Here is a 142047-nt window from a genome sequence, read left to right as displayed (position 1 = left end):
GTGTGCTCCTTTCTGCAGGCGGCTGTTGGCAGGAGCACCTGGTGGCAACACTTGGTCTCTGTCAGAAGCTGTTACTCCTTCCTGGAATGATTTTTGCTTGGAAGTGATTATCTGCAGCACAAAAACCCCATCCACTGTTGACTTTCACAACACAATTAGATTCTTACGGAGATCCTCTCAAGTTTCCTTGTGTCCTTCTGACTGTTTTTCTTGCTTTCTGGTAAAAAACATCAGCCCAGCACGTGATGCCCAATGCTGGAGGTTGCTGCTTGTCTGGCTGTGGCCAGCAGCTCACGTCCAAACACAACTGGGTGCCTGCTGGGCAAGGGAATGGACAGGAACTCGCGGTGAATTTCCCTGGTGAACTTGCAAGGAACCTGGGCAAGATAGGGATAACTCTGGGGTGAAACAACCTGTTTTGTGTCTCCGTCGATGATGGTGCCAGCCCCATGAAGGAACAGCCAAGACAAGCACTGAGAGCAAACGTATCCTGCCACTTTCTTCTGTTCGATGGGCACGGAACACACTTGTTCCCACAGCTCCACAAGACTTGATCCAGGAATAAGGGAGGGCCTCCAACAAGACCAGAGCAGAATCCTCACTCAGCAGAGCCTGAGCCTATGACCTGGGCCATCTGTTCAGCAGACACCAAAGTGCTTACTTCCCTCTATCCCTGAACCTCAGCCACACGAGTCCTGCTTTTCTTCAGCATCTGCTGCTTCTTCCTTCTTTCTCAGCAAGGTCTCCATTTCCAGTGTAGACGCTCACGCTGTTTTTAGAAAGGTGCCTGAATGGAGGAGAGTGTCAGCAGCTGCAGCTAAGGGCTCGTGTCCCATCAGAGTCTCTAACGATGGCACCAACGCTGCTGCCTTGGGACAGCCGACTCTGGAAGGCGAGTGTGCCCTTGAGCAGAGCCGCTGAGGTCAGTCAGGGGGACAGGCTGCAGCTGAAGCTGCCAAGCGTTGCTGTGATTCTGGCAAGTCAAGAGAAAACCATGGTGACCACTTTCCCTTACACCCTTGGCCAAGCCACGAAAAATTGTGCGCACAGCATCCCCTCTGGTGTGGATGTCTTCCTGAGGAGGTACAAGCCTTCTGGGTGCTGCTGTTCCTGTGCACACTCTGGTCATTTTTCTCTGGTGTCCAGAGCCACGTTGACAGCAGGAGCTCCACAGGCCAGCTCCAGGAGACATCGTTCTTGCCATGGTGGCAGCAGCTCTGTGGGTCCCGAGCTCAGTGTCAGGGGAGTCTTGGCCACACAGCACAGTGGCCTGGACAGCTCTGGGGACCCGGGCTGATCGCCAGCGCTGCCACTTCCCACTGCTCCTCGGCTGCAGCAGCCAGTGGCCGTGCTCCAGCAGGACCTCCTTGTCCCTCCTTGTCCCTCCTTGTCCCTGGCCAAAGCAGCCTGGGCACCTCGGGGCTGTCCCCACCGTCCTGCTGAGGCCAGGCCTCGAGGGCTTCTGCCACAGGCACCAGAGACGCGTCGGGGAAGCGCCAGAGCAGCCGGCTGGCAGGAAGAAGGTGGCTGTCTGGGGGCTGCTTATGGCCTCTGCCACCCAGTTCCTCAGGGCTTCCCACCAACCCATCCACACAAGTCCTCCTGGCCCATCACAGCCTCCCGCCACCCAGCGCCACACGCATCCCCCTCACGCCTTCCCACTGCCTTCTCCGGGCAGGCCTTGGCAGCACCGCAGCCCTTCATGGCCTCCCACTGTCCCGTGCCCTCCACGCCTCCCCCAGGCCTGCCTGGCTGCTGAAGGAGCTCCAGAGGAGCCGCATCAAGAGGCACCTCAGAGCCCTCAGCAATCCAGCCAGCAACACACGGGCAGGACACAGATGGCGCTTCCAGGCTGGCAGAGGGGTGCTGGCCATCTCCAGGGACCGGTCTCTCAGGGATCCCCGCCGCAGCTCCGGCCTCTGCCCGCCCGCTCTGTCGGAAGCCTTAAGGCTTCCACAGAACCACCAAAGGCCAAGGGCCTTTTGGCCACTTTCCCTTCCACACCGCACGCTCGGACAACTTGGCGAGCACAAGCACCCTTTTTGCCCTCTTCCCCATTGGCACCAGAAGAAAGCTCCTGGACCTCTGTGTATGACAACAGCAATTTACTAATCCTACAATGGGGTGAAAGAACGTCCTTGAAGTGCAGAGGTGTTCCCTGCAGGCTCAGGTGGCCCCAGCAGACGCAGCCTCCCGGATCAGTTCTCCACAGTGCTCACACAGGACAACCAGCCCCTGCGACACAGGGAAGGCCGTGACTTCCAGAGGCGGCGGAATCCATCTCGCATCTGCTGGAGTCCGGAGGAGGGAATGCTCTGTACAGCTCTGTTGATGTACAGAGTCTGAAGAGCCAGGCATGAGATGGCAGGGCTGGTGTCATCTGTCATGTCCTGAAGGGCTGGAAGAGAGAGGAACAGAGCCACAGTCAGAGCCTGCATCTGCAGGGACCTGGGGAGACCCTCCTGCCCCATCCCTCCCACACGGCAGCTCTTGCCATAGCCTGAAGGAAGCAGGAGACAGCGAGGATCAGGTGGAAGGCGCTGGCCACGAATGTCCCTCCCGCAGGCCCCTGGAAGGTCTCTGTGCTCTGCCCACGCCGCCCCTCGTGCGCGCAGGGAGCAGAGCCCTCCCAGCCGGGGCAGGGAACGCAGCTGCCAGCGCCAGCCCCCGCTGACAGCCCGCTGGCCTCACTCACCCCTGCACATGAGCTGCAACTCTCGCTGCTGCTCTCTCAGGAACCGCCCGGCCATCCCTGCCAACACAGAGCCTGTCACGGCCCCAGCCGCACAGCTGCCCCGCAGCGGCGCTGCCAGCCCTGCGGCCACAGCAGCGCCTTCCCCTGCAGGGCTCAGGCCGGGCCCTCGCCGCATCCTGACGCCCAAGGACACGGCTGCGAGAGGGCGGCAGCGGCGCCGAGGGCAGGCGGGGCTCCAGAGCCCCGGCCCGGATGGCGCTGCCGGGGCAGCAGGCGGGGCTGGGGCCGAGCTGCGGCGGGGCGGGGAGGGAGCCGGGCTTGTGGCTCACCAAGAAACCTGACGGCCGCCTCTCGCAGGGGCTCCTGTGGGCTCCGCAGGTACGGCAGCGCCTGGCGCAGCAGCTCGGCCGCTCGGCTCCTGTCCTGTGCCAGCTGGAGAGAGCGGCAGGGCACGGAGGGAAGGGTTGGCGCGGGCTCTGTCCCTTGGCCCCGGCCTGCCCTGCCCGCACAGCCCTGAGCGGGGCAGAGGGCCCGGCAAGGCGCGGGCTTGATGGAGCTCGGGGCTCCATCAGCTCCGGCCCTGGCGCCAGAGGAGCCTGGAGAAGAGCCCGCGTGGGCAGCCCAGGGAAGGGAGCAGCGTTCTTACCAAGCACTCGCCAAACCTCCACATCTGATCCGCCATCAGCAGCTGCTCAAGATCTCTCCTCTTCAGGAAGCTTAGTGCAGAAAGCAGCGTTTCACAAGAGGCCTGCAGAGCAGCAGAGACCCAGAGATGGCACCGCAGCCCAGGGCACAGGACCTGCCTCTCTGTGCCAAGGCCAGGAGGAGGCTGGAGCCCATGAGGTGCCCGGGTGCAGGGAGACAGCTGAGCCCCCTGCCAGGAGGACAGCAGCGCCCAGGAGTCCTCACCTCTGCCACACGCATGTTCTCATCGTGGCAGTTGAAGAAGAGTGGCAGCAGGCTCTTGCTCACAAGCATCTTGAGGGGCTTTTTACCCTTGGCCGCTACCAACCTCATCACCTCTTGGAAGAGGCGAATGGAGAGCAGCTGCACATGGCGGTTGTCCTGTTGGAAAGGAAGCAAAAGCCCTCCTCATCAGCTGCTCCAGACCCCTCTGTGCACAGGCCCAAAAATCCACGGGGCCCCACACTTGGGGGCAGCACCCAGTGGCCGTGGCTGGGGGCACAGAGCCTTACGTTGTCCAGCAGTGGCCAGAGCGCGCCAGCCAGCCGCAGGGCGATGGGGCTGGGTATTGCGAGGTGTCTGTGCGAGAGCAGAAAGCTGAGCACCGCGACGGTCATCTCAACGATGTCTTCATCTGCATCCCGCAACAGCTCCACAAGGCTTTCTGTCAGGCTGTACATTCTAATGCTCTGCATGGAAGACAAGGCAGGGCAAGCCCACGCTGCTGCTGCTGCTGCCGTGGAGCCCAGGGGCCGAAGGACTGTCCTGAAGCACTCGGGCAGCTGAACAGCAACGCAGGAGAGCTGGGAGCAGCTGCCACAGCTCCCAAAGCCCAGCCAAGCCCAAGGGGCTGCTTTCCCCAGCCCCACGCTGCCAGCACAGCTTCAGCCGCTGCTGTCTTCTCACCATCGAGGGCTCCTTGCTGAGCTGCACGAGGCCTCTGAGCACCAGGCGAAGCATCTCCCTGGACGTGCTCTGCAGGCGCCTTGCCATGATCTCCAGGAGGCTGTCACCCCATTCATTGATGTCCAGGAAGTCCAGGACCTGAAAGGCACAAAGCAGTGACCGGGGTGCCCAGCTGGCAGGAGCTCAGAACTGCACAGGGCTGAGCCAAGGCAGCAGCACAGGGCACGGGCACCGTCCCAGGCAGCTGCGGCTGTGAGAGGGCAGAGAGGTGGGAGGCAGCTCAGCTGTGCTGCCCATGGGGCTCACCTCCACAAGGAACGCCATGGCAGGCAGCTGCCAGTCTGAAATGTCTTGGCTGAGGAGCTCCAAGAGGCAGGAGATGAAGCTGCAACACCAGATCATGGAGACACAGCGCATCTCCCTGGTGGGGGGAAAAGGCATCATTGCCCCTGAGCCGGGAGGGCAAAGCTCTCCCAGGAGTGACCCACGGAGCTCTGGTCTTTTCCCAAGCCCCCCGTGGGCGCTTTGGGAGGCGGCTGTTCCCGGGCACCCTCCTGTGCCAGCCTTTTCCAGTCTGCTCGTCCGTCTCTTTGTGACAAAGCCCTCTCACCCATGCCCATGGGAACTGTGTGGGGCACCCTGGGCACAAGTGCCGGGGGCAGCAGGGAGAAGGGGGTCTCACCTGGCCAGGAGTCCCACTGCATAGTGGTGGGTGTCAGTACAGAGCAGCGTGTCCCAGCCAGCCTTGCCTTCCATGGCTACCACAACACGCTCACACTGCACTCGGCAGAGCAGGACCTTCAGGGTCTGCACTGCAAACCTGTGTGCAGAGCAAAGCCCAGGTCATGCTGGCAGCCCTGGCTCCTGCCTTGGAAGGGATGGGGAGACTGGGAGGACTGGGATGGAGCACCTTTGGGGGTTGGTGGCAAGGCCCAGTTGCTCCTGGCACCCCTTCCAGAAGGTATCAACCTCCTCTGGTGTATCCAGTGCGCTGATGTAAACTTGGAAGAGCAGACACAGAAAGAGACGGGGAAAATACTCCAACACTATAGGTGGGCACCAGGTCAGGTTGAAGACACTCCACAGTGTCACGGTTGCCTGTAAAAAATGAACCACCCAGAGACAACACTCAGTGCCAGGACATCCGTGTGGCAGGGCCCGAGCATGCCAGGGAGAGGCCGGGGGAGACACCTCGGGGTCACCCAGCCTGGTGCCCCTGAACCTTGCCCCTAAGGCAGGTTTCAGCGCAGTGCCTGAGGCAGAGAGATGCAGCTGGGGGGAGGACAGAGAGCTAGCTGCTGGAGAGGTGGCCTAGGGGCAAGCCAAGGTCAGTTGCAGGAACTCACAGCCAGGGCAAAGACTCCTGTGCTGTCGCCATCGGAGGTGTACACACTGTCCACTGGCCAGGCGTTCAGCACATTGAGGAGTATCTGCAGCGCCGGCTCCGCAGTCCCAGTGGAGGACATGATCACTCCCCACATGGCCGTAGCAGCTCTGTGGGGTCAGAGCTCTGTGTCAGGGGGGTCTGGGCCACAGCACTGTGGCCTGGGCTGCTGCAGGGGCCCGCGCTGGCCGTCAGCCCTGCCTCTGCCCACCGGCCCTCACTGGCAGCACCCAGCCAGCCCACGGGGGTGCAGGCATCTTGAGGGGCAGGGAGGGAGCGTGGCAGCACGCTCAGGGCCTGACATGGCAGCACTGGCAAACGGAGGAGCCAGAGGCTCCTGGAACTGTCCCCCTGTCTGGCAGTCACCAGGGACAGGCTCTACAGGGTAACGGGCCGGGGAACCCTAAACCCTCATGGCAGGTGGGGCTGCCGTACCTGTCACCCGATGGGGCCCAGCGCAAGAGAGTCATCAGCACATCGCAGGGGTATTCCCTGGTCAGCTCCAGAAGGGCCTTGTCCAGCCTGTGCCCAGCAGACTCATTGGCCGTGAGCCACTTGTGGATGTACCTCACCATGGCTGGCACCTGCAGAAGGCCCGGGGAGACTTGGACACCTGCCCGAGCAGCAGGTTCCCCAGCTTCCCCTGAGAAGTGCTGCCCTTCCTACCCTATTGGGCTGGGCCTCAAAGACTGAAGGAACCCAGCAGAGCTGGCTTGAGGCACCACACAAATCCTGGCCACAGGCTGCTTACTTGCTTTGGATTGGAGACACCCTTCTCCACAAGCAAATCCAGCATGGCAGCCCCGGTCTCAGCAGTGAAGAGGGGAAAGTTTGCCAAGAGCCCAGTGCCCACACCGGTGGTCTCTTCCCGCCAAATGCACATGATGAATTCATAGATCATCTGCAGGAGAAGGGCAGGAAGAGAGGGAGAATCCATGGAGTGCTCCAAGCACGGTGCTGGGCTGAGCAGTGACAGCAGGCCCAGCCCAGGTGGGGATGGCTGCAGTACCTGCGCTGTTCTGCGGAAGCGGCCACGGGCAGGGTCCTGCTCTTGTGTCGGGTCCATGGCGGCACCTGGCAAAGAGCGAGCGCAGCCAGGGCTGAGGGGCTGTGGGAGAGGCTGGAGAACACAGGCCAGCCCTGCATTCCCAGGCAGGGACAGCCCTGGGATGCTCCAGGGATGGGGTGTGGCTGCCTTGGGCTTCAGCCCCAGCTCCTCTTCTGTCCTATCCATGGGCATGTGGGATGGGATGGGATGGGATGGGATGGGATGGGATGGGATGGGATGGGATGGGATGGGATGGGATGGGATGGGATGGGATGGGGCTAAGCTGGCTGCAGGCACCAGCCCTGTGGCCCAGCTCTGCTACTCACCCTCCTGCAGCAGCTGGATCTGCTCCAGCTCTTCAGGCTGCTGTGCTGAGGGAGCTGCAGCCTCCTCCTCCTCCTTCACCCAGGCCAGCTTGGGCACTCTGGGTGGTGTCTGCTCCATGTCACTGTTTGGAGTTGGGACTGCTTGCAGGAGAGATGTCTTGGAAAAGCTCCAGATGAGCAAGTGCTGCAGTTGTGCCTTGTAGGCAGCTGCAACAGAGAAGCCTTGGGAAGGCTACAGGACACCGTGTCCTGCAGTCTATCCTCGAGGTCACCTGCAGAGGAAACGCTTTGGAGAAGCTCCGGGTCAGTAGGGAACAAGCTGGCTGTGTGGGGGCTCCTCACAGCACCGCTCTCTCCGTCCTGTCCCGACGAGTGCACCGAGCACTGTGGTGTGGCCGTGTCACCGCCAGCACCTATGTCACGACGTGTCACAAAGGGTCACCCTTGTACGCTCTGTCCCTTTCCTATTGCACGGTGACCACGGTGCACTGTGTCACAAAGAGCCCTAGGACACACCTCCACGTGCCCTGGGGACACCCCCACCCCCCAAAGTGGCCCAGCTTGCAAGGAAGACGTTCCCCCAAGGTTCGAGGACAGCCCAACCGGAATTTTAGGAATGGCTCAAACAACAAGCAGATGCTCCTCTGCTCTGCCTGCTCAGGGCAGCAGAAGGAGCCCCCACGGTTGCCAAAGCAGCTGCAGCAGCAAGGGCATCGGGGCCTTCCACAGCAGCTGCCAGGGCCTCTTTGGGACAAGGCCCGGTGCTGGGTGGCCGTCACACACACAGGAGTGTGACACAGGCACGGGACGTATGGCCCAGGGCACAAATGCTGCTCTGAGTCCTGGGAGCAGTGAAATCAGCAGGTGTGGCAGAGTCCCTGCCAAAGGAGACCTGCCGCCCCCAAGGCCTGCCAATGCTGGTGCCTGCTCCTGCCACAGAGACCTGTGTCCCCTGGGGACTTCTCTGCCAGAGGACAGCCAAAGCCCACGTGCATTGGTGTGTGTGCTCCTTTCTGCAGGCGGCTGTTGGCAGGAGCACCTGGTGGCAACACTTGGTCTCTGTCAGAAGCTGTTACTCCTTCCTGGAATGATTTTTGCTTGGAAGTGATTATGTGCAGTGTCCACGCATCTCCCCAGTCCATCAGTGCCTCACACACGAGGTGACCACCAAGCCACTCTCCGGCCATCTGACCCGCAGCTGAGCCCTTCCCAGAGTGCCCGCACCCGCAGGGAGCGCAGGGCTGGATTTGGCCGCCAGAGAGTTGGTGACCCTCGTGAGATCCTCGGTGCATTTAGTTCCTACAGGAGTGTGGGCACCGCTGGGAAATGATCTGCATGCCTTGTTAATTGGATGTTCTTCCACCGCTAGCCTGGGGCAGGATCTCTCCCGGTCCTCCTCTCAACTCCCGGGCCTCTCCTCAGCCAATCAGAGAAGGCACAAAAATAATTGAGCCAATCAGAGCGCGCGGCGCTGATGACTCCTCAGGCAGTCCCAGAGCGCCCAGAGCTCCTCACCTGGACTCCACCCGCGCCCCGCCCCCAGCGCCCCCCGCCAGGAGAATTTGGGGAGGGGGGTATCGCGTTTTATCTTCTTTTGTGTTCTTCCAGAGTCGGGATTAAATGCTCGACAGACGGAATTTAGTGTTTGGACTCAGATATTTATTAATTCTTATCTATATTACAGTGAGTTCTACAGCACTTCTAGCTAACAGGCTAAAAATGGACACGTATCTCTCTCTCTCTCTCTCTCTCTCTACAAGGCCTTTTAAGGGCCAATCTGTCCAATTAAGAACCGACAGCTGAATTCTTTTTACTTTTAACCCAACAACCAATCACCTGTGACCTGCAATGTGGAATTTTCTATCCAATTACAAAAGTACCACCAAGACCTGTGAAGAAGGTGAAAAAGAAAGAAAACTCCACCCTAAAACCTCCATCTTGTTTATATATATTAATATAATCTAAACCCACAAATTCTAAATTTTCCACCATGGGTCATTACACACTTCTATTCAAACTACACACCAGTGATCCCAGTTCTATCACAATTCTGGAAAGCTTCTTCACATCCTCAGGTCAAAAGCAGTGTTTTCCTGGAGGTCAATGCCTGTCAGCACAGAAAGCCCAAACCCCTCAGTTTCCAGGGTTCCAACAGGGGGGAGGTGTCAGACCCTGCCCGGCGCTGGCCATGGGGCGTGTGGGGCAGCTGGGGCCCTACTGGTGCCACTGGGAGCCCCCCGGGCTGGGGGCGCGGAGCTCTCGGGTGAGCGGGAGGGGCGGGAAATGGTGAGATGTTGGCTCTTCCAGTCCATCCCAGTCTCTCCTAGTGCCTCCCCAGGCCCTGCCAATATCCTCATAGTCCCTCCCAGTGTCACTAGAGTCCCTCCAAATTCCTCTCAGTCCACAGCCATTCCATTCCAAGTCCATTCCCTGTCCTTTCCAAGTCCTTTTTCAGTCCAATTCCAGACCACCACCCTATCACCCATTGCCCCAATCCGTTCCACTCTCTCTCGATGTTTCCCCATTCTCTCCAGCTTCACTCCCAGTCCCTCTCAGTGCCACACCAGTCCTCTCCCATCTCCCCCCCGCTGATCCCAAAGTGTCCTCACTCTCTCCCAGTGACCCCCAGTGTATCCATCTCACTGTGGCCCTCGAGCTCCCAGCCCGGCCCCGGCTGCCTGCTCTGCTCCCTGATGGATTTCTACCCTGCCGACATCCAGCTGAGCTGGTTCCAGGGCCAGCAGGAGCCCTCGGGACACGTGGTGGCCACCGACCTGTTCCTCAACGGGGACTGGATTTGTACCAGCTCCTGGTGCTGCTGGAAACCCCCCTGGCACGGGGTCAGCTCCAGTTCCAGGTGGAGCACGTCAGCCTGGAGCACCCCCTGAGCCGGCACTGGGGCACGGCCCGGACCCCACAGCAGGGGGTAGTGGGGGAAGTACTGGGGGGCTGGTGGGTGAATTGAGGTGTGCTGGGAGTAACTGTGAGGGAGTTTGAGATAGTCTGGCTTAAACTGGGAGTAAGGCTCGGGGGTCTAGAATGGCTAAGAAGGAGTCTGAAGGATGTTGGGGAGGGTGGGATGGGGTTCCGGGTGTCCTTCTGGGCACTGGGAGGGAGTTTGGGGGTACTGGGTGTAACTGGGAGGGATTTGAGTGAGCCTGGAGGGGATGGAAGAAGATCAGGGAGGGAAAAGCAGGGGTTGGAATGAGATTGGTTGTGCTGGAGAGAAACTGAGACGCGTCTTGGTGTGTCCTGGTGGGGCTTGGAAGTGACTGTGAGAGGGTTGGGAGTCCTGTGGTAGTGGGGGGAAACTGAGAGGGGAGTTACGGGATCCGGAGAGGGACAAGAGGGGCTTTGGTGGGAGCTGGGGAGGCTGGGAAGAGACTGGGAGGAGATTTTAAGGGGTCCTGGGTAGGCTGGAGGAAATTGGGAGGGTACTTAGAGGGATTTGGAGTATCTGTGACAGGTTTTGGGAGGGTCCTGACCCTTGTGATCCCCCAGAGATGTTGCCAGACACCGTCCAGAGCAAGGTGCTGATGGGAATTGGGGGCTTCGAGCTGGGCTTCAATCTTCCTAGCACTGGGGCTCGGATTCTACTTGTGCAAGAGGGAGGGGTCCTAGGGAGTCGTGTGCTCCCTCCACCAGCGCGCATGTGCTCCCCCTGAGGCTCCCAGTCCAGTGACATCCCCCTTTTCTCCACCCACAGAACTCCTGACCCAGCAGTGGCGGCAGACCCTGCCCATTGCCTCGAGCCCAGCCAGGACACCCTGCTTTGTCCCCACACTGATATTGGGGGAGGGTCGTGTGTCCTCCCCAGCCCCGCTGTCACTCTGACCCCGCCTGGCTGCTCCCAATAAAGCTTCTCAGTTAGACCCAGTCCCGTTTATTGTGGGGCGGGACTGGGAAAGGACTTGGGGGGACCCCGCGGGGGGATCGTGACTGGGCGGGGAGGGTGGGGTCCAGGTGGGGAACACTGGGTGCTGCGGGTCTGCCCGGCAACCGGTGAGTCATCACAGCTGCCCTCTCTGATTGGCTGAATCTTCTCCATCGCATTCTCTGATTGGCTGAGGGGAGGCCCGGGAGTGAGAGAAGGAACAGGAGAGATCCCGCCCCGAGCACCGGCACGGGAACAACAGAGCCAGCCTGGGCACAGCGAGGGAATTTATTACCAACCAAATCACAGCGGGACAAGGAGAAGGGAAAGAAATCTCTCCAACCAATTCCCCCCACGCAACGGGGATAACCAGGATCACGGATCACCAGGGCTCTGCCCAATGGGGGTCACTGGGGATCATCCAACACCGATCCTCCCATGGGGGATGGACCTGGAGCAGAGCACGAAGCTCTTCCCACACTCGGGGCACTCACAGGGCTTCCCTTAGTGGTGACTCCGTTGGTGCTGAGTCAAGTGAGAGCTCCTGGAGAAGCTCTTCCCACACTCAGGACACTCGTAGGGCCTCTCCCCAGTGTGGATGCGCTGGTGCCTGATGAGGTTGTCGTTGCGGTTGAATCTCTTCCGGCAGTCGGGGCAGCGGAAGGGCCTCTCCTCTGTGTGAATCCGCTCATGTAGGAGGAGATTGGAGCTGGTGTGAAACCTCTTCCCACACTTGGGACATTCGTAGGGCCTCTCCCCAGTGTGGATGCGCTGGTGTTTTCTCAGGTCAGAGGTCCATGCGAAGTTCTTCCCACATTCCAAGCAGGTGTAGGGCCGTTCCCCTGTGTGGATCACCTGGTGCCGGATCAGGCTGGAGCTGTTGCTGAAGCCCTTCCCACATTCCCCACACTCGTAGGGCTTTTCCCCAGTGTGGATCCTCTGGTGTAGGATCAGTTTGGACCTGTAGCTGAAACCCTTCCCACATTCCAAGCACTTGTGGGGCTTCTCCCCTCCAGGAGGCTTCTCCACCAGCTCTGAGCTCTGCCTGGATCTCCGGCCGCCTTCCCGGCTCAGGGAGGGTCTTTCCTCCTCACAGCTCCCTGGGCTGGGTTTGCAGCCCCTCCTCGCGAGAGATCTCCAGGGCTTTTCTGCCTCCTCCATCCCTGCACACCTGGGGAATGAAAATTCCTGGTTTAGGGGGAAATAAGAAGAAGACAACTCCATAAACTGGGTGTTCCTCCTTGCCCAAGTCCATCTCTGGAAGTCATTGAGCATCTTGTGTCTCTAATAACCTCCCAAACAACAAGATTCCCAACCAAAATCCCCCAAACTTTAAGACACGGATCAAAAACACCCCAAATATCAAGCTTCAGCCAAAATCCCCTCCAAAATTATGCTGGTTTGAAAGCAAAACCAGTGAAAGACTCCAAGTCAGAAATAGAATTTCATAAGAAAAATATAATAGAAAAAAAATCCATGCAATAGTACAAAAGAAAACAACTGACAGAATCAGAATACAACCTGACACCCCGCTAGTTAGGGTGGTGGTAGCAGTCCAGATGAAGTGGTTTTGTTGTAGTAGTGATCCTGTAGAAAGGTCTGGTAGCTCTTGTCCTCTAGAAACCAGTGGGTAAGGGCTGCCTTGGTGTTCCAAATCTCAGATTTTATCTAGGTAAGAAAGGCTTGGCTCCTCCCCCTGGCTGGAGCATCTCCCAATGGGATGATGGAATTTTATCAGTCATGCAGTGGCACTCAATGGCCCATTAACAGAAGATATCTTCCTGGAGGAAGGATGGGTTGTGGAAAAGATAAAGAACACTGCCCCACCTGGTTTTAACAGATGGCCCATTAGCAGAGGATATCTCCCACACAGATAAGGATCCCTGCTCCACCTGATTTTTTCCACCACTCTTTGTTCTTTTGTTTCTTCCCAGGACTTCTGACTGGTTACTTCATGTTTGCTGCTGATTTCTTCTTCCTTTTGAAGATGAAAATGGTAAAAGTGTCTTTGACCTGCCTTGCTGGATATTGTGAAGAGGAACAGTCATCTACTGCAAGTGGAAGTGTCACAGGTGGAGCAGAGTTCTGTGAGTGCTGTATCAAACCAGACCTCGTCAGACCTGCCAGAACAACTGGTCCATGCTGCCCTTCACTGCTCTGCCTGTTCCCCACTGTTTCATGCCAGAGTAATTTAACTGCTGTTAATTGGGTGTGTGTTTCACTCGAGCCAGTCCAGCAGAACCAGCAGAAAGCAGCCCCAGAATGAATGGGGCTCTGCAGAGGAGCCCCAGACTATTCATCAGCCTGCCCGCAGAACTGGCTCCAACTCTGAACCCTTGTGACCACACTCTGAAGAAGACACACTTCTGATATTTCTGAGGCACTTATGACTGAGGCACTGCACGTGCTTGTGCAGGTAAGAATCCCAAAGTTCTTTCTTACTTCAGGAAAAACCCTGCAGCAGTGCATACCCAGCATCTGCTATCAGCACATCCTGGCTGCACGTGCAGGAGAAGCAGCAGCAGCATTGGACACGTGGGTTTGTTAAGCTGAACTCCCCTACACTTTGAACAGTGCTCATCACAAACATATTTAATGGCACAGCGATGCCATACATTTCTCCTAAAAGCCTCCCTTATAACTAAACTTTGCTAAATTTTGAGGATGAATGAGCAACTTCGGTCTCAGTCCGGAGGTGGAGGGGTTCTAAACACTGACTTTCCGAGAGCAGCATCTCTCATGAAGCGCTCGGGGCCACCCGAGCCGCCGCCGGGAGCGCGGTGCAGAAGCCGGCCCGGACTCAGCCGCAGCGCCGGGCACCGCGCATCGCTGCTCTGCAGGGCGGCCCGCACGTCCTCCAGCAGCTGCCGCAGGCTGCCCTTCTCCTGCTGCAGCTCGGCCATGCGCTCCTCGGCCCGCTCCAGCGCCACCATCTCCTCGCAGCGCTCTCGGGAGCAGGGCCCCGGCGGCCGCCGCTCGGGCTCGGCGGGGGCTGCGCGGGCGGATGTGGCTCTCGATGTGCTCGCCCTCCCGGCCCAGCGGCAGCCGCGGCCCCGCGCGGGTGCTGAAGTGGCCGCAGAGCCGCGCGTGGAGCTGGCGGAAGGTGAGCTCGGCCCAGAGCCCGTCCCACAGCCCCGCGCACTCCTCGGGCTCCGCCGCCTCCTCCGGCCCCAGCGCCCGGCACAGCGTGCGGGACTCCTCGCCGGGGATGCGGCCCGGCCCGGCGCAGTCCCGCTGCTGGAAGATCTCCTGCAGGGACTGCTCCGGGCCGCTGGCCAGCACGACCATCTCGTTCTCCACGCCGCGCTCCAGCCCGTAGCGGTGGGCGAGGGCGCTGAGCAGCCACTGCGTGCGCCGGGCCGGCCGCCCGGAGGGGTCCCAGCCCTCAGGCGGCTCCATCGCGCCCGCCCGGCCCGCGGCGCTGCCCGAGCATCCTGAGCGCCGCCCGCCCGAGCGCTCGGCCCCGGCCCCGGCACGGAGCGCCCGGCTCGCCCCGCACGGAGCCGCGTCCGCCTTTGTCCGGCAGGAGCAGGGACTCGGGCAAAGCGGGCAGGTGCCGCCCTGCTCCCTTTGTCTGACAAGCCCGAGCCCCAAGTGTGGTTCTTATTTCTTAGCTAATTTGTCCCTGGTTTCTCTCTGACACAAGCAAGACAATAGCATCGCACAATCCAGTTTGACAAGTAAGGCTTGTGAACGAGTGAGCGCTTCCACTAAATTAAAAACCCAATGTGTGTAGCCGTGGAATCGGGTTTTAACCCTTTAAGTGCGGCGGAAATAAGATGCACAGCTACATGGTCATCTTTCATGACAGGAAAAAAGAGACAAGTTTATTCAGAAATACACTTGGTTTATAGCATGACTCGTAATTCCCAGAGTAGAGAAAAGGTGATTGGTTCAGAGAGAAGACACCCCATTCCCAGGGCCTGGTCACACATCACAACAGCTGTTCTATCTTTGTTACTAATTCCTTTTTATTTTGACCAAATTATCAGCCTGGGAGAAATTCTCCCTAGCCTTGAGCTGGACCAGCTTATCGGCTGGGAACAGAGCTGAAAAGCTCCAGCCTGGAATATTATTCAGGCTGTAATTTTCTTACTTTCTCAATATGTGTCCCACAAATGTGCTTGAACGTCGACCTTCTGTTCTCTCAGGCTTCCTCACCTCTGTAGATGAGGTGACTTCCAGGTGTTGGTGTGTGGGTGTTAAGAGGTCTGTGTTAGAGATGAGAAAGTGTTCAACTCGTTCAAACGAGCTGCCCAAAGCAGTGATTTTGGTCTCTCTTTGCCTGGGGAGCAGGACCGGGGTTGTTGAACGCAGGCAGCAGCACGAGCAGGGCTCCTCCAGCAGCAGGGACACGCCAGGAGCCAGAGGGGACCGTGGCACCAGAGGGGACCGTGGCACCAGAGGGGACCGTGGCACCAGCCGTGTCCGAGGCCTGAACAGGCTGCCAAAGTCAGGTGGTGCTGACAGGCTGCGTTAACAGCCCAGGTAAGACGTGGTGAGGAGCCAGGCCTGGGGGCCACCCAAGGAGTCCTGTCAAGAGCAAATCGTTCTAATATTCTCTCTAGGACAAAAAAGGAACAAACCAGTCCAGTTGATATGTGAGGAAAAAGAATTCAAGTTCGTTTAAAACGCTGCTTAATACAGGGTTGGGTTTCTTTTGAGTGAACTGGTGTTAATAAATATTCGGTCCCATATGATGGGGTTTCCCTGCAAATAGGCCTTGATGGGAAATTACTGAATACCTTTTGTTTTGCTCTTTCTTAAGTTGAGCACCCGAGTAGCTTTGTTGAGGAATGGAGAACTATTTGTAGGTCAGTATTTTCTCAGGAGGAGCCTTAAATTTTAGCACAGGAGGAAGGACAGGCAAAGGTTTGAAAGCCTTCCCGTGCTGAAGTGACACACTTTGAGAGGAGTCTGTGAGAAGTCCCCTCAGGCACTGCCAGGGCTATTTGCCTCCTCTGCAGGCTCAGTATTCTGGGAATTCCACAAGCCTCAGATGCCACTGTATTTTCCCCTGAATATTTTTTGTCGTGCAGTACACAGGGAGAATATTTTGTGCTAGATCCTCCTCTGGGCTGAGAGGAATGTTGAATTTGTCTTTACAAATGAGCTCTGGATCTGCCTGTAGATAAGGCTAGCACTGAGAGATAAAAGAAACAATGGGATGGATTCCACTGATTGATGAATGGAAAAAGATATTTGCCTTTACAAACAAACTGTAGGGCTGCTGATAAATCAAGTTGGATATCAAAAGATGAAAGAAGCAAGGGGAGGGGGGAACTATGAATTATATAAAAAATACAAATGAAAAGGGAGGGTTATACATTAGAGGGGAATTTCAGGTATCAGGCATTCCGGGAAGTCTGTGCCTCTCAAGTACCTCAGCCAATGGGGAAAGAGAGAGGGAAATGCGGCCGGGAAAATAGGATAAAAAGGAGGCTGCGTCCTCCAAAAATTGGAGAGATCCCAGGGGAATGTCCCATGGCTTCTCCCTTTACTCGAATAAAGCAAAAAGGACTCCTCTGTCTCCTTTTTGGACATAAACCTCTGGTGTTCGTGGATTAATTTTCCTGACAATTTGGGGGCTTGTCCGGGATCTTTCCACTGTCCCGGGCAGCGAGTGGAGCTGAAGGCGCCTCACCCAGTTTGGGTGATCAGCTCCCCTCGGTGCCGGCCGGTACCGGGCGATCCATTGGGTTCCCGAGACTGTCCAGGAGACAGACGAGTGGCGGACCAGGGGGGTCCGTGAAGATTCCACAGGGAAGGACCACTGAAAATCTCACCGGTGAGTAAAATGGGATCTTCGGGGAGCAAACCTGGGAGGGCACCCATGGAGGGTAGCACAGGTAAAACGGGGCACCCAGAGAGGGTTGGAAAAGTGAAGCCGCGAAGGGGCCCTGGCAAAAGGGATGACGATCCCATAATACCCCCGGAGAGTCCCTTGGGGAGAATGCTGAGGTCTTGGGAGAGATTGTATATTCAGCCAGAAGTAACTATGGAAATGATGGTAAAATATTGTTATTTTGTGTGGCCAGAGTATAAGTTGGCAAGGGGACTTATATGGCCACCTCATGGAACAGATAAAATTCATTTGTGTTGAATTTTGTGAAGGTACATAGAGGAGAATTGGAAAGGATGGATTGAAAGGGAATGTGGATTAATATGGGTCAGACAAGAAACAAGAGAAATGTATATGTTAAGAAAAAAGAGGAGGAAGAGGAAAGTGGTGAGGATTGGGATGTTTTTCAGCTCCTTCCCCCGTCTTGTCCTCCAGTGTTGCTAGCTGACCCAGGGCCAGTTGCAGGTCGTCTGTATCCTCAACTTTCAGAGCAAGGGGATCAGGGAAATGTTGTTCCCACAGCCCCACCTGAGAAGGGTGATGGTGTAGGGGGAGGGGAGCAGCATGTTGTATCACCCCCCAGAACTAGAAGAGGAACTCAGTTTAGGGCATCAGAAGCCCCCCAAGAGACAGGGGTACACCAGATGCCACTCTGTCAAGTTCCTTTGGGGGGTCAAGGGGGAGGATTTGGGTTTGTAATTGTACCACTCACTACCCAGGATATAAGAGGGTTGTAAAAAGAATTACCCCCATATTTGGATGATCCCATAGGGGTGGGGGAAAAGATAGAGGAATATTTGGGAAATGCGGATTATACATGGAAGGATTGGGATTTTCTTTTGGGAATTTTGTTTGGGTCATCAGAGAAATGAATGATTTTGCAGAAAGCTCGGCAGCTGTGGGAGGATGAACACCCACAAGCAGCAGGGGGGGCTGGACCCAATGCACCTACGGTGGGTGATGCCATCCCCCAGGCAGACCCCCAGTGGGACCCAAATAACCAGGCCAGTCTGGCTCACCGTGATTGCCGTGCTTATTTGATCAGGGCAATCAAGTCAGCAGCTCCCAGAACTAACAACATAGCTAAGGCTCTGTCGTTAGAACAGGAGAAACAGGAAAGCCCTCATTGGTTGGAGAGGATTAGGGATGCCTTGAGGAAGCACGGGGGGATGGATCCTGAAGGGCCAGCCTTCAACACATTGCTTAAAGTACAATTTGTTACTAAGGCCTGGCCTGATATAAGGAAAGGAGTACAAAAAGATGAAGAGTGACAAAATAAGTCTGTAGAGGAATTCGTTAGAAAAACACAGCAGATATATGTAAGAAGGGATGAGGAAAAGGCAGAAACTAAAGCAAGGATGATGGCAGAGTTTTTGCAGCCCCAGAGGAATAAACCGCAGGGTCCAAGGGGTCCCCAGGGACAGAGGGGACGGGGTCGGCCACAAGGAAGGGGCAGAGGGATTCCCTCCTCGGCAGGGGACAGCCGACCCAAACAGCGGCTGGGGAAGAACCAGTGTGCTGTCTGCAGGGCAGAAGGGCATTGGAAAAACGAGTGTCCGCAAAAACAACTGGACCCTCAGGGGGAGGAAGTCCAGAGGATAATGGAAATGGATTGTTAGGGGTGTCAGGGGCTCCTATTATACCAAGGATCCACCACTCAGGAGCCCTTGATAACTTTTAAGGAAGCTCAGCTGGCACAGACCTTGACTTTGGACTTTGCTGTTCACAACATCCAACCGGGACACTGGGTCCTGGTTAAGGAGTGGGAAGAAGCACCACTGGTGGCCAAGTGGCGTGGACCTTTCCAGGTGTTGCTGACCACAGAAACAGCTGTCAAGACAGCTGAACACGGCTGGACCCATCACACTCGGGCCAAGGTCTCTGCAGCCCCAGAGATTTGGACATCTCAGCTGGAGGAGAAGGACGGGAAGCCGCGACTGACACTCGGCAGGAGGGGACTGGAGCAGCAGCCAGGGCGTCGACATTGGGGGAAGCCTCGTGTGCCCACACACAGAGTGCCTGCTGAAATAGTCTGTGTGGGCATCCCTCCTCTCAGATCTCCAGGCACTGGGGGCCAACCCTTGCTGTCATTGTTTTCTCTATGTTGAGCTCTTTCTGTGCCTTCATTCGCCACAGGTGGTGTGAAAGACAACGTGAAAGTAAAAATTAAGTTAGGAAATTAGATTACACAATCAGAATGTTTATCTTAATAATGTTCCCTTTATATTATCAGTTAGGTTGGGGCCAAGAATGGGAAAATAATTATTTGACCTTAGGAGAAGAAGTAGCACAAACCTTTAACCTTAGCAATTGTTGGGTATGTGGAGGTCCAGGAGAATCTGAAAACGGGCCATGGGTGGCCAGCCCAGTTGAACATCAATAGCAGATTAGCACCCTGGGTAAGGTCTGTAATGGAACAGGATTTTGGGATGAAGAAGGAAGTCCATGGCGGCTTCATTCTTCTGAAAAAGACACTTATTGCCTAAATAGGCAAATAGAGGACAATGGAAAAGTGGTGAAACAAACTGCAAAATGAATTAAAAAAATTAGCTCATGTGCCAGTCCAAAGATGAAAAGGATGGGAATGGGACGTGTTTTCTTGGCTACCTGGTGGACTATAAGTTAAACAACTGCTTTTTTTCCTCTTACGTGCTGTAGCAACTCTAATCTTTTTGCCAGGCATGTTCCCTTGCTTAGTACAACTTATTCAACATGTGATCAAAGGGATGCAGGTAATAGCCACGCCTACTGATCCAGAGATGATTCCAAAAGGACAGAAATTGATGTCACTCCAAATAATTACAAAACCAAAAAAGACTCAGGAACAAGAAATTAAGTCAATGAGAGCTAAAGTGTGTAAAGACAATTATTAAAAAATAAAAGAGGAGGGGTTGAGAGGAATGTTGAATTTGTCCTTTACAAATGAGCTGTGGATCAGCCTGTAGATAAGGCTAGCACTGAGAGATAAAAGAAACAATGGGATGGATTCCACTGATTGATGAATGGAAAAAGATATTTGCCTTTACAAACAAACTGTAGGGCTGCTGATAAATGAAATTGGATATTGAAAGATGAAAGAAGCAACGGGGGGAAACTATGAATTCTATAAGAATTAAAAATTAAAAGGGAGGGTTATACATTAGAGGGGAATTTCAGGTATCAGGCGTTCCGGGAAGTCTGTGCCTCTCAAGTACCTCAGCCAAAGGGGAAAGAGAGAGGGAAATGCGGCTGGGAAAATAGGATAAAAAGGAGGCTGCGTCCTCCAAAAATTTGAGAGATCCCAAGGGAGTCCCATGGCCTCTCCCTTTATTCGAATAAAGCAAAAAGGACTCCTCTGTCTCCTTTTTGGACATAAACCTCTGGTGTTTGTGGATTACTTTTCCTGACAGAAAGAACTTGGGGATTCTTACCTGCACAAGCATGTGCAGTGCCTCAGTCATAAGTGCCTCAGAAATATCAGAAGTGTGTCTTCTTCAGAGTGTGGTCACAAGGGTTCAGAGTTGGAGCCAGTTCTGCGGGCAGGCTGATGAATAGTCTGGGGCTCCTCTGCAGAGCCCCATTCATTCTGGGGCTGCTTTCTGCTGGTTCTGCTGGACTGGCTCGAGTGAAACACACACCCAATTAACAGCAGTTAAATTACTCTGGCATGAAACAGTGTGGAACAGGCAGAGCAGTGAAGGGCAGCATGGACCAGTTGTTCTGGCAGGTCTGACGAGGTCTGGTTTGATACAGCACTCACAGAACTCTGCTCCACCTGTGACACTTCCACTTGCAGTAGATGACTGTTCCTCTTCACTATATCCATCAAGGCAGGTGAAAGACACTTTTACCATTTTCATCTTCAAAAGGAAGAAGAAATCAGCAGCAAACATTAAGTAACCAGTCAGAGGTCCCAGGAAGAAACAAAAGAACAAAGAGTAGTGGATAAAAACAGGTGGAGCAGGGATCCTTATCTGTGTGGGAGATATCCTCTGCTAATGGGCCATCTGTTAAAACCAGGTGGGGCAGTGTTCTTTATCTATTCCACAACCCATCCTTCCTCCAGGAAGATATCTTCTGTTAATGGGCCATTGAGTGCCACTGCATGACTGATAAAATTCCATCATCCCATTGGGAGATGCTCCAGCCAGGGGGAGGAGCCAAGCCTTTCCTACCTAGATAAAATCTGAGATTTGGAACACCAAGGCAGCCCTTACCCACTGGTTTCCAGAGGACAAGAGCTACCAGACCTTTCTACAGCATCACTACTACAACAAAACCACCTAACTAGGGGGGAGTCAGGTTGTATTCTGATTCTGTCAGTTGTTTCCTTTTGTACTATTGCATGAATTTATCTCATTTCCTATAAAATTGTATTTCTGATTTGGAGTCTTTCACTGGTTTTGCTTTCGAATCAGCACAATTTTGGGGGGGATTTTGGCTGAATCTAGATATTTGGGGAGGTTTTGATCCGTGTCTTAAAGTCTGGAGGATTTTGGGTGGGAATCTTGGTGTTTGGGAGGTTATTACAGACATAAGATCCTCAATGACTTCCAGAGATGAACTTGGGCAAGGAGGAACACCCAGTTTATGGAGCTCTCTTCTTGTTATTTCCCCCTAAACCAGGAATTTTCATTCCTCAGGTGTGCAGGGATGGAGGAGGCAGAAAAGCCCTGGAGATCTCTCACGAGGAGGGGCTGCAAACCCAGCCCAGGGAGCTGCGAGGAGGAAAGACCCTCCCTGAGCCGGGAAGGCGGCTGGAGATCCAGGCAGAGCTCAGAGCTGGTGGAGAAGCCTCCTGGAGGGGAGAAGCCCCACGAGTGCTTGGAATGTGGGAAGGGTTTCAGCTACAGGTTCCAGCTGATTCAGCACCAGATGATCCACACAGGGGAACGGCCCTACACCTGCTTGGAATGTGGGAGGAGCTTCGGGTGGATCTCTGCCCTGAGATACCACCAGCACATCCACACCGGGGAGAGGCCCTACGAGTGTCCTGAGTGTGGGAAGAGGTTTCAGACCAGCTCAAATCTCCTCCTACACGAGCGGATTCACACAGAGGAGAGGCCCTTCCGCTGCCCCGACTGCGGGAAGGGATTCAAGCACAACTCCACCCTCACTGTCCACCGGCGCATCCACACTGGGGAGAGGCCCTACGAGTGTCCTGAGTGTGGGAAGAGCTTCTCCAGGAGCTCAACCATGACCGAACACCAACGGAGGCTCCACTAAGGGAAGCCCTGTGAGTGCCCCGAGTGTGGGAAGAGCTTCGTGCTCTGCTCCAGCTCCATCCCCCATTGGAGGACTGGTGTTGGATGATCGAAAAAAACCCAAAAACACAAAACCGAAACAAACAGAAAAACCCAAAAAACAAACAAAAATAAACCCAACAAATCAAAAGAAAACAAACAAACAAAAAAAACCCCGAAACAAACAAAAAAACCCCACCAAATTAGTGATACACACAGAAACAATATAAAAACACTGAAATCAAACAAAAAGAAACGTTAAATTCGAAGCAAAGAAAGGAGAAAAGTCATGAACTAACATTTCTCTTTTATTAAACTATGGAGAAAAAACTCTTGTTTCCTCTAAAACATGTAAAAATATTTTGAAGTGAATATGACTGTTCTAACTGTACATATAAAGAAAAGCATTAATATTAAAGTAAACAAATGTAAAAATTGCAGTAATCTCCTAGGTTTTAGTAATAGAAAACCCCTGCTCTCCCCCCCAAAAAAAGAAAAAGGAAAAAACTCTATTTTAAAAAATAAAGTAAGTTTATTTTCAACTGTTATAATCCTTAAACTGTGCATCAGAAGTTAATATAGTCCTCAATAAAAGTTATGAGAAAAACTGTTAGTCTGTATAAAGGATTTTTAGATAGTAATCAGATTTCCATTCTCCTGGGAAGCTAATCACTGTAACATCAAAACAAAAAGAATCCGTTTTCTTGTGGAGGAATCTCCATAGACTGAAAGAAAGTCTCCTCTTTCAAGTAAATGAGTAAAAAACTATTTTAGAGATGGTAGACTTGAGTTGTTTTTGTACGTTTTTAGTATTAAAAAAATGTATGGAAGAAAAAGCAGTAGACTAAAGTTTTCTTCTAAGGGTTTTTTTCATATAGTTTCTAGTAATAAAATTTATCTTTATACCTTTTAAAGTAAAAGCTGTTTTTTGTCTACTTCTTAATCCTCTCTCACAACAAAAAAATTCAAATTAATAAACCAAAACTACTACATTTAACCTCAGTGGTTCCAGGATTTTGATTTCCTATTACTCTAGGGTGTCTTCTGCAGCCAAATGGTGATGGACTGGGGCAAAGACCAAGATTTTGGAGACAGTGGGGTGGAAACTCCTCCAAAAATGTTCTTCCCTCCCTCCCAAGCACGTTGATCCTCAGCTTGCAGAGACATGGAAATCGTTTTCTTGGCCTGGATTTGCTTTTCATTTCTCTTCATCCCTTTAAAACATCCAACCCTGGGATAAAAATAAAGACACTGAACTGAGACATGGGTGGGGACATGGGGGGACAATGACATGGTGGGACACAGACATGGAGAGTGACATGGGGACACATGGACATGGAGGGGGACGTGGCCATTCGTGGGGACATGGGGGGACACGGGCGTGGATGGAGATGTGGGGGACAGTGACAGGGATGGAAACATGGTGGGGACACAGCCATGGGTGAGGACATGGTGGGACATGGCCAGTGACATGTGGGGACACGGCCACGGCCGGTGCCATGGGGGGAACTTGCAGGGGCTGTGGGAGATGCTGGCTTGGAGGGAGTTGAGGGTTCCTGGCAGGGACTTGGGGCTCGCTGAGGCCTTTGGGGACCCCAGGCCGAGCGGCTCCAGCTGCGCTGGGAGACCCTGGCAGAGGTTCTGGGGCAGCTGCTCAAGGACCCCCTGCCCTGGAGCCCCAGCCGGGCATTGGGCTCCTGGAAGGGAATGAACGTCCTTGTCCCCAGCAGGACAGATTTCTTATTTCTTCCAGGTGCAAATGGTTCTCTTACCAGAATAGCTCTTTGTGTTAATTGTTTTCATGCTTAAGATTGTTTTCACCTGGGAACAAGCAAGTTACTTAGCTGCACATAGAAGAAGTGACATGCTAACTATTAATTTAGCAGAGAGCAAGACCTGATTTTATGAGACCTTTCTTTTAGAATTTATATACCTGACTGCAACATCTCACTCTTTTTCATTAATTCAAAAAAGTCACATATGTTCTGATGATAAAATAGCTCTCTCTTGTGAGGGTGTTATCTCATTAAGGTTATCACTGGTTATCTGTTAGATATGGGATAAGATACACAAAAGACCAATTACAATCAACAAAACTTAGCAAATTCTATCATGTCATTGACACAGGGTTTCACAGCATGAGAAAACAAAAGAATAATGTCCAGTGTGTCCTAGGGAAATGGAAATAAATGACCATTGTTTTAAAGTCCAAATAGTCCATTAGCTGGAAATGTTGATCTTTGACATCACTGAATGTGCTCTTGGATCTTGGAACAGGGAATAACTGAAGAAGGTTAGTAGGAACGCTATACCATGATGATGACACAAGGCTTTTGTTGGCAATTTGCCTGTAAATTTCCAGACACAGCCATGTCTTGGCAGTCCTACTTCTGGTTTTGTTCTGGCCACGAAGGCTGCATGGTGATTAGGTTCTTTTGCTTCTCACTGGGCTTCATTTTCTTGGAGGCAACTGATGTTTGGCTGAATGAACAGGTGACTGCTTTGAAGTTGTTGATGATAAAAACACATGCATACCTTCTCCTTAAGTTAATGAATTGATTTGGCTCTGTCATTGTAAATTCAATTGAAGAGCCTTCCATAAAAATATTTTACTTTTTTTTGGGTAAAAATACTGCAAAAAAAAAATTTTATAAATATGTGAGTATTTAGGAGCTAATTCCCCCTTCTTTGATTTAAAAACAGCATTCATGACTCTTGCCATGAACATGAAGGGAAGTTCAAAACAAAACAATACATGTAGTAAAACCAAAAACTTACAGTAATCGGGAATAATTCTGATACAACAATCCAAAACATTTCCGATAACAGATATAATTAAAAACACTTGTGAAATTAGATTATTACCAAACATTAAAACATTGTACTATCATCCCAGTGCCTGCAACAGCAGATAAACCTAAAATCAGTGAAGAACTGGATGAGCGTCTGTTGGGGGTTGTTTTTTCCTTTCCTCTCTGCCTGTGGAATTTTTTTCCCATTGACATGCTAAGAAGCACTGATGGTTGGGTCCCAGCACCAGGGAGAGCCTCCCTGTTTTTTTGGGAGTTTCTCTCGGAGGGCGGGGGGAGGGAAAGGGGGAACACGGTGAGATTGGAAGCAGGTAAAGGAGGGTGGGGGGCAGTTGCTGGCTCTCGCTCGCTTTTGGCTCTCGGAGCAGAAAGGTCATTGCTACCCCCCCACCATCCCAACGCCGGGAGCTGCCTCTCTGTTTTGGACCCCGCAGCCCTGCTTGGACGCCCTCCTGCTTCAGCTTGCTGTTTTCCCAGCATCCTGCCTCTCCTCCATCCCTTCCCATCTGGGACACAGCTGCCATCACCCCCAGCCCCTGCAGGTGCCGGGATCGTCACATCTGCCCCGTCCACCGGGAATCTGCCAGCGCTCACTGCCAGCGGTGACGGTGACTGCAGCACAGGGGAAAAGTGCCTGAGGCCCAGAAGGACTGGAACTGGATTCCTGTTCTGCTTCTTGTTAATTCCTGAGTTGTTGTTCTGTTTGCCTTCTTAGATATACTAGTAAAGAACTGTCATTCCTGTCCCCATATCTTGGTCTGAGAGCCCCTTAATTTCAAAATTATACTCATTCAGAGGGAGGGATTTACTTCCTCCATTTCAAGGGAAGGCCCTGCTTTCCCTAGCACACACCTGTCTTTTATTCAAACCAGGAGTGATTTTGGCACCCATGGTGCCACCTGTGGGCGTTGAGTGGAAAGGATGGAAAAGCAATAGCAGTTGTTGAGTGACCTGATTTTGTGTTTTAGGTGGCACCATGTTGTCCAGCTTACCCTGGCTTGGGCTGCACGTGGTCACAGCTACATCTCTCCCATTTGCAGGCCCTTATTTGAACATGGGTCCTATCACTAAGGCTACTGTGACTATTATCCAGTTCATTTTGTGGGTTGATAAGGTGAGGAATTCATGGGTTTTTAACTTCCTCTGGAAGATGGCAACGTGGGTTCAGAGCTATCACACTCTAACTGTGTGTTTTTGGGGTTTAATTCAATAATGGTACTTACTGTGAGGAAATGACAGAAGGGGAAATTTTCTCCCAACCCTTCATCCAGTTCACCATTTAGGTCCACCCCACCAGTTTTCAAAGGCTTCAAATGGTTCAAATCTTCTCTAAATGCTAATGCATTTACAGTGGCTGGTGTTGCTGATATGCCTGTTAAACCTGTTCTATTTAACATTCAGAGATAAGGGGAGATTGATTTGGATAACAACCCTGATACCTACCCCAGGAAATTGGGATGCTGCTGCAGAGACTGACCCTGCCCCACAGCCCACTTCAGAAATGAAACACCCGGATTGGGTGGGCGTTTTAGTGAAGGAGATGTGTGAGATGAGCCAGATGCTGAAGGAGTACCTTTCCACAGCTGGTGAGAAACCCTCCCCCTGCCTTAAAAAGGGAGAGTCTGATGGTGCAGCAGTGGAACCCACAGACATTACATCTGTCCAGGTTCCAGCTGAACTGCAAGGGCACTCACAGAGAGCAATAGTCGCCCCTGTGGAAACAAAGAAGTCTAAGATGAAAACAAGGCACCTAGAAAATAAGGATAAGAAAGGAGGGCCCTCACAACCAGCAGGGGAGCCAGAGGTTGAGATCATCACCAAGTCCCTGTCGTACAAAAATCTCCATACTCTGCAAAAAGACATTGAGTGACGAGGCCGTGAGGCTTTTACCACCTGGTTACTGCAGGTGTGAGGCCTTATGGGTACAGGTGTGCAACTGGATGGTCCTGAGGCAAGGAATTTGGGAGCCTTGACCCAGGACTCAGGTGTGGATCAGGTATTTGTAAGGGAGCCAGGCCTCCTTTCCCTCTGGGAGTGGCTTTTAATGAGTGTAAGAGAGAGGTTTGTCCACAGAGAGAGAATGCAGGAGCACCATCATAGAATGCCTTGGAAGACCCTTGAGGAAGGGATCCAAGAGCTGAGAGAAGTGGCAGTGCTGGAGGTGCTCTTTGGGAGGGATGGACAGCATGACAATGACCCTGACAAGGTCAGGTGCACAGGGCAGATGTTGTGGGATCTGACAGACCTGGGGCCATCTCAATACACCACCTTCATTGCAACAATTAATGCTGATAATAACAGAGACAGTGGGTTCTGTTGCTAACAAGCAACAAGCTTAGAAATTTTGAGAGTATGATCAATGGCCCAATGCAGGCTCATGTCTCTACTGTAATTGTGAGCCTCCAAGAGGAGATGAGGGAGATGAGGGAGGAGGTGAGGAAGAACAGTTCCCAAGCAACACCAGTGCTGTCATATCACGAGTTCCTGGAACATATTTTCAAGCCCTTCCAGCTGTTTCTGTCTTGCATCACAAAATTTGGCATGTGTTTCGACCTTTTAAAGGACTTGTTGCATGTATTAACATCCAAGGGGTTGCTTTCATCGTGCCCCATCCATCCCACACGGCAGCTCTTGCCATGGCCTGGAGGAAGCAGGAGACAGCAAGGATCAGCTGGAAGGCGCTGGCCACGAATGTCCCTCCCGCAGGCCCCTGGAAGGTCTCTGTGCTCTGCCCACGCCGCCCCTCGTGCGCGCAGGGAGCAGAGCCCTCCCAGCCGGGACAGGATTCCTAATGGTTGTTGGTGTTTTTTTCTAGGGAGACTTCCTGCTCAATGCAGGCTTCCCCTCAGGATGCCTGATGGTCTCTGGTGGTTTCTTGTGGGGACAGCTCCTGCTCAGTGCAGGCTTCCCCTTGAGATCCCTCACGGCAGCTGTTGCTGAGGTTGCTGCATGGTTGCAGGCCTGAGCTGTCGCCTGTCCCCAGCCCCTGCCCGCTGAGGGCCTGCTCTTCCAGCCTGCTGGGCATGGGGCTGGCTGCTTTGGAGTTGGGATTCACCTTTTCCTTCTCCATGTGCAACTGTCTGGAGCACAGAGATCCCGGGAGCTGCTTCCTCCTGAGCCAGTGGCACTCCTGGCACTGGGCAGCGCAGGGCCCTGTGCCCCGTATATACCCCTGCAGGGCGGGGCTGTGCCATGTCACCAGGACAACAGAATGGCCAACAGCACCCAGGAACCCGATAGAACGGCCCTGTGTCACAAAGGGCCCAGCCCAGCACCCCTTCAGCAGCCCAAGCCCCTGGAAGTGGCATGGAGCAGCAGCCAGACTGGACGGCTTCTAGCCCCTTGTTCTGATCCACTGATGAAAATGATCAGAAATGGCTCTGCCTCAATTAGGGTGCAAATGAGACCATGTGCCAAAGTCAATAGTTTGGGTTTTATTGAAGAGTAAATGAGAGGCAGAGAGAATGACAAAGAGAGAAAAATAGAAATTGAATAGAGATGGGGGGAGGGAAAGAGAGTGACAGAGACAGATTATGTAGAAAACCTCACCACTCTGTGGATCCCAGTGGCTTCCTGTGGATGCTCTACATCTCTGTCTTCTTGGTGCTCAGGGTTCCCCACAAACACTGAGTTCAGGGGGTCCATACACACTGGGGGCAGGTGGGAAGGCCCAGGTTCCTCCCCTGGCAGGGACAAGTCTGACACAGGCTCTGGCAGCAGCCTCTGGCTCTGCTGCATCCCTTTGCATCAGGAGCAGTGCTCTGCTGCAAGGCCTCAGCAGTGAGTCTGGGCAGCGCTTTGGGGCTCTTGGATGGATTCTGGCCCCTCCTCAGCTGCCCCTCACGGCAATGTGCCGTGGATGTGGCCTTCCCGGGCTGGGGATTTTCCAGCAGAGCCAGTTTGTGTGAGGGAGGATGGGTGTTCAGTGCCTGTGGGCAGAGGTTCCCCCACAGCCCCAGAACTCTCCTCCTCCCTGGCTGGCTGTGGGCAGTGTGTGCAAACGTGGCCTCAGCAGATGAGCCTGTGGGCTACGGCCTCCCCCAGCCCCAGCCTGGCCCAAGCTGATTTTCAGGACAGCTGCTGGCTTTGCCTTGCTTTGGATACATTCTCCTGCCTCAGTCTCGTGTCCTTGTCCCTAGACCAGAGGCAATTGATCAATGGTGTCACCTTGATGGTACCTCAGGTGCTGTTAGGCCGCTCAAGTCCCAGGCCAAAGCTGCAGTCAGGTGAAGGAGGGCTGGGCTGGGGTGGTCTCAGCCTCTTTATTCAGTTTCGCCATAATGTGCAAATCTCCTTCCTGGCAGCGTTTAAGCCATTCCCCATAACATTTCAGTGTGTGACAGCGCTGCTGTGCCCAGAGCCCTGTGAGGCCCAGTGGCCCAGGACAGACCCCCCGAGCCCCACAGTGCCAGGCCTGGCTTTGCAGGCTGGGCTGTGCGGGGCCAGAGGAATTGGCCGGATGGACGCAGGCAGGGAGTTGTGGTCAGCGGCTCCATGGGCAGCTGCAGGCCGGGGATGAGGGGTGTCCCTCAGGGAGGGCTCTGCCTCGGCCCCGGGGGGACCCAATGCGAGGGCGAGGGGCTGGGGGGGCCATGGGGGCGTTCGATCAATGGGGAGGGCCCGGGGAGTGCTGAGAAGGGGGTGGGGAGTGGGGGGGAGTGAGGGGTCCCATGGATTTGGGGGGAGTCTTGATGAGTGTGGGGGCAGTCCCATGGATTTTGGGGTCCTGGTGATGGGGGGGCGCAGTGAGTGGGGGGTCCCATGGATGGGGGAGGGGCGGTCATTGGGGGTGGTCCTGGCCCACTGTGGTGGTCCCAAGTATCCGGAGGGGTCCCAGCGCTTTGGGGGGTGTTATGAATGGTTTTCTATTTTTCCAATTAAACAAACAACAAAGATTAAAAGTAACAACAAATTTTTAATAGTAACAATTATAAATGAATACAATCAAAAGTATTAAAGATGATTACAAAAATTATTGAAACTGAATACCATCCAAGTAAAGTATTACAGTTGTATAATTTGGGATGGATAAAATTTGAGAGTAAGTGTTTTAGTATAATTGAGGTTCGTATAAAGCATAAGCAAAACCGACCGGGGGTACGGGGAGGGGCCTGCCCTTCCTCTCGTACCAAAGCATTCGGGCTAACAATCCCACTTATATACTATAGGCTACGGAAGTTTCTAGAAAGCTCCTCCTAGTTTCTATTCCTAAAATCTACGTAACTATACTGCACGGCGCATGCTCTACTAATACTCTATCCTTTTGAGGGTCTTATTTCCGGTGAAGGCCCATCATCTTCATCAGTGACCGAGGTGTGACCTGCAGGTAGCGCAGGTGCTCTGTGTGACTGAGCAGATGTTTTCCATAACAAGACTTTAATTAAGTCCCATGCTTGGAATCATTCCATTTTTGCCCATTTCAAGGTTGAAGCTCTATTTCTAGATGCTGCTTATCAGACCTACGTCCTTCTACTATTCTTATCTGACTTTCTTCTAACCTTCTTCTTCGACTCCCAACATCTGGGAGATGTCTTTTATCCTGTCTCACCCATCTCCCCCCCTTTCACTCGGTAACAATGGTCTTCTATTGATCTAAATACAATTTTGCTAATATAGTTACAATTTAATTAGCACGAATCACATTGATCACACCCTCAAACCAGCTTTCCCTCACCCCTCTCTCCTTCCAACTGCACCTCCAACCCGGCAGTGCACGGTTGGAGAAACGACGCTCACTTTGTAAAATTTTAAAGGTTTATTAAATCTTAACAAAAAATATACATCAAAAGACTGAATAAGGAGAAAAATCAGCGCTGGGAGCACAGGACTAAAGCAGCAGACCCGGGTGTGATTTGGGGGCCCAGCGGGGTCCCCGGGCCGCCCCCGCCCCCCCCGATCTCGGCCAACGGGTGCGAGCGGCGCGGCCCCGCTGCTGAGCACTGACCCCGCCCCGGGGGCCGCCGGGACCCCCCCGGAAAAAACCCGCACCTGCACCCCCCCTTCAGTCCCTCCGACCTTCCCAGTCCTGGGGGAAAAGGGAGAAATTGGAAGACGTGGGGCGGAATCACCCGGAGACCCCCGGGGTGAGGAGGGGGGGGTTGGGCTCGCGGTGAGTGGGGGGTCCCGCGCGAGGATTTCGGGGGGGTTCGCTCGAGGAATTTTGGGGGTCCTCGTGTAAAGGATTCCTCTCGTGCCACCGTCTCCTCGTGCCACCCAGACCAGTTTAGGGAGCTCTTTGTGTCACCCAGAGGAATTTCGGGCTCTTCGTGTCACTGAGAGCCCCGCGAGAGTCACCAAGAGCTCCTCGAGTGCCACCAGGAGGAACGGGGGGATTCCTCGTGTCACCCAGAGCCCTGCGAGTCACACCGAGAGCCCTGTGTTACCAGGTGCCCCCAGCTCCTTGTGCCACCCGGATGCCCTGAGTGTCACCAGCCCCATGCCAGGGTCCCCAGTGTCACCGGGGTCTCTCTCTGTGTCACACACCAGGAACCGACCCCCCATCCGAGCACCAGGACCCCCGAATTTAACCGTCCTCGTGCACCGGGACCCCCTCAGGACCCTCGAGTTTCCTCTCTCCCCTCCTCGTGCACCGGCATCTCCGGACCGCCCCTCCTTTCCCGAGGAATCGCCGGAGACCCCCTCCATCAATCACCGGGCACCGGGACCACCAGAGGACCTCCCCCATCAATCAGCACCGTCACCGTGCACAGGGACTCCCCCCCGCATCGAGCAGTGACACCCCCTCATCGTGCACCGGGACCGCCGGACCCTCCTCAAACATCGCCAGCCTCGGGAACCGAGATCACCGGAGACCCCTCCATGAGTCACCGGGACCCCCCCGTCATGCACCAGGACCACCGGAGACCTCCCCAGGAATCACCGGACACCCCCTCACGAATCACCGGGCACCGGGACGCCCCCTCGGGCACCGGGACTGGATCCCCCCCTCGTGTACCGACCACCCTCCGGTGCACAGGGCCCGGACCCCCCTTTGCGCCCCCCCTGCCCATCCCGGGGATTCCGCCCCTCCCCTTTGACTTCCCCCGGGAACAGGAGCGGGAATGGGGGGGGGGGCCGTGCGCTGGGGGGGCACCGGGGTGTCCCCAGCATCGGGAGGAGTCCCTTGGGGCTCGCTCCTTTCCCCCCACTTCCTCCTCCGGTTATCACCAGGGACCCCCCCAATTTACCGGGGCTCCCCCTATTCACTGCCCCCCCGTTCACCGACCCCCCCAAAGCGCTGGGACCCCCCCGGATACTTGGGACCACCCCAGGGCGCCAGGACCCCCCCCTCACTCACCACCCCTGCCCCACCCATGGGACCCCCCACTCACCGCTCCCCCCCGTCACCAGGACCCCAAAATCCATGGGACTCCCCCCACACTCATCAAGACTCTCCCCAAATCCATGGGACCCCTCCCTCCCCCCCACTCACTACCCCCTTCTCAGCACTCCCCGGGCCCTCCCCATTGATCGAACGCCCCCATGGCCCCCCCAGCCCCTCGCCCTCGCATTGGGCCCCCCCGGGGCCGAGGCAGAGCCCTCCCTGAGGGACACCCCTCATCCCCGGCCTGCAGCCGCCCATGGAGCCGCTGACCACAACTCCCTGCCTGCGTCCATCCGGCCAATTCCTCTGGCCCCGCACAGCCCAGCCTGCAAAGCCAGCACCTGCTGGGCACCTGCTCCATGACACTTCCAGGGGCTTGGGCTGCTTAAGGGCTGCTGGGCTGGGCCCTTTGTGACACAGGGCCGTTCTATCGGGTTCCTGGGTGCTGTTGGCCATTCTGTTGTCCTGGTGACATGGCACAGCCCCGCCCTGCAGGGGTATATACGGGGCACAGGGCCCTGCGCTGCCCAGTGCCAGGAGTGCCACTGGCTCAGGAGGAAGCAGCTCCTGGGACCTCTGTGCTCTAGACGACGTTACACATGGAGGAGGAAAAGGTGAACCCTGTTATAAATGAGAGACAAAAGTCTCGATATTCAGCAAAATTTAGATTGCTTTATTTGATATAGAAAGAGCAAGCAGCGCTGGGGAACGTGAGGGGTCACCGCCCACTCCACGCTCCACCCAACCTTGGTTTGCAGCCTCTTCTTATACTGTGGGTTCTCGTTGTACACAAATTCACAAAGCCTCTGGGTGATAATCAGTCACAGATAGCCATCCGGTCCTTCTAGATAAGCACCAGAGAAGTTCTGGGAGTCTGGTCCTTGAGATAGGCAGTATTGATTAGACAAAGGCAGGAAGGGCTTTTTGGGTAGTCCGATTTTGCAAGCTGGTAGCTGATACAACTTATTTGAAAAACATAACATAACGTATTATAATGTAACATAATACAACATAATATAACATAACAATGTGATTTTAAACAGAATTATTTAATCATATAATTTCCTTTATCTAGTGTCCATGCTTCATTTCAGAGCTTAGTATTCTGGTTTATAGAAACCCCTAATGCTTTTGTGATTAACACAAATCTTTTATCAATTGTCACAATTTCCCCACTTCTCTTTTTTTATCCCATTGATTTGTGTTCTGGTTTCAAATTTTGTCAGTACCTCTTGTACTAGATTTAATTCATGTACTGTCATTAATTTTGTTGCCTTCTCAGGGTCTGTTGGTATTGTAGCAACTTGCATTTCTTGAACCACCGACTGGATTAGTCGAATGAAGCATGGAACAAGACAAGGGATGAACAGTAGTTCTAATAATGCACATGTTAACATAAACCCTAATTTCTTCCACCAAGCTCCCCCCCAACGGGTTATTCCACCAATTATCATTAAGCATAGAGTTTCAGTTTTGTACAGGTACATGGGCTAATCGTTTTATTTCTTCTGCAACTTTAGTAATTACTTCACTATTATCATAAATTTCTAATCAGTATTCAGAATTATTAAATTTCCCACACACTCCCCCTCGATATTTCTGTTTGATTTCACTCTAGCAACTGTTCTGGCCCTAATCCTTCACCCCACCTCCTTGGCCATTGTTCAGTCATCTGCATTCCTCTACAGATCCAACAGTGAGTTAAGATCAGTAGTAATTTCTTTCATTAATTCTACAAATAATTTTTTCCCGAAGTGGGTAATTCCCGTTCGCTGAGTTGTTGTTTTATTCTCTCATAGAAGTTAAAACTTCCCCCACGGTTTGTCCTTTTTCCCTTGAACATTTTAGTTTTTTTTTTTTTAATCAATTCCTCCTTGTAGTGATCTTGCACTCCTCCCTGATCTGAATATCCCCACATACCTTCTTTTGTGAAGCAGAGGTGTGTCTCTCCTACTGGGCAACTTTGGTATGCTGATGGAGCCCACCCTCCTTTTCCCAAATTGGTGGCCACTTCTTTCCATAATAGTCCATAATGTGTTTATTGTAGCAGGCCGAATTGATGTGTGTGTGGAAGGCAAGGGTGGATACCGTGCATCCCCATACCCAATTGTCTAGTGACACTTGGAACAAGCATCAGCATTATTTCCTTTTATCATCATTAGCAATAGGATGACTCCCATGACCATTTTCCTCCCTCTGCCTCCCTCAAGGCCTACAGGGTTGCTGCCAGTAGCCGAGGTTTGTTTGATCTTCTCAGCAGCAGGGAATATGTCCTGGGGTCTCCCACTTTGTCTTTCTCTTTTGGTAGTGTTTCTTAATTTTGTTCCAGCTTTTAGCTTTGACATTCCAGTATGAGGTACAGCAGTAACAGCACAGTATACACAGCCCTTCTGACACTTTCTTGTCAATACCTCTGCTCTGGCTCTCTTTTTTCCTTATTCCTCCCACCAGTTATGATCATCAATTTCTATTTTTCCTTGTGCTGATAGGGTATTAATACTTTAATAGTTTCCTTATATTCATTTCTTCTACACTGGACACATAAAGGGAATGGGGGATACCCACCCTAGGAATAACACCACAACAACTCAGTACAATATGGACACCTTTTCTTGATGAACAGGCTACAGCCGGGTTTGGGGCAGGTGACTTTCAGTCCTGATTAGGAGACCTTCGAGACGAATTGATCCGATATTGACATCAAGTCTTCTGAATTCGCCCTTTGAGGTCTCCAGGCTCAGATGTCACTGCCCAACCTGCAGTAGGAGGGGTTACAGGACCCTTGACTCTACTCACATGTGTCCATCCCTTTCCAGCTGTCCTCACAGCTGTTTCAGTCGTTAACAGAACTAATTATGGTCCTTCCCATTTTGGATCTAGATTTTCTTCTTTCCATACTTTAATTAACACATGTTGTCCTGGCTTAATTTTATGTATGGCAAATCCTAGAGGGACAGTTTGAGCTAAAATCCCCTTTTCTCTTAATTCTTCTAAGTTTTTGCTGATTGTTATTATGTAATTCTGAAGAGAAAGGTCCTGAACTAAGGTCGGATCAAGGCGTACTCCTTTAGGGTCAGGCATACCATACAGCATTTCATATGGTGAAATCCCTGTTTTTGAATTTGGCATTGTTCGTATATTAGACAGGGCTAGTGGGAGGCACTTTGTCCATGGCATTTTAGTCTCAATCATTAATTTTGACAGCTGTTGTTTTAATGTTTGATTCATCCTTTCAACCCTGCCAGAACTCTGAGGGTGCCAAGGTGTGTGATACTCCCAGCTGATGCCCAGTGCCGGGGTCAGTGACTGCAGCACCTTTGATGTAAAGTGCGTCCCCTGCTCTGAGTCTATTGCTCGAACCAGGCCATACCTTGGGATTATGTGTTCCAACAATATTTTGGCTACCACTTGTGATGTGGCTCTAGCTGCAGGGTATGCCTCTACCCAGTGGGTTAATTGGTCTACTATCACTAGTAAGTATTTCCACCTTCCTATTTTTGGGAATTCTGTAAAATCTACTTGTATTCTTTCAAAGGGTGTGTAAGCAGTTTTCCGTCCTCCTGACGGACCTTGTCACATACCTTTTCTATTAATTTTCTGACAAGTTAAACAACCCTGTACGCTTTGCTTTGCAATATCAAAAATGCCGATGCATCCAAAAAATTTTAAAAATTGGTCTGCTAGTGCTCTGGTTCCCCAATGTGTTTGTTGGTGTAATTGTTCAATAATTTGTCTGGCCTGGGTCTTAGGTAAAATTTCCCTGCCATCTGGTAAAACCCATTTGTTCTCATGCTGTTCTGCCTTTAATTTTTTTATTGCTTCTTTTTCCTGAGGAGTAAATAGCTTCTGTAATTCCTGGTTGGGGCTGAGATTTCTAACTCTAGTACTTAATACAGAAACTAGTTTTTGCTCCAATGCTGCTTTTTTTGCTTCTTTGTCAGCCAGATTATTCCCCCTTGTATGGTAGCTTGTTCCTTTTTAGTGCCCTCTTATGTGGACCACAGCAATTTCAGTGGGGCCCCTAAGAGCCTCTAGTATTCTAACAATTAATTCTTGATGTATCAACCCCCGTCCTTGAGTGTTAATTAACCCCCTTTCTTCCCAAATTTTACCAAATGTGTGGACTATGCCATAGGCATACTTAGAATCCGTATATATCGTCCCTTTTTTACCTTCTAAATAAGACAATGCCCTATAAAGAGCAAATAGTTCACAAGCCTGAGCGGGCCCTGCTGCGTTTAAGGGTCCGGATTCTACTAATTTCAATTCTTCTCCTCCTCCTATGGCATATCCCGATTTTCGTTTTCCTTCCACCACTCGAGAAGATCCATCTATAAACAATTTTACTCCATCCTTAAATTCAACTTCTCCCAGGTCAGGTCTCATTTTTGTTTGTAATTCTGTAACATCCACACAATCATGTTCTAAGTTTTCTCCTGGTTCCCCATATAGGAATTGTGCAGGACTTTGAGCAGTTGTTGCTTTTATCTCCAAATCTGGGGAAGTGATTAGAATAGCTTCATATTTTAATATTCGGGCATCAGTTAACCATTTCTCAGCTTTTTGATTCAGAATTCCCCTTACGTTATGAGGGGTGTGGACCACTAGGGCTGCCCCAAAGGTAATTTTTCGGGCTTCTTCAATTAAAAGTGCTGTGGCCACTGGGGCCTGGAGGCATGTGGGCCAACCCCGACTGACAGGGTCGAGCAGTTTAGAATAAAATCCCACTGGCTTTCGACTGCCTGCCCATTCCTGGCTGAGCACCCCATATGCTGTTTGATCAGAGGTGTTTACAAATAACTGAAATGGTCTCTCCAGGTCTGGGAGACTGAGTACAGGGGCTTGAATTAAAGCAGGTTTGACCTTTTCAAAACTTTTATCATCCTCTTCTGTCCATTTTAGGCGATTAGTGGTAAGTTTTTAATATAGAAATTTTACTTTCTCACTAAATCCCTCTATCCATTGGCGACAATATCCCAGCAATCCCAAAATTTTCCTCACTTCTTTTTTAGTTTTTGGAGGTCCCAGACTTGATATTCCAGAGATTTTGTTAGGATCCAATTTCTTTTTCCCTTTACTTAGCCAATGTCCCAAATATTTTACTTCTGGTTCTGTGAACTGTAATTTGGCTTCGGATACTTTCAATCCCTGTTGTCCCAAAAAGTTTAGAAGTTTTATAGTTCCATTTCTAGTAGATTTCTCGTCTTTTCCTGCTATTAATAGATCATCTACATATTGTAACAATTTCACCCCGTCGGGTGACTCAAAAGATTGCATTAATTCTTCTAGGGCTTGTCCAAAGAGATTGGGGGATTCTGTAAAGCCCTGAGGCAATACTGTCCAACGCAGTTGTTGTTTCCTGCCCTTATCAGGATCTTCCCATTCAAAGGCAAAGTAATCTCTGCTACTTTCCTCTAACGGGCATGCCCAGAAGGCATCTTTTAGATCTATTCCACTATACCAAGTGTAGTCAGGGGACAACTGGTTTAAGAGTGTGTAAGGGTTTGCTACTACGGGAAATTTGGTAACAGTTCGCTGATTTATAGCCCTCAAATCCTGTACCAATCTGTAATTCCCGTCTGTCTTTCTGACAGGCAGAATAGGAGTATTATGTGGGGACATACATGGTTCCAAAGCCCCCTGTTGCAAAAGGTTTTCTATGAGAGGCTTAAGGCCCCGTCTCCCTTCCAGAGATATTGGATATTGATGAACTCGGATAGGTAAATCGGGATCAGTGATTTTCACTTTGATAGGTTTCATTTTTATCTTCCCTATTTCTCCAGGGGTGTACCACACCTCAGGACATATTTGCTCCTCGTCCTTTTGGGTTAAAGCAAGAATTTTAAGCTGACCTTGGGATACTTCAATTTTCAAATCCAATGCTATTATTAAATCCCTCCCCAATAAATTATTTTCTGCCTCTGGCAGTAACAGCAGATCTTTTAATTTAATTTTGGTTTGGGTCTCAATTTGTACATTTTTAATAATAGGGACCCGAAATGGTTCACCTTTTGCTCCAACCACGAGTGCTGTTTCTCTACTAGGTTTACAGGCTTTTGGTAGGTGTTTAATTGTGGATTTTTCGGCTCCTGTATCTACTAAAAATTCTACCTCCTCTCCCTGGGGACCAATCTTTAAATTTATCAAGGGCTCTTTGGATGGTATGGTCCCTAATACATACAGCCCTTGCCACCCCTATTCGTCTTCTTGGAACAATTTTTCATCCCGTATCCGTTCTTTACAGTTTTTCTTTATATGACCTTTCTTGTTACATTAAAAGCAGGTTCGCCTTGGTGAATTATTTCCTGCTTCATTTCCTTGTTTCGGTGGGGGTTTTAGTGATTTCCCTCCCCCTTTCTGCTGGTTTTCTTTCTGTGTTTCACGAACTGCAGCTATAAAGATTTTGCTTTTGCTTTCTGCTTCTCTTAGCAATTCTTGTAACCCCCGATCTTGCCAATCGTCTAACTTTTCTAATTTCTTTCTAATATCTCCCCATGATCGAGCAACAAATTGGGTTTTGAGGAGTGCCTGACCCACTTGTGTATCAGGGTCTATCCCGGAGTACATTTGGAGATCTTTCCTCAGCCTCTCCAACCACTCAGTCGGGGATTCGTCCTTTTTTTGTTGTTCACTAAAGGCTTTATTAATATTTTGTCCTTTAGGAACTGATTCTCAGATACCTTTAACGAGTGTCCATCTTAAGTCCATCATATTCTGGCGATGGACATCATTCTGATTATCCCAGTTAGGATTATTTAATGGCCATTTCTGGTCTCCCCTAGGTCCAATCTGATGCTCCCGGTCCCATACCCTCATTCCAGCATGTCTGATCATTTCCCGTTCCTCCGTGGTGAATAGGATACTTAATATAGATTGTAATTCCATCCAAGTATACATACTTGGTCCGAGGAATTGATCTAGTCTCTCTCTGACACTCCTATAGGATCTTCTAATAGTTTCCCATTTCTTTTTTAAAGTTTCTCACTTCCCCTGTGTTCAAGGGAACATTTACAAATCCAATTAATCCAGCCTGTTGTCCTGCTAATGGCACTTCCCTCAGGGGGTAAAGGCAGGCCTTTGTATCGTTATCTCCCTCCTCTCTGGTGATACCATCTCTCCTGGTATTCCTTTGACTGGAGCGAGTTGTCAGAGCTATGGGAGTACCAGGAGGAGAAGTGGGTGCGTGGGGGGGTCTCCTGTATTTTCTGTATTATACGGAGGTGGGAGATTATCGAGGGGTTCCCAGGTAACCTTATTTTTATCTTCATCTTCTTTTTCTTTTAAAGTATATATCAAGGATGGCTTGGACTGTTTTGCCCACAGGGCAGCATACTCACATTCCTCTTTGTTAAATGGTTCTTTATGAGCCACATATGTGTTTAATGCCCGACAAATCCAACCTTCAAATGATCTGAACATGGGCCAGTATAGGTTATCTTTATGGATCATTTCTCTGGTCCATTCCACCATGCAATATTGAATCAATTTTTCTTTACTTTTTCTTCTGTATACCGCCCCTGTGTCCCAACATTTTAATATTACTCCCAATGGGCTGCCTGGTGGTATTTCTGGCAACCTACTTGTCTTGTCTTTATTTTCCCAGTCTCCTTGTGGACCAAATGAACTGGAACCTCTTCGTGGGTCCTTGGGACTCAGAATCTTACTCCCTCTTTGTCCCATTTTTGCCTCAAGGGACTGTCTTGAGGTGTTTGTACTCCCCGATGTTTTCTGCCCGAACCCCTGTCTCTCCTTGGGTCAGGATGGACTGGAACCCGCCTCTACCTGGGCTGGGATGGGAAAAGCAGCTTTTCCCTTCTCCCTCCGTGACTGGTGTGTTGCAATCTGCTTTTCTTTTCCTCCCCCTTCCCCCCGCCACCCCCTTCCCGGGTCCTGCCTCTGCCTGGGCTAGGATGGGAAGGACCCAGCCTCTACCTGGGCTAGGACAAGAAAAGCAGTCTCTCCCTTTGTGCTCACTCGCTTCGTCCGGTCACCGGCCAGGTCCCTCGCGGGATGCTGGAAACGCGGATAGAAGGACTCCACTCTCGCTTCGCAGCAAAGGCCACGTCTCATTCAGGCAAGCACACAGTCATCCCCACCAAACCACACAGATACTCACAGTCCGATGCTCCTGTCTGGCTCTTCGTGCACGAGAATTACAGGTGATTTTGCCGCGGTCTTCCGGGGAGATTTTCCTTGCTCAGTCTCTATGGTGCGGGACGTCGATGGGTCCCGAGAATCACTGACGAACCGGGGCCACAGCAGTGGGGCGCCTCCCCGAAATCGCAGTGCCTCTCAGGGCTCCAAGGACGTCACGGGTTTCGGCACCAAATTGTTATAAATGAGAGACAAAAGTCTCGATATTCAGCAAAATTTAGATTGCTTTATTTGATATAGAAATAGCAAGCAGCACGCTGGGGAACGTGAGGGGTCACCACCCACTCCACGCTCCACCCAACCTTGGTTTGCAGCTTCTTCTTATGCTGTGGGTTCTCGTTGTAATCAATAATTTTTGGTTTTTTGTTGTCATAAGCAGTGGTGGTTGAATAAACATCCTTACACAAATTCACAAAGCCTCTGGGTGATAATCAGTCACAGATAGCCATCTGGTCCTTGTAGATAACCACCAGAGAAGTTCTGGAATTCTGGTCCTTGAGATAAGCAGTATTGATTAGCCAAAGGCAGGAAGGGCTATTGGGAAGGCTGATTTTGCAAGCTGGTAGCCGATACAACTTATTTGGAAAACATAACATAATATAATGTAACATAATACAACATACCATAACAAGGTGATTTTAAACAGTGATTTTATCATATAATTTCCTTTATCTATTTGTCCATGCTTCACTTCAGAGTTTAGTATTCTGGTTTATACAAACCCCAATGCTTTTGTGATTAACACGAATCTTTTATCAATTATCATACTGAGAACTCCAAAACTCCTCCTGGACCCTCACCTGGGAAACCCCAAATCCTTGAGAATTTTCACTTGGAACCACCCAAACCCCACCCAAACCCTCCCCAGAACTCCCCAACCCCTCCCCCACCCCCTAACCCCCATTTACTGTCCCCAGCTGTCCCCCCCTGCCCTCCCCCCCGAGCTGGGCCAGGCAGATACCATGTGGCACCGAGTCCTGGTGGCCCTGGTGGCCCTGGTGGCCCTGGCCGAGGCCTTGAGGACACCAAGCACCGTCCCTGCAGCACTGGCTGAAGCCAAGGTCACGCTGTATCAGGCCCAAGTGGCCCTGGAAGAGCTAAAGGAGGCCAGAAAGGCCGAGGTGGCCCCGGCGGTGGCCCAGGGGACCCTGGGGGACGAGGACAAGCAGGAGCTGCGGGGCTCCAAGGGGTCCTGGCTGAGGCAGCAGTGATGATGATGCTGGAGCGGGAGGAGGAAGGGGCCCAGCAGTGCCAGAGCTGGCTATGGGCTGGGCACAGGCTGGCCATGGGGCTGATGGTGCTGTGCACTGCTGTGTGTGAGTAAAAACCAGTATGGACCAGTATAAACCAGTATAAACCAGTATGGACCAATATAAACCAGTATGGACCAGTATAGAGCAGTTTGGGTGAACTGGGCTCTGGGCCGGGCACAGGCCGGCCATAGGGCTGATGACACTGTGTGTCAGTAAAAACCAGTATAAACCAGTATGGACCAGTATAAACCAGTATAGAGCAGTACAGACCAGTACAGACCAGTTTGGGTGAGCTGAGCTCCAGGCTGGGCATGGGCTGGCCATGGGGCTGATGGTGCTGTGTGTGAGTAAAACCCTGTATAAACCAGTATAGACCAGTATAAACCAGTATAGAGCAGTATGGGCCAGTACAGACCTGTACAGACCAGTATGGACCAGTAGAGACCTTCCCCTGTCCCAGGATGGGGACGCTGGGCTGGTACTGGGAGCACTGGGAGGGAACTGGTTTGGTGACATTGAGATGGTGACATTGTTTTGGGGACAATGAGTTGGTGACACTGGGATGGGACTGGGATGGAACTGGTGACACTGGGACACAACTGGGACCACTGGGACAGGGACACTGGGACAGGATGGAGGATACTGGGATGGGACAGGGACACTGGAATGGAACTGGGAGCACTGGGCTGGTGACACTGGGACAGGACTGAGGACACTGAGACTGAACTGGGGACACTGGGGTGGTGCCATGGGTGGCACTGGTGACGCTGAGATGGCACTGGGGACACTGGGATGGAACTGGGAACACTGAAAGGGGACGTTGGGATGGGGACATTAGGAAGGGACTGGTGACACTGAGGTGGTGACACTGGGACAGAACTGGTGGCACTGGGATGGAACTGGGAACACTGGGATGGTGACACTGAGCTGGCACTGGGAGCACTGGGCTAGTGACACTGGGACAGGACTGGTGGCACTGGGCTGGTGACACTGGTACGGGTCAATGACGGGGTGGCATTGGGCTGCCACAGGGACACAACTGGGACAACTGGGACAAGAACACTGGGACAGGATGGGGGACACTGGGATGGCACTGGGGACACTGGGCTGGTGATGACATTGGTATGGGGACACTGGGGATGTGGTACTGGGACAGGACTGGTGGCACTGCGATAGGACTGGGGACACTGGGCTGGAACTGGGTTAGTGACACCAGGCTGGTGGCACTTGGGTGGTGACAGACAGAACTGGTGGCACTGGGTTGGTGACACTGGTATGGTGACAATGGGGGGGTAGCACTGGGATGGGACTGGGAGCACTGGGATGGTGACACTGAGAGGGAACTGGTGGCACTGGGACACAACTGGGAGCACTGGGACAAGAGCACTGGGACAGGATGGGGCACACTGGGATGGCACTGGGAGCACTGGGAGGGAACTGGTTTGGTGACATTGAGATGGTGACTTTGGTATGGGGACAATAGGGTGGTGGCACTGGGAGGGAACTGGAGATAGATTGAACTGGGAGCACTGGGATGGTGACACTGGAACACAACTGGTGGCATTGGGATGGAACTGGTGACACTGGGACACAACTAGGAGCACTGGGACAGGGACACTGGGACAGGATGGGGGACACTGGGATGGACTGGAGACACTGGACACTGGGATGGACTGGAGACACTGGGAGGGAACTGGGAGCACTGGGATGGTGAAATTGGTATGGTGGCAATGGGGCAGTGACACTGGGCTGGGAAGGAACTGGGAACAGTGAGCTGGTGACACTGGGACAGGACTGGGGACACTGGGGCAGCTCTGGTGGCGCTGGGGTTGAACTGGGGACACTGGGATTGAACTGGGGACACTGGGCTGGTGACACTGAGACTGAACGGGTGGCACTGGGATGCTGACACTGGGGCAGCCCTGGGCTGGTGGCTCTGGGGTGTCTCTGGTGCCACTGCTCAGGTGCCACTGTGCTGGTTGCCCTGCTGCCGTGTCCCCGGTGCCACCTGTGCGGTGTCCCCATGTCCCCGCAGTGTCCCTGGACTCGGCGCATGCTGTGCTGGGGGTGGCCGAGGACAGTCACCTGCTGCTGGCCCTGGGCACGGTGGCCGTGTCCTGCCAGGTGACCCTGCAGGCCTCGGTGACATTGTGGTGACACCTGGCCAGCAGTGCCCGTGAGCACCGAGCCATGGCCCAGCATCTGCGAGACCGCACCCAGCAGGTGGTGACCACCAGGGTCAGCGCCGAGGCCACCGCGGCCACCAGCAAGGTCACCACAATGTCCAGGGGCAGCTGGACACGGTGACATGGCACCTGGGGTACTTGGTAGACGCTGTTAACAGGGACATGATGGTGACACATGTGGGACATGGCGACAGGGGTTCCCCAGAGCTGCCCAGGCCCTCGGGGACATCGTGGTGGCCTTGGGGACCTCGGTGGAGGGACACAAGGAGGTGATGCGAAAGCTGGAGGCGGCCCGGGATGCAGGGACAGGGTGGGGACAATGGGGGCGGCACTGTCACCCCAAGGGACACTGGGAACCTTGGTGCCTTGCCTTGGGGACATCAGGGCCACCCTGAGGTCGCCTGTCCTGTTTTGGGTCACTACGATGTCCCTGCAGTGTCCCCACGTGACCGCAGTTTATCCCCCTGAATTGTTAAAAACCGGAATAATCACGGACAAAGGCGCTGTAACTAATTAAAGTTACAAAGTGGTGTGTTTATTCACCGGCACGGGAGTCACCTCCCAAAGGCGTGACCGCCCCGAACAAGGTTCTTTGCCCTCTATTTATTGCCCCAGATCTTACATACAATACATGTGCATAACCCCAGCACCTCCCATCCCCATCCCATATTAAAATGAGCCCATTCGTCCTTCACGTGTGCGCAGTTCTTCTCTTGAATTGGGTCGGTCTCGAAATGGGTCAGTGGTCTCAAAGGATGAAGTCAGGAGAGTCTTCATCAGGTCTCAGTGACCCTCTGGCACGATCCAAGGCCTCGTGCTTCATGATTAACGGTTTATTATTTTATGTTCTTCTATACTTAAGTTCATAATAGCAGATAATTATACCAATTAGCTCTTGCCTAAGCATCAAGTAATTACCTACCTAACTCACATCTTGGCCATGGAAACTCCTTCTACCCTTAGCAAAAATCTTTACTCTTTAAAGCCATGATTCAACTCTCCATGTCTGTGCCCCACCATGTTTTTGTCCCTCCGTATCCACACCCATGTCTCAGTTCAGTGTCTTTATTTTCAACTGTGTTACTTGTTTTAAAAGGATGAAGAGAAATGAAAAGCAAATCGAGGCCAAAAGAAAAGGATTGCCTTGTCTGTGTGACCTGAGGTCCTCTGTGCTTGAGTGGGAGGGAAAAATATTTTTTGGAGGAATTTCCACCCCACTGTCTCCAAAATCTTGATTTTTGCCTCAGTTCATCACCATTTGGCTGCGGAAGACAATCTTGGGCAATAGGAAATGAAAATCCTGGAATCAGTGAGGTTGGAAAAGATCTCCAAGATTGTTCAGCATTCCTGGATGCCACCAGGAGATAGGATTGAACGCAGAAGATTTTCTGGGGATCAAAGTCAACAAATCTGCTCTCCTCAAGGAATTCCCAATGTCAGTTTGAGCCCTGATAGACGTTCCTGCTCCTACATTCATCCAGGTGCCCACAGGGAGACAGGATGATGCAGAGTCCCCCCAGCCAGATGACTTCCCAACAGGGATCACCAGGACCACGGATCACCAGGGCTGTGCCCAACGGGGGTCACTGGGGATCATCCAACACCGATCCTCCCACGGGGGATGGAGCTGGAGCAGAGCACGAAGCTCTTCCCACACTCGGGGCACTCACAGGGCTTCCCTTAGTGGAGCCTCCGTTGGTGTCGGGTCAAGTGAGAGCTCTTGGAGAAGCTCTTCCCACACTCAGGACACTCGTAGGGCCTCTCCCCAGTGTGGATGCGCCGGTGGACAGTGAGGATGTCGTTGCGATTGAATCCCTTCCCGCAGTGGGGGCAGCGGAAGGGCCTCTCCTCTGTGTGAATCCGCTCATGTAAAAGGACATGGGAGCTGGTCTGAAACCTCTTCCCACACTTGGGACACTCGTAGGGCCTCTCCCCAGTGTGGATGCGCTGGTGCCTTCTCAGGTGAGAACTGTGCCCAAAGCTCTTCCCACATTCCAAGCAGGTGTAGGGCCGTTCCCCTGTGTGGATCACCTGGTGTTGCATCAGATGAAAAATGGTCCTGAAACTCTTCCCACATTTCCCACACTCGTAGGGCTTCTCCCCAGTGTGGATCCTCTGGTGCCGGATCAGCTGGGAGCTGTAGTTGAAACTCTTCCCACATTCCAAGCACTTGTGGGGCTTCTCCCCTCCATGAGGCTTCTCCACCAGCTCTGAGCTCTGCCTGGATCTCCGGCCGCCTTCCCGGCTCAGGGAGGGTCTTTCCTCCTCACAGCTCCCTGGGCTGGGTTTGCAGCCCCTCCTCGAGAGGGATCTCTGGGGCTTTTCTGCCTCCTCCATCTGCGCACACCTGGGGAATGAAAAATCCTGGTTTAGGGGGAAAGCAAGAAGAGAGCTCCATAAACTGGGTGTTCCTCCTTGCCCAAGTTCATCTCTGGTAGTCATTGAGCATCTTGTGTCTGTAATAACCTCACAAACACCAAGATTCCCACCCAAAATCCTCCCAACTTTAAGACACGGATCAAATCTCCCCAAATAACAAGCTTCAGCCAAAATCCCCTCCAAAATTTTGCAGGTTTAAAAGTAAAACCAGTGAGAGACTCCAAGTCAGAAATACAATTTGATAGGAAAAATGATAAGAGAAAAAAAATACATGCAATAGTACAAAAGAAAACAACTGACAGAATCAGAATACAACCTGACACCCCGCTAGTTAGGCTGGTGGTGGCAGTTCAGATGAAGTGGTCTTGTTGTAGTAGTGATGCTGTAGAAAGGTCTGGTAGCTCTTGTCCTCTGGAAACCAGTGGGTGAGGGCTGCCTTGGTGTTCCAAAGCTCAGATTTTATCTAGGTAGGAAAGGCTTGGCTCCTCCCCCTGGCTGGAGCATCTCCCAATGGGATGATGGAATTTTATCAGTCATGCAGGGGCACTCAATGGCCCATTAACAGAAGATATCTCCCTGGAGGAAGGATGGGTTGTGGAAAAGATAAAGAACACTGCCCTACCTGGTTTTAACAGATGGCCCATTAGCAGAGGATATCTCCCACAGAGACAAGGATCACTGCTCTACCTGTTTTTTTCCAACTCTTTTTGTTCTTTTGTTTCTTCCCTGGACCTCTCACTGGTTACTTCATGTTTGCTGCTGATTTCCTCTCCCTTTTGAAGATGAAAATGGTAAAAGTGTCTTTGACCTGCCTTGCTGGATATTGTGAAGAGGAACAGTCACCTGCTGCAAGTGGAAGTGTCACAGGTGGAGCAGAGTTCTGTGAGTGCTGTATCAAACCAGACCTCGTCAGACCTGCCAGAACAACTGGTCCATGCTGCCCTTCACTGCTCTGCCTGTTCCACACAGCGCCGGGCGCTGCCTGAGCCCAGCACCCCCCGGCAATTGCAGGCCCGGCAGTGGCCCCCGGCCCCCAGGAGGCTGCGGGACGCCCCGGCCGCTGCCCGGCCCCGTGGAGCTGCCGGCCCTGCCCGCCGGGGGGGCCGCGTTTGGACACTGCGGCAGGACAGGCACCGGCTCTGGGATACGGGCTGGCCACGGCAGCCACAGCACAAGGAGCAGCAGCACGAAGGAACAGCTGGGAAATGGGCATTGGACGTGCAAGGATCGAGATTAGCTTTTAAGCATTTTCCTTGGGTCACTGCAGAAAGGAATGATTTAGCAGAAAGCTCAGCAGCTGTCAGAGGATGAGCACCCCCAGGCACTGAGGGGGCTGCAGGAGGGGCAGAAGAAGCCCCTGGAGCACTTGGTCACAAAGGCACAGCAGGGGAATGCAAGAAGGGAGGAGGAAAAGGCCAAGGGGAAGGCAAAGGCCATGGCAGAGTTTCTACAGCCCCTGAGGGATGAACCCCAGGGCCCAAGGGGGCCCCAGCACCCAGGGGCTCTCACATCCTTACACCATCTTCAACCAGGTGCCCTCCTCACACTGACACCATTCAGGAATTGATGGCAAAGATGCTTTCTGGGGATGCCCACTGACACAGGATGGTAAACTGGATTTTGCCTTTGAGTGGGAACAAGAGATAGAAGGGAAAATGGGAAAGACATGGACGGTGCTTCTGCAGGGATGCACGGAAGCACCAGCCTTATTGGGGCAAGCCTTGCAGAAAATATCACAAGAATTTACCCCACCCACCCCAGGGATTGGGTTAATGCAGGATGTGGATGACTTGCTGCAATCAGGAGGACAAGAAGTTGTAGAAGAAGCCTCTGTGAAATGGCTGAATGTTCAGGCTAAAAAGCATCTTTGAGTATTTGAAATAAAAGAGGAAATGGTGGAGAAAAGGGTTAAATATTTGGGACATATTTTGACTGAAGGTTTGTGGTGTATTGACCCAGAGAGGGACCAGGGAATCTCAGAAGTGATCCAGGACTAAAAAGCAGGTGCAAGAATTCTGAGGATTAATAGGAAACTGCAGGACCTGGATTGAAGATTCTCTGCTCTAGCCACAACATTGTATGACTTTTTAAACCCAAATATCCTCTGTATTGTGGTATGGACAGGAGAAAAGGAAAAAACCTGAGAAAATGAAAAATAACAAAATGATTGGACCACCAGCTACGTCTCCTCCAGACCGAGAAAAAGAAATTTGAATTCTATGTGTGTTGTAAGTGTACATTATATTATTGAGTTTTTGCAAATATTAATGCTATATGTTGGAAAACACTGCTGTATGAATATAGTTTATTTTAGTTCTGCGATTAACAAAACTTATAAATAGTTGTGTGATAAATATATTTTTCTTGGAGCATAATGTAAAAATATTTTGTTCATGTAACAAACTTGGAGACTGGTAAAAAAGATAATCAGGAAATTCTTCACATTCCTGGATTATGGGACACCAGAAGCCCAGGGAAGGAAAAAATGATTTACAGGTTGGAGGAGAATGATTCTGAATAATGCATGAAGGTCTATGAATATGCAACATGTTGCTGCATTTAGGAAGTGTTTTCTGAGTCAGTGTGTGCCCTTGGCTGAAGGCCAAGCATCCGGCCATTATAACCTTTGGCCAGAGCCAGGGCAGATATTCAATTCTCTCCCTTGGAATTGATCTTTGCAATTCCTTACCCTGCTAATTCTCCACCTAGTGCGGGCTGGAGATAAGGGATGTATATTTCAAGCAGTCTGTGGCCAGAATCCTGTCTCTTGTGAAATCTCTGCCACAGGAAGCTGGGCTGGCACAGAGCCTGCCTTGGCACTTTGCTGTTCACAGCATCCACCCAGGACTCTGCCTCTCAATTACACTCACACACTGGGCTGCCTGCGATTCCACTGTTGGAAAATATACCAAATTTTAAAAGGTTTTTTTTACCTTCCATTTTACTAGTCAGGCTCGGTTTGCCTTTCTCTCAGGAAAGAAATTTTTAAAGGTTTTTTTAAGGGATGTTGCACCACTCAACAGAGATGAGTTTAACATCTCAACAGACTGGGAATAGCCCAAAAGATTCCCACAAAGAGAACGACATTCAACAAAACATCAAGGAAACATCAGCAAACATCAAGGAACACCCACCCCAGACAGTGCCCCGGCATAGATGGAGACACCTGGTCTGGAAAAGACTGAGAAGGAAATCCAGGATTGGGACCTCATTAACATCACAGGAGGAGAAATCCAGGTCCAATAGGAAACCAAACACTAAGAACTACACAACTTGGAAGCAATAAACACTAAACCAATGGATTTCAATGGATTCAGACTGTAAAATTTCAGGAAAAATCTAGTAAAATTCACATCTCATGGAATGATTTTCTCTGCACACCCGGGCTATGTGTGGATGAAATTATTTCTGTTGCACATCCTGACCAGAATCAAGTAATGCCTTAACTCTCTAACACTGAAGATATTGCTGGAGAGTTTTTTATTGTCCCTGCAGTTTCAGTGACAAGATTACACCATGAGAAAAATTGTTCACATTAATCCTATTTTAGATTGTCAGTTAGGTTTGGGCCAGGGGTGTGACAAGCAATTTTTACTCCTAGGAGAAGAGGCAGAAAAGACTTGATTGCATTGGAATATTTTTCTATATATTTGTGGTGGCTCTTAATGACGGCAGAATTTTGGAATGGATCTTTAGAAGCTCACCTTTAAGTTGCATTTTGCAAACCTAGAAGAGTATTAATGGTGAGGCTTTAACGCATAAACTGTTAATAAAAAATCGTTAAAAAAAATAATAAAGAAAAATAAAGCAGGTTGCGAGGGTGGACGTGTGAATCACCTAAAGGCTTCTCTGGAAGAAAATCCTAGTTCCAGGCAGCCAGGAGAGGAGTTTTAGAAATGCAAATTACCATTGCTCTGGAAAAGTGTGGACAATGCCCAAGGGCCTTCTTGCCAGGGGGAGGAATTTCCCTGAGTCCATCTGCCCCTCACCCCCAGCTCTGCCTGCTTGCACAGATGGAATTTGCACAACTAAAGGCAGAGCCCAGAGTGAGGATATCTGACTGCAACAGAAATTGGTTAAGCTGCAAAGGGAAACAGCAATCGGAGAATATTGAGCAAATTTCATGAAAAAAAGTGTTTGGGGGGGGATCATCCCTCTCCCCAAAGTACTGAGGTGTTTTTGCTAGTCCAGAGAAATCAGTTGGGAATCCAAACATTTTATCATTTCATAAGATAAAAGTGGTCAATTGATGCAGCCCTGGATGGAGGGAGCACCCAAAAAAGGGAAAAAGATGAACGGCCACCAGAACAAATGCTACAACACCATGGACCAGCCCCTGGGATCCCTAACGAATTCATATCAGGACACAGAAAACCCATCCATAATTTGAGTGGCATAATTAGGTTAAAAAGTATCCCTGAAATAATAACCAAGGAGACAGCTCCAGCTCCTGACCTTCCTGCTGACCAAGCCGCTGAAATGAGGAACGAGACATTTCACCATGGGATGGAATCAGATTATCTACTTACAGAAGAAGGAGGAGTTTGTGGAAAATTAAATGACGCAAACGGCTGTTTGCAAACAGATGATAACCGAAAAGTGGTTCAACAGATAGCAAAGGAAATATGAAAATATCTCGTATTCCGGAGAAAGGATGGGAATGGGAGACGTTTTCGTGGTTTTCTGGCAGACCACGGGTTTAACCAATGCTGCTCCTCTTCTGACGTGCTGCAGCAACTCTCAGCTTTTTACCATGCACGACACCTTTCTCCAAAGAGGACACAGGAAAAGAAATTGAGTCAATGGAAATTAAAAGTTTGTAAAGGCAATTCTTGAGAATATGAGAAAAGGCAGGATGGAAAGCAGTAAGATTAATATCATAGTAGGAGTGAATATTAAGAGGGACATGCAGTAGGCGGATCGGGAATTCTGAACCTTCCAAGTACCTCAGCCAGTCGGGAAAGGGACAGGGAGATGCAAACGGGAAAATGAGGATAAAAAGGAGGCGGCGCTTTAGAGACCGCATGGCAAATGCCGCATGGCCTCTCTCTTTGTTCACCAATAAAGTCACTTTTACAGGACTCCTCTGTTTCCTGCGGGCACACAAACCTCTGGCCACCGGAATTTTCCCGCACAGCCCCGGGCACAGGGCAGACACCTCTGTGCCACCCACAGCAACCGGGACGAGCCAGCGCTGCTCCGGCACCGGCTCCTGCCGAGGCCCCAGCGGGAAGGAGACCGCGGGCAGCCGCTCCCGCAGCGCCCTCAGCCCAGCGCCAACACGGGCCGGCACCGGCACAACCAACCCGCCAGAGCCCCCTGCCGCCCCCTCGGCCCGCAGCGAGCCCCGAGCCCCCGCACAACCGAGCGCGGCTCCCACCTGCGCTGGGGCCGCCTCCGAGCTCCGCCGCCGCCTGTGGCTGAGGAATTCGATGGGATGTGTTGCCTTAACCTTTCTGACCACTCCCAGCCCATCTATGCCAGCATTCAAGCCCTGAAAGAAGGTGTGAATAAACTTCGGGTAGATCATGGGTACGACTGGCTGAACTGGCTCTTAGGGCACTGGGGACTCACTGGCTGGGTCAGGAATTTAGTGAAAATAGGTTTGTATGTATTAGGCATCATATTATGCATTGTAGTAGTTATTCCTTGTATTTTACAGTGTGTTAAGAATTTAATTGACAAATCGGTTAAGAGTGTATTTTTAGTTAAAAGAAACGGGGGAGGTGTGGATATGGGTAATGCAAATGAGACTGATAGTACTGCAGATTGAATCAGCAAATGCAGCCTGACAACGAGGATGCCTGGCAAGAGGAAACAGAGACCTGACTGCAAGAGGACTGGATCAAGTCTGGGTTATGGGAAATAAGATTTTACTAAGTCCGCATGTAAAGTTTGTCTATGTGAGAGTTTGTCTATGTAAGGTTTGTCTATGTGATTGCAGTAAAATATTACCAGCCTTCCTGTAAATGGTATATAAGCACATGTAGTGCTCAGTAAAAATTGGATTTTGATCACCATTCAGTGTCCCCGTCTCTCTCTCATCATCAATAGTTCAAGTACTCCCCGTGGGGTCCTGGAAAGAGAATGGTGGCACATCTACTGCCTGCTACCCCCCTCTAGGCAATATTCAACTGTTTCGTTCACAGACTCATCTTCCAGCACTCTTAGTGGGGTCAGCAGAGCCACTTCCCACTGGCGGGGGCAAAGAGCACCCTCTGTGCCTTTGTGGTGGGAGCAGACAGTGTTGTCTCAAAGGAAAGGTCAGAGAGAGACCAAGCTGGACCTCTGCCTCCTGCCCCTCACCCCACAAGGGCAGGAGGGCACAAAACTGAACACTTTTTTTTTGGACCCATCTTTCCCTTGAGCTTGACTAGCTCGAAGGAGAGGATTAGAAGGATTTCTTGAGGATCACTGCCAGTGCACAGCACACATGGCATCCCTCACCCCTTACATCATCATGGCATGGAGGGGTAGGAACCAACAACAGCCCTACCCCACTGCTCCAGAAGCCAAAACCCCCATGCAAGCATTTAGGTATGGCCTTCTTAGAGAACCACATTCCCACCCAAATCTTCCCCTCTGCAGCAGCTCATTCCCACAGGAACTGGCAGAGCAGATGGGCTTTGGACATTGGCTGGCTTCCATTGCAGTCCTTGCCCTGGACCTGGCACGGCAGGAGAAGGGCTCTGGTGAACCTTCTCCTCCTCCCATGTAGGCTCTAACCCAGCTGCCACAACTTCAAGTTCTCAGAGCACTTCTGGGCTCTGAGCAGCGGCCACGGGAGGAGGAGATGCAACTCCAAAGGCAGCAGTTCCCAGGCCCAGCTCCTGCCATCCCAGTGGGGCTGTTTGGTGGTTCAGGAGAGGAAGGGAAGGGCAAGTGCAGGTGGCAGTAGCTCATTTCCGACTGAAAGAGAGAAAGGTAATTTATTAACTTTGAAATCCCTGCATTCAAGCTCTGATCTTAACCTGAAAGAGAAGTAGCACCTGCTCGTGTTAAATTTGGGTGAAGAACAACTGTTACATTTGATATGGTAAGCAGTTCAATTATCTGAGGGAAAATGTACAGCAAAAATTAGCATTCACAGAGAGACAGAAAGCAGCAGGAGTTGGCAAAAGGGAGGAGGAAAAGAAAGCACACCCCAAGTCAGTGTTTCATCCAAATCCAGGATTTTCTGTTTGTAAGGAGTGGGATCCCCCCAGGTCCCTCCCCAGTCCCGCCCCCCAATAAACGGGACCGGGGTGAACTGGGAAGCTTTATTGGGAACACTGGAGCAGCTGTGCTCGGGCAGAATGACAGCGGGGCTGGGTGTGGGACACACAACTCCTCTAAAATCAGTGCGGGGATGTATTGGAGTCAGTAAGTCAAGAGTTTCTCTGAATCCTTCAGAGAGAGATCAGAGTGCAGGTATTGAATTAAAGTCTTTAGATGGGTTGAAATATGTTAAGCCTCTCACACATAAAGCAGAGGTGAAGGTTTAGGTTGTAGCACGAGGGAGCAATAAGTAAGTAAATGGAATAAGTTTTAAGTGCTTTTAGTGAGTAAAAGGTCTTAGAGGCCAGAGAAGTAGAACATGTTCTAGTGAAGGTTGAAAGACATTCTAGTGTTTCCCTCGAGGCTCCAAGAACCTGGCTTCAGACATAATAGAGTTAGAGTTAAGAATATTCCTTACATTTTTCAGTTAGAACAAGACAGGCCATGTCCATAGTTTATATGTAGCCTGGCGTGCTAAGAAACTAGAATTCTAATAGGTTAAGAAGCAGTGGTCAGATTTTGTGTCTTAGCTAGCAGGAAAGTTTCTATAAAAGAACATGCTTTAGGGAGAGCTGGTGCTCTATGCCATGGCTTTATGCCATTGCATTTTGCCACTTGCATTTTGCCATTGCCACTTGCTTTATGCCGTTGCTTTTGCCATTGCATTTAATGCCATCTGCTTTTTGCCATTGCATTGCTTTGTTTTTGCCTTTGAGACTGATGTGCTTCTGCAATAAACAGCTTTACAGTAACTATTAGCTGCTTGGCACATGAAATAAAATAACCCGACAGTTGGGTGCCTGAGAGCACCTGGAGGTTCAAAACCTCACAGTCCTCGAGCTCTGTGAGGACAAAGAAGAGAGGGAGCGCAGATGGGCAGGTCTGTCAGCAGGCGGGTTCCCCTTGGCTGCCCCTCGCCAGGCCTGGGTTGAGCCGGGACCAGCTGAGCCGAGCTCCCCAGGCCCGTGCTGTGCCTGCCCTGCCCGTGTGGAAGCGCCTGCAGCCATCAATAACCATCGATCCCGGCTGCGGCGGGCACTGCGGGCACTGCGCCGCCTCTGCCGCTGCCCCTGCCTGGCTCCACTGCCCCAGCAGGAGGGCTGGAAAAGGAGTGACAACAAGAAAAAAAGAAACTGAAAGAAAAAGAATAATAAGAAGATTTAGAATAAGAATAGGAAAAATAAGAGGAATTAAGAATAAGGAAAACAACTCAACAGTAATAAGAATAAGATTATAAGAGTAAGAACAAGACTATAAGAACATAAGAATAGTAATAGATGTAGAAATAGGAGAACAAGTAGAAGAAGCCCATAAGAAGAAAGAGTTATATTAAGAATTATAATAGGAAGAAGAATAATAAAACTACTAAGTTGAAAAAGAAATAGTGGTAGGAGTAAATGAAATAATCATTTTAAGTATAGACAGAAGAAGAAGAAGAAGAAAAAGAGGAGGAATGGGAAGAAGAAGAAAGAGAAGAGGAAGAGGAGGAAGAAGAAGTAATAGATGTAGTATTAAATAATGGAATTTGTATTAAATAATTATAATGAAAATAAAATTATTATTATAATAATAATTTGTATTAATGTTACCAAGTTAAAATACACATCCACACATCTTCTAGAGTGAAAGCATAGTTTGTGTTGGGAAGGACCTCAGAAATCCTCTACTGAATAAAGAGGCTGAGACCACCCCAGCCCAGCCCTCCTTCACCTGACTGCAGCTTTGGCCTGGGACTTGAGCGGCCTAACAGCACCTGAGGTACCATCAAGGTGACACCATTGATCAATTGCCTCTGGTCTAGGGACAAGGACACGAGACTGAGGCAGGAGAATGTATCCAAAGCAAGGCAAAGCCAGCAGCTGTCCTGAAAATCAGCTTGGGCCAGGCTGGGGCTGGGGGAGGCCGTAGCCCACAGGCTCATCTGCTGAGGCCACGTTTGCACACACTGCCCACAGCCAGCCAGGGAGGAGGAGAGTTCTGGGGCTGTGGGGGAACCTCTGCCCACAGGCACTGAACACCCATCCTCCCTCACACAAACTGGCTCCGCTGGAAAATCCCCACCCCGGGAAGGCCACATCCACGGCACATTGCCGTGAGGGGCAGCTGAGGAGGTGCCAGAATCCATCCAAGAGCCCCAAAGCGCTGCCCAGACTCACTGCTGAGGCCTTGCAGCAGAGCACTGCTCCTGATGCAAAGGGATGCAGCAGAGCCAGAGGCTGCTGCCAGAGCCTGTGTCAGACTTGTCCCTGCCAGGGGAGGAACCTGGGCCTTCCCACCTGCCCCCAGTGTGTATGGACCCCCTGAACTCCGTGTTTGTGGGGGACCCTGAGCACCAAGAAGACAGAGATGTAGAGCATCCACAGGACACTACTGGGATCCATCTCCAAGAGGTCTGTAGATGCTCTCCATCAGAGAGCAGAATTCCATTGGGATCCACAGAGTGGTGAGGTTTTCTACTTAATCTGGATCTGTCACTCTCTCTCCCCCCACCTCTATTCCATTTCTATTTTTCTTTTTTTTTCATTCTCTGTGCCTCTTGTTTACCCTACAGTAAAATCCATACTGCTGACTTTGCCACATATTCTCATTTGCACCCTAATTGAGGCAGAGCCATTTCTGATCATTTTCATCAGTGGATCAGAACAAGGGGCTCGAAGCCCTCCAGGCTGGCTGCTGCTCCATGCCACTTCCAGGGGCTTGCAGCTGAAGGGCTGCTGGGCTGGGCCCTTTGTGACACAGGGCCGTTCTATCGGGTTCCTGGGTGCTGTTGGCCATTCTGTTGTCCTGGTGACATGGCACAGCCCCGCCCTGCAGGGGTATATACGGGGCACAGGGCCCTGCGCTGCCCAGGGCCAGGAGTGCCACTGGCTCAGGAGGAAGCAGCTCCCGGGATCTCTGTGCTCCAGACAGTTGCACATGGAGAAGGAAAAGGTGAATCCCAACTCCAAAGCAGCCAGCCCCATGCCCAGCAGGCTGGAAGAGCAGGCCCTCAGCGGGCAGTGGCTGGGGACAGGCGACAGCTCAGGCCTGCAACCATGCAGCAACCTCAGCAACAGCTGCCATGAGGGATCCCAAGGGGAAGCCTGCATTGAGCAGGAGCTGTCCCCACTGAAACCACCAGAGACCATCAGGCATCCTGAGGGGAAGCCTGCATTGAGCAGGAAGTCTCCCTAGAAAAAAACACCAGCAACCATTAGGAATCCTGTCCCGGCTGGGAGGGCTCTGCTCCCTGCGCGCACGAGGGGCGGCGTGGGCAGAGCACAGAGACCTTCCAGGGGCCTGCGGGAGGGACATTTGTGGCCAGCGCCTTCCAGCTGATCCTTGCTGTCTCCTGCTTCCTCCAGGCCATGGCAAGAGCTGCCGTGTGGGATGGATGGGGCACGATGAAAGCAACCCCTTGGATGTTAATGCATGCAACAAGTCCTTTAAAAGGTCAAAACACATGCCAAATTTTGTGATGCAAGACAGAAACAGCTGGAAGGGCTTGAAAATGTGTTCCAGAAACTCGTGATATGACAGCACTGGTGCTGCTTGGGAACTGTTCTTCCTCACCTCCTCCCTCATCTCCCTCATCTCCTCTTGGAGGCTCACAATTACAGCAGAGACATGAGCCTGCACTGGGCCATTGATCATACTCTCAAAATTTCTAAGCTTGTTGCTTGTTGGCAACAGAACCCACTGTCTCTGTTATTATCAGCATTAATTGTTGCAATGAAGGTGGTGTATTGAGATGGCCCCAGGTTTGCCAGATTCCACAACATCTGCCCTGTGCACCTGACCTTGTCAGGGTCATTGTCATGCTGTCCATCCCTCCCAAAGAGCACCTCCAGCACTGCCACTTCTCTCAGCTCTTGGATCCCTTCCTCAAGGGTCTTCCAGCACATTCTATGATGGTGCTCCTGCATTCTCTCTCTGTGGACAAACCTCTCTCTCACACTCATTAAAAGCCACTTCCAGAGGGAAAGGGACCCTGGCTCCCTTACAAATACCTGGTCCACACCTGAGTCCTGGGTCAAGGCTCCCAAATTCCTTGCCTCAGGACCATCCAGTTGCACACCTGTTCCCATAAGGTCCCACACCTGCAGTAACCAGGTGGTAAAAGCCTCACGGCCTCGTCACTCAATGTCTTTTTGCAGAGTATGGAGACTTTTGTACGACAGGGACTTGGGGATGATCTCAACCTCTGGCTCCCCTGCTGGTTGTGAGGGCCCTCCTTTCTTATCCTTATTTTCTAGGTGCCTTGTTTCCATCTTAGACTTCTTTGTTTCCACAGGGGTGACTGCTGCTGGCTGTGACTGCCCTTGTGGTACATTTGGAACCTGGACAGATGTAATGTCTGTGGGTTCCACTGCTGCACCATCAGACTCTCCCTCTTGAAGGCAGGGGGAGGGTTTCTCACCAGCTGGGGAAAGGTACTCCTTCAGCATCTGGCTCATCTCACACATCTCCTTCACTAAAACACCCACCCAATCCGGGTGTTTCATTTCTGAAGTGGGCTGTGGGGCAGGGTCAGTCTCTGCAGCAGCATCCCAATTTCCTGGGGTAGGTATCAGGGTTGTTATCCAAATCAATATCCCCTTATCTCTGAATGTTAAATAGAACAGGTTTAACAGGCATATCAGCAACACCAGCCACTGTAAATGCATTAATATTTAAAGAAGATTTGAACCCTTTGAAGCCTTTGAAAACGGGTGGGCTGGACCTAAACGGTGGACTGGATGAAGGGTTGGGAGAAAATTTCCCCTTCTGTCATTTCTTCACAGTAAGTACCATTATTGAATTAAACCCAAAACCACACAGTTAGAGTGCAATAGCTCTGAATCTACGTTGCCATCTCCCAGAGGAAGTTAAAAACCCATGAATTCCTCACCTTATCAACCCACAAAATGAACTGGATAATAGTCACAGTAGCCTTAGTGATAGGACCCATGTTCAAATAAGGGCCTGCAAATGGGAGAGATGTAGCTGTGACCACGTGCAGCCCAAACCAGGGTAAGCTGGACAACATGGTGCCACCTAAAACACAAAATCAGGTCACTCAAGACCTGTTATTGCTTTTCCAGCCTTTCCACTCAATGCTCACAGGTTCCACCGTTGGGTGCCAAAATCACTCCTGGTTTGAATAAAAGACAGGTGTGTGCTAGGGAAAGCAGGGCCTTCCCTTGAAATAGAGAAAGCAAATCCCTCCCTCTGAATTAGTCAATTTTGAAATTAAGGGGCTCTCAGGCCAAGATATGGAATGACAGTTCTTTACTAGTATATCTAAGAAGGCAAACAGAACAACAACTCTGGAATTAACAAGAAGCAGAACAGGAACCCAGTTCCAGTCCTTCTGGGCCTCAGGCACTTTTCCCCTGTGCTGCAGTCACCGTCACCGCTGGCAGTGAGCGCTGGCAGATTCCCGGTGGACGGGGCAGATGTGACGATCCCGGCACCTGCAGGGGGCTGGGGGTGATGGCAGCTGTGTCCCAGATGGGAAGGGATGGAGGAGAGGCAGGATGCTGGGAAAACAGCAAGCTGAAGCAGGAGGGCGTCCAAGCAGGGCTGTGGGGTCCAAAACAGAGAGGCAGCTCCCGGCGTTGGGATGGTGGGGGGGTAGCAATGACCTTTCTGCTCCGAGAGCCAAAAGCGAGCGAGAGCCAGCAACTGCCCCCACCCTCCTTTACCTGCTTCCAATCTCACCGTGTTCCCCCTTTCCCTCCCTCCACCCTCCGGGAGAAACCCCCAAAAAAACAGGGATGCTCTCCCTGGTGCTGGGACCCAACCATCAGTGCTTCTTAGCATGTCAATGGGAAAAAAATTCCACAGGCAGAGAGGAAAGGAAAAAACAACCCCCAACAGAGGCTTATCCAGTTCTTCACTGATTTGAGGTTTATCAGCTGTTGCAGACACTGAGATGATGGTACAATGTTGTAGTGACTGGTAATCATCTAATTTCACATGTGTTATTAATTATATCTGTTATCGGAAATGATTTGGATTGTTGTATCAGAATTATTCCCAATTACTGTAAGTTTTTGGTTTTACTACATGTATGGTTTTGAACTTCCCTTCATGTTCATGGCAAGAGTAATGCATGCTGTTTTTAAATCAAAGAAGGAGGAATTAGCTCCTAAATATTTACATATTTATAAAAAAATTTTTTGCAATATTTATACCAAAAAAAAGTAAAATATTTTAATGTAAGGCTCTTGAATTGGATGTACAGTGACAAGGTCTAATTAATTCATTAACTTAAGGAGAAGGTATGCATGTGTTTTTATCATCAACAACTTCAAAGTAGTCACCTGTTCATTCAGCCAAACATCAGTTGCCTCCAAGAAAATGAAGCCCAGTGAAAAGAAAAAGAACCTAATCACCATGCAGCCTTCGTGGCCAGAACAAAACCAGAAGTAGGACTGCCAAGACATGGCTGTGTCTGGAAATTTACAGGCAAATTGCCAAGAAAAGCATTGTGTCATCATCATGGTATAGTGTTCCTACTAACCTTCTTCAGTTATTCCCTGTTCCGGGATCCAAGAGCACATTCAGTGATGTCAAAGATCAACATTTCCAGCTAATGGACTATTTGGACTTTAAAACAATGGTCATTTATTCCCATTTCCCTAGGAGACATTGGACATTATTCTTTTGTTTTCTCATGCTGTGAAACCCTGTGTCAATGACATGATAGAATTTGCTAAGTTTTGTTGATTGTAATCGGTCTTTTATGTATCTTATCCCTTATCTAACAGATAACCTTATCTAACCATATCTAACAGTAGTAAACTTAATGAGATAACACCCTCACAAGAGAGAGCTATTTTAACATCAGAACATATGAACCTTCTTTGAATTAATGAAAAAGGATGAGATGTTGCAGTCATGTATTATAAATTATAAAAGAAAGGCCTCATAAAATCAGGTCTTACTCTCTGCTAAATTAATAGCTAGCCTGTCACTTCTTCTATGTGCAGCTAAGTTACTTGCTTGTTCCCATGTGAAAACAATCTTCAGCATGGCAACAATTAACACAACAAGCTATTCTGGTAAGAGAACCATTTGCACCTGCAAGAAATAAGAAATCTGTCCTGCTGGGGACAAGGACGTTCATTCCCTTCCAGGAGCCCAATGCCCGGCTGGGGCTCCAGGGCAGGGGGTCCTTGAGCAGCTGCCCCAGAACCTCCGCCAGGGTCTCCCAGCGCAGCCGGAGCCGCTCGGCCTGGGGTCCCCAAAGGCCTCAGCGAGCCCCAAGTCCCTGCCAGGAACCCTCAACTCCCTCCAAGCCAGCATCCCCCACAGCCCCTGCAAGTTCCCCCCATGGCACCGGCCGTGGCCGTGTCCCCACATGTCACTGGCCATGTCCCACCATGTCCTCACCCATGGCTGTGTCCCCACCATGTTTCCATCCCTGTCACTGTCCCCCACATCTCCATCCATGCCTGTGTCCCCCCATGTCCCCACGAATGGCCACGTCCCCCTCCATGTCCATGTGTCCCCATGTCACTCTCCAGGTCTGTGTCCCACCATGTCATTGTCCTCCCATGTCCCACCCATGTCTCAGTTCTGTGTCTTTATTTTTACCCCAGTGTTGGATGTTTTAAAGGGATGAAGAGAAATGAAAAGCAAATCAAGGCCAAAATAAAAGAATTTCTGTGTCTGTGCAAGCTGAAGATCCACATGCTTGGGAGTGAGGGAAGAACATTTTTGGAGGAGTTTCCACCCCACTGTCTCCAAAATCTTGGTCTTTGCCCCTGTCCATCACCATTTGGCTGCAGAAGACACCCCTGGGCAATAGGAAATCAAAATCCTGGAATCACTGAGGTTAAATGTAGTAGTTTTGGTTCATTAATTTGAATTTTTTTTTGTGAGAGAGGATTAAGAAGTAGACAAAAACTAGGTTTTACTTTAAATGGTATAGAGAGAAATTTTATTACTAGAAACTATAAGAAAAAACCCTTAGAAGGAAACTTGAGGCTACTGCTTTTTCTTCCATACATTTTTTTTAATACTAAACACATACAAAAACAACTCAGTTAGTCTACCATCTCTAAAATAGTTTTTTACTCATTTACTTGAAAGAGGAGACTTTTTTTCAGTCTATGGAGATTCCTCCACAAGAAAACGGATTCTTTTTGTTTTGGTGTTACAGTGATTAGCTTCCCAGGAGAATGAAAATCTGATTACTATCTAAAAATCCTTTATACAGACTAACAGTTTTTCTCATAACTTTTCTTGAGGACTATATTAACTTCTGATGCACAGTTTAAGGATTATAACAGTTTAAACAAAAGCTTAATTTATTTTTGAGAATAGAGTTTTTTCCTTTTTCTTTTTTTTGGGGGGAAAGCAGGGTTTTTTTAATACGTAAACCTAGGAGATTACTGCAATTTTAACATTTGTTTACTTTAATATTAATGCTTTTCTTTATATGTACAGTTAGAACAGTCATATTCACTTCAAAATATCTTTACATGTTTTAGAGGAAACAAGAGTTTTTTCTCCATAGTTTAAAAAAGGAGAAATGCCAGTTCATGACATTTCTCCATTCTTTATTTCGAAGTTGACTATTCTTTTTGATTAATTTCGGTGTTTTTATATTGTTTCTGTGTGTATCACTATTTTGGTGGCTTTTTGTTTTTGTTTTTTGGGGTTTTTTTTGGGGGGTTGCATGTGTGTTTGTTTGTTTGTTGGGGTTTTTTGTTTGGTTGGTTGGTTTTTGTGTTTTTGTGGTTTTTTCGACCACCCAACACTAATCCTCCCATGGGGGATGGAGCTGGAGCAGAGCACGAAGCTCTTCCCACACTCGGGGCACTCACAGGGCTTCCCTTAGTGGTGACTCCATTGGTGTCGGGTCAAGACTGAGTTGTCTGAGAAGCTCTTCCCACACTCAGGACACTCGTAGGGCCTCTCCCCAGTGTGGTTGCGACGGTGCCTGATGAGATGGGAGTTTTGCTTGAAGCCCTTCCCGCAGTCGGGGCAGCGGAAGGGCCTCTCCTCTGTGTGAATCCGCTCATGTCGGAGGAGATTGGAGCTGCTCTGAAACCTCTTCCCACACTTGAGACACTCGTAGGGCCTCTCCCCAGTGTGGATGCGCTGGTGTCTTCTCAGGGCAGAGCTCCATCCAAAGCTCTTCCCACATTCCAAGCAGGTGTAGGGCTGTTCCCCTGTGTGGATCACCTGGTGCTCCATCAGATGAGAAATAGTCCTGAAGCTCTTCCTGCATTTCCCACACTCATAGGGCTTTTCTCCAGTGTGGGTCACCTGGTGCCGGATCAGGTTGGAGCTCCGCCTGAAACCCTTCCCACATTCCAAGCACTTGCGGGGCTTCTCCCCTCCAGGAGGCTTCTCCACCAGCTCTGAGCTCTGCCTGGATCTCCGGCCACCTTCCCGGCTCAGGGAGGGTCTTTCCTCCTCACAGCTCCCTGGGCTGGGTTTGCAGCCCCTCCTCGTGAGAGATCTCCGGGGCTTTTCTGCCTTCTCCATCCCTGCACACCTGAGGAATGAAAACTCCTGGTTTAGGGGGAAATAACAAGAAGAGAGCTCCATAAACTGGGTGTTCCTCCTCGCCCAAGTTCATCTCTGGAAGTCATTGAGCATCATGTGTCTGTAATAACCTCCCAAACACCAAGATTCCTGCCCAAAATCCTCCAAACTTTAACACACGGATGAAAAACTCCCCAAATATCAAGCTTCAGCCAAAATCCCCTCCAGACATGTGCTGGTTTGAAAGCAAAACCAATGAGAGAATCAGTCAGAAATACAATTCTATAGGAAAAAAGATAAGAGAAAAAAAATACATGCAATAGTACAAAAGAAAACAACTGACAGAATCAGAATGCAACCTGACACCCCGCTAGTTAGGGTGGTGGTAGCAGTCCCGATGAAGTGGTCTTGTTGTAGTAGTGATGCTGTAGAAAGGTCTGGTAGCTCTTGTCCTCTGGAAACCAGTGGGTAAGGGCTGCCTTGGTGTTCCAAATCTCAGATTTTATCTAGGTAGGAAAGGCTTGGCTCCTCCCCCTGGCTGGAGCATCTCCCAATGGGATGATGGAATTTTATCAGTCATGCAGTGGCACTCAATGGCCCATTAACAGAAGATATCTTCCTGGAGGAAGGATGGGTTGTGGAAAAGATAAAGAACACTGCCCCACCTGGTTTTAACAGATGGCCCATTAGCAGAGGATATCTCCCACACAGATAAGGATCACTGCTCCACCTGGTTTTTTCCACTACTCTTTGTTCTTTTGTTTCTTCCTGGAATCTCTGACCGGTTACTTCATGTTTGCTGCTGATTTCTTCTCCCTTTTGAAGATGAAAATGGTAAAAGTGTCTTTGACCTGCCTTGCTGGATATTGTGAAGAGGAAGAGTCATCTACTGCAAGTGGAAGTGTCACAGGTGGAGCAGAGTTCTGTGAGTGCTGTATCAAACCAGACCTCGTCAGACCTGCCAGAACAACTGGTCCATGCTGCCCTTCACTGCTCTGCCTGTTCCCCACTGTTTCATGCCAGAGTAATTTAACTGCTGTTAATTGGGTGTGTGTTTCACTTGAGCCAGTCCAGCAGAACCAGCAGAAAGCAGCCCCAGAATGAATGGGGCTCTGCAGAGGAGCCCCAGACTATTCATCAGCCTGCCCGCAGAACTGGCTCCAACTCTGAACCCTTATGACCACACTCTGAAGAAGACACACTTCTGCTATTTCTGAGGCACTTATGACTGAGGCACGTGCTTGTGCAGGGAAGAATCCCAAAGTTCTTTCTTACTTCAGGAAAAACCCTGCAGCAGTGCATACCCAGCATCTGCTATCAGCACATCCTGGCTACACGTGCAGGAGAAGCAGCAGCAGCATTGGACACGTGGGTTTGTTAAGCTGAACTCCCCTACACTTTGAACAGTGCTCATCACAAACATATTTAATGGCACACCGATGCCATACATTTCTCCTAAAAGCCTCCCTTGTAACTAAACTTTACTGGAAAGTTAATGCCGAGGATGAACGAGCAACTTCGGTCTCAGTGCGGAGGTGGAGGGGTTCTAAACACTGACTTTCCGAGAGCAGCATCTCTCCTGAAGCGCTCGGGGCCACCCGAGCCGCCGCCGGGAGCGCGGTGCAGAAGCCGGCCCGGACTCAGCCGCAGCGCCGGGCACCGCGCATCGCTGCTCTGCAGGGCGGCCCGCACGTCCTCCAGCAGCTGCCGCAGGCTGCCCTTCTCCTGCTGCAGCTCGGCCATGCGCCCCTCGGCCCGCTCCAGCGCCACCATCTCCTCGCAGCGCTCTCGGGAGCAGGGCCCCGGCGGCCGCCGCTCGGGCTCGGCGGGGGCTGCGCGGGCGGATGTGGATCTCGATGTGCTCGCCCTCCCGGCCCAGCGGCAGCCGCGGCCCCGCGCGGGTGCTGAAGTGGCCGCAGAGCCGCGCGTGGAGCTGGCGGAAGGTGAGCTCGGCCCAGAGCCCGTCCCACAGCCCCGCGCACTCCTCGGGCTCCGCCGCCTCCTCCGGCCCCAGCGCCCGGCACAGCGTGCGGGACTCCTCGCCGGGGATGCGGCCCGGCCCGGCGCAGTCCCGCTGCTGGAAGATCTCCTGCAGGGACTGCTCCGGGCCGCTGGCCAGCACGACCATCTCGTTCTCCACGCCGCGCTCCAGCCCGTAGCGGTGGGCGAGGGCACTGAGCAGCCACTGCGTGCGCCGGGCCAGCCGCCCGGAGGGGTCCCAGCCCTCAGGCGGCTCCATCGCGCCCGCCCGGCCCGCGGCGCTGCCCGAGCATCCTGAGCGCCGCCCGCCCGAGCGCTCGGCCCCGGCCCCGGCACGGAGCGCCCGGCTCGCCCCGCACGGAGCCGCGTCCGCCTTTGTCCGGCAGGAGCAGGGACTCGGGCAAAGCGGGCAGGTGCCGCCCTGCTCCCTTTGTGTGCCAAGCCCGAGCCCCAAGTGTGGTTCTTATTTCTTAGCTAATTTCTCTCTGGTTTCTCTCTGACACAAGCAAGACAATTGCATCGCCCAATTCAGTTTGACAAGTAAGGCTTGTGAACGAGTGAGCGCTTCCACTAAATTAAAAACCCAATGTGCTTGAATGTCGACCTTCTGTTCTCTCAGGCTCCTCAGCTCTGTAGATGAGGTGACTTCCCGGTATTGGTATGTGGGTGTTAAGGGGTCTGTGTTAGAGATGAGTAAGTGTTCAACTCGTTCAAACGAGCTGCCCAAAGCAGTGATTTTGGTCTCTCTTTGGCTGGGCAGTAGGACCGGCGTTGTTGAACGCAGGCAGCAGCACGAGCAGGGCTCCTCCAGCAGCAGGGACACGCCAGGAGCCAGAGGGGACCGTGGCACCAGAGGGGACCGTGGCACCAGAGGGAATCGTGGCACCAGCCGTGCCCGAGGTCTGAACAGGCTGCCAAAGTCAGGTGGTGCTGACAGGCTGCGTTAACAGCCCAGGCAAGGCATGGTGAGGAGCCAGGGCTGGGGGCCACCCAAGGAGTCCTGTCAAGAGCAAATCGTTCTAATATTCTCTCTAGGACAAAAAAGGAACAAACCAGTCCAGCAGATATGTGAGGAAAACGAATTCAAGTTCGTTTAAAACTCTGCTTAATACAGGGTTGGGTTTCTTTTGGGTGAACTGATGCTAATAAATATTTGCTCCCATATGATGGGGTTTCTCTGCAAATAGGCCTTGATATTAAATTTCTGACCACCTTTAATTTTGCAATTTCTTCGGTTGAGCACCTGAGTAGCTTTGTTGAGGAATGGAGAACTATTTCTAGGTCGGTATTTTCTCAGGAGGAGCCTTAAATTTTATCACAGGAGGAAGGAAAGGCAAAGGTTTGAAAGCCTTCCCCTGCTGAAGTGACACACTTTGAGAGGAGTCTGTGAGGAGAAGTCCCCTCAGGCACTGCCAGGGCTGTTTGCCTCCTCTGCAGGCTCAGTATTCTGGGAGTTCCACAAGCCTCAGCTGCCACTGTATTTTCCCCTGAATATTTTTTGTCGTGCAGTACACAGGGAGAATATTTTGTGCTAGATTCTCCTCTGGGCTGAGAGGAATGTTGAATTTGTCTTTACAAATGAGCTCTGGATCTGCCTGTAGATAAGGTTAAGCACTGAGAGATAAAAGTAACAATGGGATGGATTCCACTGATTGATGAATGGAAAAAGATGTTTGCCTTTACAAACAAACTGTAAGGCTGCTGATAAATCAAATTGGATATCAAAAGATGAAAGAAGCAAGGGGGGAGGGGAAACTATGAATTCTATAAAAAATAAAAAGGAAAAGGGAGGGTTATACATTAGAGGGGAATTTCAGGTATCAGGCGTTCCGGGAAGTCTGTGCCTCTCAAGTACCTCAGCCAATGGGTAAAGAGAGAGGGAAATGTGGCCGGGAATATAGGATAAAAAGGAGGCTGCGTCCTCCAAAAATTTGAGAGATCCCAGGGGAATGTCCCATAGCCTCTCCCTTTATTCGAATAAAGCAAAAAGGACTCCTCTGTCTCCTTTTTGGACATAAACCTCTGGTGTTTGTGGATTAATTTTCCTGACAATTTTGGGGGCTCGTCCGGGATCTTTCCACCGTCCGGGGCAGCGAGTGGAGCTGAAGGCGCCTCACCCAGTTTGGGTGATCAGCTCCCCTTGGTGCCGGCCGGTACCGGGCGATCCATTGGGTTCCCGAGACTGTCCAGGAGACAGACGAGTGGCGGACCAGGGGGGTCCGTGAAGAGTCCGCAGGGAAGGACCACTGAAAATCTCACCGGTGAGTAAAATGGGATCTTCGGGGAGCAAACCTGGGAGGGCACCCAGGGAGGGTAGCACAGGTGAACCTGGGAGGGCACCCATGGAGGGCAGCACAGGTAAAACGGGGCACCCAGAGAGGGTTGGAAAGGTGAAGCCGGGAAGGGGCCCCGGAAAAAGGGATGACAATTCCATAATATCCCCGGAGAGTCCCTTGGGGTGAATGCTGAGGTCTTAGGACAGATTGTATATTCACCCAGAAGTAACTATGGAAATGATGGTAAAATATTGTTATTTTGTGTGGCCAGAGTATAAGTTGGCAAGGGGACTTATATGGCCACCTTATGGAACAGATAAAATTCATTTGTGTCGAATTTTGTGAAGGTATTTAGAGGAAAGTGGTGAAGATTGGGATGTTTTTCAGCACCTTCCCCCGTCTTGTCCTCCAGTGTTGCCAGCTGACCCAGAGCCAGCTGCAGGTCGTCTGTATCCTCAACTTTCAGAGCAAGGGGATCAGGGAAATGTTATTCCCACAGCCCCACCTGAGAAGGGTGATGGTGTAGGGGGAGGGGAGCAGCATGTTGTATCACCCCCCAGAACTAGAATTTGAACTCAGTTTAGGGCATCAAAAGCCCCCCAAGAGACAGGGGTACACCAGATGCCACTCTGTCAAGTTCCTTTGGGGGGTCAAGGGGGAGGATTTGGGTTTGTAATTGTACCACTCACTACCCAGGATATAAGAGGGTTAAAAAAAGAATTACCCCCATATTTGGATGATCCCATGGGGTGGGGGAAAAGATAGAGGAATATTTGGGAAATGCGGATTATACATGGAAAGATTGGGATTTTCTTTTGGGAATTTTGTTTGGGTCATCAGAGAAACGAATGATTTTGCAGAAAGCTCGGCAGCTGTGGGAGGATGAACATCCACAAGCAGCAGGGGGGGCTGGACCCAATGCACCTACGGTGGGTGATGCCATCCCCCAGGCAGACCCCCAGTGGGACCCAAATAACCAGGCCAGTCTGGCTCACCGTGATTGCCGTGCTTATTTGATCAGGGCAATCAAGTCAGCGGCTCCCAGAACTAACAACATAGCTAAGGCTCTGTCGTTAGAACAGGAGAAACAGGAAAGCCCTCATTGGTTGGAGAGGATTAGGGATGCCTTGAGGAAGCACGGGGGGATGGATCCTGAGGGGCCAGCCTTCAACACATTGCTTAAGGTACAATTTGTTACTAAGGCCTGGCCTGATATAAGGAAAGGGGTACAAAAAGATAAAAAGTGGCAAAATAAGCCTCTAAAGGAATTGGTTAGAAAAACACAGCAGATATGTGTAAGAAGGGATGAGGAAAAGGCAGAAGCTAAAGCAAAGATGATGGCAGAGTTTTTGCAGCCCCGGAGGAATAAACCGCAGGGTCCAAGGGGTCCCCAGGGACAGAGGGGACGGGGTCGGCCACAAGGAAGGGGCAGAGGGATTCCCTCCTCGGCAGGGGACAGCCGACCCAAACAGCGGCTGGGGAAGAACCAGTGTGCTGTCTGCAGGGCAGAAGGGCATTGGAAAAACGAGTGTCCCCAGAAACAACTGGACCCTCAGGAGGAGGAAGTCCAGAGGATAATGGAAATGGATTGTTAGGGGTGTCAGGGGCTCCTATTATACCAAGGACCCACCACTCAGGAGCCCTTGATAACTTTTAAGGTGGGTCCGGATCGAGAGGAGGTGTGTTTTTTGGTAGACACAGGGGCCTCTCGGTCCACCTTAAATTTTATACCTAAGGGGGGGAAATTGTCAAAAAGATCCTTGGTTATTCAAGGAGTAAGCGGGAAGGATGAGCGAGTGCATTTTATTCAACCACTGTTAATAGATGTGGGGGACAGATTTGAAATGCATGAATTCTTGTTTGTTCCTAATTTTGATTGTAATTTACTGGGAAGAGATTTGATGGCTAGAATGGGAATGCAAATTAGCATTGTAAGAAGTGACCCGGAGTCTGAAACTGTGATATCTTTTTGTAAAATGTCTGAAAAGGCTTATGCTAAAATAAATCCGGAAGTATGGGCAGCTCCAGGGAAATATGGGAAACTGGACATAGAGCCTCTCCAAATTACTTTGAAGCAACCAGGACAAGTGGTGTCTAAAAAGCAATACCCTCTTTCAAGGGAGGGAAAGAAGGGGTTACAGCCTGTTATTGAGTCCCTGCTAAAAGCAGGTCTTTTAGAGCCGTGTATGTCTCCCTATAACACTCCTATCCTGCCGGTTAAGAAACCAGATGGAACCTACAGAATGGTGCAGGATTTAAGAATAATAAATGAGATTGTCAAACCAAGGCATCCCACAGTTCCAGATCCATACACAATCCTAAATCAAATCCCTTCTTCACATCAGCATTATTCTGTACTGGATTTGAAGGATGCTTTCTGGGGGTGTCCAATCACAAAAGATAGTAAACAGTATTTTGCTTTTGAGTGGGAACAGGAGGAAGGAGGGAAAATGATAAAACAACAATTGACATGGACAGTACTCCCTCAAGGATATACAGAGTCACCAGTTCTGTTTGAGCAAGCTTTGCAGAAAATATTAAGAGAGTTTACTCCACCCTTAGGAGTCAAGTTGTGGCAGTATGTAGATGATTTGCTCTTATCAGGGGAACAGGAAAAGGTGGTTGAAGAAGCTACTGTAAAGCTGCTTCATTTTCTTGCAAATAAGGGACTTAGAGTATCCAAAAAGAAAGCACAGTTGGTAGAAAAGAAGGTCAAATATTTGGGACACATTCTGTCCGAAGGGTTACGGTGTATTGATCCAGAAAGGATACAAGGGATTTTACAGGTACCATTACCCCAGACTAAAGAGGAGTTACGGCAGTTTTTAGGGTTGGTGGGGTACTGTAGAGCATGGATCGAGGATTTTTCTGTGGTGGCCAGACCTTTATATAACTTTAAAAGACAAATTGGTTAAGGCCCCAGTCTTGGCTCTTCCAGACGCAGAAAAAAGAATTTCAGCTATATGTGGATGTCAAACAGGGTCATGCTAAAGGAATTTTGGTGCAAGAGCATGGGGGAACACGGAGGCCTGTTGCCTGTTTTTCTAAGTTGTTAGACCCGGTGGCCAGAGGCTGGCCCCATTGTCTGCAGAACTGTGCAGCCACAGCTCTGATGGTGGCTGAGGCCCGAAAGCTGACAAGGGGAGGGCATCTCATTGTTAAAGTCCCACATCAGATTAAAGCTTTGTTAACTGAGAGAGCCTCTAAGTGGATGACGAGTGCTCGATTATTACAGTATGAATCTTGTTTAATGGAACAGGAGGATTTAGAATTTAAAGGTGGGGAAATTTTTAATCCAGCCTCTTATTTAAATGGCCCTGGAGAAAAGGGGGGCCAGGAAGAAATCCATGATTGTATCCAGGTTATAGACCTCCAGACACGGGTTAGGGAAGATCTACAGGATATTCCCTGGCCTGAGGGAGAGAATGTGTTCATTGATGGGTCCTCCAAGGTGGTAGAAGGGAAACGATTTACAGGATACTCTATCGTGAATGGAAAGCAATTAAAGGAAGGGGGGAGGTTACCACACACCTGGTCAGCTCAGACAGCAGAGCTGTACGGGCTTGTGAGAGCCTGTGAATTATACCAGGACAAGACAGTAAATATATTTACTGATTCTAAATATGCATATGGGGTAATACATGCATTTGGAAAACGATGGGAAGAAAGAGGTTTATTAAGCTGCAGAGGAAAGACATTAGCTCACGAGAACTTAATCTCTCGCCTATTGGAGGCAATGAATTTACCAAAAAAGGTGGCGATAATCCACATTAAGGGGCATCAGGCAGGATGGTCGGAGGAGGCAATAGGAAACCGACTGGCTGATGAAGAAACTCGCAAAGCTGCATTGTTGCCAGAAGTCTCTAAGATCCTGCCTTTGCTCCCAGTAACTGCACCGCTGCCAGAGAAACTCTCTTTTCCACCAGAGGAACTTGAGATAATTAAAAAGAGTGGGGCAGAGAAAAGAGAAAATAATTGGTTTACAAGGGATGGTAAGCACTGGATACCAAAAGCTCTAGCCTTACAATTGTTAAAAGAACTTCATGAAGGGAGTCATTGCGGCTCCCGAGGACTGGCAGAAGCCTTCCTCAAAATGAACACTGCTGTTGGTCTCTTTAGCCTGGCAAAGCGAGCTATTGAAGGTTGTTTAACTTGTGCTAAAACCAACAACAAAGTTACAAAGAAACTGGCCAGGGGAGGGAGGCGTTGGGCAGTATGCCCCTTCCAGAGATGCCAGGTGGATTTTACTGAAATGCCTGGAGTGGCAAGATTTAAATATCTTCTGGTAATAGTATGTCAATTAACCGGGTGGCCAGAAGCATTTCCAACTGTGTCAGCAACTACAGGATCAGTTGTTAAAATATTTTTGGAACAAATAATTCCAAGGTATGGGATGGTGGAAGCAATAGATTCAGACAGGGGAACTCATTTTACAAGAAAAATTCTTCAAGGAATTATGACTGCTTTAGGGATACAGTGGAACATCCATACCCCCTGGCACCCACAGAGTTCGGGCCAGGTTGAGAGGATGAATGGAGAAAGAAAAAAAACATCTCCTGGAGCTGGTGATAGAAACTAAAATGCCGTGGGTACGGCTCCTACCCCTGGATTTAGCAAGGATAAGAGCCAGACCCAGGGGAGATATTCAGTTATCTCCCTTTGAATTGATGTTTGGAATTCCTTACCCTTGTAATTCTCAGCCTAGTGGGGGGATAGAGATAAGTGATGTGTATTTGGAACAATATGTGGCTCGGATAGTGTCTCTTGTGAAATCTCTTCGACAGGAAGCTCAGCTGGCACAGACCTTGCCTTTGGACTTTGCTGTTCACAACATCCAACCGGGACACTGGGTCCTGGTTAAGGAGTGGGAAGAAGCACCACTGGTGGCCAAGTGGCGTGGACCTTTCCAGGTGTTGCTGAGCACAGACACAGCCGTCAAGACAGCTGAACACGGCTGGACCCATCACACTCGGGCCAAGGTCTCTGCAGCCCCAGAGATTTGGACATCTCAGCTGGAGGAGAAGGACAGGAAGCCGCGACTGACACTCGGCAGGAGGGGACTGGAGCAGCAGCCAGGGCGTCGACATCGGGGGAAGCCTCGTGTGCCCACCCACAGAGTGCCTGCTGAAATAGTCTGTGTGGGCATCCCTCCTCTCAGATCTCCAGGCACTGGGGGCCAACCCTTGCTGTCATTGTTTTCTTTATGTTAAGCTCTTTCTGTGCCTTCACTCGCCACAGGTGGTGTGAAAGACAAAGTGAAAGTAAAAATGAAGTTAGGAAATTAGATTACACAATCAGAATGTTTCTCTTAATAATGTTCCCTTTATATTATCAGTTAGGTTGGGGCCAAGAATGGGAAAATAATTTTTTGACCTTAGGAGAAGAAGTAGCAAAAACCTTTAACCTTAGCAATTGTTGGGTCTGTGGAGGTCCAGGAGAATCTGAAAACGGGCCATGGGTGGCCAGCCCAGTTGAACATCAATAGAAGATTAACACCCTGAGTAAAGTCTGTAATGGAACAGGATTTTGGGATGAAGAAGGAAGTCCATGGCGGCTTCATTCTTCTGAAAAAGACACTTATTGCCTAAATAGGCAAATAGATGACAATGGAAAAGTGGTGAAACAAATTGCAAAATGAATAAAAAAAAATAGCTCATGTGCCTGTCCAAACATGAAAATGATGGGAATGGGACATGTTTTCTTGGCTACCTGGTGAACTATAAGTTAAACAATTGCTTTTTCCCTCTTATGTGCTGTAGCAACCCTAATCTTTTTTGGCAAGCATGATCCCTTGCTTAGTACAACTTATTCAACATGTGATCAAAAGGATGCAGGTAATAGCCACGCCTACTGATCCAGAGATGGTTACAAAAGGACAGAAATTGATGTCACTCCAAATAATTGCAAAACCAAAAAAGACTCAGGAACAAAAAATTAAGGCAATGAGAGCTAAAGTTTGTAAAGACAATTACTAAAAAATAAAAGAGGAGGGATTGAGAGGAATGTTGAATTTGTCTTTACAAAAGAGCTCTGGATCAGCCTGTAGATAAGGCTAGCACTGAGAGATAAAAGAAACAATGGGATGGATTCCACTGATTGATGAATGGAAAGACATATTTGCCTTTACAAACAAACTGTAGGGCTGCTGATAAATGAAATTGGATATCGAAAGATGAAAGAAGCAACGGGGGGGAAAACTATGAATTCTGTAAGAATTAAAAATGAAAAGGGAGGGTTATACATTAGAGGGGAATTTCAGGTATCAGGCGTTCCGGGAAGTCTGTGCCTCTCAAGTACCTCAGCCAATGGGGAAAGAGAGAGGGAAATGCGGCCGGGAAAATAGGATAAAAAGGAGGCTGCGTCCTCCGAAAATTTGAGAGATGCCAGGGGAATGTCCCATGGCCTCTCCCTTTATTCGAATAAAGCAAAAAGGACTCCTCTGTCTCCTTTTTGGACATAAACCTCTGGTGTTTGTGGATTAATTTTCCTGACATAGATGACCCGGGAGAGGGACCTCGCCCCCAATATCTTGGGACGTCCTGGCAGGGTTTTTTTGAAAGGGGGAGGAATATTTGGAGCTCACCCGAAGTATCTTTGGGTCTCCCTGTTTGTTTTTTTCGGGAGGCGGCGGGCGGAGCGATGTTTGCATCTTGCAGGGCTCCAAAGCTGTCCCGAAATCCCCTTTTGGGGGATCCTGTGGGGTCCCCGGGTGGTTTTTTGGGGATGTCTGGGTGGCGGCTGCAGACAGAGCCCCGGCGGTGGGTGGGGGATGGAGGTCCCCGGAGCCCCGTGGCGATCGCCCGGGACTGGCAGGGCGAGGGGAGCAGCCTTGAGGGGGGGAAAGCGAAAAGGGGAGAGCCCCGGGAGTGCCGGAGCCTGAAATGGGGGCCTGGAGAGGGGGGACCCCGAGAGCCGGGAGTGAGGGGAGCCTGGAGAAGGGATGAGCCTGGAGACGGGGAACCCCTGGGACACCAACGTGGGGACCCCAAAGCCTCCCAGGGCTCTGGCCACGCCAGGGGCTACAAGGCCACGAGGCCGGGGCTGCTCCGGGCCGCTTCCAGGCTGTCCCTCTGCTCTTGGGTGCCGGGGGTGGCCCTTTGTGACACGGGCGTGTGTCAGGGCCCTCGGTGATGCGGGACATTGTGGTGCTGTCATGAATGAGAGCGTTTGAGATCGCTTAAAAATCGGTGACAAGGGCATGAACAAAAGTCAGATTTAATATTAAGCAACAAAGTACAATAAGTTTGTTGGCAAGATTCACTCTACTGCCTACAGGACAGGTGAGGCACAACAAGGCAAGAACAACACCAAATAAAATCCATGCAATCAGAACAGAAATTAACGGGGATCTCCCTAGGGGAGTGTGGGTGGGTGTGTGCTGTGTTTAGGTGCATGCAGGGATTAAAAGGAACACGGCCTAAAAACTTAACAACTTATAAAAAAACTTAAAAAAAGAACTTAAACAACTCTTTAACTTCTACCTTAATTTGTAACTTAACTTATACCTTAGGCCTAGCAATTCAACAGACAAACAACACCGAACTTATACCTAACTTAACTGATAACATTAACAATTCCACAGAGCAATAACACTTAACAGCATTTAACCTAACTTACAGCTATAACTTCAAAGTTGTACTTAGCAACTTAACACAAAAACAACCCTGATTACTTACATTTAAGAACTTAGCAAAACACTTAGCATTTAACAGCATTTAAGTATGTTCATAACTATAACTGAACCATGCTTACAGGCCTAACTTAGATATCCAAGGTACTTCCACATCTAGGAAATCTGTATTTCTCCCAGATTTGCTATAGCATATGTGCAGGGGCACACACACAGACAGGAACAGTCAGTGCAAACAATTCCCCCCAGAGCTCAGTGAAATCCTCCCTTCAGATGTTTTTGCATCTCCCACTGGCCGAAGGATGGGCCTTGAGCAGTGAGGGTATGGGCCCAGGACACGTCGTGTTTCAGTGATCCTCCAGGCACAGCAAAGACGAGGGTTTGCTGGCTCTGAGAGCCCCCTCAGAGGGAGACTGCTGGTCACAGCCCACGGTGGCCCAGGAGAGCTCAAAGGTCTCCTTTTGGATTTCTGCTGACAGGGTCACAAGTGAGTGGGCTCCAGTCATAACCATGTTTCATCCTGGCCGCAGTTTGGGTGGGACTTTATCTAGAAGTGGGGGAATGCATCCCCACACTGGAATCTCAGGGGTGCCCATGGCCTGGGTGACGCTGGCCCGATGCCAGGCACCCACCAAAGCCACTCTGATCCTGCTCCTCCAGCTGCAAGGGAAGAGAAAGTTGAACCAGGAGCACCAGGATCAGATTAAGACAGGGAGAGCAAACACACAAAACAGCAAAACGGGTGTAACAGACCCAGCCTGGGCACAGCGAGGGAATTTATTACCAATCAAATCATAGCAACAGAAGGAAAAGAGAGAGAAATCTCTCCAACAACTTCCCCCCACCCAATGGGGTTCACCAGGACCACGGATCACCAGGGCTCTGCCCAACGGGGGTCACTGGGGATCATCCAACACCGATCCTCCCATGGGGGATGGAGCTGGAGCAGAGCACGAAGCTCTTCCCACACTCGGGGCACTCACAGGGCTTCCCTTAGTGGTGACTCCGTTGGTGTCGGGTCAAGTTAGAGCTCTGTGAGAAGCTCTTCCCACACTCAGGACACTCGTAGGGCCTCTCCCCAGTGTGGATGCGCTGGTGGACAGTGAGGGTGCCATGTTGCTTGAAGCCCTTCCCGCAGTCGGGGCAGCGGAAGGGCCTCTCCTCTGTGTGAATCCGCTCATGTAGGAGGAGATTGGAGCTTCTCTGAAACCTCTTCCCACACTTGGGACACTCGTAGGGCCTCTCCCCACTGTGGATGCGCTGGTGGTATCTCAGGGAGGACATCCACCCAAAACTCTTCCCACATTCCAAGCAGGTGTAGGGCCGTTCCCCTGTGTGGATCACCTGGTGCTGGATCAGGGTGGAGCTGTTGCTGAAGCTCTTGCTGCATTCCCCACACTCATAGGGCTTTTCCCCAGTGTGGATCATCTGATGCTGGATCAGCCTGCACTTGTAGCTGAAACTCTTCCCACATTCCGAGCACTCGTGGGACTTCTCCCCTCCAGGAGGCTTCTCCACCAGCTCTGAGCTCTGCCTGGATCTCCGGCCGCCCTCCCGGCTCAGGGAGGGTCTTTCCTCCTCGCAGCTCCCTGGGCTGGGTTTGCAGCCCCTCCTCATGAGGGATCTATGGGGCTTTTCACCGTCCTCCATCCCCCCACGCCTTGGGAATGAAAAATCCTGGTTTGGGGAAAAAACAGGAAGAGAGCTCCATAAACTCCTTGCCCAAGTTCATCTCCAGAATTCAGGAGGACTGGGCATGTCATGTCTGTAAGAACCTCCCAAACACCAGGATTCAGAACCAAAAACCTCCTGTCTTTGTTTGAAAGATAGGGGTCTGTTAAGAAAGGCAGGAACCTCTCTTTAAAATGGTGAATGTAAACCCCCTCCCTCCAAGTTATTTTAATTTTGAAATTAAGGGGCTCTCAGGGAAAGATATGGGAATAGAAATTACAGTTCTTTACGAGGAAAAATTAAAATGGAACTACAGTATTACAAAGAACAAACCCAAAACACTGACCGAGTCAGAATACAACCTGACACCCCGTCAGTCAGGGTGTTGGTAGCAGTCCCATTAAATGGTGGCTGCAGTCCTCCTGGATGACAGATGTTGTTCAGTTGAGCACTGGTCCTCTAGAAGGGTGCAGTTTTCCTCCAAAGGTTCAGTGATGGAATGGAAATGTCTGGTTTTTCCTCTGGAATTCAATGGAAAAAGGCTGCCTTGGTGTTCCAAATCTCAGATTTTATCTAGGTAGGAAAGGCTTGGCTCCTCCCCCTGGCTGGAGCATCTCCCAATGAGATGATGGAATTTTATCAGTCATGCAGGGGCACTCAATGGCCCATTAACAGAAGATATCTTCCTGGAGGAAGGATGGGTTGTGGAAAAGATAAAGAACACTGCCCCACCTGGTTTTAACAGATGGCCCATTAGCAGAGGATATCTCCCATGGAGACAAGGATCACTACCCCACCTGGTTTCCACAGCTCATGAAGAGGTCACAGAATACATCATTTTGGGCATATCTTTCCATTGTAACCTAGCACAGTCCGGGGCTAAGTTTCTGAACTTTAAAATCGATTTTAGGGGTTTAAACACTCTTAAGGCACTTAAAATATATTCTTATTTAATACTAAAACTTCTTCTTCATATCTATGTGATTAAATAATATTCCTACTGAATTAAAACTAAAACTTAACCTTCTACTTCATGTCTGTGTGGCTTAATATATTTTAATTTCTCTAAAGGCTTTAATACAATCCCTCCATTCTTTTCTCTGAGTGACTCAGAGAGGCTTCTAATTTTACACATTCCAACAGGCTCTGACATTGGAGTGGGGCCCCACAGGGAAGGACTTGGGGAGCCCATATTAGGGAAGATCCTGCTGCTTTCTGCCACTTTTAGGGGGTTATAAACAGCTTTGGGGGATTTCCCGGTTAGTTTATGGGCAGATGTGACCTCCTTTTTGGGAGAATCCTGATGATTTCCACCAATTTTGGGGGTTCTAAACGCCTTGTGGTGGACTCACTTCCGTGGGTTCTGGTGCCACCCGCCCACGCTTCCAACTGGTCCGGACTGGTGCTCCCAGTGCCGCGTGGGGCGGGGCCGCGGGGACCCCCCCAGGGCACAGCGCGGCTGCTTTGGGGCTGGCGGCACCGCCCGGCGCTGGCCATGGGGCGTGTCGGGGGAGCTGGGGCCCTACTGGTGCTACTGGTGCTGCTGGGAGCTCACCTGTCTGGGGGCCAGCGGGACTCGGGTGAACGTGTGTGCTCCCCCCGGGGACCCCCAGCCCGGTGTCACTCTGCCCCCGAACGGCTGCTCCCAGTATTCCCAATAAAGCTTCCCAGTTTGCCTGGTCCTGTTTATTGGGAGCCAGTGGGGAAGGACTTGGAGGGACCCCACAGGGGGAGCCATGATTGGGGGGGGGTCGCAAAACTGGCCCCAGCATGGATCAGGAATGGGGACCCCAAGGAATGGTCGTGTCTCCCCATTCTCACCCTACTCTGGGGGACCCTGGGGGGACCCTGAACCCCAACACGGCACCGCCCCAACCCCAAAGGTGCCAGGACCCCAATAAACAAACAGGGGAATTTGGGGAGGGGGTGCATGGGGGGGTGCCCAGGCTGGCCCAAGAGCCCGGTGCTGCCCCAGCCCGACCTGCCCTGGCTCCATCCCAGCTCCTACCACAGGATGTGATGGTGTTGGGAAAACCGGGGGATGAAGGGTGTGTGCTGGGCCCAGGGGGAGGAGGAAAAGGGATGGAGAAGGAGGAGGGCTGAGGAAGGACGGAGAAGGACTGGAGAGGAGGTAGGACTAGAAAGGAGGAGGAGTGGGACATCTCTAAATGCAATTTGGCGGTCCCAGGGCCCTGACCAATTCTTTAGGGGTACCAGCCCCCTCTTTTCCCATGCTCTTCCAGCCCTTTTACACTGCCCCCCACTCAACCACCCCGACCTCATGCTTCTTTCTGAGGCTTCCAGGCCCCTCCTGCTACCTCTGGGGGTCCCATCCCCCTTTCCCTCAATTCAGGCACCTCTTGAAATCTTCTTTCTGGTGGAATCCCAAAGTATTGTGATTCATAGTGCAGTTTTGGAGGGGGACAGCTCTGTCTGGCTTTCCTCTCCCTGTTGTGGCCTCTCACCTGCCCCCGACACCCTGGGTGTGCTGGGATTTCCCTGCTGGGGCCAAGGACGTTCATTCCCTTTCAGGAGCCCAATGCCCGGCTGGGGCTCCAGGGCAGGGGGTCCTTGAGCAGCTGCCCCAGAACCTCCGCCAGGGTCTCCCAGCGCAGCCGGAGCCGCTCGGCCTGGGGTCCCCAAAGGCCTCAGCGAGCCCCAAGTCCCTGCCAGGAACCCTCAACTCCCTCCAAGCCAGCATCCCCCACAGCCCCTGCAAGTTCCCCCCATGGCACCGGCCGTGGCCGTGTCCCCACATGTCACTGGCCACATCCCACCATGTCCTCACCCATGGCTGTGTCCCCACCATGTTTCCATCCCTGTCACTGTCCCCCACATCTCCATCCATACCTGTGTCCCCCCATGTCCCCAGGAATGGCCACGTCCCTCTCCATGTCCATGTGTCCCCATGTCACTCTTCATGTCTGTGTCCCCACCATGTCATTGTCTCCCTGTCCCCACCCATGTCTCAGTTCAGTGTCTTTATTTTCAAGCCAGTGTTGGATGTTTTAAAGGGATGAAGAGAAATGAAAAGCAAATCAAGGCCAAAAGAAAATTATTTCTGTGTCCATGCTGGCTGAGGATCCATGTGCTTGGGTGGGAGGGAAGAACCTTTTCTGGAGGGGTTTCCACTGCACTGTCTCCAAAATCTTGGTCTTTGCCCCAGTTCATCATGATTTGGCTGCAGAAGACACGCTTTAGTAATAAAAAATCAAAATTGCACGTTCATTGAGGTTGGAAAGGACCTTCAAGACCATTCAGTATTCCTGAATGCCACCAGAAGATAGGATTGAACAAAGAAGATTTCCTAGGGTTGAAAGTCAACAAGTTCACTCTCCCCAAGAAATTCCCAATCTCAGTTTGGATCCTGATGGACGTTCCTGCCCCTGTGTTCATCCAGGTACCCACAGGGAGACAGGATGAGGCAGAGTCCCCTCAGCCAGGTGTCTTCCCAACACGGATCACCAGGACCACGGATCACCAGGGCTCTGCCCAACGGGGGTCACTGGGGATCATCCAACACCGATCCTCCCATGGGGGATGGAGCTGGAGCAGAGCACGAAGCTCTTCCCACACTCGGGGCACTCACAGGGCTTCCCTTAGTGGAGCCTCCGTTGGTGTTTGGTCAAGTTAGAGCTGTCTGAGAAGCTCTTCCCACACTCAGGACACTCGTAGGGCCTCTCCCCAGTGTGGATGCGCCGGTGGTCAGTGAGATGGGAGTTGCGGTTGAATCCCTTCCCGCAGTCGGGGCAGCGGAAGGGCCTCTCCTCTGTGTGAATCCGCTCATGTAGGAGGAGATGGGAGCTGGTCTGAAACCTCTTCCCACACTTGGGACACTCGTAGGGCCTCTCCCCACTGTGAATGCGCTGGTGGTTTCTCAGGTAGGACATCCATCCAAAGCTCTTCCCACATTCCAAGCAGGTGTAGGGCCGTTCCCCTGTGTGGATCACCTGGTGCTTCATCAGAGTTGAAATAGTCCTGAAGCTCTTCCCGCATTTCCCACACTCATAGGGCTTCTCCCCAGTGTGGATCCTCTGGTGTCGGATCAGCTCAGAGCTCCACCTGAAACCCTTCCCACATTCCAAGCACTTGTGGGGCTTCTCCCCTCCAGGAGGCTTCTCCACCAGCTCTGAGCTCTGCCTGGATCTCCGGCCGCCTTCCCGGCTCAGGGAGGGTCTTTCCTCCTCGCAGCTCCCTGGGCTCAGTTTGCAGCCCCTCCTCGAGAGGGATCTACAGGGCTTTTCTACCTCCTCCATCCACCCACGCCTTGGGAATGACAAATCCTGGTTTGGGGGAAAACACAAGAGAGCACCTTGGGCTGACGGTTCCTCCTTCCAAAGTGCAATTCAGGAAGTCATTGAGCATCTTCTGTCTGTAAGACCCTGCAAAATACAACAATGCAATCCAAAAATTATCCAAGCATAAAGACACAAATCAAAAACTCTCCCAAAAGCAAGATTTAGCCAAAAATACCTCCAAAATAAAAAGATTCAGGCCCCGCAAAGAAACCAAGGCACCAACATTTAGCCCACTAAAGCTGATAAACGCCAAAATTCGCCCCTCTGAAAATCATGAATCCCCCTCTTCGGCCACCTGCTGAATGTGGGGGGGGAGCAATGCTCCTGGGACTGGGGGAGAGGCTCCAGACACAGGGAGGGGTGGAAACTTGTGGTGCTTCCTGTTTCTGTTCCTCCTCTTCCTGTATCCTTGCTCTTCCTCACACTCCTCTTCCTCCCATTATTCCTCTTTCCCCTCCACAATCCCAACTTCTCCTCCCACGTGCAGCGTTTGATCATCTTGTTCTTCAACCCTGCTTCGCCTTCCCTTCTCCTGCTCCATTGCCGGCTCCCTCTTCCCCCCAAACCCACAGCATCCCAGCGCAGGGGCAGCGATGGAGCTGGGGCATCTCGGGCTGGGGCAGCGCTGGGCTCTCGGCCGCTCCCGCCCGCACTCGCTCCCCACTGCAGCCGCTGCCGCCACCACAGCGCGGGGGGGCCCGGCCTTGGCGCTCCCCCCCTCCCACCTCCCCAAATTCCCATCCAGGGGGGCGCTGGGGCCCGGGCCGGGCGCAGGTGGCTCCAGGTGGGCAACGCTGGGAGCTGCGGCTCTGCCTGGACACTGCTGCGTCATCACCGCCGCGCGCTCTCATTGGCTCAGCGCTGCCCGAGGGGCGGGGCTGCACCAAGCCGGGACACCCTGCTCCAGGGGGGATGGCCCCAAAACGGGGGACCCCCATGCAAGGAACAACAGCAAAGGGTCTCTACAAACACATGCTGCGAATCCGCTTGGACACAGGGCCGGGGACGTGGACATAAGGAAGGGACAGCAGAAGCCATCAGGGTCAGAAAATGTTATTAATTGACCACACAGACTGCTGCTCAGCCAAGCTCCTGCTCAATTCATGAACTCCCAGAAGAACAAAGACTTAACAGAGCCATGAATATCACTAGCTGTACAAAAGTGGAGTGCATATTAAGACCCAAGCACCTAGGGGCTCTCACATCCTTATACCATCTTGAACCAGGTGCCCTCCTCACACTGCCACCATTCAGGACTTGATGGCAAAGATGCTTTCTGGGGATGCCCACTTACACAGGATGGTAAACTGGATTTTGCCTTTGAGTGGGAACAAGAGATAGAAGGGAAAATGAGAAAGACATGGACGGTCCTTCTGCAGGGATGCACGGAAGCACCAGCCTTATTGGGGCAAGCCTTGCAGAAAATATCACAAGAATTTACCCCACCCCCAGGGATTGGGTTAATGCAGGATGTGGATGACTTGCTGTAATCAGGAGGACAAGAAGTGGTAGAAGAAGCCTCTGTGAAATGGCTGAATGTTCAGGATAAAAGGCATCTTTAAATATTTGATAAAAGGGCAAATGGTGGAGAAAAAGGTAAAATATTTGGGACATATTTTGACTGCAGGCTTCTGGTGTATTGACCCAGAGAGAGACCAGGGAAGCTCAGAAATAACCCAGGATTAAAAAGGAGTTGCAAGAAGTATGACGACTAATAGGAAATTGCAGGATCTGGATTGAGGATTCTCTGTTCTAGCCAGAACACTTTGTGACTTTTAAACACCAGATAGCCTCAATGCTGTGGTATGGATACAAGAAATGGAACAAAACTTAAGATAATGAAATAAACAAATGATTGATGCTGCAGCCATGGCTCTACCAGACTCAGAAAAAAAATTTGAATTGGATGTGGATGCCAAAGGAATTCTCATGCTAAAATGTTTAGCCCAGTGGCCAGAGTGGTCTCATTGTCTGCAGAATTGTGCAGCCACAGCTTTAATGGGACCTGAGGCCCAAAAACTGATGGCAGAAAGATCTCCTGTTGTTCAAGTCTGGCACCAAGTGAAAGCTTTGATAACCAAAGGAGCCTCTACATGGATGAGCAGTGCTCGGTGATTACAGAATGAAACTTGTTCAGTGGCACAGGAGGATTTAGAATTGAGGACAGGGCAAGGGTTTAACCCAAGCTCCTGTTTGAACTGCCTGCACAGGGGGCTGGGAACAAACCCATGACTGCATTCAAGTGACAGAGCTCCAGAGCCAGGCTGGGAGAGATTTAAGAGACATTCCCTGGCCTGCGGGATAAAATGTGTTTATGGATGGGTCTGCAAGGGCAGGAGAAGGGAAAAGAGTTCCAAGACATGCTCTGATGAAGGAAAGGGAATTAGACCAAGCTCAGGTTACCGCCTGCATGGTCAGCTCAACCGGCAGAGCTGGGTGTGCTTGGAAGAGCCTGTGACTGAAATGCCCTGAGCAGGAAGGCTCAAATATCTGCTGGTGACAGCATGGCAGCTAACAGGGTGGCAAACGCAATTCTGACTTCTTCTGTTGAGTCGACTGCTGCTGTACTTGAGAGAGAAAACACAGCACTCTCTGATCCTTATGAAAAAGTCCTCTTTATTTTTCTGACTTTTTCTTAAATATCTTTCTTAATGTTCCCAGGTAAGCGCCTGTGATTGGTTCCAAGTTTAGGCTGCTCAGCCCTCTGACCAATAGCCCCTGCAGCTTAGGGCAGAATTGAAGACAGACAAGGATGTAACCCAATGAGTTCCAGCCTATCTCTGCTCTCTGGGGGCCTGTCTATTATGCCAGGCCACTTCTCTTAGCAGTGGCCAAATTCACTGCCCAGTGTAAGCCAGCTAACACTGTGACATTCTTCAGCAACCACTGGATCGTTTATTAAGGTACTTCTAAAACAACTCCAAGATAAAGGATTGTGGAAAAAACAGACTCTCAGATGGGGAACTCTTTTTACAGCAAAGATCCTTCAGGGGGTTATGGCTACTTTAGGAATACAATGGGACCTCCACAAGCCCTGGCACCCCCAGAGCTCAGGGCAGGTAGAAAGAATGAATGGGGAAATAAAGAAACTCCTTTGGAAGCTGGTGATAGAAACCAAGATGCAATGGATACAGCTTTTGCCATTGGCTTGGGCAAGAATAAGAGCCAGACCCAGGGCAGATATTCAATTATCTCCCTTGGAAGTGATCTTTGCAATTCCTTACCCTGGGAATTCTCCACCTAGTGCGGGGTGGAGATAAGGGATGTATATTTCAAGCAGTCTGTGGCCAGAATCCTGTCTCTTGTGAAATCTCTGCCACAGGAAGCTGGGCTGGCACAGAGCCTGCCTTGGCACTTTGCTGTTCACAACATCCACCCAGGACATTGGGTCCTGCCTAAGGAGTGCAAAGAAGCACCACTGGTGGCCAAGTGCCGTGGCCCATTCCAAGAGTCCCTGAGCACAGAAACAGCCGCCAGCACAGCTCAACACGGGGGGACCCCTCACCCTGGGCTCAGGGGCTCTCAAGCACCGGAGATTTGGAATTCCCGGCTGCAGGAGCAGCATGGGAGGGCACCACTGACCCTGCACTGAAGGCAACGCAGCAGCAGCCAGGGCTCCACATCGGGCCAAGCCCCTGGGTCTGCCCACAGATCCTCTGCTGAAATCCTCTGCCTGGGCACCCTCCTTTGGCATCTCCACACACTGGGGCCAATCCTTGCTGCCACTGCTGCAGCTTCGCTGCTTTCTGTGCCTGCACTGCCACAGCTGCTGGGGAAGACAACGGCACAATTCCACTCTGCCCCTCAGTTACACTCACACACTGGGCTGCCGGGGATTCCATGGTCAGAAAATACACCAAGTTGAAAAATGTTTTCAGAATTATTTCTCTAGGCAGGCTTGATTTGCATTTGTCTTGGAGAAAGGAATTATTAAGTGTGTTTTTAAAGGGATGTTACACTAAATGAACGTGAGTTTAACATCTCAACAGACTGGGAATAGCCCAAAAGATACCCACAAGGCTAACAAACATCAAGGAAACATTAGCAAACATCAAGGAACACCCACTCCAGACACTGCCCCCGGCATACATGGAGGCACCTGGTCTGGAAAAGGCTGAGAAGGAAATCCAGAAATGTGGACCTAATTAACATCAGAGGAAAAGTAATACGGGGCCAATAGGATACCAGATATTAAGAACTATCCAACGTAGAAGCAATGAACACTAAACCAACGGATTCCAAAGGGTTTAAGACTGTATAAAGTTCAGGAAAAATCCAGTAAAACTCACGTGTCATGGAATGATTTTCTCTGCACACCCGGGCACTTATGTGTGGATGAAATTATTTCTGTTGCACATCCTGCCCAGAATCAAGTAATGCCTTGACTCTCTAACACTAAAGATATCAAGTAAAAAGCAGATTGTGGGGGGCCACATGTGAGTCAGGAAATGCCTGCTCTGGAAGAGAACCTTTGGTTCCAGGCAGTCAGAAGAGCTTTAGAAACGCAGATTAACACTGCTGGGGAAAATACCCATTTATCATTCGAACTATAGGACTAGATTACAAGATGTCCTCGAAATAATAATGAAGCAGGCAGACCCAGCTCCTGACCTTCATGACAACCAAACCACGCCAAAGATGAAGGCGACATTTGTGGAAAATTAGATTATTCAAACTGCTATTTGCAAACAGATAATAACGGAAAACTGGTGAAATAGATAACAAAGGAAAGTAGAAATTAGCTCATATTCTGGTAGAAATGTAGAAAGGATGAGAATTAGACAAGTTTTTGGGGCGCCATGGGTTAAACGAATGCAGTTCCTCCTCTGATGTGTTGCAGCAACTCTTCTTTTTACCATGCACGACACCTTGCTGAGTGCAGCTCATTCAGCAGGTGAGCAAGGGGACGCAGGTGGCAGCCAGGCCTCCTGATCCAGAAACGGCTACAAAAGGACAGGCAGTGAGGTCACTGAGAATAATCCCAAACCAAAGAGGATCCAGGAAAAGAGACTAAGCCAATGGACATTAAAGTCAGTAAAGATAATTACTGAGAAAATAAGAAGAGGATTTGAGTAGAGTAAGATGAATATGCCTGGAGATAGGGCCAGGGATTTGTATAAAAGGAAGTAATGGGAGAAACCATCGTTTTCAGAAACTGTTACTAATTTCCAGAGACAGCTGCTCAGCCAAGATCCTGCTCAGTGCCTGACCTTCGAGAAGGAGAAACACTTAACAAAGCCATGAATATCGGATGTTATACAAAAGGAGAGGTACATATTAACGAGGACATGCAGTAGTCGGATCGGGAAGTCTGAGCCTTCAAAGTACCTCAGTCGGTGGCGAAAGGGAGAGGGGGAATGCAGCCGGGAAAATGAGAATAAAAAGGAGACTGCGTACTACAACAACTGGAGAGACCGCATGGCAAATGCCGCATGGCCTCTCTCTTTGTTCATGAACGAAGTCACTTTTACAGGACTCCTCTGTCTCCTTTATGCACACAAACCTCTGGCCACGGGAATTTTCCCGCACAGCCCCGGGCACAGGGCAGACACCTCTGTGCCACCCACAGCAACCGGGACGAGCCAGCGCTGCTCCGGCACCGGCTCCTGCCGAGGCCCCAGCGGGAAGGAGACCGCGGGCAGCCGCTCCCGCAGCGCCCTCAGCCCAGCGCCAACACGGGCCGGCACCGGCACAACCAACCCGCCAGAGCCCCCTGCCGCCCCCTCGGCCCGCAGCGAGCCCCGAGCCCCCGCACAACCGAGCGCGGCTCCCACCTGCGCTGGGGCCGCCTCCGAGCTCCACCGCGGCTTCACCGGACTTGGGCAGCTGCCGCCGCTGCCGGGCCCGCACAAACTGTCCGACAATGGCGCCTTTGCTGCACCCCGCCTAATGGGCGGGGCTTGTCCCCGCTCTGCCCAATCAGCGCGCGACAACCAGGAGTGACATTGGCACAATCAGCCAATGGCAGCGAGGGCCGGGCTCTGCACACGGCCCAGCCTCGGCCCGCGCTCTCAGGGCCCCCCGGGCTGTGGGAGGGCAAAGGCGGAGATGAGGAACAGCCCTGGAACGGGCCCGGGCCCGAGCCGCCATTGGCCTGGAAACACAAACAAAGTTCTCCGCAGAGAATATTGGGCACCAAAATTTCTTTCAGTTTGAAAGACATGTGTTTGCTAGGGAAGGCAGGACTCTCCCTCGGACTGGAGAATGTAAATCCCCCTCCCTCTGAATTACTATAATTTTGAAATTAAGGGGGTTTTAATTGAAGATATGAGATAGGAATAACAGTTTCTTACTGGTATGTATAACAAGGCAAGAAAACAACAACTGTGGAATTAATAATAAACAGAACCAGGGAGCCTGTGACAGCATTTCTGGCCGAGCTGGGAAAGGATGGAGGAGAGGATTTGCTTCTCAAAGCCCTGGGGCAGTCAATCCCAGTGCCCCTGCAGGACTCTGAAAAGCACTAAGCTAGAACAGCAGGAATGAACAAAAGATGTTGGGCTGGTGGATGAGATGTATCAGGCAATTTTTCGGCAGGAGTTGGAACCTCAGGACGTCCCAGCAGGGCAGGGCAGGGCGGGGCTTCAGCGCAGAGAAACTCAGAGCAGCGCTGAAGGAGCAGCGGGCAGCGGCAGCTGGGTGTGAGCAGAGGGTGATCGGTGCCTCTTTTAGTGAGGAAGGGGTTAATAAGGCCTTAGGTCAGTGGCTGCTCTTACGAGCAGAGGCTCACCCCAGAGGAGAAGGAGCAGCAGCTCTGTGCTGGGTCATGGGGACTTCCTCTCCTTGAGCAAGAGCAGCTCCAAACGTGTCTTCCAAAACCCAAAGCCTTGAGTAGCTGCCCACCCCCGCCCTCCTTTTTACCTGGGCCAGGCCAACCTTTTGTTTTCTAAAGCACTAACCAGTAGCTGCAGTTAGAATTTTCTAGCAATTCATGGGAAAAATTCTATAGGTAAGAAGGAACAAAAGAAAAGAAACCTAACCCCCAATAAATAGATAAATATGTAACAACAGTAAATATCTAACAGTAAATAAATATCTAATAGACAAATATCAAACAACAGTAAACATCTAACAACAGATAAATATCTAATAATATATAAATATCTAACAGTAAATATCTTAACAGTAGTAATGTCTTGCACAGTTGGCTATCATGCAAAGAAGAATCAGGATTATTATGAACAGTTCTTTAGGCACAGGATTAATTTAAAAAATGTTTTCATCTGCATCAGTCTCTATTTTCAGTTGTTTCAGGAGCAGAACCCTTAACTCTGGAGCAGTGAATCCAAGGTCCTTTGCCAGCAACTTTGACTGAGGTGAGGGTGGTCAGCAGGACTTGGAATGGTCCTCTCCACTTGGCTTGTAGAGGATCACTGTCCCACCACTTCACATAGACCCAGTGTCCAGGCTGGAAGGGATGTGCAGGTGTGTCCAGTCCTATGGGTCTGGATAGCAGGATGGAATTCTGGAGCTTCTGCAACATGGAACCTAAAGCCATTAGATATCTCTGTAAATCCAGCTTCCCCTTCACGTGAATTTAACCTGGAACATGTGGAATCTGATATGGCTGCCTGTTGTAATGCAATGGGGGTTTTCCCTTTGTGACAACTTCACCAGCCTGACCGGGTTACAGCGTGGCTAGTAATAATAATAATAATAATAATAATAATAAGTGGGATGGGAATGATGGTGCCTGTGATATCCTTTTCATCCATCTTTGAACATGTGATCTGAGAGGCTGCATCCAAAGACCAGGGGGAGGGATATACACAGGGATACCCGAGGGCAAAGGTCCAAAGACAAATGAGAATTAGGAACGTGCCTAGGCATGCCTGACATGTCCTTACAAATCCCATGGTTTTAGGCTAAAGCCTCTGCATCTGCAGGGCAGGGACCAGACCTAATGTCTAAGGCCTTGCTTTTTAACAGCCTGCCTCCCAAGGTCTTAAATTTGTGCTTTCTTTATAGGGAATTTGGGCTAAATCCCAGTCCATCTCAGCCAAATCGACTACCACAGGAAGGGGCCGGATCCAGCTCTGGGGATTGCTCAGGCAGTGATTCCTGCCAGGATAAGAGAGGGTCACGGTGTCACCCTTTCCCTGTCCCCATCCCACAGGATGGACCTTGCTGGAGCCCATGGAGAGCGGGAGCTGCTCCGGAATTCCACCTGATCCTGTCCCAAACTTGCTCTATCCATCCAACTCATCCTGCTCTGGAAGACCTCCCTGATCCCACTTCATCCATCCCACACCAATCCTGCTCCATCTATTCCACGCAATCTCGCCCTACCCATCCTGCCCCAATTCCTTTCTGGAATTCCAACCAATCCTGTTTCATCCATCCCAGCTGATCCCGCTCCAGAATCCAGCCCCGATCCCACTCCACAATTCCATCTGATCCTGCTCTGGACCCCTGCTCTGATCCAGAGTCCCTCCCTGATCCCAATCTATCCAATCCTGCCCTGATCCCTCTCTGGAATCCCACCCTCATCCCTCTCTGTACCTGCGGTCAAGCCATTGTTCCCACATCATTTCCTGCAGAAAGAGAAAATCCATGAGATTCTAGCACGGATCACACACCAGGATTAACCCCAGGATCCATCCTGGGATCTGCACAGAGGGGATCCAGAGCTGGATCCACCACTGGTACTCACTGGCTGCCATGCTGTATTCATTCCTGTCCCTCCTCCCTGTGGAAAAACAGTGGGATCAGCATTGGTGGCACAGGATTCCCAGAACAGTGCCAGGTGGATCCATGCCCCTTCCCAGCCCCCATCCCGTGTGTTACCAGATTGGCGCTTCCAGACAATGAATCCAATGAGGACAATGAGGATGAGGACGGCAGCGATGATGGACACAGCGACCACCACGGTGAGATTCCTGCCAGCTGTTGGCTCTGGGAAAAACGGGATGGTGAGCAGGGGGAGGAGAATCCCCAGTTGGGCATTCCAAATTCCCAATTCCCACATTCCACATTCCCAGCCTCACTCCAAGCGTAGATCCCAGGCTCAGACATTCCGGGATGCTCCACCCGGCACCGGTACTGCTCCCGCTCCTCCGGCCGTGCCTTGATCCTGGCCCAGGTGTGGAAGGTGCCGTCGCTGTTGGGAACGATCCCATCCCACTCCGTCTCCTGATCCCAGATTTCATCCCCCTTCATCCAGTTGATGTCAATGGAGCTGGGGTAGAATCCGTACGCATGGCAGGACAAGATCAGCGTCCCGTGTTCCTCTTTTCCAGACACATGGACATCAGGGGGCTCTGGAATGGGATAACGGTGAGAAACATCCATGGAATTCCCATTGGAATGGGATGGGGGTGAGATCTGCCCATGGAAATCCCACTGTAATAGGATGGGGGTGAGATATGCCCATGGAATTCATGGAAATGGGATGGGGGTGAGCTCTACCCATGAAATTCTATGGGAATGGGATGGAGGTGAGATCTGCCCATGGAATTCCCACAGGAATTCCCATGTTTCCAAGTCCTCCATTCCAAAATCCCACATTCCCTCAAGAATTCTGCTCCCACCTTTGCGGTCCAGCTCCTTCTGCCCATATTTGACGTATTTCTGGAGCCATTTTGGGCATTCATGCTCCAGGTAATTCGTCAAACTCTCGACCTCGTTCGTTTTACGTTTCCAGCGCCTCCTGGTGATCTCAGCAGTGCTGTCGGCTGCCACGAATCTCCTGGATCCCAGGTCAAAGGAGATGTAATCCCACCTGTCGTAGCCACTCCGGTAGGATCCACGGACTCGCCCGTCAGACCAGAGGTCACAGCCGTAAACTTGCAACAATGTGTGGAGACCTGGGGGGATTGTACCCACAGAGACCCATGGAATTGGGTCCCAGCCCCACAGAGCCCCATTACAGCCCTATGGAGCCCCAGAGTCTGATGGAAACCCACAGAGCCTCATCCCAGCCCCATGGAGCCCCATTCTAACCCACAGATCCCAACCCAACCCCAGAGATCCCATCCCAACCCCATGGATCCATATCCCAAACACATGGATCCCCATTCACACCGATGGATCACAAGATATTCCATACCTGCCTAATGGATCCCCATCTCAGCCTTTTTGGTGCCCTGTGAATTCACATTCAAGCCCTATGGATCCACACCTCAGCCCCATGGATCCCATCTCAGTCGCATGGATCCCCAGCCCAACCCATAGATCTATCCCAGCCCCATAAATCCCAGGTCCACAGTTCCCACCCCAGCCCCACAGATCCCCCCACTCACCCCTGCTCTGGTTGTACCGGTCCCGCAGTGTCTCCAGGTTCCTGGCATCCATGTGCTGGTTCCTCTTGCAGGTCTCAGTCATCCTATCCCAATATCCCAGCTCGGCTCCATCCTTTATCCACTGTGTCAGTGGCACCGCCCGGCCCCGCTCGCTGTCGTAGCGCTCGAAGGGGATCCCATCCACAAACCCCGTGACCATGTACTGGGGGATCCCTGGGCTGGGCTCCGACACGGCCACGTGCTTGTAACGCAGGGAGTGGAGAACTGGGGGGACACGGAGATTTGGGGGGGTTGAGTGAGTCAAGGATCAATGAAAGAGGAACTGGGAGAGCCGGGAATGGGGTGCATGGGGACCCAGTGTCCAGGAACGGGGGCTCAGGGGACTCCCAGTGTCAAGGAAAGGGGAATACAAGGATTGGGAGAGGTGGGATGGGGGTTTCAAGGGATTCTTGTGCCCAGGAAAAAAGTCCAGGGGACCCCAGTGCCAAGGAAAGAGGAGTCACAAGGCAGGGAGACCCGGGATGGATGGAATGGGAGTCTCAGGGGATCTTTGATGCAGAGGAAACAGGGAGCTGGGGGCTAAAAAAATCAGGAATGGGAGTCCAGGGGGTCTCAGGGTCAAGGAAAAGGGGAGTCTGGAAAAGGGAAAGGCGGGATAGATGGGAAAGGGGGTGCAGGAGGGAAATGGTACGGGATAAGGGAGTGCAGGGGGGTCCCAGTGCCCAAGACTGGAAATTCAGGGGCATCCCAGAGACCAGAATCCCCCCTGGGACCCTCCACGACCCCCCAGGGACCTTCCTGGACCCCCGGAACCCCCTGCAGGAGGAGCAGGGGGTGAAGAACTGGGGGGTTGCAGAGATTGAGGGGGCAGGAAGCAGAACGGGGAGAGCCAGGAGAGCTGGGAAGGGTCTAAGGTTCAAGGAAAGGACTGGGAGAGGCAGGATGGGGGATCCAGGGGGTCCCTGTCCCCAGGAAAGAGGGTTCAGAGATCCCCGGTGTTGAGGTAAAGGGGGGTCTGGGAGCTGGGAAAGACAGGAATGGGGGGCCAGGGGGTCCCTGGTTCACGGGAAAGGGGGATCTGGAGATGGGAGAGAGGATCCCTGAGGCGCAGCCTGGGAGATGAGAAAGAGGCCGAGGGAGAGCGGTGGGGGAGGGGTCGAGGGAAAAGGGGGAATTCCAGGGACTTCATCTGGATCCTACTGGATCCCCGATGCGACCTTCGTGAGAGCCCTGGGATGCCGGGGACCCTCTGGGACCCCGTTTCGAGAAGTGGCGGGAGTGGAAAACGGGGCAGACATGGAAAGCTGGGAGATCTCGGGGGTCCAAAAGTCAAGGAAAAGGGCGGGAATGGGGTCTGGGAAAAGCGGGATGCCGGAAAAGGAGGTGCAGGGGGGTTGCAGTCCCGGAAATGGAGATTCAGGGATGTCCCAGCGCCCAGGAATGGGGGTCAGAAGGGCTCCCATGCTGCGATTCGGGGTTTAAAAGAATCCTGATCCCCATGGATGAGGATTCAGGGGGGTTCCGGTGCCAGATAAGGGGTTCCAGGGGGGTCCTGGTGCTGGGGAAGGGTATGGGGGGGTCACAGGACCCAAACAGGGGATTCAGGGGAGTTTCCCTGCCCGGGAATGAAAGTTTAGGGGGTTCCCGGTGCCCAGGAAGGGGGGTTCAGGGGGGTTCCTGGTCTGCAATTCGGGGTTCAAAGGGATCCTGCTCCCCAGGAATGGGGCTTCAGGGAAGTGCTGATGCCAGTTAAGGGGGTACAGGGGGGTCCTGATACCGGGAAAGGGCTTGGGGGGGTCACAGGTCCCAAAATGGGGCGTTGGAGTGTTTCCCGTACCCGGGAATAAAGTTTAGGAGGTTCCCAGTGCCTGGAAATGGAAGTTCAGGGGGGTTCCCGATCCGCGATTCGGGGTTCAAAGGGATCCTGATCCCCAGGAATGGGGGTTCATGGGGGTGCCAGTGCCAGATAAGGAGGTACAGGGGGATCCCGGTGCCCGGAAATTGGTGCTCAAGAGGGTCCCCGTACCCAGAAATGGGGGTACAGGGGGGTCCTGATACCGGGGAAGGGGATGGGGGGGTCACAGGACCCAAAATAGGCGATGGGGGGGCGCTTTCCCGTACCCGAGGATGAAGGTTAAGGGGGTTCCCGGTGCCCGGAAATGGAAGTTCAGGGCGTTTGCCGGTCCGCGATTCGGGGTTCAAAGGGATCCTGATCCCCAGGAATGAGGGTTTAAGGGGGTCCTGGTGCCAGATGAGGGGCTTCAGGGGTGTCCCGGTGCCCGGAAATTGGTGCTCAAGAGAGGCCCCGTGCCCAGAAATGGGGATACAGGGGGGGCTCGGTGCTGGGGAAGGGGATTAAGGGGGGGTCACAGGACCCAAAATGCGGATTCCGGGCGTTCCCCTGCCATGGAATGAAGGTTTAGGGGTTTCCTAGTGCCCGGAAACGGACGTTCAGGGGGGGTCGTGATTTCAAGGGTCCCACTCACCTTTCGTCGCGTTCCCTGGGGCCCCCAACGGCAACCCCAGCGCTGGAGCCATGGCGCTGCTCCGCTTCGAGCCCGCCCGAACTCGACCCAGCTCTGGCCCCGCCCACAGAGCCGCCCCATGCCCCGCCATTGGCGCTGCTATTTCCTGTCCGCCAATGGCAGCTCGATCTCACAGTGACTTCACAGGCCGCCGCGTAGATCCCGGTCTCACAGGTTGGAACGCGGAAGTGAAAGAGACCGAGAGAGCGCGGGGGGGGGAGGGGACGTGAGAATTCCAGAGAATTCCTCTTGGTCCCGGCTGCGACCCCCCTGGAGCCCTCTGAGAATCACCTGGGACCCCCTGCAACCCTCCTTAAGAAAGCGCTGGGAGTGAAGAACTGGGGAGACACGGAAATTTGGGAGATCTGGGGGTAAAAAGGTGAAGGAAAAGGGCGGGTCGGGGGTCTGGGAAGTGCGGGATGCCCGAGAAAAGGGTGCAGGGGGTCCCAGTAGATGTGAAGGATGTTCAGGAAGGGGTCTCAGTACAGAATAAAGGAGTGCGGGAGGGATCCTCATACCCAGGAATAGGGGTTTAGGGGGTCCTGGGGTGAAGGAAAGAGGGGTGAAGGCAATGGGGGGTCCAGGGGGTCCCTGTGCCCAGGAAAGGGGGTGCACGGGTTGAGGAAAGTGGAGGGCGGGGCCTGGGAAAGGCAGGAAAGGGGTCCAGGGGGTCCCGAGGACAAGGAAAAAGGGGACTGGGGTCTCCGAGAGGGAGAGAGTCGGGAAAGGGGGTGCGGGGGACATTGGTGCTGGATGAAGGGGTTCAGCCGGTGCTGGATAAGGGGATACAGGGGATCCTGGTGCACGGGAACTGGGGGTTCAGGGGAGTTCCGGTCCTGAATATAGGGGTTCAGGGGCTCCCGGAACTGGGGAAGGTGGTCTCGGTTCCTCCGAAATGCAGATTCAGGGCCGTCCCCATGCCCAGGAATGGGGGTTCAGGGGAGTTCCCGTGCCGGTAAATCGGGGTTCAGGGTGGTCCTGGTGCCAAATAACGGCGTGGGGGGATCTGGTGCTGGGGAAGGGGGTGCACGGGGGTTCCCGTTCACAGGAATGGAGGGCTCGGGAGGTCCCGGTGCAGCAGAATGGGGGTTCAGGGGGGTCTCGGTGCCGGATAACAGGATGCAGTGGGTCCCAGTTCCCAGGAAATGGGGTTCAGGGGACTTCCCGAGTTCTGGAGTTCAAGGGGTCCCATTGCCTGGAAATGGAGCTTCAGGGGGGGTCCCGGTGCCCAGAAATGGGGGTTCAGGGAGGAATCCTTGTACGGGAATGGGGGTTCAGGGGTGTTCCACGTTCCAGATAAAGGGGTGCAGGGATTTTCAGGACTGGGGAAGGGAGTACAGCGGGGTCCCAGTGCCATGAAACCAGCGTTCTCTGTGCCCAGGAAGGGGGACTTGCCTGGAAATGGAAGTGCAGGGGGGTCCTCGTGCCCAAGAACGGGGGTTCAGGGGGGTCCCGGTGCCGGGGGCGGTCACTGGTCCCGCGGTGAATCCCAGAGCCACAGCTTGGGAGACGCAAAAGTGATCGGGGGAACTCGAGGAGGGGGAGGGGACAGAGGAAACTCTGGGAATTCCCCTGAATCCCCCCCGGGACCTCCCAAGTCCTCCCCGCAGGATGAGCATGGGTGGAGAACTGAGGGGGACGCAGAGATTGGGGGGCTGGCGGCATTCAAGGGTCAGGAAGCGGAACTGCGAGAGCCGGGAAGGGTCCAAGGTTCAAGAAAGGGACTGGGAGAGGCGGGATGGGGGATCCAGGGGGTCCCTGTGCTCAGGAAAGGGGGTCCAGGTGTTGGGCAAAGTGGGGTTTGGGAGCTGGGAAAGGCAGGAACAGGGGTCAGGGGGTCCAGGGTCTTACGGGTAAAATTTGGTTAATGTTTGTTGCTAGTTAAGAATGTTAATTTTCTAAGTTAATTGTTGCCCTGTTGTGACTTTATGTAGAAGTTCATTGTTTTTGAAGTTAATTGAAATGTTATAATAAGTTAAATTAATGTTTGTTAAGAGTTTTAAAGGGGGGGGGCAGGTCGAGGTGTGAGGGGGTGGTAACATCTTGTGAGTGAAGTCTACGTAGTCCGTGAGTGAGGATTGGTAAGAGGGCCTGTCCAATCTCTCGATGCCCTGAAGAAATCAAGGACGCCAATCATCACTGTGATAATTGATAAAAGATTTGTGTTAATCACAAAAGCATTGGGGTTTGTATAAACCAGAATACTAAGTTCTGAAGTGATGCATGCACACTAGATAAAGGAAATTATATGATTAAATAATTCTGTTTAAAATCACCTTGTTATGGAATATTAGGTTATTTTATGTTACGTTATATTATGTTATGTTATGTTTTCCAAATAAGTTGTATTGGCTACCAGCTGGCAAAATTGGACTTCCCGAAAAGCCCTTCCTGTCTTTGTCTGATCAATACTGCTTATCTCAAGGACCAGACTTCCAGAACTTCTCTGGTGGTTATCTACAAGGATGTTTCTTCAACCACCACTGCTTATGACAAGAAAAAAACAAAAATTATTGATTACAATGAGAAACCACAGTATAAGAAGAGGCTGCAAACCAAGGTTGGGTGGAGCGTGGAGTGGGCGGTGACCCCTCGCGTTCCCCAGCGCTGCTTGCTCTTTCTATATCAAATAAAGCAATCTAAATTTTGCTGAATATCGAGACTTTTGTCTCTCATTTATAACAATTTGGTGCCGAAACCCGGGATGTCCTTGAAGCCCTGAGAGGCACTGCGATTTCGGGGAGGCGCCCCACTGCTGTGGCCCCGGTTCGTCAGTGATTCTCGGGACACATCGACGTCCCGCACCATAGAGACTGAGCAAGGAAAATCTCCCCGGAAGACCGCGGCAAAATCACCTGGAATTCTCGTGCACGAAGAGCCAGACAGGAGCATCGGACTGTGAGTATCTGTGTGGTTTGGTGGGGATGACTGTGTGCTTGCCTGAATGAGACGTGGCCTTTGCTGCGAAGCGAGAGTGGAGTCCTTCTATCCGCGTTTCCAGCATCCCGCGAGGGACCTGGCCGGTGACCGGACGAAGCGAGTGAGCACAAAGGGAGAGACTGCTTTTCTTGTCCTAGCCCAGGTAGAGGCTGGGTCCTTCCCATCCTAGCCCAGGAAAAGGCAGGACCCAGGAAAAGCGGGGGGAAGGGAGAGGAAAATAAAAGCAGATTACAACCCACCAGTCACGGAGGGAGAAGGGAAAAGCTGCTTTTCCCATCCCAGCCCAGGTAGAGGCAGGTTCCAGTCCATCCTGACCCGAGGAGAGGCAGGGGTTCGGGTGGAATACATGAGCCTGCATCGGGCCATTGATCGTACTCTCCTAATGTCTAAGTTTGTTGATGACAGAAGCCACTGTTTCTGTGCTGCTGTCAGCACTAACCATTGCAGTACAGGTGGTGTATTGAGATGGCCCCAGGTTTGCCATCTGCCCTGTGCACCTGACCTTGTCAGGGTCATTGTCATGCTGTCCATCCCTCCCAAAGAGCACCTCCAGCACTGCCACTTCTCTCAGCTGTTGGATCCCTTCCTCAAGGGTCTTCCAACACATTCTATGATGGTGCTCCTGCATTCTCTCTCTGTGGAGAAACTTCTCTATTACACTCATTAAAAGCCATTCCCAGAGGGAGAGGGGCCATGTTGGGCGCCAAAAATCTGTCCTGGTTTTAAAAAGGACAGGTGTGTGCTGGAGAAGAGCAGGGCCTTCCCTGGAAATGGAGCTAATAAATCCCTCCCTCTGAATTAGTATAATTTTGTAATTATGGGGATTTCAAGCAAAAATACGGGGATAGGAATAACAGTTCTTTACTAGTATGTGTATATATATATAACAAGGCAAACAAAACAACAACAGCTAATTAATTAACAACAAATAGAAGACGGGAACCCAGTAACAGTTCTTCTGGTTGCGGACACCTTTCCCCTCTGCTGCAGTTACCGTCCCAGTTTGGCAGTCAGTGCCAGCGGGCTCCCGGTGGGCAGGGGCAGATGCGGTGATCCCGTGTGGCTGCAGGAGTGCTGGGGGTGATGGCGGCTGTGTCCTGGGTGGGAAGGGCGGAGGAAAGACTCTGCTCATGGATCCTTGGAGGCAGTGTCAGTCCCAGTGCTCCAATAGGTTGTGTGGAGGTGGCAGGCTGAAGTGGGAGAGCGTCCAAGCAGGAGGGTGCAGGGTCCCACAGCCGAGGAAAGGCAGCTCCCGGCGTTGGGATGGCAGGGCGAGGTTTTCTAGTGGCCGTCCTTCTCCGAGCCAAACGAGCGAGAGAGCGAGCAGCTGCACACACCTCTCCTTTACCTGCCCCTGATCTTGCGATGTTCTCCCTCTTCTCCCCCATCCCCCCTGCCCTACGAGGGAAACTCCAAAAAGGGTCAGGGAGTCTCCCCTATCACTAGTCATCTTAGCATGTCAATGGGAAAAAATTCCAGACAGCGAGGCGAGGGGAAAAAAAAGAAAATAAAAACAACCCCCAAGAGAAACTTAACCCAAACTTTACTGAAACAAGCCCGCATTGGCTGCCTGTCACTGCGGTGTCACTGTTCCCGTGTCCCTTTACCCAGTCAGCTCTCTGATCATGTGGTGTCCACGCATCTCCCCAGCCCATCACTGCCTCACACACGAGGTGACCACCAAGCCACTCTCCGGCCATCTGACCCGCAGCTGAGCCCTTCCCAGAGTGCCCGCACCCGCAGGGAGCGCAGGGCTGGATTTGGCCGCCAGAGAGTTGGTGACCCTCGTGAGATCCTCGGTGCATTTAGTTCCTACAGGAGTGTGGGCACCGCTGGGAAATGATCTGCATGCCTTGTTAATTGGATGTTCTTCCACCGCTAGCCTGGGGCAGGATCTCTCCCGGTGCTCCTCTCAACTCCCGGGCCTCTCCTCAGCCAATCAGAGAAGGCACCAAAATAATTGAGCCAATCAGAGCGCGCGGCGCTGACGACTCCTCAGGCAGTCCCAGAGCGCCCAGAGCTCCTCACCTGGACTCCACCCGCGCCCCGCCCCCAGCGCCCTCCGCCAGGAGAATTTGGGGAGGGGGGATATCGTGTATTATCTTCTTTTTTGTTGTTCCAGAGTGAGGATTAAATGCTCGAGAGATGGAATTTCGTGTTCGGACTCAGATGTTTATTAATTCTTATCTATATTACAGTGAGTTCTACAGCACTTACAGCTAACAGGCTAAAAATGGACACGTATCTCTCTCTCTCTCTCTACAAGGCCTTTTAAGGGCCAATCTGTCCAATTAAGAACAGACACCTAAATTCTTTTTACTATTAACCCAACAATCAATCAGCTGTGACCTGAAATGGGGAATTATCTATCCAATTACAAAAGTACCACCTAGACCCGTGAAGAAGAAAGAATCCGCCACCCTGAAATCTCTATCTTGCTTTATATATATATATATTAATATATTCTAAAACCCCAAGCCCTAAATTTTCCACCATGGGACATTACACACTTCTATTCAAACTACACACCAGTGATCCCAGTTCTATCACTCAATTTTGGAAGCCTTTTTCACGGCCTCAGGTCAAAAACAGTGTTTTCCTGGGGTTCAATGCCTGTCAGCAGAGAAAGCCCAAACCCCTCAGTTTCCAGGGTTCCAGCAGGGGGGAGGTGTCAGACCCTGCCCGGCGCTGGCCATGGGGCGTGTGGGGCAGCTGGGGCCCTACTGGTGCCACTGGGAGCCCCCCGGGCTGGGGGCGCAGAGCTCTCGGGTGAGCGGGAGGGGCGGGAAGGGAAGTGGTGGGAACGGTGGGGAGAGAAAGGGAAATGGGGAGGTGGAACCCCCAAACAGATGTTGGGGAGGGCTGGTGACTGGGGAGTGTTGGGAAAGGGGGAGGAAAATACAGAGAAACCTGGAAAAGAGGAACTGGGACTGCGGGAAGAAGGGTCCCATGGCGGCCGTGGGGCACTGGGGGTGCAAGGTCGGGGTTGCCCCGGAGCTCTTGGCTACTGTGGGCTGCTGGGGGGGGCCCCTGGACCTGTGTCCTGCACACACAGCGCTGTTCCAGGAGATGGTTTAGTCCGAGTGTCACTTCATTCACGGCACCGACCGGCTGAGGTTCGTGGAGAGGAACATCTCCAAGCGGGAGCAGTTCCTGCACTTGGGCAGCGATGTGGGGCTGCACGTGGGGACACCTCCTTTGGGGACAAGGCTGCCAGGCACTGGAACAGCGACCCGCAATGGATGGAGTACAGACGGGCTGCGGTGGACAGGCACTGCCGGCACAACTACGAGTTGTCCAGCCCGTTCCTCGTGGAGCGCAGAGGTGAGCGTGGGGCAGAGCGTGTCCCCTCAGGCCCTGCCCTGGGAATGACCCTGGAGCCCCTCAAAACCTCCCTGGGAATTACCCGAGACACGTCAGCCCTTCTTGTGCCCACCCCGGGGCCTCCTGCCCCACCACCCCAAGTAACTCCGGTGGCTCTCCCAGTCCATCCCAGTCTCTTCCAGTGTCCTCACGGTCCCTCCCAGTGTCACCAGAGTCCCTCCCAATTCCTCTCAGTCCACAGCCATTCCATTCGCATTCCACTCCCAGACCTCCACCCGCTCTCCCAGTGCATTCCCAATCCCTCTAAATCTGTTCAAAGTCCTTTTCAGTCCAATCCCAAACCTCCACTCTTTCTCCTGTTCCCCAATCCACTCCACTCTCTCCCAGTGTTCCCCCACTTTCTCCAGTTTCATCCCCAGTCCCTCTCACTTCCTCAACAGCCCTCTTCCATTTCTCCTAGTCCCCACCCCAGCTGATCCCAGTGTGTCCCCGCTCTTTCCCAGCGCTCCCCAGTGCCCATCTCACTGTGGCCCTCGAGCTCCTAGCCCGGACCCGGCTGACTGCTCTGCTCTGTGATGGATTTCTGCCTTGCCGAGATCCAGCTGAGATGGTTCCAGGGCCAGCAGAAGCTCCGGGGCATGTGGTGGCCACCAATCTGGTCCCTAATGGGGACTGGATTTCTACCAGCTCCTGGTGCTGCTGGAAACCCCCCGGCACGGGGTCAGCTCCAGCTACCAGGTGGAGCACATCAGCCTGGAGCACGGCCCGGACCTCACAATGGGAGGGGCGTGGGGGAGGCACTGGGGGAGCTGGGAGAGGGATTGGCGTGTGCTGGGAGTAACTGGGAGGGAGTTTGAGATAGCCTGGATTAAAATAGGAGAATGGATCGGCGGTCTAGAATGGCTGAGAATGAGTTTGAAGGATGTTCGGGAGGGTGGGATGGGGTTCTAGGGGTCCTGGAGAGCACTGGGAGGGAGTCTGGGGGTGCTGGGTATAACTGGGAAGGTTTTGAGTGAACGTGGAGGAGCTGGAAAAAGATCAGGGATTGGAAAGCAGGGTTTGGAATGAGGTTGGTTGTGCTGCAAAGAGACTGGGAGGATCTTGGTGAGTTCTACTGTAGCTGGGAAGGGATTGGGAGATGGTGTGGGGGTCCTGGGGCAGTGGGGGGCAAATGAGAGGGAGTTATGGCATTTTGAAAGGGACAGGAGGGGCTTTGGTGGGTCCCAAGGAAGCCAGGAAGAGATTAGAAGAATTAGAAGTTTTAGGGAGCCCTAGGTGGGCTGGGGGAGATTGGGAGGATTCTTGGAGAGGCTTGAAATGTCCGTGAGAGGTTTTGGGTGGCCCTGACACCTGTGGTCCCCCAGAGATGCCGCCAGACGCCGCTCACAGCAAGGTGCTGACGGAGATTGGTGGCTCCGTGTTGGGCTTCGTCTTCCTGGCGCTGGGGCTCGGCTTCTACCTGTGCAAGAAGTTGAGGGGAGGACCCCGGGTTCATATTCCCCCGCCCCCAGAGTGTGTGTGCTCCTCCTGGGGACCTCCAGCCGGGTGTCACCCCCTTTTCTCTGCCCACAGAGTTCCTGAGCCGGCAGCGGCCGCAGCCCCTCCCCATGAACTCACGGAAGGCCAGGACCCCCTGCTCCATCCACACACTGATTTTGGGAGGGTAGTGGGTCTCCCCCAGCCCTGCTGGAACTCTGCCTAAGCCCAGCTGCTCCCAGTGTTCCCAGTAAAGCTTCCCAGTTACACCCAGTTCATTTAGTGGGGGGTACTAGGAAAGGACTTGAGGGGACCCCGGAGTGGGGATCGTGACTGGGCGGGGAGGGCGGGTCCAGGTGGGGAACACTGGGTGCTGCGGGTCTGCCCGGCAACCGGTGAGTCATCACAGCTGCTCTCTCTGATTGGCTGAATCTTCTTCATCGCATTCTCTCATTGGCTGAGAACAGGCCCGGGAGTGAGAGAAGGAACAGGAGAGATCCCGCCCCGAGCACCGGCACGGGAACAACAGAGCCAGCCTGGGCACAGCAAGGGAATTCATTACCAACCAAATCACAGAGGGACAAGGAAAAGGGAGAGAAATCTCTCCAACCCCTTCCTTCCACCCAACAGGGATCACCAGGACCACGGATCACCAGGGCTCTGCCCAACGGGGGTCACTGGGGATCATCCAACACCGATCCTCCCATGGGGGATGGAGCTGGAGCAGAGCACGAAGATCTTCCCACTCTTGGGGTACTCACAGGGATTCCCTTAGTGGTGACTCCGTTGGTGTCGGGTCAAAGTTGAGCTCTGTGAGAAGCTCTTCCCACACTCGGGACACTCGTGGGGCCTCTCCCCAGTGTGGATGCGCCGGTGGACAGTGAGATGGGAGTTGCGGTTGAATCCCTTCCCGCAGTCGGGGCAGCGGAAGGGCCTCTCCTCTGTGTGAATCCGCTCATGGATGAGGCAATCGGAGCTGGTGTGAAACCTCTTCCCACACTTGGGACACTCGTAGGGCCTCTCCCCAGTGTGGATGCGCTGGTGCCTTCTCAGGTCAGAGCTCCACCCAAAGCTCATCCCACATTCCAAGCAGGTGTAGGGCCGTTCCCCTGTGTGGATCACTTGGTGCTCCATCAGATGAGAAATAGTCCTGAAGCTCTTCCCACATTTCCCACAATCATAGGGCCGTTCTCCAGTGTGGATCACCTGGTGCCGGATCATGTCGGAGGTCCATCTGAAACCCTTCCCACATTCCAAGCACTTGTGGGGCTTCTCCCCTCCAGGAGGCTTCTCCACCAGCTCTGAGCTCTGCCTGGATCTCCGGCCGCCTTCCCGGCTCAGGGAGGGTCTTTCCTCCTCGCAGCTCCCTGGGCTGGGTTTGCAGCCCCTCCTCGTGAGAGATCTCTGGGGCTTTTCCTCCTCCTCCATCTGCCAATGCCTTGGGAATGAAAAATCCTGGTTTGGGGAAAAAACAAGAGGGGAGTGCCTTGAGCTGGCGGTTCCCCTTTGCCCAAGTTCATCCCAGAAAATTATTGGCCATATTGTGTCTGTAAGAACCTCTGAAACACCAAGATTCAGCCCCAAAATCCTCCAAACCTCAAGATACACATCAAAAGCGCCCCACAAAGCAAGATTCAGCCAAAATCCCCTTGAAATACAAAGATTCAGTACCCGCAAAAGAAATAAAACACCAACTTTTACCCCAATAAAGCTTTCAAACACCAAGATTCATCCTTCACAGATCCCCCTTTCTGGTCACCTGCTGCATTTGGAGGGGGGCAATGAACTTGGGGCTGCAGGGGTGAGGCTGTAGATAGAGGGAGGGATGGAAACTTGTGTTGCTTCTCTTTTCTGCTCCTCCTTCTCCTGTGTCCCTGCTTTTCCTCACATTTCACTTCCTCCTACTATTCCTCCTTCTCATGCACAATCCCACCTGCTCCTCCCATATGCATTATTTGACCATTTTGTTCTTCAACCTTGCTTCTCCTTCCCTTCTCCTGCTGCCCCCAGGCCCAGCACCCACTGCCGGCTCCCTCTTCCCCCCAAACCCACAGCATCCCAGCGCAGGGGCAGCGATGGAGCTGGGGCAGCTCGGGCTGGGGCAGCGCTGGGCTCTCGGCCGCTCCCGCCCGCACTCGCTCCCCACTGCAGCCGCTGCCGCCACCACAGCGCGGGGGGGCCCGGCCTTGGCGCTCCCCCCCTCCCACCTCCCCAAATTCCCCTGCCGGGGGGCGCTGGGGCCAGGAGACAGACGAGTGACAGATCAGGGGGGCTGGGAAGAGTCGGCAGCCAGAGAGCACTGAAAATCTCAGCAGTGACTACAGTGGCATCTTCGGGGACTAAACATGGCAGGGCACCCATGCAGGGTAGAAAGGGAAAGCCAGGAAGGGCTCCTGGCCAAAGAGATGATGATCCCAGAATATCTCTGAAGCGGCCCTTGGGAGCATGTTGAGGAAGTTTGCCCATTCTCCCAGAGGTAATCAAGGACAGGGAGACACAGGGGAGCAATAAGGGAAGTCCAGAAGGGATTTAGACAACAGGGGATGGATGGTGTTGGTGTGATGAGAAGTGCAGGGAATATGGTTCAGGCTAGAAGCAGCAGAAAGAATCTATGTGGGAAGACAAAGAATGATGGAAAAGAGGAGGAAGAGAAAAATACTGAGGATGGGGATGTTTTCCAGCAGGCTCTCATCCTCAAAAGTTTCCATCTGCTGCAGATCCTTTGTATCCCCGGTTGCCAGGACAGGCACACAAGGAGGTCAGGATTGCAGGGGGTTTCTCTGTGCTGGGCAGCGGCAGGAGCGGGCGCAGAGGGGCGGCACCGGGAGCACGGGCTGGGGGCCTGTGGGGAGCTGCGGGGCCGGGCCGGGGCTGTGGGGCAGCCGGGGCTCAGCGCCGGGCGCTGCCTGAGCCCAGCACCCCCCGGCAATTGCAGGCCCGGCAGTGGCCCCCGGCCCCCAGGAGGCTGCGGGACGCCCCGGCCGCTGCCCGGCCCCGTGGAGCTGCCGGCCCTGCCCGCCGGGGGGGCCGCGTTTGGACACTGCGGCAGGACAGGCACCGGCTCTGGGATACGGGCTGGCCACGGCAGCCACAGCACAAGGAGCAGCAGGACAAAGGAACAGCTGGGAAATGGGCATTGGACGTGCAAGCATCCAGATTAGCTTTTTAGCATTTTCCTTGGGTCAGTGCAGAAAGGAATGATTTAGCAGAAAGCTCAGCAGCTGTCAGAGGATGAGCACCCCCAGGCACTGAGGGGGCTGCAGGAGGGGCAGAAGAAGCCCCTGGAGCACTTGGTCACAAAGGCACAGCAGGGGAATGCAAGAAGGGATGAGGAAAAGGCCAAGGGGAAGGCAAAGGCCATGGCAGAGTTTCTACAGCCCCTGAAGGATGAACCCCAGGGTCCAAGGGGGCCCCAGCACCCAGGGGCTCTCACATCCTTACACCATCTTCAACCAGGTGCCCTCCTCACACTGACACCATTCAGGAATTGATGGCAAAGATGCTTTCTGGGGATGCCCACTTACACAGGATGGTAAACTGGATTTTGCCTTTGAGTGGGAACAAGAGATAGAAGGGAAAATGGAAAAGACATGGACGGTCCTTCTGCAGGGATGCATGGAAGCACCGGCCTTATTGTGGCAAATCTTGAAGAAAATATCATAAGAATTTTTCCCTAGGATTTACCTAGGAATTGGGTTAATGCAGGATGTGGATGACTTTCCCCAATCAGGAGGACAAGAAGTGGCAGAAGAAGCCTCTGTGAAATGGCTGAATGTTCAGGCTAAAAATAATCTTTGAGTATTTGAAATAAAAGAGGAAATGGTGGAGAAAAGGGTTAAATATTTGGGACATATTTTAACTAAGGGTTTGAGGTGTATTGACCCAGAGAGGGACCAGGGAATCTCAGAAGTAATCCAGGACTAAAAAGCAGCTGTAAGAATTCTCAGGATTAATAGGAAATTGCAGGACCTGCATTGAAGATTCTCTGCTCTAGCCACAACACTGTATGACTTTTTAAACCCAAATATCCTCAGTGTTGTGCTATGGACAGGAGAAAAGGGAAAAAACCTGAGAAAATGGAAAATAACAAAATGATTGGACCACCAGCTATGTCTCCTCCAGACTGCAAAAAAGAAATTTGAATTCTATGTGTGTTATAAGTGTACATTATACTATTGCCTTTTTGCAAATATTTAAATGAATGCTATATGCTGGAAAACATTGCTGTATGAATATAGTTTATTTTAGTTCTGCAATTAAAAAAACTTATAAATACTTGTGTGATAAATATATTTTTCTTGGAGTTTAATGTAAAAATCTTTTGTTCATGTAACTAACTCAGAGAATGGTAAAAAAGATAATCAGGAAATTCTTCACATTCCTGGATTATGGGACACCAAAACCCCAGGGAAGGAAAAAATAATGATTTACAGGTCAGAGGACAATGATTCTGAATAATGCATGAAGGTCTATGAATATGCAACATGTTGCTGCATTTAGGAAGTGTTTTCTGAGTCAGTGTGTGCCCTTGGCTGAAGGCCAAGCATCCGGCCATTATAACCTTTGGCCAGAGCCAGGGCAGATATTCAATTATCTCCCTTGGAATTGATCTTTGCAATTCCTTACCCTGGGAATTCTCCCCCTAGTGCGGGCTGGAGATAAGGGATGGATATTTCCAGCAGTCTGTGGCCAGAATCCTGTCTCTTGTGAAATCTCTGCCACAGGAAGCTGGGCTGGCACAGAGCCTGCCTTGGCACTTTGCTGTTCACAGCATCCACCCAGGACTCTGCCTCTCAATTACACTCACACACTGGGCTGCCTGCGATTCCATTGCTGGAAAATAGACCAAATTTAAATTTTTTTTATATTCCATTTTACTAGTCAGGCTCGGTTTGCCTTTCTCTCAGGAAAGAAATTTTAAAAGTTTTTTTTTAAGGGATGTGGCACCACTCAACAGAGATGAGTTTAACATCTCAACAGACTGGGAATAGCCCAAAAGATTCCCACAAAGATAACAAACATCAACAAAACATCAAGGAAACATCAGCAAACATCAACGAACACCCACCCCAGACACTGCCCCGGCATAGATGGAGACACCTGGTCTGGAAAAGACTGAGAAGGAAATCCAGGAGCGGGACCTCATTAACATCACAGGAGGAGAAATCCAGGTCCAATCGGAAACCAAACACTAAAAACTACACAACCTGGAAGCAATAAACACTAAACCAATGGATTTCAATGGGTTCAGACTCTAAAACGTTTAGGAAAAATCTAGCAAAATTCACATCTCATGGAATGATTTTCTCTGCACACCCGGGCTATGTGTGGATGAAATTATTTCTGTTGCACATCCTGACCAGGATCAAGAAATGCCTTAACTCTCTAACACTAAAGATATTGTTGGAGAGTTTTTTATTGTCCCTGCAGTTTCAGTGACAAGATTACACCATGAGAAAAATTTTTCATAATAATCCTACTTTTATATTGTTAGTTAGGTTTGGGCCAGGGGTGTGACAAGCAATTTTTACTCCTAGGAGAAGAGGCAGAAAAGACTTGATTGCATTGGAATATTTTTCTATATATTTGTGGTGGCTCTTAATGACGGCAGAATTTCGGAATGGATCTTTAGAAGCTCAGCTTTAAGCTGCATTTTGCACACCTAGAAGAGTATTAATGGTGAGGCTTTAACGCATAAACTGTTAATAAAAAATCCTTAAAAAAATAAAAAAGAAAAATAAAGCAGATTGTGAGGGTGGACGTGTGAATCACCTAAAGGCTGCTCTGGAAGAAAATCCTAGTTCCAGGCAGCCAGGAGAGGAGTTTTAGAAATGCAAATTAACATTGCTCTGGAGAAGTGTGGACAATGCCCAAGGGCCTTCTTGCCAGGGGGAGGAATTTCCCTGAGTCCATCTGCCCCTCACCCCCAGCTCTGCCTGCTTGCACAGATGGAATTTGCACAACTAAAGGCAGAGCCCATAGTGAGGATATCTGACTGCAACAGAAACTGGTTAAGCTGCAAAGGGAAACAGCAAACGGAGAATATTGAGCAAATTTCATGAAAAAAAGTGTGTGTGTGGGGGGATCATCCCTCTCCCCAAAGCAATGAGGTGTTTTTGCTAGTCCAGAGAAATGAGTTGGGAATCCAAACATTTTATCATTTCATAAGATAAAAGTGGTCAATTGATGCAGCCGTGGCAGGAGGGAGCACCCAAAAAAGGGAAAAAGATGAACGGCCACCAGAACAAATGCTACAACACCATGGACCAGCCCCTGGGATCCCTAACGAATTCATATCAGGACACAGAAAATCCATCCATAATTTGAGTGGCATAATTAGGTTTAAAAGTATCCTTGAAATAATAACCAAGGAGACAGCTCCAGCTCCTGACCTTCCTGCTGACCAAGCTGCTGAAATGAGGAACGAGACATTTCACCATGGGATGGGATCAGATTATCTACTTACAGAAGAAGGAGGAGTTTGTGGAAAATTAAGTGACGCAAACGGCTGTTTGCAAACACATGATAACCGAAAAGTGGTTAAACAGATAGCAAAGGAAATATGAAAATATCTCGTATTCCGGAGAAAGGATGGGAATGGGACACGTTTTCCTGGTTCTCTGGCAGACCACGGCTTAAACGAATGCTGCTCCTCCTCTGACGTGCTGCAGCAACTCTCAGCTTTTTACCATGCACGACACCTTGCGCCAAAGAGGACACAGGAAAAGAAATTGAGTCAATGGAAATTAAAAGTTAGTAAAGGCAATTCTTGAGAAAATGAGAAAAGGAGGGATTGAAAGCAGTAAGATTAATACCGTAGTAGGGGTGCATATTAGGAGGGACATGCAGTAGGCGGATCGGGAAGTCTGAACCTTCCAAGTATCTCAGCCAGAGGGGAATGGGAGAGGGAGATGCAGACGGGAAAATGAGGATAAAAAGGAGACGGCGCTTTAGAGACCGCATGGCAAATGCCGCATGGCCTCTCCCTTTGTTCACGAAGAAAGTCACTTCTGAAGGACTCCTCTGTCTCCTGCGGGCACACAAACCTCCGGCCACGGGAATTTTCCCGCACAGTCCCGGGCACAGGGCAGACACCTCTGTGCCACCCACAGCAACCGGGACGAGCCAGCGCTGCTCCGGCACCGGCTCCTGCCGAGGCCCCAGCGGGAAGGAGACCGCGGGCAGCCGCTCCCGCAGCGCCCTCAGCCCAGCGCCAACACGGGCCGGCACCGGCACAACCAACCCGCCAGAGCCCCCTGCCGCCCCCTCGGCCCGCAGCGAGCCCCGAGCCCCCGCACAACCGAGCGCGGCTCCCACCTGCGCTGGGGCCGCCTCCGAGCTCCGCCGCCGCCTGTGGCTGAGGAATTCGATGGGATGTGTTGCCTTAACCTTTCTGACCACTCCCAGCCCATCTATGCCATAATTCAAGCCCTGAAAGAAGGTGTGAATAAACTTCGGGTAGATCATGGGTACGACTGGCTGAACTGGCTCTTAGGGCACTGGGGACTCACTGGCTGGGTTAGGAATTTAGTTAAAATAGGTTGGTATGTATTAGGCATCATATTATGCATTGTAGTAGTTATTCCTTGTATTTTACAGCGTGTTAAGAATTTAATAGACAAATCGCTTAAGAGTGTATTTTTAGTTAAAAGAAACGGGGGAGATGTGGATATGGGTAATGCAAATGAGACTGATAGTACTGCAGATTGAATCAGCAAATGCAGCCTGACAACGAGGATGCCTGGCAAGAGCGAACAGAGACCTGACTGCAAGAGGACTGGATCAAGTCTCGGTTATGGGAAATAAGATTTTACTAAGTCCAAATGTAAAGTTTGTCTATGTGAGAGTTTGTCTGTGTAAGGTTTGTCTAAGTGATTGCAGGAAAATATTACCAGCCTTCCTGTAAATGGTATATAAGCACATGTAGTGCTCAGTAAAAATTGGATTTTGATCACCATTCAGTGTCCCCATCTCTCTCTCATCGCCGATAGTTCAAGTACTCCCAGTGGGTTCCTGGAAAGAGAATGGTGGCACATCTACTGCCTGCTACCCCCCTCTAGGCAATATTCAACTGTTTCGTTCACAGACTCATCTTCCAGCACTCTTAGTGGGGTCAGCAGAGCCACTTCCCACTGGTGGGGGCAAAGAGCACCCTCTGTGCCTTTGTGGTGGGAGCAGACAGTGTTGTCTCAAAGGAAAGGTCAAAGAGAGACCAAGCTGGACCTCTGCCTCCTGCCCCTCACCCCACAAGGGCAGGAGGGCACAAAACTGAACACTTTTTTTTTGGACCCATCTTTCCCTTGAGCTTGACTAGTTTGAAAGTGAGGATTCATAGGATTTCTTGAGGATCACTGCCAGTGCACAGCACACATGGCATCCCTCACCCCTTACATCATCCTGGGATGGAGGGGTAGGAACCAACCACAGCCCTACCCCACTGCTCCAGAAGCCAAAATCCCCATGCAAGCATTTAGTTACGGCCTTCTTAGAGAACCACATTCCCACGTGAGAGCCCTCCCGCACAGCCGGGCTGGTTCTCCACCCTCGGCCGCGCTGTCCGCGCCACCTCTGGGCTGGCGAACGCCGGGAGTTGCTGGGCTGGGTTTGATGGCCCCGCTCAGCGCTTTCGGCCGCTGCTCACGCGGCACCCTCGCGATTTTCGCTGGCAATCAATGCAGATTGGCCAGGAAAATCCAGAAAGCAAAAAATAGAGACCAAGGGCATTCCAGAAGGGGTTTCCTGCAGCCAGACACACAGCAGCAATTTCCAGGAACTGTCACTTGCTAGTCCACGGCTTTAAGGATGCTGTGGTGGTGCCGCAGGAGAAGACCCTTGGGTGTTGTGCTGGAACAGGTTCCTGCAGAAGAAAAGGTGATGTTCCTATGTGCAGGGAACTCTGTGGTATCAGCAGTGGAGGAGCAGGGTGAGGAAGATCTCCAGCCTTGGGATATTTCTGCAAGAGCCTTCACCCCTGCCAGAGCCTGGGTGAGAGCAGCCAGAGTGCAGAGGGAGGCAGCCCTTTGGACAGGTGTCCCTGCTCCCTCAGAGCCACGGCTATGAGACAAACAGCCTCATCCCTGAGGATGCAGATGGGCAGAAAATGCCTGGAAGTAAAAAGGGGAGCCCAGAGTTCTCCAAGAAGCTGTTCCCAGAGGCAAGTGTCCCAGCAGGAAGTGTCCTGGAGCCACTTGTGTTCAGCCTACAGTCAGTTCCCAGAACGCTGTCCCTGTTCCAGTGGGAAACCCCCCACGCTTTGCAGTGGGAAAGATTCACATGAAACCAAGGAGGCTCTTGCATCTGCAGGAAGCTTCTCCCCTCTACTAGTGAGATGGCCTCTGACTACCAGGAATGTGTTTACAGATTAAGATCTGATCTTCTTCGGAGCATTAGTGTTAAATACATTAGGATTTTCTCGGAGACTTGTCAGAATGTTCCCACTGTTTTGGATTTGACTGGTGTGATAATTGATAAAAGATTCGTGTTAATCACAAAAGCATTGAGGTTTGTATAAACCAATACTAAGCTCTGAAGTGAAGCATGGACACTAGATAATGGAAATTATATGATAAAATAATTCTGTTTAAAATCACCTTGTTATGTTATATTATGTTGTATTATGTTACATTATATAATATGTTATGTTATGTTTTCCAAATGAGTTGTATCGGCTACCAGCTTGCAAAATCAGACTTCCCAAAAAGCCCTTCCTGCCTTTGTCTAATCAATACTGCTTATCTCAAGCACCAGACTCCCAGAACTTCTCTGGTGGTTATCTAGAAGGACCGGATGGCTATCTGTGACTGATTATCAGCCAAAGGCTTTGTGAATTTGTGTACAATGAGAAACCACAGTATAAGAAGAGGCTGCAAACCGAGGTTGGGTGGAGCGTGGAGTGGGCGGTGACCCCTCACGTTCCCCAGCGCTGCTTGCTCTTTCTATATCAAATAAAGCAATCTAAATTTTGCTGAATATCGAGACTTTTGTCTCTCATTTATAACAGGGTTCACCTTTTCCTCCTCCATGTGTAACGTCGTCTGGAGCACAGAGGTCCCAGGAGCTGCTTCCTCCTGAGCCAGTGGCACTCCTGGCCCTGGGCAGCGCAGGGCCCTGTGCCCCGTATATACCCCTGCAGGGCGGGGCTGTGCCATGTCACCAGGACAACAGAATGGCCAACAGCACCCAGGAACCCGACAGAACGGCCCTGTGTCACAAAGGGCCCAGCCCAGCACCCCTTCAGCAGCCCAAGCCCCTGGAAGTGGCATGGAGCAGCAGCCAGACTGGAGGGCTTCGAGCCCCTTGTTCTGATCCACTGATGAAAATGATCAGAAAAGGCTCTGCCTCAATTGGGGTGCAAATGAGAGCATGTGGCAAAGTCAATAGTATGGATTTTACTGAAGAGTAAATGAGAGACAGAGAAAATGACAGAGAGAGAAAAACAGAAATGGAATAGAGGTGGGGGGAGAGAAAGAGAGTGAAAGAGACAGATTAAGTAGAAAACCTCACCACTCTGTGGATCCCAATGGAATTCTGCTCTCTGATGGAGAGCATCCACAGATGTCTTGGAGATGGATACCAGTGGCATACTGTGGATGCTCTACATCTCCATTTTCTTGGTGCTGAGAGTCCCCCACAAACTTGTAGTTTAGGGGGTCCATACACACTAATACATGATAAATATATATTATAGTTAAAACTTTCACAAAATATTTAAGTAGAGGCTTTGTATTGTGCATTATAATATTAATATTTGCAGAAATAAATGTAGTTGTGAAATAATAAATAATACTTTTATTTTTATAACTAACTGACAATATTTAGAATAACTCAAATATATTTGTGAAATGTCTATGTTGATTCAAAGTACTTATAATAAACTTACAGTAGTGGAAATAGCTGAAACTGTCTGCATGTTCAGACATCATTGAAAGAACCATGCAGATAACATTGAGAGAACAGATGTAAGGAGGACTCTGCTGCTGACTGTCAATAACTGTCACTGAAATTACCAAACAGGGGACCCTTGTGAGCAAGTGACACAGGACCCCCTAAACTGCACAGAAGGGGGGACAGGGGTCGAACCAAGCTAAAGAATTGCCAGATGTAAACGAATTCAAAGCAATGTTTGAATATGTATAGTTCTTATAAATATGTATTTGACCAATGCAATGAAAAAGTTGTTATGGTTAACCAGTGTGCCTCTGGCTGTGGCTACGCACCCAGCACTGTTATTGTCCCTTTTATCTCTTATTAAACTTTTAAAAATTTTAAAGAGTGAGGCTGGTTCCTCACAAAACCCAAGGTGCTCACCACTTTCTTTCCCCCCCAAGCCAGGATCTGTCAGTCCCAAACTTTGTTCAGATGTTGGAGGAGGAGGCTGCGAGGAAAAGGAAGATGCCCTGGGTAGGAGGCAGGTGAAGGGGCAGGTGCCCCTTTCCTCCTCTCCTCTGCTCCATCTCCCAGCCCAGCATCACCCCCGGCTGCAGGACAACCCCGCTGCTGACACCTCCTGCCAGGGACGGATTGGGGGGGATCTCCTTCCCCTTCCATCTGCAATGGAGGCAAATCCCATCCTCTCCTTGTCCATCTTCCTCCCTCTCCTCTTTCTGTCCTTCATCCATCCACGTTCCTTTCCCTTCTCCTTCCTCCCTTGCTCCTTCTTGTTCTTTCCTCTCCTGCCTTTTCCTTTTCCCTTCTCGCTGTCCCTCCCTCTCCTTGTCCTTCCTCCCCCAGACATTGAGCTGCAGACAGAGACCAGGGACAACAAATCCCTGGCACAGAACCTTGTGGAAGAGGCCGTTTTGAGTGGCTTCGTGGCAATGAAATGCAACGGGAAGGAAAAGTCCCAGAGATCCCACACAAGGAGGGGCTGCAAACCGAGCCCAGGGAGCTGTGAGGAGGAAAGACCCTCCCTGTGCCAGGAAGGCAATGGGAGATCCGGCCAGATCTTGGAACTGGTGGAGAAGCCTCAGGCCAGGGAGAAGCCCTGGGTGCTTGGAATGTGGGAAGGCTTCAGGCGGAGCTCAGCCTATTCCTGCTGCCTCCAAACACAGCAGTTCCAGATGCAGAGATCCCCCTGCAGACCCTGGAGATCCATGGGGATGTAGAGATCCACCCACAGCCCCTGGAGGAGCCACGCAGGAGCGCGGGGACCCCTGAGAGGAGGCTGTGACCCCGCAGACAGAGGGGCCCCCGCTGGAGCAGCCTGTCCTTGAAGGACTGAGCCCGTGGCAGAGTGACCCACGCTGCAGCAGAGTGAAGGGGGCTGGTACCCATGGGATGGACTCAGGTTGGAGAAGTCCAGGAGAAGTCTCCTGTGGGAGAGACCCCAAGGTGCAGCAGGGGAACGACTCCTGTTCCTGAGCAGAGGGAGAAGCCACTGGGGATGAACTGACCATGGCCCAATTGAAGCGTGGAAAAACACTCAATAACCCACAAAATGAGTTATAAGAGTAGATGTGTATTTATTCAGCGCTGAGGTGCATGGTGGATAGCTCTTTCAAAAACATGCACACCTTTGGCGACCTGCCCTCTCCTTTTATTCTCTACAAACTAGGACTACACAACACACCTAATACATATTCATTGCCTATCCCAGCTTCACATTGAAATTAGTTTCACACCTCTTTGTGACTGAGCATTTGTAGCCTTGGAAAGGTGTTTTAACCCTTTAAGTGCAGTGTGTGATAATTGATAAGAGATTCGTGTTAATCACAAAAGCATTGGGGTTTGTACAAACCAGAATACTAAGCTCTGAAGTGAAGCATGGACACTAGATAAAGGAAATTATATGATAAAATCATTCTGTTTAAAATCACCTTGTTATTTTATGATATGTAGTATTATGTTACATTATAATATGTTATGTTATATTTTCTAAATAAGTTGTATCAGCTACCAGCTTGCAAAATCAGACTTCCCAAAAAGCCCATCCGGCCTTTGTCTAATGAATACTGCCTATCTCAAGGACCAGACTCCCAGAACTCCTCTGGTGGTTATCTACAAGGACCAGATGGCTATCTGTGACTGATTATCACCCAAAGGCTTTGTGTAAGGATGTTTATTCAACCACCACTGCTTATGACAACAAAAAATCCAAAAAATTGTTGACTACAACGAGAAACCACAGTATAAGAAGAGGCTGCAAACCAACGTTGGGTGGAGCGTGGAGTGGGAGGTGACCCCTTGTAAGGGTCGGTCCGAAGTTCCCCTCGACTTTGCCTCCCGACCGTCGCAGGGAGACCTCGAGGACCCCACCCAGGCTGACTCTGGACAATGGTTTACTGGCCAGGCCAAGGTGGATGCTCGTGACTGTGTGCTGGTGTATTGTGTTCACTGGACCGTGCTGTCGTGGCACCAACCAGAGACTGTGTTGTACCAACTGAGGACTGCTTGTCCGTACCTGTCTCCTGCAGCACCACACAATGGTCCATAAATCTTCCCACCTCTTGGCCAGAAGCCACTCGCTTTGGAGAAGGACTATAAAAGAGCGACCCTCTGGAAAAGACCCTTTGAGATCTCTCCACTGATGAAGACCCCTGAGATCTCCCCACGGACGAGGACTCGTCTATCGGATGACCCGTGAGGACGCCCGTCTCGTCTGTTGGTAGCTATTTCCCCATCCCTTCCTTTCCTTCCCCTTTCCTTATCCTGTACCTCTCCCCTTTACCGTAACTGAATTGTTGGCATTTGATGAAATGCATTGCTGTTGTTGATTAAACTGATTTTCTGTTGTTGAATAAACTGATTTTGTCCCCTGCATTTTGCCTGTTTGCACCTTTGAGATCAAAAGAACCATCACGACCCCCGCTCTGCATTAATAGCGGATCGTGACAGGTCTGTGACTCACACTGGTGCTGCTTGGGAACTGTTCCTCCTCCCCTCCTCCCTCATCTCCCTCTTCTCCTCTTGGAGGCTCACAATTACAGCAGAGACATGAGCCTGCATCGGGACAATGATCATACTCTCAAAATTTCTAAGCTTGTTTGTTGCTTGTTGGCAACAGAACCCACTGTATCTTGGTTGTTATCAGCATTAATTGTTGCAATAAAGGTGTATTGAGATGGCCCCAGGTTTGCCAGATTCCACAACATCTGCCCTGTGCACCTCACCTTGTCAGGGTCATTGTCATGCTGTCCATCCCTCCCAAAGAGCACCTCCAGCACTGCCACTTCTCTCAGCTCTTGGATCTCTTCCTCAAGGGTCTTCCAGCACATTCTATGGTGGTGCTCCTGCATTCTCTCTCTGTGGACAGACCTCTTTCTCACACTCATTAAAAGCCACTTCCAGAGGGAAAAGGGCCCTGGCTCCCTTACAAATACCTGGTCCACACCTGAGTCCTGGGTCACGGGTCCCAAATTCCTTGCCTCAGGACCATCCAGTTGGACGCCTGTACCCGTAAGGTCCCAGACCCAAAGTAACCAGGTTGTAAAAGCCTTGCTGCCCCATCATACAATGTCTTTTCACAGACTAGAGAGACTTTCATATGACAGGGACTCGGTGATGATCTCAACCTCTGGCTCCCCTGCTGGTTGTGAGGGCCCTCCTTTCTTATTATCAAGGTGCTTTGTTTTCATCTTAGACTTCTTTGTTTCCACAGGGCTGACTATTGCTGGCTGTGATTGCCCTTGCAGTTCAGCTGGAATCTGGACAGATGTAATGTCTGTGGGTTCCACTGCTGCACCATCAGACTCTCCCTCTAAGGCAGGGGGAGGGTTTCTCACCAGCTGGGGAAAGGTACTCCTTCAGCATCTCACACATCTCCTTCACTGTAACGCCCACCCAGTCTGGGTGGTTCCTTTCTGAAGTGGGCTGTGGGGCAGGGTCAGTCTCTGCAGCAGCATCTCTATTTCCTGGGGTAGGTACCAGAGTGGTTATCCAAGCCAATATTCCCTTATCTCTGACTGCTAAATAGAACAGGCATATCAGCAACACCAGCCAACTGTATGATATCATTAGCATTTAGAGGACATTTTATCCCTTCAGAAAATGGTGGGGTAGACCCAAAAAACTGGGTAAAGGGTTGGGAGAAAAGTCTTCCCTGGTGTCATTCCCTCACAGTAGGTACCATTGTTAAAGTAATCCAAATAACACATTTAGAGTGTGATAGTCCTGAATCCATGTACCCGCCTTCCAAAGAAGTTAAAAATCCATTAATTTCTCACCTTATTAACCCATAAAGCAAACTGGATAACAGCCACAGTAGCTTTAGTTATAGGGCCTGCAAATGGGAGGAATACAGCCATGACCACGTGCCACCTGAACCACAGTAAGCTAGACCACATGGTGCCACCCAATGAGGTTTCTATATCCAGCACACAAAAAACCAGGTTACCCAGGAGCTGTTATTCCTTCTTTCTCCCAATGCCCTCAGACCCCACGTTGGGCACCAAAATCTATCTTGGTTTGAAAGAAGGTGTCTGCCAAGAAAGGCAGAAGCCTCTTTTTAAAATGGAGAATCTAAACTCCCACCCTCCAAATTATTATAATTTTGAAATTAAGAGGCTCTCTGGCAAAGGTATGGGAATAAGCATAACAGTTCTTTACTAGGAAAATTAAAATAGAAATACAGTATCAGAGAGTAAAAACCCAAAAATAACCCACTGACAGTCAGAATACAACCTGACACCGTGTCAGTCAGGGTGCTGGTAGCAGTCTGATTGAATGGTGGCTGCAGTCCTCCTGGATGACAGATATGGTTCAGTTGAAGCAGTGCTCCTGTAGAAACGTGCAGTTCTCCTCTGAAGGTCCAGTATTGATGTCGAAAGATCCAATTTTCCACTGCGATCCAGTGGAGAAAGACTGCCTTGGTGATTCAAATCTCAGTTTTTATCTAGCTAGGAAAGGCTTGGCTCCTCCCCCTGGCTGGAGCATCTCCCAATGCGATGATGGAATTTTATCATTCATTCATTGGGAACGGAAGGGATGATGTAATTTTATCAGTCATACAGTATAACTCAATAGCCCATTAACAGAAAATATCTTCCTGAAGGCAGGATGGGCTGTGGAAAAGATAAAGATGACTGCTGCACCTGATTTTAACAGATGGCCCATTAGCAGAGGATATCTCCCACAGAGATAAGGATCACTGCCCCAGCTGATTTCAACAGGTGGTGATAGAATACATACTTTTTGTCCCATCCTGTATTGCAGCCTAAGACCAGGGGTCCTGGGGGGTCATGTGCCACCTCTCTTGGAGTGTGTGTGCTCCCCGTGGGGCCCCCACTCGGGTGTCACCTCCTTTTCTGTTCCCACAGAGCTGCTGAGCTGGCAGCAGCTGCAGCCCTGCCCCGTGGTATCAGGCTTGGGCAGGACCTCTGCTTTGTCCCCACACTAATTTTAGGGGGATCATGTGTTACCCCCAGCCCTGCTGCCACTCTGCCCCTCCCCAGCTGCTCCCAGTGTTCCCGATAAAGCTTACCAGTTCACCCCAGTCACGTTTATTGTGTGGAGGGACTGGGGAAGGACGTGTGTAAGTGCCACAGGGGGTTAGTGACTGGGTGGGGTCCAGGTGGGGAACACTGGGTGCTGTGGATCTGCCTGGACACTGCTGTGTCAACAGAGCTGCTCTCTCTGATTGGCTGAATCTAAATTACATTATTTGATTGGCTGAGGAAAGGCCCAGGAGTTGAGAGAATGAACAGGAGAGATCCCACCCTGAGCACCTGAAGGGGAACAACAGACTGAGCCTGGGCACAGCGAGGGAATTTATTACCAACCAAATCACAGGAGAATAAGAAGGGAAAGAAATCTCTCCAACCCCTTCCCCCGACCCAACGAGGATAACCAGGACCACGGATCACCAGGGCTCTGCCCAACGGGGGTCACTGGGGATCATCCAACACCGATCCTCCCATGGGGGATGGAGCTGGAGCAGAGCACGAAGCTCTTCCCACACTCGGGGCACTCACAGGGCTTCCCTTAGTGGTGCCTCCGTTGGTGTCGGCTCAAGGTTGAGCTCTTTGAGAAGCTCTTCCCACACTCAGGACACTCGTAGGGCCTCTCCCCAGTGTGGATGCGCCGGTGGACAGTGAGGGTGGAGTTGAGATTGAATCCCTTCCCGCAGTCGGGGCAGCGGAAGGGCCTCTCCTCTGTGTGAATCCGCTCATGCATGAGGAGATTGGAGCTGGTCTGAAACCTCTTCCCACACTTGGGACACTCGTAGGACCTCTCCCCGGTGTGGATGTGCTCGTGTTTTTTTAAGCTGGACATCCACGCAAAGCTCTTTCTACATTCCAAGCATGTGTAGGGCCTGTCCCCTGTATGGCTCAACTGATGCTGCAACAGGTAGGAACTGTTGCTGAAACCCTTACCACATTTCCCACACTCGTAGGGCTTTTGTCCAGTGTGGATCACCTGGTGCCGTATCAGATTGGAGCTGTAGCTGAAGTTCTTCCCACATTCCCCACACTCGTAGGGCTTTTCCCCAGTATGGATCATCTTGTGCCGGATCAGGTTGGAGCTGTTGCTGAAGCTCTTCCCACATTCTCCGCACTCATAGGGCTTTTCCCCTGTGTGGATCAGCTGGTGCCGGATGAGATGGAAGCTGACTCTGAATCCCTTCCCACATTCCCTACACTCATAGGGCTTCTCTCCAGTGTGGATCTGCTGGTGCCGGATCATGCTGGAGCGGTAGCTGAAACCCTTCCCACATTCCAAGCACTTGTGGGGCTTCTCCCCTCCAGGAGGCTTCTCCACCAGCTCTGAGCTCTGCCTGGATCTCCGGCCGCCTTCCCGGCTCAGGGAGGGTCTTTCCTCCTCGCAGCTCCCTGTGCTTGGTTTGCAGCCCCTCCTCCTATGGGATCTCCGGGGCTTTTCTGCCTCCTCCATCTCCTCACGCCGTGGGAATGAAAAATCCTGGTTTGGGGAAAAAACAAGAGAGCTCCATAAACTGGGAGTTCCTCCTTGCCCAAGTTCATCTGTGGAAGTCATTGAGCATCTTGTGTCTGTAATAACCTCCCAAACACCAAGATTCAGCCAAAATCCCCTCGAAAATTGGGCTGGTTTGAAAGCAAAACCTGTGAGAGACTCCAAGTCAGAAATAGAATTTTACAGAAAAAAACAAGAGAAAAAAATATAATACATGCAATACAAAAGAAAACAACTGACAGAGTCAGAATACAACCTTACGCCCCTCTAGTTAAGTTGGTGGTAGCAGTCCAGATGAAGTGGTCTTGTTGTAGTAGTGATGCCGTAGAAAGGTCTGGTTGCTCTTGTCCTCTGGAAACCAGTGGGTAAGGGATGATTTGGTGTTCCAAATCTCAGTTTGAATCTAGGTACGAAATGTTTGGCTCCTCCCCCTGGGTGCACAATCTCAAAATGGGATGATGTAATTTTATCAGTTATGTATTGAACTCAATGGCCCATTAACAGAAGATATCTGATATCTTCCTGCAGGAAGGATGGATGGAAGGAAAGATAAAGAACACTCCCCCACCTGTTTTCTAGCATATGGCCCTTTGACAGAGGATATCTCCCTCGGAGATAAGGATCACTACCCCAGCTGGCTTCAACAGATGGTGATAGAATACATACTTTTGGGCACATTTTACATTGTAATCGAGGAAAAAAATATGAAGATTCAGCACCCACAGAAAAACCTCAGCCCCAACATTTAACCCAATAAAGCTCAGAAACACCAAGATTTACCCCTGTGCAAATCATGGATCCTTCTCCCTCATCACCTGTGGCACGTCAGGAGGTGCAACACTCCTGGGGCTGGGAGGGCCTGCAGATACAGGGAGGGGTGGAACCTTGTGATGTTTCCTGTTTCTGCTACTCCTCGTCCTCATCCTGTGTCCCTACTGCCCCTCACACTCTTCCTCCTACTATTCCTCCTTCTCCTGTACAATCCCACCTCCTCCTCCCACATGCATCATTTGATCATGTTGTTCTTCAACCCTGCATCTCCTTCCCTTCTCCTGCTGCCCCCAGGCCCAGCACCCACTGCCGGCTCCCTCTTCCCCCCAAACCCACAGCATCCCAGCGCAGGGGCAGCGATGGAGCTGGGGCAGCTCGGGCTGGGGCAGCGCTGGGCTCTCGGCCGCTCCCGCCCGCACTCGCTCCCCACTGCAGCCGCTGCCGCCACCACAGCGCGGGGGGGCCCGGCCTTGGCGCTCCCCCCCTCCCACCTCCCCAAATTCCCATCCAGGGGGGCGCTGGGGCCCGGGCCGGGCGCAGGTGGCTCCAGGTGGGCAACGCTGGGAGCTGCGGCTCTGCCTGGACACTGCTGCGTCATCACCGCCGCGCGCTCTCATTGGCTCAGCGCTGCCCGAGGGGCGGGGCTGCACCAAGCCGGGACACCCTGCTCCAGGGGGGATGGCCCCAAAACGGGGGACCCCCATGCAAGGAACAACAGCAAAGTGTCTCTACAAACACATGCTGCGAATCCGCTTGGACACAGGGACAGCAACGTGGACATAAGGAAGTGACAGCAGAAGCCATCAGGGTCAGAAAATGTTATTAATTGACCACACAGACTGCTGCTCAGCCAAGCTCCTGCTCAATTCAGGAACTCCCAGAAGAAGAACAAACACTTAACAGAGCCATGAATATCACTAGCTATACAAAAGTGGGGTGCATATTAAGGCCCAAGCACCCAGGGGCTCTCACATCCTTAAACCATCTTCAACCAGGTGCCCTCCTCACATCGCCATCATTCAGTATTTGATGGCAAAGATGCTTTCTGGGGATGCCCACTCACACAGGATGGTAAACTGGATTTTCCTTTTGGGTGGGAACAAGAGGTAGAAGGGAAAATGGAAAAGACATGGACGGTCCTTCTGCAGGGATGCACGGAAGCACCAGCCTTATTGGGGCAAGCCTTGCAGAAAATATCACAAGAATTTACCCCACCCCCAGGGATTTGGTTAATGCAGGATGTGGATGACTTGATCGAATCAGGAGGACAAGGAGTGGTAGAAGAAGCCTCTGTGAAATGGCTGAATGTTCAGGCTAAACAGCATCTTTGAGTATTTGAAAAAAAAAAAAAAAGCGCAAATGGTGGAAAAAAAGGTTAAATATTTGGGACATATTTTGACTGCAGGTTTCTGGTGTATTGACTCAGAGAGAGACCAGGGAAGCTCAGAAATAACCCAGGATTAAAAAGGAGTTGCAAGAAGTATGACGATTAATCGGAAATTGCAGGGTCTGGATTGAGGATTCTCTGTTCTAGCCAGAACACTGAGTGACTTTTTAACACCAGATAGCCTCAATGCTGTGGTATGGATACAAGAAATGGAACAAAACTTAAGAAAATGAAATAAACAAATGATTGATGCTGCAGCCATGGCTCTATCAGACTCAGAAAAAAAAATTTGAATTGTATATGGATGTTAAACAGGGCCATGCCAAAGGAATTCTTCTGCTAAAATGTTTAGCCCAGTGGCCAGAGTGGCCTCATTGTCTGCAGAATTGTGCAGCCACAGCTTTAATGGGACCTGAGGCCCAAAAACTGATGGCAGGAGGATCTCCTGTTGTTCAAGTCTGGCACCAAGTGAAAGCTTTGATAACCAAAGGAGCCTCTACATGGATGAGCAGTGCTCTATGATTACAGAATGAAACTTGTTCAGTGGCACAGGAGAATTTAGAATTGAGGACAGGGGAAGGGGAAGGGTTTAACCCAGGCTCCTGTTTGAACAGCATGCACAGGGGGCTGAGAAGAAACCCATGACTGCAGTCAAGTGACAGAGCTCCAGAGCCAGGCTGGGAGGGATTTAGGAGAAATTCCCCGGCCTGAGGGACAAAATGTGTTTATGGATGGGTCTGCAAGGGCAGGAGAAGGGAAAAGAGCTCCAAGACACGCTCTGATGAAGGAAAGGGAATTAAACCAAGCTCAGGTTACCGCCTGCATGGTCAGCTCAACCGGCAGAGCTGGGTGTGCTTGGAAGAGCCTGGCACTGAAATGCCCTGAGCAGGAAGGCTCAAATATCTTCTGGTGACAGCATGGCAGCTAACAGGGTGAAAAAAGCTATTCTGACTTCTTCTGTTGAGTCGACTGGTGCTGTACTTGAGACAGAAAACACAGCACTCTCTGATCCTTATGAAAAAGTCCTCTTTATTTTTCTGACTTCTTCTTAAATATCTTTCTTAATGTTCCCAGGTAAGCGCCTGTGATTGGTTCCAAGTTTAGGCTGCTCAGCCCTCTGAGCAATAGCCCCTGCAGCTTAGGACAGAACTGAAGATAGACAAGGATGTAACCCAATGAGTTCCAGCCTATCTCTGTTCTCTGGGGGCCTGTCTATTAGGCCAGGCCACTTCTCTTATCAGTGGCCAAATTCACTGCCCAGTGTAAACCAGCTAACACTGTGACATTCTTCAGCAATCACTGGATCGTTTATTAAGGTATTTCTAAAACAACTCCAAGATAAAGGATTGTGGAAAAAACAGACTCTCAGATGGGGAACTCTTTTTACAGCAAAGATCCTTCCGGGGGTTATGGCTACTTTAGGAATACAATGGGACCTCCACAAGCCCTTGCACCCCCAGAGCTCAGGGCAGGTAGAAAGAATGAATGGGGAAATAAAGAAACTCCTTTGGAAGCTGGAGATAGAAACCAAGCTGCAATGGCTACGGCAAGAATAAGAGCCAGACCCAGGGCAGATATTCAATTATCTCCCTTGGAATTGATCTTTGCAATTCATTGCCCTGGTAATTCTCCACCTAGTGCGGGCTGGAGATAAGGGATGTATATTTCAAGCAGTCTGTGGCCAGAATCCTGTCTCTTGTGAAATCTCTGCCACAGGAAGCTGGGCTGGCACAGAGCCTGCCTTGGCACTTTGCTGTTCACAACATCCACCCAGGACATCGGGTCCTGCCTAAGGAGTGCAAAGAAGCACCACTGGTGGCCAAGTGCCGTGGCCCATTCCAAGAGTCCCTGAGCACAGAAACAGCCGCCAGCACAGCTCAACACGGGGGGACCCCTCACCCTGGGCTCAGGGGCTCTCAAGCCCCGGAGATTTGGAATTCCCGGCTGCAGGAGCAGCATGGGAGGGCACCACTGACCCTGCACTGAAGGCAACGCAGCAGCAGCCAGGGCTCCACATCGGGCCAAGCCCCTGGGCCTGCCCACAGATCCTCTGCTGAAATCCTCTGCCTGGGCACCCTCCTTTGGCATCTCCACACACTGGGGCCAATCCTTGCTGCCACTGCTGGAGCTTCGCTGCTTTCTGTGCCTGCACTGCCACAGCTGCTGGGGAAGACAACGGCACAATTCCACTCTGCCCCTCAGTTACACTCACACACTGGGCTGCCCGGGATTCCATGGTCAGAAAATATACCAAGTTGAAAAATGTTTTCAAAATTATTTCTCTAGGCAGGCCTGATTTGCATTTGTCTTGGAGAAAGGAATTATTAAGTGTGTTTTTAAAGGGATGTTACACTAAATGAACGTGAGTTTATCATCCCAAGAGACTGGGAATAGTCCAAAAGATACCCACAAAGCTAACAAACATCAAGGAAACATCAGCAAACATCACGGAACACCCACTCCAGACACTGCCCCCGGCATACATGGAGGCACCTGGTCTGGAATAGGCTGAAAAGGAAATCCAGGAATGTGGCCCTAATTAACATCAGAGGAAAAGTAATACGGGGCCAATAGGATACCAAATATTAAGAACTACCCAACTTAGAAGCAATGAACACTAAACCAACGGATTCCAAAGGGTTTAAGACTGTATAAAGTTCAGGAAAAATCCAGTAAAACTCACGTGTCATGGAATGATTTTCTCTGCACAACCCGGGCACTTATGTGTGGATGAAATGATTTCTGTTGCACATCCTGCCCAGAATCAAGTAATGCCTTGACTCTCTAACACTAAAGATATCAAGTAAAAAGCAGATTGTGGGGGGGCCACATGTGAGTCACACAGTGTCTGCTCTGGAAGAGAACCTTTGGCCTAAGGCAGTCAGAAGAGCTTTAGAAACGCAGATTAACACTGCTGGGAAAATACCCGTTTCTCATTTGTACTACAGCATTAGATTACAAGATGTCCTCGAAATAATAATGAAGCAGATAGATCCAGCTCCTGACCTTCATGACAACCAAACCACACCAAAGATGAAGGCGACATTTGTGGAAAATTAGATTATTCAAACTGCTATTTGCAAACAGATAAAAACCAAAAAGTGGTGAAACACATAACAAAGGAAATAAGAAAGTAGCACATATTCTGGTACAAATGTAGAAAAGTAGGGAATGAGACAAGTTTTTGGGGTTCCATGGGTTAAACGAATGCTGTTCCTCCTCTGATGTGCTGCAGCAACTCTCATCTTTTTACCATGCACGACACCTTGCTGAGTGCAGCTCATTCAGCAGGTGAGCAAGGGGATGCAGGTGGCAGCCAGGCCTCCTGATACAGAAACGGCTACAAAAGGACAGGCAGTGAGGTCACTGAGAATAATCCCAAACCAAAGAGGATCCAGGAAATTAGACTAAGCCAATGGTAATTAAAGTTAGTAAAGATAATTACTGAGAAAATGAGAAGAGGGTTTGAACAGAGTAAGATGAATATGCCTGGAGATAGGGCCAGGGATTTGTATAAAAGGAAGTAATGGGAGAAACCATCGGTTTCAGAAACTGTTACTAATTTCCAGAGACAGCTGCTCAGCCAAGATCCCGCACATTGCCTGACCTTCGAGAAGGAGAAACACTTAACAAAGCCATGAATATCGGATGTTATACAAAAGGAGAGGTGCACATTAACGAGGACATACAGTAGGCAGATTGGGAAGTCTGAACCTTCAAACTACCTCAGTCGGTGGCGAAAGGGAGACGGGGAATGCAGCCGGGAAAATGAAGATAGAAAGGAAGCTGCGTACTACAACGACTGGAGAGACCACATGGCAAATGCCGCATGGCCTCTCCCCTTGTTCATCAATAAAGTCACTTTTACAGGACTCCTCTGTCTCCTGCGGGCACACAAACCTCTGGCCACGGAAATTTTTCCGCACAGAACCGGGCACAGGGCAGACACCTCTGTGCCACCCACAGCAACCGGGACGAGCCAGCGCTGCTCCGGCACCGGCTCCTGCCGAGGCCCCAGCGGGAAGGAGACCGCGGGCAGCCGCTCCCGCAGCGCCCTCAGCCCAGCGCCAACACGGGCCGGCACCGGCACAACCAACCCGCCAGAGCCCCCTGCCGCCCCCTCGGCCCGCAGCGAGCCCCGAGCCCCCGCACAACCGAGCGCGGCTCCCACCTGCGCTGGGGCCGCCTCCGAGCTCCACCGCCGCTGCCGGGCCCGCACCAACTGTCCGACAATGGCGCCTTTGCTGCACCCGGCCCCAGGGGGCCGGCCTTTTCCACCCCGCCCAATCAGCGCGGAGAACCAAAAGTGACGGCAGAATCAACCAGTCGCAGTGAGGGGCGGGCTCTGCACACGGCCCAGCCTCGGCCCGCGCTCTCAGGGCTTCCCGCTGCGTTGGAGGCAGCGAACACGCGGGGCCGGCAAAGGCGTGCCGGGAGCTGCGGAGAACTTTGTGTTTTCAGGCTAATCCCGGCCCGGGCCCGTTCTAGGACTGTTCCTCATCTCCGCCTCTCCGCTCACACAGCCCAGGGGAGGCTCCCTAATGGGAGGAAAAGGAGTGTGAGAAGAGTAAGGACACCGCAAGAGGGGTAAAAATGAGAAGCAGCACAATGTTCCACCCCTCCCTTTATCTGCAGCCTCTGCCCCAGCCCCAGGAGCGTTGCTCCCCCCGCATGCAGCAGGTGACTGAAGAGGACCATCCATGATTTTCACAGGGGTGAATCTTGGTGTTTGTGAGCTTTATTGGGATAAATGTTGGTGCTTTTGTTTTTTGCAAGCGCTGAATCTTTATATTTTGGAGGAGATTTGGGCTGAAACTTGCTTTTTGGGGAGTTTTTGATCTGTGTCTTGATGTTTCGATAATTTTTGTGAGGAAAAGCCTCAGAGATGGCTCACGAGAAGAGGCTGCAAACCCAGCCCAGGGAGCTGCGAGGAGGAAAGACCCTCCCTGAGCCGGGAAGGCGGCCGGAGATCCAGGCAGAGCTCAGAGCTGGTGGAGAAGCCTCCTGGAGGGGAGAAGCCCCACAAGTGCTTGGAATGTGGGAAGGGTTTCAGATGGAGCTCCTACCTGATCCGGCACCAGAGGATCCACACTGGGGAATGGCCCTATGAGTGTGGTGAATGTGGGAAGGGATTCAGAGACAGCTCCACACTGATCCAACACCAAGTGATCCACACAGGGGAACGGCCCTACACCTGCTTGGAATGTGGGAAGAGCTTTGGATGGATGTCCTACCTGAAGAAACACTGACACATCCACACTGGGGAGAGGCCCTACGAGTGTCCCAAGTGTGGGAAGAGGTTTCAGAGAAGCTCCAATCTCCTCCTACATGAGCGGATTCACACAGAGGAGAGGCCCTTCCGCTGCCCCGACTGCGGGAAGGGATTCAACCGTAACTCCACCCTCACTGTCCACGGGCGCATCCACACTGGGGAGAGGCCCTACGAGTGTCCTGAGTGTGGGAAGAGCTTCTCCAGGAGCTCTCACTTGACCCGACACCAACGGAGGCTCCACTAATGGAAGCCCTGTGAGTGCCCCGAGTGTGGGAAGAGCTTCGTGCTCTGCTCCAGCTCCATCCCCCATGGGAGGATCGGTGTTGGATGATCCCCAGTGACCCCCGTTGGGCAGAGCCCTGGTGATCCCTGGTCCTGGTGATCCGTGTTGGGAAGACACCTGGCTGGGGAGGCTCTGCATCTTCCTGTCTCCCTGGATGAATGCAGGGACAGGAACGTTCATCGGGATGGAAACCAACATTGGGAATTCCTTGGGGAGAGTGTATTTGTTGATGTTCAACCCCAGAAAATCTTCTGTTTTCTGTCCTGTCTTCTGGTGGCTTCAAGGAATACTGAATGGTCTTGGTGTTTTTTTCCATCCTCTGAGATTCCAGGATTTTAATTTTGATTTTTGATTTTTTGATTGTCCGAGGGTGTCTTCCACAGCAAAATGGTGATGAACTGGGGCAAAGACTAAGATTTTGGAGACAGTGGGGTGGAAACACCTCCAAAAATATTCTTCCCTCCCTCCTTCCTTGCTGGATTCTCAGCCAGCATGGACACAGAAGTCCTTTTATTTTGGGCTTGATTTGCTTTTCATTTCTCTTCATCCCTTTAAAACATCCAACACTGGGATAAAAATAAAGACACTGAACTGAGACTTGGGTGGGGACATGGGGGACAAAGACATGGTAGTGCAAAGACATGGAGAGTGGCATGGGGACACATGGACAGTGATGTGGCCATTTCTGGGGACATGGGGGGACACAGGCATGGATGGAGATGTGGGGGACAGTGACAGGGATGGAAACATGGTGGGGACACAGCCATGGGTGAGGACATGGTGGGACGTGGCCAGTGACATGTGGGGACATGGCCACGGCCGGTGCCATGGGGGGAACTTGCAGGGGCTGTGGGGGATGCTGGCTTGGAGGGAGTTGAGGGTTCCTGGCAGGGACTTGGGGCTCGCTGAGGCCTTTGGGGACCCCAGGCCGAGCGGCTCCGGCTGCGCTGGGAGACCCTGGCGGAGGTTCTGGGGCAGCTGCTCAAGGACCCCCTGCCCTGGAGCCCCAGCCGGGCATTGGGCTCCTGGAAGGGAATGAACGTCCTTGTCCCCAGCAGGGAAATCCCAGCCCCCCCAGGGTGTCAGGGGCAGGTGAGAAGCCACAACAGGGAGGGGAAAGCCAGACAGAGCTGTCGCAAAACTGAGCACCGAAAATCCCAAGACTGGGATTTCACTAGAAAGAATCTTTGAGGAGCTGCCTGTATTGAGGAAAAGAGGGATAGGACCCCGAGAGTGAGCAGGAGGGACCTGGAAACCTCTTTCAAAAAGAAGCATGAGGTCAGGGGTGGTTGACTGGGGGACAGTGGAAAAGGACTGGAAGAGCATGGGAAAAGAGGGGGCTGGTACCCCTAAAGAATTGGTCAGGGCCCTGGGACCACCAAATTGCATTTAGAGAGGTCCCACTCCTCCTCCTTTCTAGTCCTGCCTCCTCTCCAGTCCTTCTCCCAGTCCTTCCTGAGCCCTCCTCTGCCTCCATCCCTTTTCCTGCTCCCCCTGGGCCCAGCACCCACCCTTCATCCCCCTGTTTTCCCAACACCATCACATCCTGTGGTAGGAGCTGGGATGGAGCCAGGGCAGGTCAGGCTGGGGCAGCGCTGGGCTCTTGGGCCAGCCTGGGCACCCCCCATGCACCCCCTCCCCAAATTCCCCTGTTTGTTTATCGGGGTCCTGGCACCTTTGGGGTTGGGGCGGTGCCGTGTTGGGGTTCAGGGTCTTCCCAAGGCCCCCTAGAGCAGGGTGAGAAGGGGGTGACACGACCATTCCTGGGGGTCCCCATTCCTGATGCATGCTGGGGCCAGTTCTGCGACCCCCCCCCCCCCTCAATCATGGCTCCCCCTGCGGGGTCCCTCCAAGTCCTTCCCCACTGTTCCCCAATAAACAGGACCAGGCAAACTGGGAAGCTTTATTGGGAATACTGGGAGCAGCCGTTCGGGAGCAGAGTGACACCGGGCTGGGGGTCCCCGGGGGGAGCACACACGTTCACCCGAGTCCCGCTGGCCCCCAGACAGGTGAGCTCCCAGCAGCACCAGTAGCACCAGTAGGGCCCCAGCTCCCCCGACACGCCCCATGCCCAGCGCCGGGCGGTGCCGCCAGCCCCAAAGCAGCCGCGCTGTGCCCTGGGGGGGTCCCCGCGGCCCCGCCCCACGCGGCACTGGGAGCACCAGTCCGGACCAGTTGGAAGCGTGGGCGGGCGGCACCAGAACCCACGGAAGTGAGTCCACCACAAGGCGTTTAGAACCCCCAAAATTGGTGGAAATCATCAGGATTCTCCCAAAAAGGAGGTCACATCTGCCCATAAACTAACCGGGAAATCCCCCAAAGCTGTTTATAACCCCCTAAAAGTGGCAGAAAGCAGCAGGATCTTCCCTAATATGGGCTCCTGTGATAGGTTGACTTAGGAAGAAGAAACTCAGAAAAGATTCTTCCTAAGGGAATTTCCTCTGTGGGGGTTGGGATACCTGCAACAGCCAATTAGAGAAAGTTAGTTCGCTCCGTGAACACACATTTTGGGGAAGGTAATCCGGAACTGAGCCTCTTTGTCTTCCAGCGGCTGAGCAGGTAACACCAACCCGAGCTTCCCCCTCCCCCATGCGGGGGGGAGGCTCGGGAGGCCGCTTGGGCCCCTTTTGCCAACGAGGGGGACCCGATGGCCGGGGGGAGAAAAAGTTGTGTGATGAGACCTTCACGGCTTCCTCCTCCACGGGCCTGCGGCTCTGGCGTGGGGGGAGGCCGACTCTTGCTGCTGCCGGCCGGGCCGGGGCTGCCTGGGTGGCCATGAGCAGTGTGGGGCTGCAGTCCAGCCCCAGAAAGGCTGATTAACACCTCAGCTGCCCCCCCCAGCACGGCCTGAGCCTGGCCCAACTCTTGTAGTTGTGTTAAACTTTAACTCTTTAGTGCTCAGATAAGATTTGCAAAGCCTCCAGCCTTTCCTTTTAATATGAAAGGGAATAAGAAGATTTCTGAAGTCAGTGATGTAAGAGCTAAGTTTTTAAGATGGAAGGAGAATGAGAAGATGCCGAAATGGCTGAAAATCTTTTTGTAAAATTGTAGGGATGAACTGATGTACTGAATATTCCTATAAACCATGGAAAGAGACATGGGGGATGGAAATGTTCCATTTAATAGATGATTTGACTAAAGAGCACCTGTGTTAAGAATTTCTGTCCTGAGAAAAGAAGGAGATTTTGGTTTTCTGAAGATGAAGCCTGAGCAGAGAAAAAGGAGACAGAGAGAATCTTTGCGGTTGAACATTTCATTCTTAAAAGTAATACCCCATGAGACAGACATGGCCCACATCTACAGCTTTGGGACGGCTGTAGAGTTGGGAGGAGCGTCACGGTTGCAGGTTCCCGGGCGGATGCAAATCGTGAAAGATAAAACCACAAGAGAACTGTTTTTTTCCTTCTTGTGGGAAAAATCCCTACAACTTCAACAAGAAGAAGCTTCTCTCTCCAGAAAGTGAACTGAGAAAGACTAAATTGGGCACTGACCGAAGTATTTGTTATATGTTTGTTTTGTTGTTATGAAGATTGGGAGAGGGAGGGAAGGAGTGATCTAAAAAATCTTATTCTGAATTTTTTTTTTCCTCTCTTTTTGTTTGTGTAGTTAATTAATTTTCTTTTATACTCTCTCAAGTTTTAGGCCTGCCTTGCTCTTTTGCTCCTGGTTCTGTCTCACAACAAGAAAAATAAGTTTATTCAAATTGGCAACTCAAACTCAAGACATTAATTTGGTGCATTGGCCGGGAAACGTCAAAATTAAACCAAGACAGCTCCCCAAGTCCTTCCCTGTGGGGCCCCACTCCAATGTCAGAGCCTGTTGGAATGTGTAAAATTAGAAGCCTCTCTGAGTCACTCAGAGAAAAGAATGGATGGATTGTATTAAAGCCTTTAGAGAAATTAAAATATATTAAGCCACACAGACGTGAAGTAGAAGGTTAAGTTTTAGTTTTAATTCAGTAGGAATATTATTTAATCACATAGATATGAAGAAGAAGTTTTAGTTTTAAATAAGAATATATTTTAAGTGCCTTAAGAGTGTTTAAACCCCTAAAATCTATTTTAAAGTTCAGAAACTTAGCCCCGGACTGTGCTAGGTTACAATGGAAAGATATGCCCAAAATGATGTATTCTGTGACCTCTTCATGAGCTGTGGAAACCAGGTGGGGCAGTGATCCTTGTCTCCATGGGAGATATCCTCTGCTAATGGGCCATCTGTTAAAACCAGGTGGGGCAGTGTTCTTTATCTTTTCCACAACCCATCCTTCCTCCAGGAAGATATCTTCTGTTAATGGGCCATTGAGTGCCCCTGCATGACTGATAAAATTCCATCATCTCATTGGGAGATGCTCCAGCCAGGGGGAGGAGCCAAGCCTTTCCTACCTAGATAAAATCTGAGATTTGGAACACCAAGGCAGCCTTTTTCCATTGAATTCCAGAGGAAAAACCAGACATTTCCATTTCATCACTGAACCTTTGGAGGAAAACTGCACCCTTCTAGAGGACCAGTGCTCAACTGAACAACATCTGTCATCCAGGAGGACTGCAGCCACCATTTAATGGGACTGCTACCAACACGCTGACTGACGGGGTGTCAGGTTGTATTCTAACTCGGTCAGTGTTTTGGGTTTGTTCTTTGTAATACTGTAGTTCCATTTTAATTTTTCCTCGTAAAGAACTGTAATTTCTATTCCCATATCTTTCCCTGAGAGCCCCTTAATTTCAAAATTAAAATAACTTGGAGGGAGGGGGTTTACATTCACCATTTTAAAGAGAGGTTTCTGCCTTTCTTAACAGACCCCTATCTTTCAAACAAACACAGGAGGTTTTTGGTTCTGAATCCTGGTGTTTGGGAGGTTCTTACAGACATGACATGCCCAGTCCTCCTGAATTCTGGAGATGAACTTGGGCAAGGAGTTTATGGAGCTCTCTTCCTGTTTTTTCCCCAAACCAGGATTTTTCATTCCCAAGGCGTGGGTGGATGGAGGACGGTGAAAAGCCCCGTAGATCCCTCATGAGGAAGGGCTGCAAACCCAGCCCAGGGAGCTGCGAGGAGGAAAGACCCTCCCTGTTCCAAGAAGGTGGCCGGAGATCCAGACAGAGCTCAGAGCTGGTGGAGAAGCCTCCTGGAGGGGAGAAGCCCCACGAGTGCTCGGAATGTGGGATGGGTTTCAGCTACAAGTGCAGGCTGATTCAGCATCAGATGATCCACACTGGGGAAAAGCCCTACGAGTGTGGGGAATGCAGCAAGAGCTTCAGCAACAGCTCCAACCTGATCCAGCACCAGGTGATCCACACAGGGGAACGGCCCTACACCTGCTTGGAATGTGGGAAGAGTTTTGGGTGGATGTCCTCCCTGAGATACCACCAGCGCATCCACAGTGGAGAGAGGCCCTATGAGTGTCCCAAGTGTGGGAAGAGGTTTCAGACCAGCTCCAATCTCCTCCTACACGAGCGGATTCACACAGAGGAGAGGCCCTTCCGCTGCCCCGACTGCGGGAAGGGCTTCAAGCAACATGGCAACCTCACTGTCCACTGGCGCATCCACACTGGGGAGAGGCCCTACGAGTGTCCTGAGTGTGGGAAGAGCTTCTCACAGAGCTCTAACTTGACCCGACACCAACGGAGTCACCACTAAGGGAAGCCCTGTGAGTGTCCCGAGTGTGGGAAGAGCTTCGTGCTCTGCTCCAGCTCCATCCCCCATGGGAGGATCGGTGTTGGATGATCCCCAGTGACCCCCGTTGGGCAGAGCCCTGGTGATCCGTGGTCCTGGTGAACCCCATTGGGTGGGGGGAAGTTGTTGGAGAGATTTCTCTCTGTTTTCCTTCTGTTGCTATGATTTGATTGGGAATAAATTCCCTCGCTGTGCCCAGGCTGGGTCTGTTACACCCGTTTTGCTGTTTTGTGTGTTTGCTCTCCCTGTCTTAATCTGATCCTGGTGCTCCTGGTTCAACTTTCTCTTCCCTTGCAGCTGGAGGAGCAGGATCAGAGTGGCTTTGGTGGGTGCCTGGCATCAGGCCAGCGTCACCCAGGCCATGGGCACCCCTGAGATTCCAGTGTGGTGATGCATTCCCCCACTTCTAGATAAAGTCCAACCCAAACTGAGGCCAGGATGAAACATGGTTATGACTGGAGCCCACTCTCTATCAACAGAAATCCAAAAGGAGACCTTTGAGCTCTCCTGGGCCACCGTGGGCTGTGACCAGCAGTCTCCCTCTGAGGGGCCTCTCAGAGCCAGCAAACCCTCGGCTTTGCTGTGCCTGGAGGATCGCTGAAACACGACGTGTCCTGGGCCCATACCCTCACTGCTCAAGGCCCCATCCTTCGGCCAGTGGGAGATGCAAAAACATCTGAAGGGAGGATTTCACTGAGCTCTGAGGTGAATTGCCTACATTGACTATTCCTGTCTGTGTTTGCCCCTGCACATATGCTATAGCACATCTGGGAGAAATACAGCTTTCCTAGGTGTGGAAGTACCTTGGATATCTAAGTTAGGCCTGTAAGCAAGGTTCAGTTATAGTTATGAACATACTTAAATGCTGTTAAATGCTAAGTGTTTTGCTAAATTCTTAAATGTAAGTAATCAGGGTTGTTTTTGTATTAAGTTGCTAAGTACAACTTGGAAGTTATAGCTGTAAGTTAGCTTAAACTTGTTAAGTATTATTGCTCTGTGGAATTGTTAATGTTATCAGTTAAGTTAGGTATAAGTTCGGTGTTGTTCGTCTGTTGAATTGCTAGGCCTAAGGTATAGGTTAAGTTACAAATTAAGGTAGAATTTAAAGAGTTGTTTAGAGTTGTTAAGTTTTTAGGCCGTGTTCCTTTTAATCCCTGCATGCACCTAAACACAGCACACACCCACCCACACTCCCCTAGGGAGTTCCCCGTTAATTTCTCTTCTGATTGCATGGATTTTATTTGGTGTTGTTCTTGCCTTGTTGTGCCTCACCTGTCCTGTAGGCAGTGGAGTGAATCTTGCCAACAAACTTATTGTACTTTGTTGCTTAATATTAAATCTGACTTTTGTTCATGCCCTTGTCACCGATTTTTAAGCGATCTCAAACGCTCTCATTCATGACAGCACCACAATGTCCCGCATCACCGAGGGCCCTGACACACGCCCGTGTCACAAAGGGCCACCCCCGGCACCCAAGAGCAGAGGGACAGCCTGGAAGCGGCCCGGAGCAGCCCCGGCCTCGTGGCCTTGTAGCCCCTGGCGTGGCCAGAGCCCTGGGAGGCTTTGGGGTCCCCACGTTGGTGTCCCAGGGGTTCCCCGTCTCCAGGCTCATCCCTTCTCCAGGCTGCCCCTTCTCCAGGCTCCCCTCACTCCCGGCTCTCGGGGTCCCCCCTCTCCAGGCCCCCATTTCAGGCTCCGGCACTCCCGGGGCTCTCCCCTTTTCGCTTTCCCCCCCTCAAGGCTGCTCCCCTCGCCCTGCCAGTCCCGGGCGATCGCCACGGGGCTCCGGGGACCTCCATCCCCCACCCACCGCCGGGGCTCTGTCTGCAGCCGCCACCCAGACATCCCCAAAAAACCACCCGGGGACCCCGCAGGATCCCCCAAAAGGGGATTTCGGGACAGCTTTGGAGCCCTGCAAGATGCAAACACCGCTCTGCCCGCCGCGTCCCGAAAAGAAGAAACAGGGAGAACTAAAGATACTTCGGGTGAGCTCCAAATATCCCTCACCCTTTCAAAAAAACCCTGCCAGGTCCGCCCAAGATATTGGGGGCGAGGTCCCCCTCCCGGGTCACCTATGTCAGGAAAATTAATCCAAAAACACCAGAGGTTTATGTCCAAAAAGGAGACAGAGGAGTCCTTTTTGCTTTATTCGAATAAAGGGAGAGGCCATGGGACATTCGCCTGGGATCTCTCAAATTTTTGGAGGACACAGCCTCCTTTTTATCCTATTTTCCCGGCCGCATTTCCCTCTCTCTTTCCCCATTGGCTGAGGTACTTGAGAGGCACAGACTTCCCAGAACGCCTGATACCTGAAATTCCCCTCTAATGTATAAAATTCCCTTTTAATTTTTAATTCTTATAGAATTCATAGTTTCCCCCCCCCCGTTGCTTCTTTCATCTTTCGATATCCAATTTCATTTATCAGCAGCCCTACAGTTTGTTTGTAAAGGCAAATATCTCTTTCCATTCATCAATCAGTGGAATCCATCCCATTGTTTCTTTTATCTCTCAGTATCTTATCTACAGGCTGACCCACAGCTCATTTGTAAAGACAAATTCAACATTCCTCTCAATCCCTCCTCTTTTATTGTTTAATAATTGTCTTTACAAACTTTAGCTCTCATTGACTTAATTTCTTGTTCCTGAGTTGTTTTTGGTTTTGTAATTATTTGGAGTGACATCAATTTCTGTCCTTTTGGAACCATCTCTGGATCAGTAGGCGTGGCTATTACCTGCATCCCTTTGATCACATGTTGAATAAGTTGTACTAAGCAAGGGAACATGCCTGGCAAAAAGATTAGAGTTGCTACAGCACATAAGAGGAAAAAAAGCAGTTGTTTAACTTATAGTCCACCAGGTAGCCAAGAAAACATGTCCTATTCCCATCTTTTTCATCTTTGGACTGGTACATGAGCTAATTTTTTAAATTCATTTTGCAATTTGTTTCACCACTTTTCCATTGTCATCTACTTGTCTATTTAGGCAATAAGTGTCTTTTTCAGAAGAATGAAGCCATCATGGACTTCCTTCTTCATCCCAAAATCCTGTTCCATTACAGACTTTACTCAGGGTGCTAATCTACTGCTGATGTTCAACTGGGCTGGCCACCCATGGCCCGTTTTCAGATTCTCCTGGACCTCCACAGACCCAACAATTGCTAAGGTTAAAGGTTTTTGCTACTTCTTCTCCTAAGGTCAAAAAATTATTTTCCCATTCTTGGCCCCAACCTAACTGATAATATAAAGGGAACATTATTAAGGGAAACATTCTGATTGTGTAATCTAATTTCCTAACTTAATTTTTACTTTCACTTTATCTTCCACACCACCTGTGGCGAGTGAAGGCACAGAAACAGCTTAACATAAAGAAAACAATGACAGCAAGGGTTGGCCCCCAGTGCCTGGAGATCTGAGAGGAGGGATGCCCACACAGACTATTTCAGCAGGCACTCTGTGGGTGGGCACACGAGGCTTCCCCCGATGTCGACGCCCTGGCTGCTGCTCCAGTCCCCTCCTGCCGAGTGTCAGTCGCGGCTTCCCGTCCTTCTCCTCCAGCTGAGATGTCCAAACCTCTGGGGCTGCAGAGACCTTGACCCGAGTGTGATGGGTCCAGCCGTGTTCAGCTGTCTTGACGGCTGTGTCTGTGCTCAGCAACACCTGGAAAGGTCCACGCCACTTGGCCACCAGTGGTGCTTCTTCCCACTCCTTAACCAGGACCCAGTGTCCCGGTTGGATGTTGTGAACAGCAAAGTCCAAAGGCAGGGTCTGTGCCAGCTGAGCTTCCTGTCGAAGAGATTTCACCAGAGACAGTATCCGAGCCACATATTGTTTTAAATACACATCACTTATCTCTATCCCCCCACTAGGCTGAGAATTACAAGGGGAAGGAATTCCAAACATCAATTCAAAGGGAGATAATTGAATATCTCCCCTGGGTCTGGCTCTTATCCTTGTTAAAGCCAGGGGCAGGAGCCGTACCCACGGCATTTTAGTTTCTATCACCAGCTTCAGGAGATGTTTCTTTATTTCTCCATTTGTCCTCTCAACCTGGCCCGAACTCTGTGGGTGCCAGGGGGTATGGAGGTTCCACTGTATCCCTAAAGCAGTCATAACTCCTTGAAGAATTTTTCCTGTAAAATGAGTTTTCCTATTTGAATCTATTGCTTCCACCATCCTATATCTTGGAATTATTTGTTCCAAAAATACTTTAACAACTGATCCTGTAGTTGCTGAAACAGTTGGAAATGCTTCTGGCCACCCGGTTAATTGACATACTATTACCAGAAGATATTTAAATCTTGCCACTCGAGGCATTTCAGTAAAATCCACCCGGCATCTCTGGAAGGGACGTACTGCCCAACGCCTCCCTCCCCTGGACAGTTTCTTTGTAACTTTGTTGTTGGTTTTAGCACAAGTCAAACAGCCTTCAGTGGCTCGCTTTGCCAGGCTAAAGAGACCAACAGCAGCGTTCATTTTGAGGAAGGCTTCTGCCAGTCCTCGGGAGCCCCAATGACTCCCTTCATGAAGCTGTTTTAACAATTGTAAGGCTCGAGCTTTTGGTATCCACTGCTTACCATCCCTTGTAAACCAATTATTTTCTCTTTCCTCTGCCCCACTCTTTTTAATTATCTCAAGTTCCTCTGGTGGAAAAGAGAGTTTCTCTGGCAGCGGTGCAGTTACTGGGAGCATAGGCAGGATCTTAGAGACTTCTGGCAACAATGCAGGTTTTTGAGCTTCTTCATCAGCCAGTCGGTTTCCTATTGCCTCCTCCGACCATCCTGCCTGATGTCTCTTAATGTGGATTATTGCCACCTTTTTTTTGGTAAATTCACTGCCTCCAATAGGCGAGAGATTAAGTTCTCGTGAGCTAACGTCTTTCCTCTGCAGCTTAATAAACCTCTTTCTTCCCCCATAATTTTCCAAATGCATGTATTACCCCATATGCATATTTAGAATCAGTAAATATATTTACTGTCTTGTCCTGGTATAATTCACAGGCTCTCACAAGCCCGTACAGCTCTGCTGTCTGAGCTGACCAGGTGTGTGGTAACCTCCCCCCTTCCTTTAATTGCTTCCCATTCACGATAGAGTATCCTGTAAATCGTTTCCCTTCTACCACCTTGGAGGACCCAGCAATGAACACATTCTCTCCCTCAGGCCAGGGAATATCCCGTAAATCCTCCCTAGCCCGTGTCTGGAGGTCTATAACCTGGATACCATCATGGATTTCTTCCTGGCCCCCTTTTCTCTAGGGCCATTTAAATAAGAGGCTGGATTAAAAATTTCCCCACCTTTAAATTCTAAATCCTCCTGTTCCATTAAACAAGATTCCTACTGTAATAATCGAGCACTCGTCATCCACTTAGAGGCTCTCTCAGTTAACAAAGCTTTAATCTGATGTGGGACTTTAACAATGAGATGCCCTCCCCTTGTCAGCTTTCGGGCCTCAGCCACCATCAGAGCTGTGGCTGCACAGTTCTGCAGACAATGGGGCCGCCTCTGGCCACCGGGTCTAACAGCTTAGAAAAACAGGCAACAGGCCTCCGTGTTCCCCCATGCTCCCGCACCAAAATTCCTTTAGCATGACCCTGTTTGACATCCACATATAGTTGAATTTTTTTTTTCTGCATCTGGAAGAGCTCAGACTGGGGTATTAACTAATTTGCCCCTGGGGCTGCCCATACGTCCTGATTTATTTCAGCATAAGACTTCTCAGACATTTTACACAAAGATACCACAGTTTCGGACTCCGTGTCACTTTTTTACAATGCTAATTTGCATTCCCATTCTAGCCATCAAATCTCTTCCCAGTAAATTACAATCACAATTAGGAACAAACAAGAATTCATGCAGTTCAAATCTGTCCCCCACATCTATTAACAGCGGTTGAATAAAATGCACTCGCTCATCCTTCCCGCTTACTCCTTGAATAACCAAGGATCTTTTTGACAATTTCCCCTCCTTAGGTATAAAACTTAAGGTGGACGGAGAGGTCCCTGTGTCTACCAGAAAACACACCTCCTCTCGATCCGGACCCACCTTAAAAGTTATCAAGGGCTCCTGAGTGGTGGGTCCTTGGTATAATAGGAGCCCCTGACACCCCTAACAATCCATTTCCATTATTCTCTGGACTTCCTCCTCCTGAGGGTCCAGTTGTTTCTGCGGACACTCATTTTTCCAATGCCCTTCTGCCCTGCAGACAGCACACTGGTTCTTCCCCAGCCGCTGTTTGGGTCGGCTGTCCCCTGCCGAGGAGGGAATCCCTCTGCCACTTCCTTGTGGCCGACCCCGTCCCCTCTGTCCCTGGGGACCCCTTGGACCCTGCGGTTTATTCCTCCGGGGCTGCACAAACTCTGCCATCATCCTTGCTTTAGCTTCTGCCTTTTCCTCATCCCTTCTTACATATATCTGCTGTGTTTTTCTATCCAATTCCTCTAGAGGCTTATTCTGCCACTTTTCATCCTTCTGTACTCCTTTCCGTATATCAGGCCAGGCCTTAGTAACAAATTGTACCTTAAGCAATGTGTTGAAGGCTGGCCCTTCAGAATCCATCCCCCCGTGCTTCTTCAAGGCATCCCTAATCCTCTCCAACCAATGAGGGCTTTCCTGTTTCTCCTGTTCTAACGACAGAGCCTTAGCTATGTTGTTAGTTCTGAGAGCCGCTGACTTGATTGCCCTGATCAAATAAGCACGGCAATCACGGTGAGCCAGACTGGCCTGGTTATTTGGGTCCCACTGGGGGTCTGCCTGGGGGATGGCATCACCCACCGTAGGTGCATTGGGTCCAGCCCCCCCTGCTGCTTGTGGATGTTCATCCTCCCACAGCTGCCGAGCTTTCTGCAAAATCATTCGTTTCTCTGATGACTCAAACAAAATTCCCAAAAGAAAATCCCAATCCTTCCATGTATAATCCGCATTTCCCAAATATTCCTCTATCTTTTCCCCCACCCCTATGGGATCATCCAAATATGGGGGTAATTCTTTTTTCAACCCTCTTATATCCTGGGTAGTAAGTGGTACAATTACAAACCCAAATCCTCCCCCTTGACCCCCCAAAGGAACTTGACAGAGTGGCATCTGGTGTACCCCTGTCTCTTGGGGGGCTTCTGATGCCCTAAACTGAGTTCCTCTTCTAGTTCTGGGGGGTGATACAACATGCTGCTCCCCTCCCCCTACACCATTATCCTTCTCAGGTGGGGCTGTAGGAATAACATTTCCCTGATCCCCTTGCTCTGAAAGTTGAGGATACAGAAGACCTGCAGCTGGCCCTGGGTCAGCTAGCAACACTGGAGGACAAGACGGGGGAAGGAGCTGAAAAACATTCCAATCCTCACCACTTTCCTCTTCCTCCTCTTTTTTCTTAACACATAAATTTCTCTTGTTTCTTGTCTGACCCATATTAATCCACATTCCCTTTCAATCCATCCTTTCCAATTCTCCTCTAAGTACCTTCACAAAATTCGACACAAATGAATTTTATCTGTTCCATAAGTAGCCATATAAGTCCCCTTGCCAACTTATACTCTGGCCACACAAAATAACAATATTTTACCATTATTTCCATAGTTACTTCTGGGTGAATATACAATCTGTCCCAAGACCTCAGCATTCTCCCCAAGGGACTCTCCGGGGGTATTATGGGATCGTCATCCCATTTGCCGGGGCCCCTTCGCGGCTTCACCTTTCCAACCCTCTCTGGGTGCCGCGTTTTACCTGTGCTACCCTCCATGGGTGCCCTCTCAGGTTTACCTGTGCTACCCTCCATGGGTGCCCTCCCAGGTTTGCTCCCCGAAGATCCCATTTTACTCACCGGTGAGATTTTCAGTGGTCCTTCCCTGCGGACTCTTCACGGACCCCCCTGGTCCGCCACTCGTCTGTCTCCTGGACAGTCTCGGGAACCCAATGGATCGCCCGGTACCGGCCGGCACCAAGGGGAGCTGATCACCCAAGCTGGGTGAGGCGCCTTCAGCTCCACTCGCTGCCCCGGACGGTGGAAAGATCCCGGACGAGCCCCCAAAATTGTCAGGAAAATTAATCCACAAACACCTGAGGTTTATGTCCAAAAAGGAGACAGAGGAATCCTTTTTGCTTTATTCGAATAAAGGGAGAGGCCATGGGACATTCCCCTGGCATCTCTCAAATTTTTGGAGGACGCAGCCTCCTTTTTATCCTATTTTCCCGGCCGCATTTCCCTCTCTCTTTCCCCATTGGCTGAGGTACTTGAGAGGCACAGACTTCCCGGAACGCCTGATACCTGAAATTCCCCTCTAATGTATAACCCTCCCTTTTAATTTTTAATTCTTACAGAATTCATAGTTTTCCCCCCGTTGCTTCTTTCATCTTTCGATATCCAATTTGATTTATCAGCAGCCCTACAGTTTGTTTGTAAAGGCAAATATCTTTTTCAATTCATCAATCAGTGGAATCCATCCCATTGTTTCTTTTATCTCTCAGTGCTAGCCTTATCTACAGGCAGATCCAGAGTTCATTTTTAAAGACAAATTCAACATTCCTCTCAGCCCAGAGGAGAATCTAGCACAAAATATTCTCCCTGTGTACTGCACAAGAAATATTCAGGGGAAAATACAGTGGCAGCTGAGGCTTGTGCAACTCCCAGAATACTGAGCCTGCAGAGGAGGCAAACAGCCCTGGCAGTGCCTGAGGGGACTTCTCCTCCCAGACTCCTCTCAAAGTGTGTCACTTCAGCAGGGGAAGGCTTTCAAACCTTTGCCTTTCCTTCCTCCTGTACTAAAATGTAAGGCTCCTCCTGAGAAAATACTGACCTACAAACAATTCTCCTTTCTTCAACAAAGCTACTCAGGTGCTCAACCGAAGAAAGAGCAAAACTGAAGGTGGTCAGAAATTTCCTATCAAGGACTATTAGCAGAGAAACCCCACCATATGGGAGCAAATATTTATTAGCATCAGTTCACCCAAAAGAAACCCAACCCTATATTAAGCAGCGTTTTAAACAGACTTGAATTCGTTTTCCTCACATATCTGCTGGACTGGTTTGCTCCTTTTTTATCCTTGAGAGAATATTAGAACGATTTGCTCTTGACAGGATTCCTCTGGTGGTCCCCAGCCCTGGCTCCTCACCACGCCTTACCTGGGCTGTTAACGCAGCCTGTCAGCACCGCCTGACTTTGGCAGCCTGTTCAGGCCTCGGGCACGGCTGGTGCCACGGTCCCCTCTGGTGCCACGGTCCCGTCTGGCTCCTGGCGTGTCGCTGCTGCTGGAGGAGCCCTGCTCGTGCTGCTGCCTGCGTTCAACAATGCCGGTCCTGCTCCCCAGGCAAAGAGAGACCAAAATCACTGCTTTGGGCAGCTCGTTTGAATGAGTTGAACACTTACTCATCTCTAACACAGACCTCTTAACATCCACACACCAACACCAGGAAGTCACCTCATCGACAGAGGTGCGGAAGCCTGAGCGAACAGAAGGTCGGCATTCAAGCACATCGAGATTTTAATTTAGTGGAAGCACTCACACGTTCACAAGCCTTACTTGTCAAACTGAATTGTGCGATGCTATTGTCTTGCTTGTGTCAGAGAGAAACCAGGAAGAAATTAGCTAAGAAATAAGAACCACAATTGGGGCTCGGGCTTGGCAGACAAAGGGATCAGG

The 142047-nt window shown here is 51.1% G+C and overlaps 3 protein-coding genes across 10 annotated transcripts; all 3 read right to left on the bottom strand.

Moving 5' to 3' along the window:
• Positions 1–44227: 44227 nt before the first annotated feature.
• On the bottom strand, positions 44228–46499 carry LOC148217940 (uncharacterized). Its single transcript, XM_088158398.1, has 2 exons — positions 46404–46499; positions 44228–46055 (listed from the first exon to the last, which is right to left on the bottom strand). Exon 2 carries the CDS (start codon positions 46043–46045, stop codon positions 45389–45391), a length of 657 nt encoding a protein of 218 aa, XP_088014524.1. The 5' UTR covers positions 46046–46055; positions 46404–46499; the 3' UTR covers positions 44228–45388.
• Positions 46500–79334: 32835 nt separating this feature from the next.
• On the bottom strand, positions 79335–86541 carry LOC148217939 (uncharacterized). Of its 2 annotated transcripts, none has more exons than XM_088158286.1 (2): positions 86439–86541; positions 79335–80748 (listed from the first exon to the last, which is right to left on the bottom strand). In XM_088158286.1, exon 2 carries the CDS (start codon positions 80620–80622, stop codon positions 79966–79968), a length of 657 nt encoding a protein of 218 aa, XP_088014412.1. In that variant the 5' UTR covers positions 80623–80748; positions 86439–86541; the 3' UTR covers positions 79335–79965. The 2 variants fall into 2 exon arrangements, with proteins under 2 accessions (XP_088014412.1, XP_088014413.1); XM_088158287.1 differs by lacking the exon at positions 86439–86541 and adding an exon at positions 80840–81204.
• Positions 86542–87887: 1346 nt separating this feature from the next.
• On the bottom strand, positions 87888–93491 carry LOC148217938 (class I histocompatibility antigen, F10 alpha chain-like). Of its 7 annotated transcripts, none has more exons than XM_088158362.1 (8): positions 93392–93491; positions 90906–91169; positions 90195–90470; positions 89652–89924; positions 89452–89559; positions 89318–89353; positions 89167–89198; positions 87963–88152 (listed from the first exon to the last, which is right to left on the bottom strand). In XM_088158362.1, the coding sequence occupies exons 1-7, from the start codon at positions 93441–93443 to the stop codon at positions 89173–89175; spliced, it is 1035 nt and encodes a 344-aa protein (XP_088014488.1). In that variant the 5' UTR covers positions 93444–93491; the 3' UTR covers positions 87963–88152; positions 89167–89172. The 7 variants fall into 7 exon arrangements, with proteins under 7 accessions (XP_088014484.1, XP_088014485.1, XP_088014486.1 ...); XM_088158363.1 differs by having other exon boundaries at positions 88002–88138; XM_088158364.1 differs by lacking the exon at positions 87963–88152 and adding an exon at positions 88192–88206.
• Positions 93492–142047: the final 48556 nt, after the last annotated feature.

The sequence above is a fragment of the Sturnus vulgaris genome, unplaced genomic scaffold, assembly GCF_052056855.1.
Source record: "Sturnus vulgaris isolate bStuVul1 unplaced genomic scaffold, bStuVul1.hap1 Scaffold_198, whole genome shotgun sequence".
In the NCBI taxonomy this organism is placed as follows: domain Eukaryota; kingdom Metazoa; phylum Chordata; class Aves; order Passeriformes; family Sturnidae; genus Sturnus; species Sturnus vulgaris.
The sequence above is the reverse complement of the archived record's forward strand: the minus strand, read 5'-3'. Positions and strand labels throughout refer to the sequence as shown.

Excerpts from the sequence above, each read along its gene's own strand:
- LOC148217940 (XM_088158398.1), bottom strand. The coding sequence starts at position 46,045 with ATGGAGGAGGCAGAAAAGCCCCAGAGATCCCTCTCGAGGAGGGGCTGC.
- LOC148217939 (XM_088158286.1), bottom strand. The coding sequence starts at position 80,622 with ATGGAGGAGGTAGAAAAGCCCTGTAGATCCCTCTCGAGGAGGGGCTGC.
- LOC148217938 (XM_088158358.1), bottom strand. The coding sequence starts at position 93,443 with ATGGCTCCAGCGCTGGGGTTGCCGTTGGGGGCCCCAGGGAACGCGACG. Across the intron at positions 90,471-90,905 it reads CCGGTACAACCAGAGCAGGG|GTCTCCACACATTGTTGCAA; the intron begins GTGAGTGGGGGG and ends CAATCCCCCCAG. Across the intron at positions 89,354-89,451 it reads TGTCTGGAAGCGCCAATCTG|GGAGGAGGGACAGGAATGAA; the intron begins GTAACACACGGG and ends GTTTTTCCACAG.